This window comes from Caenorhabditis remanei, chromosome II (assembly GCF_010183535.1).
Source record: "Caenorhabditis remanei strain PX506 chromosome II, whole genome shotgun sequence".
Taxonomy (NCBI): Eukaryota; Metazoa; Nematoda; class Chromadorea; order Rhabditida; family Rhabditidae; genus Caenorhabditis; species Caenorhabditis remanei.
Window position 1 is genome coordinate 16,195,575 of NC_071329.1, and position 118,397 is coordinate 16,313,971.

At 39.4% G+C, this 118,397-nt stretch overlaps 35 protein-coding genes across 35 annotated transcripts; 18 read left to right on the forward strand and 17 right to left on the reverse strand.

Annotated features, from left to right (window-relative positions):
* Positions 1-204: 204 nt before the first annotated feature.
* Positions 205-1,844, reverse strand: GCK72_007319 (uncharacterized protein; the record flags this gene model as incomplete). The annotated part of the gene is made up of 4 exons (XM_053726107.1): positions 205-415; positions 465-772; positions 1,466-1,711; positions 1,764-1,844. The coding sequence occupies 4 exons, from the start codon at positions 1,842-1,844 to the stop codon at positions 205-207; spliced, it is 846 nt and encodes a 281-aa protein (XP_053590301.1).
* A 3,381-nt stretch (positions 1,845-5,225) lies between these two features.
* GCK72_007320 (uncharacterized protein) lies at positions 5,226-6,865 on the forward strand (the record flags this gene model as incomplete). Its single annotated transcript, XM_053726108.1, has 4 exons — positions 5,226-5,306; positions 5,359-5,604; positions 6,298-6,605; positions 6,655-6,865. The coding sequence occupies 4 exons, from the start codon at positions 5,226-5,228 to the stop codon at positions 6,863-6,865; spliced, it is 846 nt and encodes a 281-aa protein (XP_053590302.1).
* Positions 6,866-8,384: 1,519 nt separating this feature from the next.
* GCK72_007321 (uncharacterized protein) lies at positions 8,385-8,849 on the reverse strand (the record flags this gene model as incomplete). Its single annotated transcript, XM_053726109.1, has 1 exon — positions 8,385-8,849. One exon carries the CDS (start codon positions 8,847-8,849, stop codon positions 8,385-8,387), a length of 465 nt encoding a protein of 154 aa, XP_053590303.1.
* A 2,018-nt stretch (positions 8,850-10,867) lies between these two features.
* On the forward strand, positions 10,868-12,094 carry GCK72_007322 (uncharacterized protein; the record flags this gene model as incomplete). The annotated part of the gene is made up of 6 exons (XM_053726110.1): positions 10,868-11,203; positions 11,246-11,383; positions 11,428-11,667; positions 11,714-11,810; positions 11,859-11,949; positions 11,995-12,094. 6 exons carry the CDS (start codon positions 10,868-10,870, stop codon positions 12,092-12,094), a joined length of 1,002 nt encoding a protein of 333 aa, XP_053590304.1.
* A 670-nt stretch (positions 12,095-12,764) lies between these two features.
* GCK72_007323 (uncharacterized protein) lies at positions 12,765-14,172 on the reverse strand (the record flags this gene model as incomplete). The annotated part of the gene is made up of 3 exons (XM_053726111.1): positions 12,765-12,950; positions 12,997-13,296; positions 13,342-14,172. 3 exons carry the CDS (start codon positions 14,170-14,172, stop codon positions 12,765-12,767), a joined length of 1,317 nt encoding a protein of 438 aa, XP_053590305.1.
* A 1,324-nt stretch (positions 14,173-15,496) lies between these two features.
* Positions 15,497-16,904, forward strand: GCK72_007324 (uncharacterized protein; the record flags this gene model as incomplete). Its single annotated transcript, XM_053726112.1, has 3 exons — positions 15,497-16,327; positions 16,373-16,672; positions 16,719-16,904. The coding sequence occupies 3 exons, from the start codon at positions 15,497-15,499 to the stop codon at positions 16,902-16,904; spliced, it is 1,317 nt and encodes a 438-aa protein (XP_053590306.1).
* Positions 16,905-17,574: 670 nt separating this feature from the next.
* GCK72_007325 (uncharacterized protein) lies at positions 17,575-18,801 on the reverse strand (the record flags this gene model as incomplete). The annotated part of the gene is made up of 5 exons (XM_053726113.1): positions 17,575-17,674; positions 17,720-17,810; positions 17,859-17,955; positions 18,002-18,241; positions 18,286-18,801. 5 exons carry the CDS (start codon positions 18,799-18,801, stop codon positions 17,575-17,577), a joined length of 1,044 nt encoding a protein of 347 aa, XP_053590307.1.
* Positions 18,802-21,392: 2,591 nt separating this feature from the next.
* On the forward strand, positions 21,393-22,635 carry GCK72_007326 (uncharacterized protein; the record flags this gene model as incomplete). Its single annotated transcript, XM_053726114.1, has 3 exons — positions 21,393-21,457; positions 21,537-22,376; positions 22,425-22,635. 3 exons carry the CDS (start codon positions 21,393-21,395, stop codon positions 22,633-22,635), a joined length of 1,116 nt encoding a protein of 371 aa, XP_053590308.1.
* Positions 22,636-28,130: 5,495 nt separating this feature from the next.
* GCK72_007327 (uncharacterized protein) lies at positions 28,131-28,661 on the forward strand (the record flags this gene model as incomplete). Its single annotated transcript, XM_003095146.2, has 2 exons — positions 28,131-28,375; positions 28,421-28,661. The coding sequence occupies 2 exons, from the start codon at positions 28,131-28,133 to the stop codon at positions 28,659-28,661; spliced, it is 486 nt and encodes a 161-aa protein (XP_003095194.2).
* Positions 28,662-31,599: 2,938 nt separating this feature from the next.
* On the forward strand, positions 31,600-32,096 carry GCK72_007328 (uncharacterized protein; the record flags this gene model as incomplete). The annotated part of the gene is made up of 2 exons (XM_003095172.2): positions 31,600-31,862; positions 31,916-32,096. 2 exons carry the CDS (start codon positions 31,600-31,602, stop codon positions 32,094-32,096), a joined length of 444 nt encoding a protein of 147 aa, XP_003095220.2.
* Positions 32,097-33,015: 919 nt separating this feature from the next.
* GCK72_007329 (uncharacterized protein) lies at positions 33,016-34,148 on the reverse strand (the record flags this gene model as incomplete). Its single annotated transcript, XM_003095192.2, has 3 exons — positions 33,016-33,163; positions 33,209-34,033; positions 34,084-34,148. The coding sequence occupies 3 exons, from the start codon at positions 34,146-34,148 to the stop codon at positions 33,016-33,018; spliced, it is 1,038 nt and encodes a 345-aa protein (XP_003095240.2).
* Positions 34,149-39,043: 4,895 nt separating this feature from the next.
* On the forward strand, positions 39,044-39,986 carry GCK72_007330 (uncharacterized protein; the record flags this gene model as incomplete). The annotated part of the gene is made up of 4 exons (XM_053726115.1): positions 39,044-39,421; positions 39,467-39,614; positions 39,662-39,813; positions 39,861-39,986. The coding sequence occupies 4 exons, from the start codon at positions 39,044-39,046 to the stop codon at positions 39,984-39,986; spliced, it is 804 nt and encodes a 267-aa protein (XP_053590309.1).
* A 177-nt stretch (positions 39,987-40,163) lies between these two features.
* On the reverse strand, positions 40,164-41,225 carry GCK72_007331 (uncharacterized protein; the record flags this gene model as incomplete). The annotated part of the gene is made up of 4 exons (XM_053726116.1): positions 40,164-40,289; positions 40,336-40,487; positions 40,531-40,570; positions 40,734-41,225. The coding sequence occupies 4 exons, from the start codon at positions 41,223-41,225 to the stop codon at positions 40,164-40,166; spliced, it is 810 nt and encodes a 269-aa protein (XP_053590310.1).
* A 326-nt stretch (positions 41,226-41,551) lies between these two features.
* GCK72_007332 (uncharacterized protein) lies at positions 41,552-42,550 on the reverse strand (the record flags this gene model as incomplete). The annotated part of the gene is made up of 3 exons (XM_003100074.2): positions 41,552-41,677; positions 41,722-42,385; positions 42,435-42,550. The coding sequence occupies 3 exons, from the start codon at positions 42,548-42,550 to the stop codon at positions 41,552-41,554; spliced, it is 906 nt and encodes a 301-aa protein (XP_003100122.2).
* Positions 42,551-43,264: 714 nt separating this feature from the next.
* On the forward strand, positions 43,265-45,879 carry GCK72_007333 (uncharacterized protein; the record flags this gene model as incomplete). The annotated part of the gene is made up of 7 exons (XM_053726117.1): positions 43,265-43,737; positions 43,925-44,381; positions 44,771-44,889; positions 44,939-45,314; positions 45,363-45,510; positions 45,557-45,708; positions 45,757-45,879. 7 exons carry the CDS (start codon positions 43,265-43,267, stop codon positions 45,877-45,879), a joined length of 1,848 nt encoding a protein of 615 aa, XP_053590311.1.
* Positions 45,880-46,227: 348 nt separating this feature from the next.
* Positions 46,228-48,431, forward strand: GCK72_007334 (uncharacterized protein; the record flags this gene model as incomplete). Its single annotated transcript, XM_053726118.1, has 8 exons — positions 46,228-46,372; positions 46,433-46,642; positions 46,917-47,101; positions 47,156-47,471; positions 47,528-47,721; positions 47,771-48,014; positions 48,060-48,259; positions 48,306-48,431. The coding sequence occupies 8 exons, from the start codon at positions 46,228-46,230 to the stop codon at positions 48,429-48,431; spliced, it is 1,620 nt and encodes a 539-aa protein (XP_053590312.1).
* Positions 48,432-48,554: 123 nt separating this feature from the next.
* Positions 48,555-49,607, reverse strand: GCK72_007335 (uncharacterized protein; the record flags this gene model as incomplete). Its single annotated transcript, XM_003100006.2, has 4 exons — positions 48,555-48,680; positions 48,727-48,878; positions 48,922-49,069; positions 49,116-49,607. The coding sequence occupies 4 exons, from the start codon at positions 49,605-49,607 to the stop codon at positions 48,555-48,557; spliced, it is 918 nt and encodes a 305-aa protein (XP_003100054.2).
* Positions 49,608-49,956: 349 nt separating this feature from the next.
* Positions 49,957-50,917, reverse strand: GCK72_007336 (uncharacterized protein; the record flags this gene model as incomplete). Its single annotated transcript, XM_053726119.1, has 3 exons — positions 49,957-50,046; positions 50,091-50,751; positions 50,802-50,917. 3 exons carry the CDS (start codon positions 50,915-50,917, stop codon positions 49,957-49,959), a joined length of 867 nt encoding a protein of 288 aa, XP_053590313.1.
* A 495-nt stretch (positions 50,918-51,412) lies between these two features.
* On the forward strand, positions 51,413-54,044 carry GCK72_007337 (uncharacterized protein; the record flags this gene model as incomplete). The annotated part of the gene is made up of 5 exons (XM_053726120.1): positions 51,413-51,447; positions 52,462-52,731; positions 52,775-53,254; positions 53,442-53,697; positions 53,940-54,044. The coding sequence occupies 5 exons, from the start codon at positions 51,413-51,415 to the stop codon at positions 54,042-54,044; spliced, it is 1,146 nt and encodes a 381-aa protein (XP_053590314.1).
* Positions 54,045-57,842: 3,798 nt separating this feature from the next.
* GCK72_007338 (uncharacterized protein) lies at positions 57,843-58,567 on the forward strand (the record flags this gene model as incomplete). The annotated part of the gene is made up of 2 exons (XM_053726121.1): positions 57,843-58,299; positions 58,380-58,567. 2 exons carry the CDS (start codon positions 57,843-57,845, stop codon positions 58,565-58,567), a joined length of 645 nt encoding a protein of 214 aa, XP_053590315.1.
* Positions 58,568-68,880: 10,313 nt separating this feature from the next.
* Positions 68,881-70,086, forward strand: GCK72_007339 (uncharacterized protein; the record flags this gene model as incomplete). The annotated part of the gene is made up of 3 exons (XM_053726122.1): positions 68,881-68,902; positions 68,971-69,898; positions 69,951-70,086. 3 exons carry the CDS (start codon positions 68,881-68,883, stop codon positions 70,084-70,086), a joined length of 1,086 nt encoding a protein of 361 aa, XP_053590316.1.
* A 1,168-nt stretch (positions 70,087-71,254) lies between these two features.
* GCK72_007340 (uncharacterized protein) lies at positions 71,255-76,142 on the forward strand (the record flags this gene model as incomplete). The annotated part of the gene is made up of 12 exons (XM_053726123.1): positions 71,255-71,393; positions 71,443-71,585; positions 71,631-71,833; positions 72,411-72,478; positions 72,528-72,670; positions 72,716-72,918; positions 74,006-74,073; positions 74,123-74,265; positions 74,311-74,513; positions 75,631-75,698; positions 75,748-75,890; positions 75,936-76,142. The coding sequence occupies 12 exons, from the start codon at positions 71,255-71,257 to the stop codon at positions 76,140-76,142; spliced, it is 1,731 nt and encodes a 576-aa protein (XP_053590317.1).
* A 682-nt stretch (positions 76,143-76,824) lies between these two features.
* Positions 76,825-78,302, reverse strand: GCK72_007341 (uncharacterized protein; the record flags this gene model as incomplete). Its single annotated transcript, XM_053726124.1, has 4 exons — positions 76,825-76,957; positions 77,010-77,955; positions 78,106-78,185; positions 78,235-78,302. 4 exons carry the CDS (start codon positions 78,300-78,302, stop codon positions 76,825-76,827), a joined length of 1,227 nt encoding a protein of 408 aa, XP_053590318.1.
* A 1,113-nt stretch (positions 78,303-79,415) lies between these two features.
* On the forward strand, positions 79,416-80,886 carry GCK72_007342 (uncharacterized protein; the record flags this gene model as incomplete). Its single annotated transcript, XM_003095159.2, has 3 exons — positions 79,416-79,483; positions 79,532-80,701; positions 80,751-80,886. 3 exons carry the CDS (start codon positions 79,416-79,418, stop codon positions 80,884-80,886), a joined length of 1,374 nt encoding a protein of 457 aa, XP_003095207.2.
* A 1,542-nt stretch (positions 80,887-82,428) lies between these two features.
* Positions 82,429-83,856, reverse strand: GCK72_007343 (uncharacterized protein; the record flags this gene model as incomplete). Its single annotated transcript, XM_053726125.1, has 4 exons — positions 82,429-82,564; positions 82,615-82,685; positions 82,872-83,787; positions 83,834-83,856. The coding sequence occupies 4 exons, from the start codon at positions 83,854-83,856 to the stop codon at positions 82,429-82,431; spliced, it is 1,146 nt and encodes a 381-aa protein (XP_053590319.1).
* A 332-nt stretch (positions 83,857-84,188) lies between these two features.
* On the reverse strand, positions 84,189-85,659 carry GCK72_007344 (uncharacterized protein; the record flags this gene model as incomplete). The annotated part of the gene is made up of 3 exons (XM_053726126.1): positions 84,189-84,324; positions 84,374-85,543; positions 85,592-85,659. The coding sequence occupies 3 exons, from the start codon at positions 85,657-85,659 to the stop codon at positions 84,189-84,191; spliced, it is 1,374 nt and encodes a 457-aa protein (XP_053590320.1).
* A 928-nt stretch (positions 85,660-86,587) lies between these two features.
* On the reverse strand, positions 86,588-86,940 carry GCK72_007345 (uncharacterized protein; the record flags this gene model as incomplete). Its single annotated transcript, XM_053726127.1, has 2 exons — positions 86,588-86,735; positions 86,780-86,940. 2 exons carry the CDS (start codon positions 86,938-86,940, stop codon positions 86,588-86,590), a joined length of 309 nt encoding a protein of 102 aa, XP_053590321.1.
* Positions 86,941-88,575: 1,635 nt separating this feature from the next.
* Positions 88,576-88,921, reverse strand: GCK72_007346 (uncharacterized protein; the record flags this gene model as incomplete). The annotated part of the gene is made up of 3 exons (XM_003098132.2): positions 88,576-88,665; positions 88,719-88,847; positions 88,898-88,921. 3 exons carry the CDS (start codon positions 88,919-88,921, stop codon positions 88,576-88,578), a joined length of 243 nt encoding a protein of 80 aa, XP_003098180.2.
* Positions 88,922-90,331: 1,410 nt separating this feature from the next.
* On the reverse strand, positions 90,332-90,742 carry GCK72_007347 (uncharacterized protein; the record flags this gene model as incomplete). The annotated part of the gene is made up of 1 exon (XM_053726128.1): positions 90,332-90,742. One exon carries the CDS (start codon positions 90,740-90,742, stop codon positions 90,332-90,334), a length of 411 nt encoding a protein of 136 aa, XP_053590322.1.
* Positions 90,743-91,314: 572 nt separating this feature from the next.
* GCK72_007348 (uncharacterized protein) lies at positions 91,315-92,043 on the forward strand (the record flags this gene model as incomplete). Its single annotated transcript, XM_003093644.2, has 3 exons — positions 91,315-91,653; positions 91,702-91,902; positions 91,951-92,043. 3 exons carry the CDS (start codon positions 91,315-91,317, stop codon positions 92,041-92,043), a joined length of 633 nt encoding a protein of 210 aa, XP_003093692.2.
* Positions 92,044-92,311: 268 nt separating this feature from the next.
* On the reverse strand, positions 92,312-93,373 carry GCK72_007349 (uncharacterized protein; the record flags this gene model as incomplete). The annotated part of the gene is made up of 1 exon (XM_003089885.2): positions 92,312-93,373. One exon carries the CDS (start codon positions 93,371-93,373, stop codon positions 92,312-92,314), a length of 1,062 nt encoding a protein of 353 aa, XP_003089933.2.
* A 2,869-nt stretch (positions 93,374-96,242) lies between these two features.
* On the forward strand, positions 96,243-97,313 carry GCK72_007350 (uncharacterized protein; the record flags this gene model as incomplete). The annotated part of the gene is made up of 1 exon (XM_003098158.2): positions 96,243-97,313. The coding sequence occupies one exon, from the start codon at positions 96,243-96,245 to the stop codon at positions 97,311-97,313; it is 1,071 nt and encodes a 356-aa protein (XP_003098206.2).
* A 4,894-nt stretch (positions 97,314-102,207) lies between these two features.
* On the reverse strand, positions 102,208-103,318 carry GCK72_007351 (uncharacterized protein; the record flags this gene model as incomplete). The annotated part of the gene is made up of 4 exons (XM_053726129.1): positions 102,208-102,248; positions 102,298-102,656; positions 102,724-103,030; positions 103,081-103,318. 4 exons carry the CDS (start codon positions 103,316-103,318, stop codon positions 102,208-102,210), a joined length of 945 nt encoding a protein of 314 aa, XP_053590323.1.
* Positions 103,319-103,830: 512 nt separating this feature from the next.
* GCK72_007352 (uncharacterized protein) lies at positions 103,831-104,322 on the forward strand (the record flags this gene model as incomplete). Its single annotated transcript, XM_053726130.1, has 2 exons — positions 103,831-103,932; positions 103,981-104,322. The coding sequence occupies 2 exons, from the start codon at positions 103,831-103,833 to the stop codon at positions 104,320-104,322; spliced, it is 444 nt and encodes a 147-aa protein (XP_053590324.1).
* Positions 104,323-116,023: 11,701 nt separating this feature from the next.
* On the forward strand, positions 116,024-116,594 carry GCK72_007353 (uncharacterized protein; the record flags this gene model as incomplete). The annotated part of the gene is made up of 2 exons (XM_053726131.1): positions 116,024-116,266; positions 116,316-116,594. 2 exons carry the CDS (start codon positions 116,024-116,026, stop codon positions 116,592-116,594), a joined length of 522 nt encoding a protein of 173 aa, XP_053590325.1.
* Between the last annotated feature and the right edge of the window lie 1,803 nt (positions 116,595-118,397).

Below are 118,397 nucleotides of genomic sequence, written 5' to 3' on the forward strand. Positions count from 1 at the left end.
GCTGTTTGGAACACCGTGCCATACAATTTGAGTCACGAATAAGGCATTGGAAGATTCCAATACCACCACATTGTCGTTGAGACTAAACGCGCCTTGCGATCTTGAAACTTCGTCAAAGTACAGGCTCATAATTACGCGCCGAGTTCCCGAATCAATTTTGCTTAAATTAGTTTTCGATGAATTCCACACGCCGTCACTGTGTGTTTAGCCATCCGGTTTTAGGCTGCGACTCAATTGGAACAAATTCGCGAAGTTGGACGGATTTATCTTGACGAACACATTGTCGACATCGATATCGGCTTGTTTCAGTAAATGCTCACTGCAAGTGAGAACGGCGATGGCGCGATGATTGCCATCGCTTTTCACGCCTTGTACTGGATGTTCGTCATCACCGTCAGCACTGACCAGCACATGTCTGTAACATTTAAAGTTTACTTTTCTGTTTATATTCAAGATATACTTACGGTCTCGAATTGATAAGATCAATGTCGAACAACGCCTTCACACCACCAATCGATGAGTAAATCTTCGAAGCCATATCGGTAATCTTCTGTTGTGACACCTGTCTGAGCAGTTGGCCTTGCAGTTCCATTTTAAGAAAATGATGAAGAGAAATTTTCCTGTTAACTGTTTCTGCTTCTGCTTGTTCTCCAAAATCTAAGAGTTGTAGGAACTCTTCTGATTCAGCTTCCTTCTGCTTTTCAACAGCATCGAGAGCCTCAGCGATTGTTTTCGATCTCTTGACAACTGCTCCCCTGTCATTTTCACCCCGCTATAAAATTATAATTGCTTAAGGAATAAAATATAAAATTTGGCTGCCAGTCTAATTTCGTAAATTTTAAAAGGAAAAAAAATGGCTGCCAGTCTATTATCGGAATAAAAAAGTTCCGACATTTTTTACCGACGCGCAAGGTTCGCGCCACTGATCTCCGGGAACGCCCACTCATCATAAACATTTCTTCTGCAAGATCAGGGCACGGTTTCATTGATTTCGCGGGTGAAGTTTTGTTTAAAAATACCACTTTTAAAATAAAATTTGACCTATTTCCTTTAAAATATCATTTCCACCATGAAGTTTGCAGAAAAAATATCAAATTTTAAAGGAAATAGGTCAAATTTTATTTTTAAATTTGTATTTTTGAACAAAACTTAACCCGCGAAATCAATGAAACCGTGCCCTGATCTTGCAGAAGAAATGTTTATGATGAGTGGGCGTTCCCGGAGATCAGTGGCGCGAACCTTGCGCGTCGGTAAAAAATGTCGGAACTTTTTTATTCCGATAATAATTTATTAAATTTTGAAAAGGAATAAAATTAGGCTGCCAGTCTAATTTATTAAAACTTCCAAAGGGACAAAAATATAAAATTTGGCTCCCATTCTAATTTTCAGAATTTGAAAAGAAATAAAAATTGAAGACTAATGCCATGTTTAGGCTAGGGCCTCAACACTGAGCAAAAAAACGCACTCTTTTCTTAGCACTTTTCCTATCTCCATCTTTCTCCGTCTTGTCAGCAACGTCTTCTTCTTTCTCCTCGTCGGTCACCTCTTCTTTTCTATCATCATCAATTTGTACCTCTTCATTTTCATCAATTCTCTCTTTCTCAACACCACCAACATCATGAACTTCCTCCGCAGTATGATTAATCTCTATATCAGCATGATTTTCGGAATGGGATTCGTCGATTGGAGTAGAAGTACGTTCAGGTTCAAACTGAAAAGACGTACAGCATTGATTGACAAACATACAAAAAAGTTAGTCAAACCTCTCCGAAGCCATAATCAAATGATTCATTGGGTGGATATTTTCCTGGTGTTGTTGGGATATTGAAAGATGTGTCAGACATGGTGGAATGTGGCTTTCTGTTCAAGTTCTGAAACGATAATGATTGCCACCTAATTTTCTGTAGCGAGTCAAATAAATTATTCGAGGTTTCAAATAAAAAAATTTGAAAAGGAAAGATGTTTAAAATTTGGCTGCCAGTCTAATTTTCAAACCAATTCAAAGTAGAAAAAAATCCGAACGAGAGAGCAAAATGAGACAACCTCTCGGTAGGCCAAGAAATGAAACTATGAGGCATTTGGGGAGATTTAGTAAAGCTATCGCATTGTCTTACTGTAGGGTCTTGCAACGAAAATGCGGACCCCGCGAATTCAAATTTCAATTTCACCCAAACTCAGAAAAAAAAAATAAAAGAAAAAAAACAGACGAACAATTTCTAAAATTTGGCTGCCAGTCTAATTTTTGCAAATTTCGAAAAAAAAATGGCTGCCAGTCTAATTTTGCAAATTTTGAAAAGATAAAAATGGCTGCCAGTCTAATTTTTGCAAAATTTGAAAAAGAAAAAAAATTTGAATACCAGTCTAATTTTCAAAATTTGAAAAAGATTTTCAAAACAATTCAAAGTAGAAAAAAATCCGAACGAGAGAGCAAAATGAGACAACCTCTCGGTAGGCCCAGAAATGAAATTATGAGGCATTTGGGGAGATTTAGTACGCATTTTCTTACTGTTTAAGGAATAAAATATAAAATTTGGCTGCCAGTCTAATTTTGCAAATTTTTAAAAGGAAAAAAGTTTGGCTGACAGTCTAATTTTCAAAACCTTCCAGGCAAAAATTAGGCTGCCAGTCTAATTTTGTAAATTTTGAAATGGAATATATAATTGACCACTGGTTGAATAACAAACAAGAGACTGGAAAATGTTTTATTATAAACGACAATACAACAACTATAATGGAAGCAGCAGTTGGCTTGATGAAAAAATATAATGGAAAAATGGTGAATTGGAACGGTACAGAGTTCAGGTATGCTACATTCTGTCAAAACATCCAATTGAAAGTATTATTTTCCAGTTCGAACTCCAATACCAACTACATATCAATTCCTTTGAATGATGACTTCGTTATTGGAATTTATGTAGTTTCTCACAAGAGGTGGAATTCGACTCATCAAATTGTGATGAAGCCAATGCCGATTAATTCATTCATTCCAGCGGAAGGTTTCTCTGAAGCCAAAACACTTTTGGAAATTAAGGCGCCTAACAAGGGAAGTCTTTGGAGACGCCACTTTCAAACGACCTATAAATTTGGACATAGGTACATTCGACTACGCATATTCCATTTCTGCAGGCAAAATCTGCTAAATGTCTCTGCGAGCCGAGTTATGAGCTCTCAAACTTTTCATATGGTTAAGGATTTTCACATGGAACTCCAAATCGGCGAATAGTGAACGCAAACGGGTTCACATTTCTTCGACTCACGAGTGGTTCAGTGGTAGTGGGTCGGTGTAGGGGGAAGTAAGGCCATGGTTCGGCCCCGACACTCTTTTTCCTTTTTTTGCTTCTTTATTTTATCGTTCTCTCACTTCATAAATAACTGCAGTGAACTTTGTGAGGATTTTTCTAATAATATGGAAACTATTACCCATCCGCGGGTGGCTGACCACTCGCGCAAAGTTCGGCCCGGGGACTAGGTGTGGGTCTCGCCGCGCGGAACGTGTCGATTTACGACGGCTCTCCACAGTACTTTTCATAATAATTAATTATGAAAAGTACTGTGGAGAGCCGTCGTAAATCGACACGTTCCGCGCGGCGAGACCCACACCTAGTCCCCGGGCCGAACTTTGCGCGAGTGGTCAGCCACCCGCGGATGGGTAATAGTTTCCATATTATTAGAAAAATCCTCACAAAGTTCACTGCAGTTATTTATGAAGTGAGAGAACGATAAAATAAAGAAGCAAAAAAAGGAAAAAGAGTGTCGGGGCCGAACCATGGCCTTACTTCCCCCTACACCGACCCACTACCACTGAACCACTCGTGAGTCGAAGAAATGTGAACCCGTTTGCGTTCACTATTCGCCGATTTGGAGTTCCATGTGAAAATCCTTAACCATATGAAAAGTTTGAGAGCTCATAACTCGGCTCGCAGAGACATTTAGCAGATTTTGCCTGCAGAAATGGAATATGCGTAGTCGAATGTACCTATGTCCAAATTTATAGGTCGTTTGAAAGTGGCGTCTCCAAAGACTTCCCTTGTTAGGCGCCTTAATTTCCAAAAGTGTTTTGGCTTCAGAGAAACCTTCCGCTGGAATGAATGAATTAATCGGCATTGGCTTCATCACAATTTGATGAGTCGAATTCCACCTCTTGTGAGAAACTACATAAATTCCAATAACGAAGTCATCATTCAAAGGAATTGATATGTAGTTGGTATTGGAGTTCGAACTGGAAAATAATACTTTCAATTGGATGTTTTGACAGAATGTAGCATACCTGAACTCTGTACCGTTCCAATTCACCATTTTTCCATTATATTTTTTCATCAAGCCAACTGCTGCTTCCATTATAGTTGTTGTATTGTCGTTTATAATAAAACATTTTCCAGTCTCTTGTTTGTTATTCAACCAGTGGTCAATTATATATTCCATTTCAAAATTTACAAAATTAGACTGGCAGCCTAATTTTTGCCTGGAAGGTTTTGAAAATTAGACTGTCAGCCAAACTTTTTTCCTTTTAAAAATTTGCAAAATTAGACTGGCAGCCAAATTTTATATTTTATTCCTTAAACAGTAAGAAAATGCGTACTAAATCTCCCCAAATGCCTCATAATTTCATTTCTGGGCCTACCGAGAGGTTGTCTCATTTTGCTCTCTCGTTCGGATTTTTTTCTACTTTGAATTGTTTTGAAAATCTTTTTCAAATTTTGAAAATTAGACTGGTATTCAAATTTTTTTTCTTTTTCAAATTTTGCAAAAATTAGACTGGCAGCCATTTTTATCTTTTCAAAATTTGCAAAATTAGACTGGCAGCCATTTTTTTTTCGAAATTTGCAAAAATTAGACTGGCAGCCAAATTTTAGAAATTGTTCGTCTGTTTTTTTTCTTTTATTTTTTTTTTCTGAGTTTGGGTGAAATTGAAATTTGAATTCGCGGGGTCCGCATTTTCGTTGCAAGACCCTACAGTAAGACAATGCGATAGCTTTACTAAATCTCCCCAAATGCCTCATAGTTTCATTTCTTGGCCTACCGAGAGGTTGTCTCATTTTGCTCTCTCGTTCGGATTTTTTTCTACTTTGAATTGGTTTGAAAATTAGACTGGCAGCCAAATTTTAAACATCTTTCCTTTTCAAATTTTTTTATTTGAAACCTCGAATAATTTATTTGACTCGCTACAGAAAATTAGGTGGCAATCATTATCGTTTCAGAACTTGAACAGAAAGCCACATTCCACCATGTCTGACACATCTTTCAATATCCCAACAACACCAGGAAAATATCCACCCAATGAATCATTTGATTATGGCTTCGGAGAGGTTTGACTAACTTTTTTGTATGTTTGTCAATCAATGCTGTACGTCTTTTCAGTTTGAACCTGAACGTACTTCTACTCCAATCGACGAATCCCATTCCGAAAATCATGCTGATATAGAGATTAATCATACTGCGGAGGAAGTTCATGATGTTGGTGGTGTTGAGAAAGAGAGAATTGATGAAAATGAAGAGGTACAAATTGATGATGATAGAAAAGAAGAGGTGACCGACGAGGAGAAAGAAGAAGACGTTGCTGACAAGACGGAGAAAGATGGAGATAGGAAAAGTGCTAAGAAAAGAGTGCGTTTTTTTGCTCAGTGTTGAGGCCCTAGCCTAAACATGGCATTAGTCTTCAATTTTTATTTCTTTTCAAATTCTGAAAATTAGAATGGGAGCCAAATTTTATATTTTTGTCCCTTTGGAAGTTTTAATAAATTAGACTGGCAGCCTAATTTTATTCCTTTTCAAAATTTAATAAATTATTATCGGAATAAAAAAGTTCCGACATTTTTTACCGACGCGCAAGGTTCGCGCCACTGATCTCCGGGAACGCCCACTCATCATAAACATTTCTTCTGCAAGATCAGGGCACGGTTTCATTGATTTCGCGGGTTAAGTTTTGTTCAAAAATACAAATTTAAAAATAAAATTTGACCTATTTCCTTTAAAATTTGATATTTTTTCTGCAAACTTCATGGTGGAAATGATATTTTAAAGGAAATAGGTCAAATTTTATTTTAAAAGTGGTATTTTTAAACAAAACTTCACCCGCGAAATCAATGAAACCGTGCCCTGATCTTGCAGAAGAAATGTTTATGATGAGTGGGCGTTCCCGGAGATCAGTGGCGCGAACCTTGCGCGTCGGTAAAAAATGTCGGAACTTTTTTATTCCGATAATAGACTGGCAGCCATTTTTTTTCCTTTTAAAATTTACGAAATTAGACTGGCAGCCAAATTTTATATTTTATTCCTTAAGCAATTATAATTTTATAGCGGGGTGAAAATGACAGGGGAGCAGTTGTCAAGAGATCGAAAACAATCGCTGAGGCTCTCGATGCTGTTGAAAAGCAGAAGGAAGCTGAATCAGAAGAGTTCCTACAACTCTTAGATTTTGGAGAACAAGCAGAAGCAGAAACAGTTAACAGGAAAATTTCTCTTCATCATTTTCTTAAAATGGAACTGCAAGGCCAACTGCTCAGACAGGTGTCACAACAGAAGATTACCGATATGGCTTCGAAGATTTACTCATCGATTGGTGGTGTGAAGGCGTTGTTCGACATTGATCTTATCAATTCGAGACCGTAAGTATATCTTGAATATAAACAGAAAAGTAAACTTTAAATGTTACAGACATGTGCTGGTCAGTGCTGACGGTGATGACGAACATCCAGTACAAGGCGTGAAAAGCGATGGCAATCATCGCGCCATCGCCGTTCTCACTTGCAGTGAGCATTTACTGAAACAAGCCGATATCGATGTCGACAATGTGTTCGTCAAGATAAATCCGTCCAACTTCGCGAATTTGTTCCAATTGAGTCGCAGCCTAAAACCGGATGGCTAAACACACAGTGACGGCGTGTGGAATTCATCGAAAACTAATTTAAGCAAAATTGATTCGGGAACTCGGCGCGTAATTATGAGCCTGTACTTTGACGAAGTTTCAAGATCGCAAGGCGCGTTTAGTCTCAACGACAATGTGGTGGTATTGGAATCTTCCAATGCCTTATTCGTGACTCAAATTGTATGGCACGGTGTTCCAAACAGCGAATCCAGTTCAGCCTATTGGTTACTGACGCGTTTTACGTGCAGCCCGCGAAGCTTCCCGCGTCAATAATTATTGTGATCTCTAAAAATTTTCTGATCTAAAATTCACGTGGGAACGCTTTTTTGACACATGAAGCACGTTTTGAGCTTTTTTGGCTTAAAAAAAGCTTTTAACGAAAATCCAAAACGACCATCTGATAGGAAATGTTGTTTGCTTCATTTCAAGCTATCATTTGTTAATTTTGGTTGTCTGGAAATGCCGCTACGGCTCAGAATGTAGTTTTCAGGAAAGACGGTGTTTTCGGAGCAAAAGTATAACAATTCCTGGATTTTCTGTGCTGAGCAATCAAATATCATCAAGTTGCACAATAAAAAACAGGTCTCGGTCCGCAGATTCGCGATTTTTTATATGAAAACACCGATTTTTGTTCAAACCATAAAAAGAGCCGCATAAAATCATCGGGACGACAGAAATTTTTCAAATTGTGCTCAAATAATAGGTATTGAGCCAATCTATCAGACTGTCGTTGCAGAAATTGAGAAAAATTTGAAACAAAAGCACAAGAGCCGAAAAACAGCATTTTCAGTGCAAAAAATAATTTTCCATTTTTGTAATTTGCAAATGCGCTCTAATGAGAAAAATCGTGAAAAATTCCATTTCGCTGTTTGGAATACCGTGTATGGATCTGATTCGAAGAAGTCCCTCCAAACGGAACGCTTATTATCGAAAACTCGTTGAACTGGGCCTTGCTCCGACAGCATCATCTTCCGAGGCACACATCAAAGAAGCGTACCAGATCGCAGTGATGAAATCGCTCACCAGAAAAGTGTATCTCTATCACGTGTCGAAAGGATTCAATTTTTGGACTGCTGATAAATCCACTGAAATTATCGTCAGGTCCTTCATCAACAACGACAAAACGACATCAGAACAGCTTCATATGTGTGTTCAGAAAAAATACAGCGGTCCTCGAGTTAGACAAGTTCTTCAAAGCATTATCGCCTCTTCCAAGCATCAAGAAGAAAAGGTGGACCAAGTTGGCGAAACTGAAAATGATTCTGCGAATGTTGCTGTACCTTTTCCATTATCTTCAATGGTTACGGTTGTAGGAACTGTTTCCGAAGTAAAAAATGACAGCTGTATAGTTTCTATTGCGAAGGTAAGTGCAAATTAAACTGCCAGCCAAAAACTGAAAACATATCCTTTGTTTCAGGTTCCTGAAAGTGTTGATCTGGTCAAAACGTGGAATCACTGTTTTAGTGTTGGATATTAATTGAGATGTTCTCAACTTTGATCGAAAATAGGCAAAGTACACTCATATCGGAACGGTGAAGAAATTTTCCTTTTCAAAATTTACATTCGGAAATCTCAATCTGAGCTCTTTCAACGGAAAACTTGAAGAATCAACCGGAGGTAGGAAGTACTCCGGGTTGATATAACCACTATCCATCTTCTGAATCCGTACTTTGAAATCTGATGGAAGACGAAGAATCGTTGAGTGACCCAGTTCAAACATCAGTTGATCTACTCCAATGTTTTTCCTTCTTCCCATCAATCCTTGAATCACTTTCCTGATTACCAAACAGTATTTTATTTCATATGTATCGTTTTCCTGTACACGTCTCTCTACAAAAGTGTTTACTCCGTTTGAAAACTGAATTATTGGATGTCCTCGGTTAAAAACAGGACTACCTGGTCCTATCAAAATATCTCCATCGCTTAATTCAACATCGGGATGATTTGTTGTTTCCTCTTCTCTTTCATCAATTTCATACTTCATTTTGTTCAACTTCACAGCGTTTAGTAGAAAGGTTAGATTGTGCAAGTATAGTGGTACACATAAGTTTATTACTTGATAGGAATTTGTGTTAACTACCTTTTGTTAGCTTCCAAAAACTCCAGAACACATTTGAGTCCATGATAGGACAATTCGACCGGCATAGTGTGAGATAATACATATAAGTGAATGCGGGTGGGTAGATTGAGTAGCCAGATGATTGATGCTCTCTAGATACGAGTGAATACAAATGAATTAGGTTGGATAATTCGGCTGACGTTGAGTAGAGATTCTTCTGTTAATCTAGGTCATCTGTTGAGAAAAGACGTGCTAAACGGCGTGCTTGCCTCCACTATTTGGATAGTAAATGCGGGTGGGTAGATTGTGTAGTCGGATGGTTGACGTGGAATAGATTCTGGTGATATCCTTCTGTTAATCTAGGTCATCTGTTGACAAGTGAGGTGTTAAACGGTGTCTGTTGTCAACTATTTCCCTAAAGACAAATTTGTCGACAACTGAAAGGCTGAATGATGAGCCCCACGTGGTTTTCCCCGCAAAACTAGGCTCATCATCGCCTTACTAATCTCTTATTTCAATATGGTTCCAATCTGTTCACTAATTCACTTTATTTATCTCTTTTCAATCACCTGTTATCAGGAATATTCAATTAATTATAATTTGAATTACCGCTCTAAACCCGTTGTGTCAGTAAACGCGCTCCACTCAGCCGCGAGCGGTCGCGTAGCGGCCGCCGCGCCTCCTCATTGCTCAGTCTAAATTGACGAGAGTTGTTGCCTCTTCCGGTCGTCCGGTAACGTGACGAGTGTGAAAGTCTTGGCAAAATAGTTCCTATCATTTTTCCGGACTATTTTAGCCCAGTTTAAAGGGGAAATTTCAGCATAAATCGACGTTTTAGTTTTAACCTAAAGATAAATTTTAAAGTTTTAGCGAAAAACTGCTGGAAAACGCACAGAAAACCCGAAAAAACGAAGAAAAATCGGAAGAAAATAATTATTTTTGAGTTTAATCAATATTCAATTTGACTGCCAACAATGATACTCAGTCATTGGGGGGCCTATATCAAAATGATGCTCACATTACAATATATACCCCCACATCTGATTGAAATTTGGGGGTTATATTGTAATGTGTGGGGGTCTATAATAGAATGTTCATAATATAGTCCCAACATTCCAATAAACACCCCCATCCAAATGACTAAATCACGCATTGTGGGGGTGTATTCCAACGTTTACCCAGGGGGGTGTATAACCTAATCTTACGGGGGTCTATAATAGAATGTACCCAAAATCTGCTAAATGACTCTGTGAGCCGAGTTATGAGCTCTCAAACTTTTCATATGGTTAAGGTTTTTCACACGGGGCTCCAAATCGGCGAATAGTGAACGCAAACGTGTTCACTTTTTTTCAACGTACGAGTGGTTCAGTGGTCACAGGTGAATCGCGACTCATGAATAATACATTGCTGACATGTAATAAACGAATAAAAGACAAGTGGCGAAAGAAATAGGCGAATAATTGATGTGCTCGCGAAACTGTATCTACAGACGTATAATTGACGTATAAATGGCAAGTCGCGAAAAGGTGTCACTCAGTTATTTTTTGAGACTTTTTTCGAGCTTTATATTGGTTTTTGTTTCTGTCTTTGAGTTTTTTTGTGGTTTTTCGTGGTTTTTTCTGCAATTCAGCTATTAAAGGAGTATCATGTTATATTAATTCGGATACTTATACTATTTTCATCCAAGCTAACGGAGCTCTTCTTCATAATTAAGCATTTCATAGTCGTCTCATGTAGTTGTTGATAAAAGACCCAATAAATTCAAACATTTGCACAAATGGCTCTTGAAACAAGAATATTTTTCCAGAAAATCAACGTCTTCCCGTCACCTCGCGTCATATTGTCAACTTTTCTTCATTGTATCTCTAACTTCCTCTCTCGCTTATTGCTTCCAGAAAAATTGTGTAAAATCTAATTATTTTTAGCTTCCAAAACTTATCGGCATGCTTCGAACCCCAAAAACATCGTACGCACCTGCTCCATATAGAGTGCCACTAAACCGACGTGTCATCCACTCTCCCGGTCGGAACGATGCCACCAGTTCCAGTTCCAGATTCAATCAATCCAGACAAGACGATCTATACATCAATGACAATAGCTCCTTCAGTCAAATGGTAGATCATAGAGATTCAGAAGCCGTTGTCACTTCTCCATCACCTCGTGCACCATCCAAACGCCTTCGAGCCACTGTCGACGGCCGATGGAGTCCATTCGGGTTCGCAGCGACGGAACTATACAACTACGAAAATGGGATTCCACTGGATAGAGCAACTTGTGATGTAAATTTGAAATATGTGGCACGACAAACAGAAAACTTTCAGAGAAACCTTCAGAAACTGGTCAAAAATACACGTGAAGTCGACTACTACGAGTTCTTACGTTCTGCACAAGAATGTCGGTTGGCAGGAAATCATATATTGGAAAATGTTTGCCTTCAAATGGCTTTTTCTGCTGGAATGGTACACTTTTCTTTAAAAGTTTTTCGTGAATTTTTAAATTACAGAGCAATATTCAAAACAAAAAAGTCGCAAAAGTGGTCGAAAAGCCAACAAATCTGACTGAAAAGGCACAAAAAGCATTTTCTTTGGATCGAGCTAACGAAGTTCACGATACGGTTCTTCATCTTCCCAATAACAACTATTTCCGTCTTTCTGCGATTTTCCATGCCAATGATGTAGGAGATTGGAGTGGTACGAACCTCAGAAAATCTCTGAGAGCGTTCGCCCGCTACCTTTTCGACAAGGTTGATATTACACCAAAAAGTTCTTCTTTAAAGCACTATTATTCAGATAGCCGCTGACGATACCGAGATGCCCTGCTACGCTTCTTCGAAAAATGCGGAAATTTACGTCCCAGTCTCGGAAGATTTTCTAAATTCTATTGCTGGTACATTTTTAGACTAACACATATATCGGAACATTTCTAAAAATTCAGATTACGCCATCGCTGGATTCGGTCTCGATCACTCCAGCGACAACAAAGCAGAATTTTTCGCAACTATTAAGGATGTTCTTTCGTGCAAGCTGTCAGTTTTCCTATTCTAAAACTCTATCCGCCTAATTTTTTGCAGAAATCGCGTACGAAAGGAGTCCAAATCGGCGAATAGTGAACGCAAACGGGTTCACATTTCTTCGACTCACGAGTGGTTCAGTGGTAGTGGGTCGGTGTAGTGGGAAGTAAGGCCATGGTTCGGCCCCGACACTCTTTTTTCTTTTTTTGCTTCTTCATTTTATCGCTTTTTTCTATTTGTATAAGAGTTTTACGGCGAGAGTGATTACATCATTTTCAAAAAGTATAGAAAAACACATTATCAGCAGCAAAGATGCCAGTTTAATGTGTTTTCCAGAGATGACAAATATTATACGAAAATTCACAAAGATATTACCCATCCGCGGGTGGCTGACCACTCGCGCAAAGTTCGGCCCGGGGACTAGGTGTGGGTCTCGCCGCGCGGAACGTGTCGATTTACGACGGCTCTCCACAGTACTTTTCATAATTAATTTATTGCAATATTTTTCGCTGTAAATTTTTACGTTTTTTTCATGAAAATAAAGCATTTTTCTAAGAAAATGTTTGATTTAATTATAATAACCTCTGTTCGTAATTTAGAACTAGCAATAAAAACAAATTTTATTGATTTTTAAATTGTAAACCCGGTAAGAGCGAGCGAGAAAACGGAAAGGTAAGTAAACACTTGCAGAGAAAGTAATAGAATGAAGAGAAGAATGGGGGAATCTCTAGAGAAAAGTTGCGATGGCAAGAAAATGAAGAAAAGAAGGAAAAATTGGAAACAATGGAACAGAGGAAAACGGATGAGGAACAGGCGTTGAAGGTGAGAAACTAATTGTTATTATTATCTGGTAACTCATCATCTAATAATTCATCAATTTCATCGGCAAAATCTTCCATTCTCGCTTGTTCCATAGTGTGACGAATGTCATTTTCAACATCAATAATATGCTCATAGGTCGCAGCAACGAATTCCTCTTTGATGTTTTTCAGAAAATTGATCGCCCGTTCTCGTACCTTAAAAAAGTGCATGCAATATAGCCTAATTTAATGCTGTTTCTACCATTTCTACTTTGTCTGTAGTTTTCCCGGTTTTCCGAAGGTATGACTTTAGTTGACCCCAGACCAATTCGATAGGGCTGAGACAACAATGGTAAGGGGGCGTGCGAATAATGCGGATTCCCATGGAAGATGCTCTTTCGTCAACCTTATATTTCGTAAGTCTCTTTCTTCCACCGTGCCGATCGATGTAACTCTCAACCTCTGCATATACGTCTGTTTTCAGAAGATCAGAACCCAGTGCCACTCCCTTTTCTTCTAAAAAATCAATCAAATCGGCCTTCCTGTTCTGCTGAGTTGGGAGCTGAAAATCCTTAACTTTTTTTCGCTATAGGTCTAGAATTTCTACTTTGTGCTCAGTTCCATTATGTGTGCTAGCATTATCGATTACTAAGATGGGTTGACGACCAGGGGGAGTGGAAGCTAAAAGTGCCGGTAACACGTTCTCCATGTATTGCTCATACATATTCGCATCCATCGTTGCATGATAATCTACTAATTGCTCCGCAGGCGGGCGATCAGAAACAATGACGTCGATTGACTCATGGAGTACTCCTGATTCAGTGAGAATTGCTAAAACTGTTGCCCGTTTCCCCTTGTCACTGGCAGCAGCAAATCCGGGAACCGGGTTCTTCAGGTTTCCTAGACGAGCGATTTCATAAGCTGTTGAGTTCTTGGGAAGCCACCCACGAGTATTCGTCATTCCATGGAAGAGCCATGTTTCATCGAAGTACGTAATATAGGCCCCCGCCACCCTTAATTTATAAATTTCACTCAGATACCACGCTCTCCACCGAGCGATATCGTCTCTCGATGACGCAAATGGATTATAAGTTTTCAACTTATAACTTAGATTCATTGCTTTCAGAATTCCATGAAGAGTGGTTCTGCCGAATGGGAAGTTAAAGTTTTCCTGTAAAGCCTCTAGCAAGCTCGAAAGAGTGAAATTTCTTTCCTTCTCGTAACATTCAAAGATATATGCCGTGATTTCATTTTTTTGATTATCCGAGAGGAGAGCCAGCATCTTTTCTTTCTTTGTTTTCTTCTTCTCATCTTCTTGTTCACCATTCTCAATTACATCGGAGTTCAATCGTCGAACTGTTCTCTCACTAATTCCCAAGAAACAAGCAGACACGTTAGCGATGTTATCAAATATTGTTCCTCTTATGGTTGACCCCATGTGTTTTTTGAAATGTTCCATTTGTCTGATCACGTTTCTAGACACATCTCCTCCTCTTCGTTCAACACTGCCAGAACCTTTTTCAAACAGTAGCGGCTTGAAACTACGGAGAAGTTCGGAAACATCAACAGTGGGGATCTAAAAACTCAATTCCTACTTCTTATGTGCCCAGCCTAATACCTTTTTTATTTCAGAATACTGTGTGGACACGTCTCGTGACTCAATGGACGTTTGTTGACCTTTGTCGATGGAAAGCGATGCGGGAAGTCGCAGAACTCCGTCTATTGAACCGTCTATTTTTGCTTAAATTTTTAATTAATAAATTCTTATAATTTTTACAAACTTTTCTCTTCAACAGAAAGTGTGCAACGCTCAACCAGTTGCAATTTGCCATCACCAATAACAACTTTTGCATATTTTGGTTCAGATGACATGGTTCACCTGAAATTTTACAGCCTTCGTTCGACGTCATTCATTTGTCACAACATTTCTGCTTAACAACTGATTTATGAGCGATTTCTCTACTGTTTTGTTGCTGAATCTCGTTGAAATGCATTCCCACAGTGAAAAATATGTTGCTTGTTTTTTCAGTAATAATTAAATCAAACATTTTCTTAGAAAAATGCTTTATTTTCATGAAAAAAACGTAAAAATTTACAGCGAAAACTATTGCAATACGTTTTTTTCATGAAAATAAAGCATTTTTCTAAGAAAATGTTTGATTTAATTATTACTGAAAAAACAAGCAACATATTTTTCACTGTGGGAATGCATTTCAACGAGATTCAGCAACAAAACAGTAGAGAAATCGCTCATAAATCAGTTGTTAAGCAGAAATGTTGTGACAAATGAATGACGTCGAACGAAGGCTGTAAAATTTCAGGTGAACCATGTCATCTGAACCAAAATATGCAAAAGTTGTTATTGGTGATGGCAAATTGCAACTGGTTGAGCGTTGCACACTTTCTGTTGAAGAGAAAAGTTTGTAAAAATTATAAGAATTTATTAATTAAAAATTTAAGCAAAAATAGACGGTTCAATAGACGGAGTTCTGCGACTTCCCGCATCGCTTTCCATCGACAAAGGTCAACAAACGTCCATTGAGTCACGAGACGTGTCCACACAGTATTCTGAAATAAAAAAGGTATTAGGCTGGGCACATAAGAAGTAGGAATTGAGTTTTTAGATCCCCACTGTTGATGTTTCCGAACTTCTCCGTAGTTTCAAGCCGCTACTGTTTGAAAAAGGTTCTGGCAGTGTTGAACGAAGAGGAGGAGATGTGTCTAGAAACGTGATCAGACAAATGGAACATTTCAAAAAACACATGGGGTCAACCATAAGAGGAACAATATTTGATAACATCGCTAACGTGTCTGCTTGTTTCTTGGGAATTAGTGAGAGAACAGTTCGACGATTGAACTCCGATGTAATTGAGAATGGTGAACAAGAAGATGAGAAGAAGAAAACAAAGAAAGAAAAGATGCTGGCTCTCCTCTCGGATAATCAAAAAAATGAAATCACGGCATATATCTTTGAATGTTACGAGAAGGAAAGAAATTTCACTCTTTCGAGCTTGCTAGAGGCTTTACAGGAAAACTTTAACTTCCCATTCGGCAGAACCACTCTTCATGGAATTCTGAAAGCAATGAATCTAAGTTATAAGTTGAAAACTTATAATCCATTTGCGTCATCGAGAGACGATATCGCTCGGTGGAGAGCGTGGTATCTGAGTGAAATTTATAAATTAAGGGTGGCGGGGGCCTATATTACGTACTTCGATGAAACATGGCTCTTCCATGGAATGACGAATACTCGTGGGTGGCTTCCCAAGAACTCAACAGCTTATGAAATCGCTCGTCTAGGAAACCTGAAGAACCCGGTTCCCGGATTTGCTGCTGCCAGTGACAAGGGGAAACGGGCAACAGTTTTAGCAATTCTCACTGAATCAGGAGTACTCCATGAGTCAATCGACGTCATTGTTTCTGATCGCCCGCCTGCGGAGCAATTAGTAGATTATCATGCAACGATGGATGCGAATATGTATGAGCAATACATGGAGAACGTGTTACCGGCACTTTTAGCTTCCACTCCCCCTGGTCGTCAACCCATCTTAGTAATCGATAATGCTAGCACACATAATGGAACTGAGCACAAAGTAGAAATTCTAGACCTATAGCGAAAAAAAGTTAAGGATTTTCAGCTCCCAACTCAGCAGAACAGGAAGGCCGATTTGATTGATTTTTTAGAAGAAAAGGGAGTGGCACTGGGTTCTGATCTTCTGAAAACAGACGTATATGCAGAGGTTGAGAGTTACATCGATCGGCACGGTGGAAGAAAGAGACTTACGAAATATAAGGTTGACGAAAGAGCATCTTCCATGGGAATCCGCATTATTCGCACGCCCCCTTACCATTGTTGTCTCAGCCCTATCGAATTGGTCTGGGGTCAACTAAAGTCATACCTTCGGAAAACCGGGAAAACTACAGACAAAGTAGAAATGGTAGAAACAGCATTAAATTAGGCTATATTGCATGCACTTTTTTAAGGTACGAGAACGGGCGATCAATTTTCTGAAAAACATCAAAGAGGAATTCGTTGCTGCGACCTATGAGCATATTATTGATGTTGAAAATGACATTCGTCACACTATGGAACAAGCGAGAATGGAAGATTTTGCCGATGAAATTGATGAATTATTAGATGATGAGTTACCAGATAATAATAACAATTAGTTTCTCACCTTCAACGCCTGTTCCTCATCCGTTTTCCTCTGTTCCATTGTTTCCAATTTTTCCTTCTTTTCTTCATTTTCTTGCCATCGCAACTTTTCTCCAGAGATTCCCCCATTCTTCTCTTCATTCTATTACTTTCTCTGCAAGTGTTTACTTACCTTTCCGTTTTCTCGCTCGCTCTTACCGGGTTTACAATTTAAAAATCAATAAAATTTGTTTTTATTGCTAGTTCTAAATTACGAACAGAGGTTATTATAATTAAATCAAACATTTTCTTAGAAAAATGCTTTATTTTCATGAAAAAAACGTAAAAATTTACAGCGAAAAATATTGCAATAAATTAATTATGAAAAGTACTGTGGAGAGCCGTCGTAAATCGACACGTTCCGCGCGGCGAGACCCACACCTAGTCCCCGGGCCGAACTTTGCGCGAGTGGTCAGCCACCCGCGGATGGGTAATATCTTTGTGAATTTTCGTATAATATTTGTCATCTCTGGAAAACACATTAAACTGGCATCTTTGCTGCTGATAATGTGTTTTTCTATACTTTTTGAAAATGATGTAATCACTCTCGCCGTAAAACTCTTATACAAATAGAAAAAAGCGATAAAATGAAGAAGCAAAAAAAGAAAAAAGAGTGTCGGGGCCGAACCATGGCCTTACTTCCCACTACACCGACCCACTACCACTGAACCACTCGTGAGTCGAAGAAATGTGAACCCGTTTGCGTTCACTATTCGCCGATTTGGACTCCTTTCGTACGCGATTTCTGCAAAAAATTAGGCGGATAGAGTTTTAGAATAGGAAAACTGACAGCTTGCACGAAAGAACATCCTTAATAGTTGCGAAAAATTCTGCTTTGTTGTCGCTGGAGTGATCGAGACCGAATCCAGCGATGGCGTAATCTGAATTTTTAGAAATGTTCCGATATATGTGTTAGTCTAAAAATGTACCAGCAATAGAATTTAGAAAATCTTCCGAGACTGGGACGTAAATTTCCGCATTTTTCGAAGAAGCGTAGCAGGGCATCTCGGTATCGTCAGCGGCTATCTGAATAATAGTGCTTTAAAGAAGAACTTTTTGGTGTAATATCAACCTTGTCGAAAAGGTAGCGGGCGAACGCTCTCAGAGATTTTCTGAGGTTCGTACCACTCCAATCTCCTACATCATTGGCATGGAAAATCGCAGAAAGACGGAAATAGTTGTTATTGGGAAGATGAAGAACCGTATCGTGAACTTCGTTAGCTCGATCCAAAGAAAATGCTTTTTGTGCCTTTTCAGTCAGATTTGTTGGCTTTTCGACCACTTTTGCGACTTTTTTGTTTTGAATATTGCTCTGTAATTTAAAAATTCACGAAAAACTTTTAAAGAAAAGTGTACCATTCCAGCAGAAAAAGCCATTTGAAGGCAAACATTTTCCAATATATGATTTCCTGCCAACCGACATTCTTGTGCAGAACGTAAGAACTCGTAGTAGTCGACTTCACGTGTATTTTTGACCAGTTTCTGAAGGTTTCTCTGAAAGTTTTCTGTTTGTCGTGCCACATATTTCAAATTTACATCACAAGTTGCTCTATCCAGTGGAATCCCATTTTCGTAGTTGTATAGTTCCGTCGCTGCGAACCCGAATGGACTCCATCGGCCGTCGACAGTGGCTCGAAGGCGTTTGGATGGTGCACGAGGTGATGGAGAAGTGACAACGGCTTCTGAATCTCTATGATCTACCATTTGACTGAAGGAGCTATTGTCATTGATGTATAGATCGTCTTGTCTGGATTGATTGAATCTGGAACTGGAACTGGTGGCATCGTTCCGACCGGGAGAGTGGATGACACGTCGGTTTAGTGGCACTCTATATGGAGCAGGTGCGTACGATGTTTTTGGGGTTCGAAGCATGCCGATAAGTTTTGGAAGCTAAAAATAATTAGATTTTACACAATTTTTCTGGAAGCAATAAGCGAGAGAGGAAGTTAGAGATACAATGAAGAAAAGTTGACAATATGACGCGAGGTGACGGGAAGACGTTGATTTTCTGGAAAAATATTCTTGTTTCAAGAGCCATTTGTGCAAATGTTTGAATTTATTGGGTCTTTTATCAACAACTACATGAGACGACTATGAAATGCTTAATTATGAAGAAGAGCTCCGTTAGCTTGGATGAAAATAGTATAAGTATCCGAATTAATATAACATGATACTCCTTTAATAGCTGAATTGCAGAAAAAACCACGAAAAACCACAAAAAAACTCAAAGACAGAAACAAAAACCAATATAAAGCTCGAAAAAAGTCTCAAAAAATAACTGAGTGACACCTTTTCGCGACTTGCCATTTATACGTCAATTATACGTCTGTAGATACAGTTTCGCGAGCACATCAATTATTCGCCTATTTCTTTCGCCACTTGTCTTTTATTCGTTTATTACATGTCAGCAATGTATTATTCATGAGTCGCGATTCACCTGTGACCACTGAACCACTCGTACGTTGAAAAAAAGTGAACACGTTTGCGTTCACTATTCGCCGATTTGGAGCCCCGTGTGAAAAACCTTAACCATATGAAAAGTTTGAGAGCTCATAACTCGGCTCACAGAGTCATTTAGCAGATTTTGGGTACATTCTATTATAGACCCCCGTAAGATTAGGTTATACACCCCCCTGGGTAAACGTTGGAATACACCCCCACAATGCGTGATTTAGTCATTTGGATGGGGGTGTTTATTGGAATGTTGGGACTATATTATGAACATTCTATTATAGACCCCCACACATTACAATATAACCCCCAAATTTCAATCAGATGTGGGGGTATATATTGTAATGTGAGCATCATTTTGATATAGGCCCCCCAATGACTGAGTATCATTGTTGGCAGTCAAATTGAATATTGATTAAACTCAAAAATAATTATTTTCTTCCGATTTTTCTTCGTTTTTTTCGGGTTTTCTGTGCGTTTTCCAGCAGTTTTTCGCTAAAACTTTAAAATTTATCTTTAGGTTAAAACTAAAACGTCGATTTATGCTGAAATTTCCCCTGATTTTCCACAATTCTTAGGCTTAGGCTGAAATTCCGGTATCATTCTATTAAACACCCCCTAAGCTCAGCGCCCTGGAAGTAGTGATTACCTTAAAACAGGACACCCTGGAGCTTGCTCTCGCCCCGCCCATAAGCTTAGCGCCCTGGAAGCTGATTTTCCTTAATTCTTAGGCTTAGGCAAAAATTCAGTAGACATTCTATTAAACACCCCCCGGGGGTGGTATACCAACATGGCGTTTTGGGGGTGTTTATTGATACACGTGGGGGGTTATAATAGAAGATTGCCTGGTGTTTTGATATGAACCCCCACTTTCCACTGTGGGGGGCTTTAATGGTTTCATTATAACCCCCCACACTTCCTGTTCCATTATACAACCCCACAGTTATAACCCCCCACTTTTCAGTTGGTGGGGGGTGTATTCCAACATGCGGGGAAGCTATCGGTGTGGGGGGGGGTATAACCGAATTTTCCCCAGATTTTGACTGCAGAAATGGAATATGCGTAGTCGAATGTACCGATGTCCAAATTTATAGGTCGTTTGAAAGTGGCGTCTCCAAAGACTTCCCTTGTAAGAAATCCAGACAAAACGATGAGGCAATGAATCCCTCGTTAATTGTCTGTTTTGTTCTTCTTCTCCTTTTACTTGCTATCGTTTTTTCACAGAATGTTCATTCTGATTTTATGATTTTCGGTTATTTTCGATGTGTTCTTTTCTTTCTATTTTCTTTATAATGTTTTCCTGCGTATTGTTTTAATCAATAATTGTATTGATACACATTGATTGAGGATTTGAAAAAACATTCAACTTACTAACTATAAAAGATTTCCAATAAAATAATGAAATGAACAACTTTTGTAAACCTCTGTTTGCTTGGGGTCCCATCAGAGTTGCGTGAAAGTAATTAAACTCGCGGAAAGCTGTCCGAAATTGAAGCGTTGCTGTAAAACAAACGTCATTTTGAAACATTTTACCATATGAGTTTCCGATGTTTAGTTTTTCGAAATTTCACAGTTCTAGAAATACGGAAGCCGGAAGTAAAGGTCATTATTGTAACGCAAGGTAATTCTTTTTTGTCAGTTTTGTAAGTGTTGCATAGTACCCGTTCCGCATTTAGATGACGACTTATGTAAATGATGATAAACTATTTGTGATCAGTTCTACTATTCATTGAACCCCTCCCGATTCAGAGATGTAATGGAATGGTCCTTGTGTGTATTACGAAGGACAGACGGACTCAAACATTCCCATGCACCTATTAACATCCAAATAGTGGAGGCAAGCACACCGTTTAGCACCTCTCTTCTCAACAGATGACCTAGATTAGCAGAAGAATCTCACTAATCTACTCAACGTCAGCCAATCTACCCAACCGCACACCAAAATCTACAGAACGTCAAATCGTCTGGCTACTCAATCTACCCACCCGCATTCACCTGTACTATCTACCAGTATGCCGGACGAATTGTCCTATCCTGGACTCAAATGTGTTCTGGAATTTTTGGAGGCTAACAAAAGGTAAGTAGCACAAATCCAAGTGCCTATCAAATTCAAACTAATCCTCATCTAATTCCCCATTTCACAATCAATGTTTCAGAATTCACGTTTCTTCTCGATGCCCACGCTTGAAACACATCGAACGATGTGTACCACTGTACTTGAACACACTCTACTTTCGAACAGGCGTTGTAAAGTTGAACGATATAACGTATGCAATTGTTGAAAGAAAAGAGCAAACAACTGTTAGTCCTCACAGTGAATTAAAGTATGGAGATCTTTTGATAGGCAATCCGGTTTATATTCGATATTATCCAGCTATTAGGTTTTCAAAACAAGAATCTCTCCTTTTCTCTCCCTATGAATCTGTATTTGTGGAAAGACGTGTGCAAGAAAAGGAAGGAGTGCAAAACTATGAGATCATTAGGGAATCAATTCAAGGATTGATGGGAGGAAGGAAGGACGTTCGAGTATATCATCTGCTGTTTGAACATTGTAACTCATCGATTCTCCGTCTTCCATCGGATTTCAAAGTTCGGATTCGGAAGTTGTATAGCGGGTATATCAATCCGAAGTATTTTCTTCCTCTGATAGATTCCTCTAGTTTTCCGTTGAAAGAGATCTATCTGTCATTGCCGGTACAATTAGATCAGTCTATAGTTCAATCGTCAGAGAAATTGGTCATTTCGGTAAACGAAGAATACTCTCGCAATCATTTGGATGATATCTTTAACCTTCCTAATCAATGTGTGATCCTTGAATTTCTATCACTGAGTGAAGATGGTTATAGCCATATAATTGATTACTGGTTGGATAACAAACGAGAAACTATAAAATGCTTCATGATAAAGGGGAGTAAAACAGAAAGTATGGAAGCAGCAATCGACTTGATGAAAAAATATAATGGAAAAATGGTGAAGTGGAATGGAACAGAGTTTAGGTAAGCTGCATTCTGCCAAAACATCCAATGAAAGGTTTAATGTTTCAGATCGAACTCTAACACCAACTACATATCAATTCCTTTCAATGATGACTTCGTTATTGGAATTTATGCAGTTTCTCATAGAGAGCGACGGATCTCAGATCATCAAATTGTGATGAAGACAATGCCAATTAATTCATTCATTCCAGCGGAAGAATTCTCTAATGACAAAACGCTTATAGAAATTGAGCACCTCGAGAGAAAGAGAGAAGACTAAACGGTTTGATAGGTTTCTGCGTTGTTCTTTTTCAATTTTGTCTCTCCTTTTCTTAATTATTTTCAACCAGTCGGTTCACGTCGCCTAACGGCGACTGAACCTCCTTCTCAACACCAACCTTCTAGGTGTTACAGCGCCTGCGGCGCTTCTCACATGGTTCAAAGAATCGGGCTATCAGAATTCTCTTTTTCTTCTGGTCCTATAACTTTTCTTCGATTGTTGGTAGTTTTTATTAGCTGAGCAAACCGTTCCAGAGAGAACAATTTAAGACGCACTCTCTGACTCGTTCGATCACCCGTAGGCACACGAAAAAAGTTGACCATCTCCGATTTGCCTAGTATTTTGATCAAAGATAGTATCAAGTGTTCTCAGCAAATTGGGGTACTTTTTGGCCGGGTCCGTCACCTGGGTACCTAGGAAAATCAAAAAATCGATATTTTTCGAAAATTTTTCCTGAATGAGTTAGGAATGACATCTCAACGGGAAATTAATGTAGACACTATTTTAAGCATTTTTTGTGTTCAGAACAAAATTCCAGCTCAACACCTTCATTGTGAAAAATTTCAAAATTCATGAAATTTTCGGATTTTTTTCATAAAATTGTTTTTATCTCCGCAGGGACCCGAGAAGACAGCGTTTTTTATTTAAAATTCGGAATCTACATAAAATTTGGTACTTGATACATGTTGTCCCTACTTGTAACCCCATCCCCAAAGAACACTTTTTTCGGGAAGTAAATGAGTCAGGAGCTATCAGGCTCAACTGAATGTGTTTTAAGTCGCGCTGTATTTCTCTCAAATATGTTTTATTTCGTTTCAAATTTATTTATTTGTTTATTTTCTTTTATATTCATCCATTCATCTCCTGTTCTGAATCATACTCACAAGAATTTATTTAATTTTTGCTCAAAATTTATGATTTTATTTCAATTTCTTCAAACTCAAAAATGGGATCAACACTCTTTAGTGTTGCATTATAAAATTCATCTTCAAGCGTCCAAAACACTTCGCTTTTTAAAAAAGATATCCATTCGCTATCGTCGTGTTGATCTTCGATGTCTACTGCGGCCGGTTTTTCATGTTCATTATCTCTTCGTCTTCTATGCGGGGATGGTCTTTTCCACCATCGTTTTCGACGATTTTGCGGCGTTTCCTGAGGTTGTCTTTTTTCTGATTCTCTGTAGAAGAAACCAGCGATTTGTCGAACATCCAAAATCTCTTCTTCCAAAAACCTTCTTGACCCATCCTGTTTTCTCTCCGTACGCATTTTTCTAGCAACAGTAAATGGGTTCAGCGGTCTGCCAGTGTTGAATCCTACATCGAAGCATTCTATTAAATATTTTTTGACGTCCTCTCCAAATGCTTTGCGTGTTCTCTTCTCTGGCAACCCCCATCCTTGTTTTACATGTTTGTCCTCTCTTGTCTCCTTCAATTCTTTCAAAGCAGTTTCAACAGCTGGAAATGTTCTTGATTCGTTTACATCTTCTAAACGTCGAGCGAAAAGATTCAAAGCAAAATCTCTCTCCGTCATTCTTTCCGGTGCAATTTTATGCTGAGCTTTCAGAATATGTTTTTCTAAGTTGAAATACTTCAAAAACGTTGACGAGCAGCCAAGTTCCGGACAAGAGTACAATTCGCCAACATTTTTTTCTGGAACATCATCCTCGATTGTTTCAGAGACAGTATCCGGTTCATCCACACATGAAGATGTTTTAGTACAATGTGAGAAGTACCAGAATTTTGTTTGTTTTCCTGTTAGCACAGCGTTTCTTTCTTCTTTTTTCGAGATGATATTAGATGCAACAAAACCGGTTTCTTCAAAGTTGAATGTCCCTTTGATTGGTTTCAAGGCCGATTTTTCAAGCAAGATCCCATTTCCGATACTGCCATATCGACGACCTCTTATACCATCCGGTTCAACAACGAAATGATTCAAATTGGTAATTTTTTCTTTATGATCGTATCGTACCAATTGTCGCTCCTTTACTGCAGTTTCACTTCTTTTCCGACGTCCGAATATTTTTGCAGACTCATACATGTATCGACTAAAAATTTGGTAACATTTTTTGAAGATTTTTTTGAAATACCTTAAATGAGGAATATACTTCACCATCTCTAAATACGATACTGAGTTTGCGACGAAAGAGAGCACAAGAAGTCTACTTCTTCTACTTTCTGCTGCAAAAAACTGAACAGCTAACTGCTCCATAACTGCTTCAAAAGATGCACTAGAGCCGGTTGACCATTGCTTATCAACAAAGGTTTTTCTTTCAACAAGTTTTTTGAACTCTTCTGTGTCATCTGGAACCATAATTCCGAGCATTGTAAGAAATAAGTTTCTGGCAACGCGAGCTTTTCTTTCTTGAGTAACATGTTTTAATTGATTCCACGGCTTTACAGTACATACTCTCGTTTCACCAGCAAGCATTGCAAACTGGGAAAAAGATTCAGCCAACGTTATTTCTTTTTTTTGAGTGATTGATTCTTCTGAACTGGCATAAGGTGGATCTTCTGATGAACAAGAATCAGTTTCGCTGGATGTCCTGGACTTTTTTGCTGGAGGAGGATGAGGTTGTGACATTAGTTCGCTGATATATGTTTCATGTGAACGACAGAGAGCTGCAATTAGGAACATTTGCAACGTATTTCTCTAAACTAGATCTTACGAATCCCTGGATGAACGAGAGCATGCTTCTGTTTAATTAATGCGTCTGCAGCCTTAACTGACAGATGGAATCGGCCAATTGGTCTTCCTTTTTCATGTTTTGTTCCAATACTATTAGGCATAGAGCAAGCTTCTACTTCCCCGTAGCTTTCTGTCCTCACACGATAAATATGCGCGTCACGGAACGTGGGCAACGTATTCCATTGAGTGAGTAGTTCAGCAACGTGATGTTCACAAATTCCAATAGATTTATATTTGTCCATAACAAGAGGATCGAGAAAGTTCAAATCGCACATTCCAGCTCCACGACACATAATGAAGGATAATGGATGTTCTCCTTTAATTTCTGGGCCTGCTGACAAAGTTGAGTATTTTTCCAATCTTAATATAAATTTTCTAATTCGTGTACACGAAAAAAACTCACTTCTCGAGTTTTCCCGAACAACTCGTACTGACAATTGACTTTTCTGATCTTTCTACAGTTTCGTGACTAGTTTTACGAATTTGGGAAAAGTAACACTTCACATCTTCCTTCACATTTGCTCCCGGAGTTATGTTCTTCTGAAACAATTACAATAAATTTATGATACGAATCAAGTTTTGCTGACCTGATTGATAGGTTTGGTGAAAGTAAGTTGGAAAAAACACGATAAAAATAAAATTATTAACATGAGGCTGCCGAAATCTGAAAAAAAATTATTAAAAGGAAAGGAAAAAATCATCTTATCAAATAGTAAACACAACAAAACTTTTTCTAAAATAAATAGAAAATCTCGAGTAAAGAGATATCTTGTTTATATAGAACTTGTTCTGTGCGACATGACCTACTTACAATGTTAAAACGGATGTAAAGAAAAACTACCGGGCATTTCGATATCACATTCTAAACTTGGTAGTCGATATAATCAAAAAAAACAAAAAACAAAAAAATATTAAGTACAATACGAATTATGTTGAGGTAACGGTGGCTAGTTTGAAGAAATTGAAATAAAATCATAAATTTTGAGCAAAAATTAAATAAATTCTTGCGAGTATGATTCAGAACAGGAGATGAATGGATGAATATAAAAGAAAATAAACAAATAAATAAATTTGAAACGAAATAAAACATATTTGAGAGAAATACAGCGCGACTTAAAACACATTCAGTTGAGCCTGATAGCTCCTGACTCATTTACTTCCCGAAAAAAGTGTTCTTTGGGGATGGGGTTACAAGTAGGGACAACATGTATCAAGTACCAAATTTTATGTAGATTCCGAATTTTAAATAAAAAACGCTGTCTTCTCGGATCCCTGCGGAGATAAAAACAATTTTATGAAAAAAATCCAAAAATTTCATGAATTTTGAAATTTTTCACAATGAAGGTGTTGAGCTGGAATTTTGTTCTGAACACAAAAAATGCTTAAAATAGTGTCTACATTAATTTCCCGTTGAGATTTCATTCCTAACTCATTCAGGAAAAATTTTCGAAAAATATCGATTTTTTGATTTTCCTAGGTACCCAGGTGACGGACCCGGCCAAAAAGTACCCCAATTTGCTGAGAACACTTAATACTATCTTCGATCAAAAGGATTGCCAAATCGGAGATGGTCAACTTTTTTCGTGTGCCTATGGTCAGTTGATCGATGCTCGATTGACTCAGAGAGTGCGTCTTACAATCTCTTATATGCATAAAATTATAGCCGATTTTCAAATTTCTCGCCTGAAGAAGTCTCAAAATGAAAAACAATCAGCTCTAGTTTTGGGCTCTGCTTTTCCTGAAAACCTGAACTTTTGCTCTCAAATGTTAACATTTTCCCTAACAACGTAGTCTGAGAAATTCAAAGTGTTCTACTCCTCCTCCTTCCTCCTCCTCTACCTATGTTACTCCTTTGCTCTTCCAGGTTCCCATGGAGACGCAGACACCAGATTTTAATCCAAGTGTGAAAAGGGGGGCTCTCTCTTTCTTTGCTCACCTAATTACCTCTTCGCGTGAGCTGACTAGCGGGGGGAAATGGAGACGAAGAGGAGACGAAGGAGGGAGATACACACATAGTGCATGAGGACGGATAAAAAGGGGGGGGGGCTACATTTTTCTCTATTTCTTTCGTTTTCAATCTCTCTATATGCTTTTATATTTAAAAAAGAATGAGGACTTATTCCCAATGATAATTGAAAAACCCGAGTGTTAGCAAAAAACATTTTTGGAATGAAAATTTTTTTGAAACTTATGTAGCATGGAAGAAAACGACAACAAACTCAAACTCCTGTAACCATGGAAACGGAATGATGCAGAGTTTTCAACTTTTTTCAATTTTTGGGCTATTACCACGGCACAATTTTTTCAAATGCGCTCCACCGCACTGCTTTTGAAAAATGTCTTTTTTTCTCCGAGTCTCTCAATTTCGCACACAGTTTTCTTCGGTTTCGCTAGAGCGAGGTTGTAAGAAGCGTGCCTTACTAATAGAATAATAGTAATTCAACAAAATATAATGATTGACATGTTTTCATACACTAATGTATGCGTTCCCGTGTGTCCCAAGTAGTATTTGCTGAGAATGAGGTTCTCTTCCATTCCCATATTCCTTATTGGATCACAGGGTCGTATTTAGTCCATACGAATTTAAATTATTTTCCCGCGAAACCGGAAGTCTAGTGAAGCGCGTTTGCACACCGCTTGGCACGTTGCCAATTGAGTCGCCGCTCAGCCAAATCGCGTGTTTATAACGTGGACTAACAATAGGGAGTTAAATGTTTTGAATAAAGCTCTTTTTCTTCCATTTTCCTTTTTTTTTTTTGGCTAAACCTCGCACAATCTTAATTAGCTCTTCTTTGACGTTTTTTTTCAGAATGACTGAAGCAGAATATAAGATCGGAGAGACTTTTATGTGTCTCTACCACAACGAAAACTTCTACAACGCCAAAATTCTAGGGATGGAAGAAATTGAAGGAGTGAATCATTATGTAATTCACTATATCGGATGGAATAAACGATATGATGAGAAACTTCCATTCGGATCGGAACGGATGTCAAAAGGAAGTGTTGGTGAACTCGGTTGGGTTGAAAGTGAAAGACAGATTCCAGACTCTGAACAGTAAGGAATTTCAGAGAGACCATGTTACATTTTTATGATTTTCAGATCTTCAGATTCCCAAAGATTTGATGTCGGAGAGGAGTTTGTACTAATGTCAAGATATAAAGTACCCTATACCGCTAATGTCGTCGAAATCAAACAGATTGAGAATCGGAATTATTATGTAGTTCGAATTCATGGATGGGCTCCGGAATATGATGAAACTTTGGCTTTTGGATCGATAAGAATGTTGAAGGGTACTGTACAAGAGTACTACAGTCGGAGAGCCAGAATTCGCAATGATTAAACTTCTCTACATAATTCATGAATATCTGTCTATATCATTTTCTTTACGGATGGAGTCTTTTGATTATTCGTTCAATAAAAAGCTAATTGAAGTCAATCAGTAAAAGTGTAAAAGTTAAGAAAAACATAAAGTTACTGTAAAAGTAGTAGAATCTTAACAGTTTTTATCATGCGTCAATTTGCTAGAAAGTTTCAAAACATTTTTCGCGTGTCAGAAAGGCAATAATTTGTCATTTTTTCAAAATTCGACCTTATTTTTCTTGAATACCAGGCCTCGAGGGCAAAAACTGAATATATTTTTGGAATCAGCGTTTTCTCAGCTTTCAAATGATATAGGTCACGACCCATAACTCCAGACCGAAGCCATGACCTTTCCTAGTAAAACATCTAACTACAGTACCGTGCAGTAAGATACAGTTGAAAATGTCCAATATTGAGAGGGTGTTACGGTATTACTGATTGTCCCACAAATCAAATTATGTATAAACCATACAGAAAAAGGTAGAGCTTCATTTTTGTAGTTGACAGATTTTTTCGTATGACCACTTCCTAACATGTTATGTATCGACAAAGTGATTTCCTTCTCAAATCGACCCATTTCAGTGTAAAAGTGCGATTTTCGAGCTGTCCCTTAAAATGACTATAACTCTCTAGGGAGGGCCCGTACAAAAAAAGTTGTCAACTACAAAAATGAAGCTTTACTATTAAACTGTATAATTCCTACATGAAAAAAAAAATCAGTTTTACTATGACACATCTTTACTAATAATATTCAACAGATCCGTGTGTCTGTTTATTTGTTGCATGTCATAACTCCCTCCGTAGTGGACCGATTTTTATAAAAACTAGATAGATAGATTGGAAATTTCCCTTAGATGATGCCCGAACTTTTCTTTTTTCAAAAATATCAAATTTGACGTCTTCTGAAAACGATGTCGATTTCAACAGTAGAAATCGTTTAGAAAAGATGTGTCCCGACAGGGTGGAAGAAAGTTCAAAAAATCAATCATACTACTGACTCGGTGTTTCTTGACTGCATTCTCGAGAGCGCCCCCGGCCGCGCGTATTTGGTGTAGCGGTCTACGCAGATGACTCTCACCCATGGGGTAGTGAGTTCGTTCCCGCCAGGTCCGAAAAGTTTTTTGGTTTTTTGTTTTGATAAGAGCATAGACAGTCAGTATATGAAAGTTGTAATTATGGTCGAGATTTTAGAACAAAAGGATGGAGTAGCTATCTTTCTGTTGAGTCTGTACATACCGCTACAATTCTGTCAGAAGGGATGATTGAGTTCCAACTTTGACGGTGTTTAAAAATTCACAATCCTACAAACACCGGGTCAGAAAATGATAGTAGTTAACAATAAACCTTTCGTCCGAATCTTCATGGGGAAATCATGCGGCATTATCGCCGATCGTTTAAAACTCAAAATTCTTTCTTCTTTGTTTTTTTTAGTTAGTTAGTTTTTATTCGAGATGATGGACCAAAAGCCACTAACACAATCACAATAGAGAAAATAAAAGAAAACCATCAGGAACTTAGTAGGTAGACATGTTAAGAGTGAGATATTTCGATGAATCAAGAAGTTTTGTTTTCTTTAAGAACTTTGAGAATTTTTTTGTGAAGCACTTTCAGGTACGAATGAAAAGGATTGAAATCAAAATAGACTGAATAAGGGGCTTCTTTAACTTTTGAACTTAGAAATATGTGAAATAGTTTTAGTTTCGAAGTATTCTGGAGAAGAGAGGCGGCATCGCCGCCGAACAGTCCAAAATTTAGGAAGCAGAATGTTTTGGATCAAATTAAACTAAGAGAAAATTTCCGTGTATATGAAAAAAAATCTTTAAAGAATTTGGGGGAGGGAGGCGGCATCGCCGCCGATAAGTCAAAAACTTCAAAAGACTACTTTCAACGCATCTTTTGAAGATGTGAAAAGGAAATTCTCTTTTGGTGAGGGGTTACCCAGCCAGGCAAAGAACACATTCCCTGTATTTAGTACAGTTAATTCTGAGACCCGTGATTTCTGAATGAGGAACTTTGTCGTAGCTCGGTTACCTTCAAAAAAGAAGCAAATTCTAGAATAAGAATTTGTTTAAATTTTTTTTTAATTCGCCGATCAATCAAAAGTTGAAACTTTATAATTAGAGGATCACCTGCCTTTTGATGAGGGGAAAATAGAGTTACCAAGTTCCTGTTCTTCTACAGTAATTTGTCGAAATCTTATCAGAAAAGTAGGAGTGTTTAAATTGTTCTCTCTGGAACGGTTTGCTCAGCTAATAAAAACTACCAACAATCGAAGAAAAGTTATAGGACCAGAAGAGAAAGAGAATTCTGATACCCCGATTGTTTGAACCATGTGAGAAGCGCCGCAGGCGCTGTAACACCTAGAAGGGTGGTGTTGAGAAGGAGGTTCAGTCGCCGTTAGGCGACGTGAACCGACTGGTTCTCAAAGTTGGAAATTTGGAAATTAACGGCCAAATTACATCAAATTTTGACCGGTACTATACTTCAATTTCCTTCCTGGTTTAAAAATTCGGCCCATCTAAAAGTCTCAATGTTTCAAACTAATAACACAGAATCCAAATGAGAAAGATATGTTGTGTTTGGCAAGAATATCCCAAAGGCTGAGATGCCATCTGCTATAAATAATTTTTGAAGACAATAGAAATTGAGAGAGATGCAGTGCAAACCATAATCGATCAAGTCAAGTGACAACGACACTGAGCAAAACTACACATAATACAATGAACGAGATGTTGTTATCAAGTTTACACAAACAAAGTAATTATCTCATCCAGATGGTCAGTTATGTATTCCCGCCTAAATTTTGCCAACAGCGATTTATTTCTCCAATCTCATTTATTCTCACAATCAACACTAATCCAGTTTTCTCTTTCTTCTCCCAACTCTCTATCTTTACTTGTAATATACAGTGTTTCAGAATGGCTGCTGCACCTAATCCTATCTTTGCCCCTGGACATCAATTTGTTTGTACCTTCGGCCTTCACCCTGTGGAAGCCACAGTTTTGAGAATTGTAGAGAAAGACGGAATTATTTGTTACAATGTTCGCTTTGGGACAAATCCCAGAAAACAAGTAGTAGAGGATCAAATCCTACGATTTGATAGTCAAAGAATTTTGAACATGACTTGGGCAGAATTAAAAGAAATGAGAAGACAAGCCGCAGTGCCAGTTGAGGAGGAAAGGTATACAACTATCGATTTTCATAAACCATTATTTATGTAATACAATTTTTCAGGCCAAGATTCGCAATCGGCGAAAACTGTTTTTGCATGCACGATGGAACACGATATCGTGCAAAAATTGTTGGCGTGCAAGAAGTGGAAGGACGGCGCCACGTTATGGTTCATTATGTTGGATATAACCGCCGTCATGACGAAAAGATTCCAGAGGATTCACCTCGATTGATGAGTGCTTAATTATTTAATGAATAAAAATTGGATCGGTTAATAATATTGGTTAATAAAAGACTTAATACGCGATTTGTTTGCTAATGGAATAGGGAGGGGGACATTGATTAAATTGACACATGAGTACACTCAGGGAATTTTGGGCACAAGGTTGGGACTTATCAGGTACCTATCTGGGAGTTATGAAATGGGAGATGGTCATGTCAAACGGGAGTTAGTCCAAATCGAAGTTTGCCGCAAAGAATGGGAGTTAGCCATATCGGTAGCAGTTTGGCGCGTACATGGCGTTTAGGCAATGAGTAAACAGTGAACGCCGTCATGACCAAAAATTCCGTACAGTGTTAGAGATATTCATGAGGAATCTTTAACTGGCGTCTGACAGAGACACTACAACAGTAGAATAGTCAAACGTTTTCTGTCTCTAAACATGTTGAAAAGGTGTGCCCACTACAAAAATAATATGTTCCTGCGCTGCGACATGGCATAGAATGCTGATGACAAATTTCCCTTGCATTCCGGTTCTCGGCTATTCCGAAGCTGATAACATCTAATGATTAAGCTAATTATAAGGTTGGCATTTTTAATGTTTGCTCTCTGCTTTCCTTGTATATCCCTTAATCTTGCCAAGTGACAGAGACAAATATGTATTGCCAAAACCTCATTGTTTTAATAATGAAGATGAAATAATGTGCCATCTGTTGACAAGTTAATTAGTTGACAGTGTACGTGGCTGGTGTAAGAGATCAGATTTCTCATTCCGAGTAGATTGTGCATGAGAAAGATTTTCTTGATGATAAGATTTATTTGAGTATATGTAGAAGGGACAAAAATGAAAGTTTAAAAAGGTTACAAAAGTTAATAGTCAGGTTATCGTCTCGTATTAGGCAGAATTCATAAACAGAATTACATAATCAGGCGAAAGTCCTTTTTAGTTGTGTTCATCAGATGTTCCGATAGGCATTATTTTCATTACTACTCTGTGATCATTGTATGGAAATTCAAGGTTTTCCGGATAAACCACAATGTGAGAATTATCATTCAAAGGGATTGAGACGAAATCGAAGACGTTTTTGGCACTGAAAATGATGTTTTTATAAACGAATGTTTGTGTCTCAACTTACTCGGCTGCAGTTCTTGCAAACATCATGGTTTTTCCATCGTATCGTTGTATAACCTCTTCCAGAAATCTAGACGTTTCTCTTCCAGAAACGTCTTCCATCTCGTAACATACTGCGTTCCCTTGTCCATTGGCCATCCAGTGTTGAATAACGGAGTGGAAAGTTTCCGTATGGAAGTAACCGAACATAACTCTGGCGTTTTTATGAGATAGTCTCAACAAATTATTCAACCGGTTTTCCGGAATATCACTGCGTTCAATGATTAACAATTCTTCGCATGTCTGAATAATAGGCAGATCCAATGTTATCGGTTTACGAATCTCAAGTTTTTCGAGCGGATAACTAGCAGGATCAATCAAAGGAAGACACTGTTTTACATCAATACCCCCACAATCCAACTTATTGATTCGAGCTTGAAAGCCTACTGGAAGACGGAGAATAGTTGGAGCATAAACTGCCACTATCAATTTATCCACAAGAATAACCCTCCTTCTTCCAAAAATCTCATCGAACATTTTCCTAGCTGCCTGGATTTTCATTGGATATTTTGCCGGTAGACGTCTCTCCGCAATCAATCTTATTTGGTTGCAAAACTGCATCAATAGATATACACGGGTCCACTCCGGTGGAGTCTCGGATCCCAATAAAATATCGCCAAGTACCAATTCAGATCGAGGATCATCAGTAGTCTGCTCTTGATCCTCAATAATTTTGTATTCTATTTTGTTTAGTTTTACCCGAGTCTCGCTTAGACGCAGAGTGACCAAACGTAATGGAACATTTCGTTCGATTAGTCTCAGAGACGGGGAACGAGAGGAGATGTGGATTCTGAAAAGGTTGGGTTGGTGTCTGAAACCACAAGAAGTTGTGCTACTTACCTTTTGTTAGCTTCCAAAAACTCCAGTACACATTTGAGTCCAGGATACGACATACCGTTCGACATACTGGTAGATAATACAAATGAATGCGGGTGGGTAGATTGAGTATCCAGACGATTGGCGTTGAGTAGATTTTAGTGAGATTCTGCTGCTAATCTAGGCCATCTGTTGACAAGAGAGGTGCTAAACGGTGTGCTTGCGTCCACTATTTGGAACAGCTGCATGGGAATGTTGGAGTCCGTCTGTATGCAAATAATCACAAGGACCATTCCATTACATCACTGAGTCTAGAGGGGTTTAACAATGAACAGAGCTGATTACAAATAGTTTATCATAATCTACATAAGTCGTAGTAGGATACTATGCAACACTTACAAAAATGACCAATAAGAATGTCGCACTAGAAGTATTCAGTTCAAAATGACCAACTTTGTGAGTGTGGCACGGTCTCACTGATCATGCCACAATGCCAAGTGGTTTTTGTGCGTATAGATTTCTCCAACTGTTTATTAAACTCGTGGAAAGTTTAATAGTTAGAATCCCGACTTCCAACTTTCGAATTCCGGATAAGGATTTTTACTCCCGTCTACCGCCTTCAGTATTTCTAGAATTTTGAAATTTCAAAAAGCGAACTGTCGAAAATTTATAGGGAAACATGTTTTAAAACCTTTAAAGACTGCGTTTTTCGTGTTTTATAGTTGTTTGTGGAAAAAAAACTACTTCCGGGTAAAAACACCTCACTTCCAACACTGATAAGATCTAGTTTTACAAAATGTATTCATTTTTTATCTGAAAAAAGTATTTTGGTTATAGTTTAAGACGCACTCTCTGAGTCAATCGAGCATCGATCAACTGACCATAGGCACACGAAAAAAGTTGACCATCTCCGATTTGGCAATCCTTTTGATCGAAGATAGTATTAAGTGTTCTCAGCAAATTGGGGTACTTTTTGGCCGGGTCCGTCACCTGGGTACCTAGGAAAATCAAAAAATCGATATTTTTCGAAAATTTTTCCTGAATGAGTTAGGAATGAAATCTCAACGGGAAATTAATGTAGACACTATTTTAAGCATTTTTTGTGTTCAGAACAAAATTCCAGCTCAACACCTTCATTGTGAAAAATTTCAAAATTCATGAAATTTTTGGATTTTTTTCATAAAATTGTTTTTATCTCCGCAGGGATCCGAGAAGACAGCGTTTTTTATTTAAAATTCGGAATCTACATAAAATTTGGTACTTGATACATGTTGTCCCTACTTGTAACCCCATCCCCAAAGAACACTTTTTTCGGGAAGTAAATGAGTCAGGAGCTATCAGGCTCAACTGAATGTGTTTTAAGTCGCGCTGTATTTCTCTCAAATATGTTTTATTTCGTTTCAAATTTATTTATTTGTTTATTTTCTTTTATATTCATCCATTCATCTCCTGTTCTGAATCATACTCGCAAGAATTTATTTAATTTTTGCTCAAAATTTATGATTTTATTTCAATTTCTTCAAACTAGCCACCGTTACCTCAACATAATTCGTATTGTACTTAATATTTTTTTGTTTTTTGTTTTTTTTGATTATATCGACTACCAAGTTTAGAATGTGATATCGAAATGCCCGGTAGTTTTTCTTTACATCCGTTTTAACATTGTAAGTAGGTCATGTCGCACAGAACAAGTTCTATATAAACAAGATATCTCTTTACTCGAGATTTTCTATTTATTTTAGAAAAAGTTTTGTTGTGTTTACTATTTGATAAGATGATTTTTTCCTTTCCTTTTAATAATTTTTTTTCAGATTTCGGCAGCCTCATGTTAATAATTTTATTTTTATCGTGTTTTTTCCAACTTACTTTCACCAAACCTATCAATCAGGTCAGCAAAACTTGATTCGTATCATAAATTTATTGTAATTGTTTCAGAAGAACATAACTCCGGGAGCAAATGTGAAGGAAGATGTGAAGTGTTACTTTTCCCAAATTCGTAAAACTAGTCACGAAACTGTAGAAAGATCAGAAAAGTCAATTGTCAGTACGAGTTGTTCGGGAAAACTCGAGAAGTGAGTTTTTTTCGTGTACACGAATTAGAAAATTTATATTAAGATTGGAAAAATACTCAACTTTGTCAGCAGGCCCAGAAATTAAAGGAGAACATCCATTATCCGTCATTATGTGTCGTGGAGCTGGAATGTGCGATTTGAACTTTCTCGATCCTCTTGTTATGGACAAATATAAATCTATTGGAATTTGTGAACATCACGTTGCTGAACTACTCACTCAATGGAATACGTTGCCCACGTTCCGTGACGCGCATATTTATCGTGTGAGGACAGAAAGCTACGGGGAAGTAGAAGCTTGCTCTATGCCTAATAGTATTGGAACAAAACATGAAAAAGGAAGACCAATTGGCCGATTCCATCTGTCAGTTAAGGCTGCAGACGCATTAATTAAACAGAAGCATGCTCTCGTTCATCCAGGGATTCGTAAGATCTAGTTTAGAGAAATACGTTGCAAATGTTCCTAATTGCAGCTCTCTGTCGTTCACATGAAACATATATCAGCGAACTAATGTCACAACCTCATCCTCCTCCAGCAAAAAAGTCCAGGACATCCAGCGAAACTGATTCTTGTTCATCAGAAGATCCACCTTATGCCAGTTCAGAAGAATCAATCACTCAAAAAAAAGAAATAACGTTGGCTGAATCTTTTTCCCAGTTTGCAATGCTTGCTGGTGAAACGAGAGTATGTACTGTAAAGCCGTGGAATCAATTAAAACATGTTACTCAAGAAAGAAAAGCTCGCGTTGCCAGAAACTTATTTCTTACAATGCTCGGAATTATGGTTCCAGATGACACAGAAGAGTTCAAAAAACTTGTTGAAAGAAAAACCTTTGTTGATAAGCAATGGTCAACCGGCTCTAGTGCATCTTTTGAAGCAGTTATGGAGCAGTTAGCTGTTCAGTTTTTTGCAGCAGAAAGTAGAAGAAGTAGACTTCTTGTGCTCTCTTTCGTCGCAAACTCAGTATCGTATTTAGAGATGGTGAAGTATATTCCTCATTTAAGGTATTTCAAAAAAATCTTCAAAAAATGTTACCAAATTTTTAGTCGATACATGTATGAGTCTGCAAAAATATTCGGACGTCGGAAAAGAAGTGAAACTGCAGTAAAGGAGCGACAATTGGTACGATACGATCATAAAGAAAAAATTACCAATTTGAATCATTTCGTTGTTGAACCGGATGGTATAAGAGGTCGTCGATATGGCAGTATCGGAAATGGGATCTTGCTTGAAAAATCGGCCTTGAAACCAATCAAAGGGACATTCAACTTTGAAGAAACCGGTTTTGTTGCATCTAATATCATCTCGAAAAAAGAAGAAAGAAACGCTGTGCTAACAGGAAAACAAACAAAATTCTGGTACTTCTCACATTGTACTAAAACATCTTCATGTGTGGATGAACCGGATACTGTCTCTGAAACAATCGAGGATGATGTTCCAGAAAAAAATGTTGGCGAATTGTACTCTTGTCCGGAACTTGGCTGCTCGTCAACGTTTTTGAAGTATTTCAACTTAGAAAAACATATTCTGAAAGCTCAGCATAAAATTGCACCGGAAAGAATGACGGAGAGAGATTTTGCTTTGAATCTTTTCGCTCGACGTTTAGAAGATGTAAACGAATCAAGAACATTTCCAGCTGTTGAAACTGCTTTGAAAGAATTGAAGGAGACAAGAGAGGACAAACATGTAAAACAAGGATGGGGGTTGCCAGAGAAGAGAACACGCAAAGCATTTGGAGAGGACGTCAAAAAATATTTAATAGAATGCTTCGATGTAGGATTCAACACTGGCAGACCGCTGAACCCATTTACTGTTGCTAGAAAAATGCGTACGGAGAGAAAACAGGATGGGTCAAGAAGGTTTTTGGAAGAAGAGATTTTGGATGTTCGACAAATCGCTGGTTTCTTCTACAGAGAATCAGAAAAAAGACAACCTCAGGAAACGCCGCAAAATCGTCGAAAACGATGGTGGAAAAGACCATCCCCGCATAGAAGACGAAGAGATAATGAACATGAAAAACCGGCCGCAGTAGACATCGAAGATCAACACGACGATAGCGAATGGATATCTTTTTTAAAAAGCGAAGTGTTTTGGACGCTTGAAGATGAATTTTATAATGCAACACTAAAGAGTGTTGATCCCATTTTTGAGTTTGAAGAAATTGAAATAAAATCATAAATTTTGAGCAAAAATTAAATAAATTCTTGTGAGTATGATTCAGAACAGGAGATGAATGGATGAATATAAAAGAAAATAAACAAATAAATAAATTTGAAACGAAATAAAACATATTTGAGAGAAATACAGCGCGACTTAAAACACATTCAGTTGAGCCTGATAGCTCCTGACTCATTTACTTCCCGAAAAAAGTGTTCTTTGGGGATGGGGTTACAAGTAGGGACAACATGTATCAAGTACCAAATTTTATGTAGATTCCGAATTTTAAATAAAAAACGCTGTCTTCTCGGGTCCCTGCGGAGATAAAAACAATTTTATGAAAAAAATCCGAAAATTTCATGAATTTTGAAATTTTTCACAATGAAGGTGTTGAGCTGGAATTTTGTTCTGAACACAAAAAATGCTTAAAATAGTGTCTACATTAATTTCCCGTTGAGATGTCATTCCTAACTCATTCAGGAAAAATTTTCGAAAAATATCGATTTTTTGATTTTCCTAGGTACCCAGGTGACGGACCCGGCCAAAAAGTACCCCAATTTGCTGAGAACACTTGATACTATCTTTGATCAAAATACTAGGCAAATCGGAGATGGTCAACTTTTTTCGTGTGCCTACGGGTGATCGAACGAGTCAGAGAGTGCGTCTTAATCACTACAGTCCGATGGAAAAGCATTTCAATGTACCATGGTAACGTAGAAGCGTTTTTTTGCAGTGAAAATATATTTTATTCAGGAAAATGCGCGTCGCTCGAAAAAATGGATATCTCTCTTATTTTTTGCACTGTGATCAACCTAAAACCACCAAATGGTCGATTATCATTGATTGGAAAGTCAGACTAATCTCGATTGGAGGAAAAATAGAGAGAAAAGTCAGAGAATCGACGTTTGCGAGTAATAGCAACTACACTGGTTGTGGATGGGATGATTTTATCAAATGGGAAGATATGAAGAAGAATTTCATGACCGATGGAAATATCACTATTGAAACGCACGTGAAGATCGAAAAAATGACTGGAATCGAGAGAAAGAAGTTGAGGAATTTCGACTCGGAAATGAATGTGTTTTCAGATGTCATTTTGACTGTGAAAAATGAGAATTTCTATGTCTCCAAATTGGTATGTTTGGGTATGAGTTCAATTTGAATCAATAAAATCTTTTAGTTCCTCGCTGCACAATCCACGTATTTCGAAGCGCTTCTATCGAAAAAACATGAGAAATCTGAAAAACCAAAATACGAACTCGATGGTTGTAAATCGGAGGATTTTCAGTACTTTCTGGAATTGATCTACGGAGAATCGCCGATTGATGGTAGGTGACATCAAGGTCTGATTAATAAAGTGACCAAGAATTTTCAGATGAAACAATCGATAAAATTGTTCATTTGGCTGACAAGTATAAAGCTCCCACTGCAATCAGAAAATGCGAAGAATTTCTGATGAATAATTCTGGGAAATCGTTGAAAGAGAAGTTGCGAATGGCTAAAAGTTACAAGCTGGAAAACTTGAAGGTAGTATTCTGCTGAAATTAATGAAAGATTGTTATTCTATTTTTCAGATGTCATGTCTCTCCAGAATCAAGAATGTCGCAGATATTCGCTCTGTTCTCTCATACAATGTCAACGAAATGGATCCATCGGTCGTCGCGGCTCTTCTCCAAAAAGCGGTGACATATTTACCATGAATTATGTGCATCTTCTTTTAAATCTACTTGTTTTTTAAAAAGATTCCTGATGTTCTGCTCAACGAGTTCATCACTTTCGATCTATACGAATTCTTGAATATTTTACCGTTTTATTCTTGTATCAAAATTTTTCTTTTTTCCTTTTCCTGTTCCTTTTTATTAGAAAAACAACAATTCTTATTTAAAAAGTGCGAGGGTTTTTTGAAGAAGTGCTCCGACCACCAATGGATCCATTTTCGACAGATCATACGTCAAGACCGAACGGATTTCTGCAGCACTTTGGATGTTGGAAAGGCATTTGATCTGAAATTAATATTTTTGGTTATTATCAGTAGAGCGTAGTTGCTACCTTCAAGTTCTCCAAATGGTATTGATGAGCCATTTGCAACTTCTCTTTCAGCGTTTTTCCAGAATTATCCATCAGAAATTGTTCACATTTTCTCACAGCCATTTTAGCATCATACATATCCGCCAAACGGACGATTCCTTCGATTGTGCTGTCTGAAATTCTAGTTTTGATTTGAAATTTTCTAATGCGCTCTACCATCAATCGGCGATTCTCCATGAAGCAACTCGAGAAAATTCTGAAAATCCTTCGCGTTGATATCATTTAAAGTCACTTCAGATTTCTTCGATTCCTCGAAATTTCTCAAAAAAAAACGCTTCGAAATACGTGGATTGACTGGCGAGATACTGAAATAATATATTTCAATTTTGAATTTTTCTTTTTTTTTTCGGTTTTCCTACCAGCTTCGAGACATAAAACTTCTGATCCTCCACAATCAACACGACATCCGAGAACTCTTTCATCGACTCGTCGAATACTTTCAAATTTCTCTTTTCGATTCCAGAAATTATCATTTGATTAACATGAATCTCCACAACCAAATTGTCATCAATAACGTAGTTCTTAATCATTTCTTCCCATGCAATGAAATCATCGAATCCATTCGATTTCGACTTCTCGTTGAAACATTGATTAACTTTTTTCGTGCAACTTTTTCCACTGATCGAAATGATTTTGAATTCGTCGTCGACTGTTTGAATGGTCCATTTGTCATCATTTGTGGAATGACTGCAGATTAAATGAATCGCAACGAATCCATTCTTTTCAGTGATTCCGATTTTCCAACCGATTCCAGAATGTTCCTCGTTTTGACTGTAATCCCATTCTTCTTTATTAAAATTCGAAATGTTCTTGACTACGTGCTTTATGATAAACGGGTTGCTTGCAGTCATTCTGAAAAAAAGAATTGCAAATTCCGTAGAAAATGGGCGGAGTCTGTTTTGCAACGACGCCGCGCAGTTTTTTTCTGAAACGTTAGCTAACTGAAACTGCTTGATTTCACGAAATGTGAATAATGGGAAAGTGTTTTTTTCGTGAAAAGATTCAAAAATATGGAATATACAGTATGAATTACTGCAAAAAAAAACGATTCGATAAATATGGTTCAATAACTATAGAGTTTATTCGACGGGGTAAAACTTTTAACATACAATTGATAGGTAAAACTTTCGTGTGATTTCAGTGACAGAATGGGAAAAAAGTAGACAAAAAATGAGAATTATTTGGAGAAAGAGAGCGTTTTCATCAACAATTCCTTCCAGACAGAATCGGCAACTTGACTCGAAACTTCGAGAAGAACTGAATGCACTTCATCAACAGTTTTCATGCTCGAAATGCACTTTTCCTGTAAATAATTGGGAATTTAAGATTACTTTTTGTATTTTCTACCTTCAATTTATCGATATTGTACTTGATGGCTAATCCAACTTTCTCTCTGAGTGACTTCTTCGTACTATTCATCAAAAACTCCTCACATCTTCTGAGTGTAGTTTTGGAATCGAAGAAATCAGCCAACTGAAGAAGTCCGTTGACAGTATAGTCATCGACAAACGATTCTCCATTTATCAATTCGAGAAAATTTTGAAAGTCCTCCGCTTGAATCTCCTTGATTTCTACTTCCGATTTATCTGCTTCTCCGAATTTTCCGAAGAAAAGAGAGTTAAAATACGTGCAGTGAGAAGCCAGAAATAGTTTAGAGACATAGAATCTCTCATCCTCCACAATCAACACGACATCCGAGAACTCTTTCATCGACTCGTCGAAATTTCTCAACTTTTCTTTTTTGATTTCATTGATCTTCACATTGATTTCGACCTCCAAATGATTATTCACAACATATTTCTTCAAGTCATCCCAATAGATTTCAATCAATATGACTTCCGAAGTCGATGTTGCGGAGAACTTATGAATTTCTGATTCCTTTCCCATTTTACTGTGCATTTCCGAATTGATAGTAGTTTCAATCGACCATGTACTGTCATTTGGCACTTTCTCACACATCAACTTGATATAATTCGTTAATGATGGCATATCCCATAACATGCCAAGCGTCCTGAGAAAATTCAATATTTCAAAGACGGTTTATCAAACTAAAAACTCACCAATTGTAACCGAAATGTTCTTTTGTACTTCCATAAACTGTTTCTCCACCTTTAATACTTCCAACGTTTTTGAAAACGTGCTTGATCACAAATCGCTTCTCATTGGCTTCGGACATGTTTGATCGATTCGTTTGACAAGATATTGGTAGAATTGAGCGCTTTTAACTGAAAAATTAGAATGAAAAACGGAAAAAAGATGAGAAAACGGAAACTCAAGATTTTCATTAAAAGAAAGAAAAAATAAGAAAAAATCACCAATTTTAGGGGTATATTTCTTGTTCAAACTAAAAAGAATTTGGTAATTGTTCGATTTTTATAGATTTGGTGAGAAAACTCGGCTGAAAATCACTTGAAAAGTTGGAAGTTAATTGTAAACAGGATTGAAATTCAAACCACGCGCCTTTATAAACACATCGCAGTTGCGTAATTTCGGAGTCTCGTACCAAAGTCTGGCGCACCTTGGCGCGCTATGTCTAGTTTCAGCGGCAATGGCGTGTTCGCTTGGACTTTTTGCAGTTTTTCTTTATTTTTCTTTTCATTTCTCGTTTTTTTCCAGAAAACCTCTATTGCCCGCTCTGAAAATCTGAAAATTGGATCATGAATCAAGGAGAAGTTGATGACTGGGAATTAAGGTATTTCTGATAGAATTTTAAAACATTTTTCGAACCAAATATTTATTTTTTTCAGATTATTAATAGCTGAAATCGACAAGAGCCGGATTTCAATTTTAGTGATTTGTCGGAAGAATTGAAGAGAAAATGTTTGAATTATTTGGAGGAAAGGTAACAAAAAAAGGTTTTTTCTTAATTTTCCGCATTTTCAGACCTGCGATGAATGAAACCGACAACGAAATTGTTCTGTCTACAATTCAAAAAATCCAAATGGAAATCAATCAATGCGATTTTGTGATCGACGAGGACATGTTGGATTTAATCGATTCTGGGAGAGATGAAATTGAGAATCAGTCGACAGACTACGAATTCGATTTGAATTTTGAGAGAACTTTGCCGGTGGAGTTGAGAAGCAGATGTATGAATTATTTGGGTTCGTCGGAGGGCCGGTACGTTCTCAGATTTCCAAAAATCGACACTGACATTGATATCGCCCTATCTACAATTCAAAAGATTCAAATGGAAATCAATCAAAACGATTTTGTGATTGAAGAAGATTTGTTGGATTTAATCGATTCTGGGAGAGAAGAAATCGAGAATTCTGAAAATGAAGTCAAATTTGACACAAATTGGAATGACTTGTCGCCGACGTTGAAGATGAGATGTATGGAGTATTTGGATTTTGAGGACAGGTAATTCTTATAGAAGTCTTTGTATTAGCTTTTGTTACAACTACGCTCCACCAAAATGCCCTTGAAAATTGTCTCGTTTTCTCTGCGTCTCTCAATTTCGCGCACTATTTTCTTGGGTCTCGGTAGAGCGCGGTAGGAAGAAGCGTGCCGTGCTAATAGTAAACCTAATTGAATTTCATAATTTCAGACTCTGTCTCCGTGCCACTTCTCGCACCGAAAAGTCACTTATCGATTCGTATCGCATGAAGCTCGATGTAGTTCAATTATTCCCAGAAGAGGACGTGTTCATGAGTGTTATGAGAAATTTTAAGTATTCGGAACTCAAAATTCCAAAAATCAATACATTCGGAAGTGATCGAAATCTGATTTACCTGGAGAAATTCACTCATTCACTTGCATATATTCTGACTCATTGTAATATTACGAAACTGGAAGTGTTCGAGATATCAGGAATGCATACTCATGTTCTGAAGAGACTTCATCAATTAGTGGCACCTCAATCGATTCATGTCAAGTATTTCTATTCAAATCTGCTTCACAGCACTTCCTCTTTCTTCCTCCACTGCTGCTGGAATCGAATGGAAAGCATCATTTTTGAGAATTTCCGCATTTTTCATGTCAAGGATCTTAAGAAAATTCCATCGGTAAGCTAGAAAAAATTAATCCAATAATTATATATTTGTAGGTAAAAACGGCGAAGAGAGTGCATTTCGTCGACTCGGATGGTTCGATGAAGCAGTGGAGGGAAGCGATGGAGAGAGGTCGTGCGGGGGAAGCAGCGAGAAGATAACCTGTGACGGAATAAAGAAATGTTTTATCGTTTTATGTAAATTTTTATGTAACCAATGTAAACTTTGTCTGAAAATTTTTTTATCTGCCTGTTTTAATTTCACTTTTCATTCGTTTTTTTTCATTTATAAAAATCGGTAAGCATTTGATTACATTTTGCTTAAAGAAAGATTTGGGCTCTTTGAGATACCTTTCACACTGATAGTTTTCAAATTATATTTAATCTGGTTTGCAGTTTTTTCAGCCACAAAATATGGAAACTAATGAGAAGAAATTCGTGATGAGATATGTCGTTGAAGATTTTGACGCATTAGAAGAGGATAAACCATACAGTGTGACAGAAGAACATTACGGAATTTCATGGTAAAAAATTCAGAAACAACACATGATAAATAATACCTCATTTTCACAGGAAAATGTATTTTTACAAACGCAATGACCGTTTAAGCTTTTTTCTTGAATGTCTGAAAATACAAGAAACCGAGTGGTCCATCGATACTAAATTGGCTATCAAGTTACAATTTACGAAGGATACCCTGAAATCAAACCACTACCGGTCTTTTGGCAGGAATGATAAATACTGGGGTTGGGGAAACCTTATGGAGCTCGACCAACTGTTGGAACACGTTGAAATGGACAATGAACAAGTCACATTCGAAATGAAAGTGCGAATTTTGAAAATGGTCGGATGCGAGAAGGAGAAATTGAAACGCTTCGATGAATCAATGAAAGAATTATCGGATGTTGTGTTGGTTGTGAAGGATATTAAGTTTTATACATTGAGAATGGTGAGAAATGTGAATAATGTCATTGTGGACATCAAACTTTCATTTCAGTTCCTCTCCATCCAATCCTCGTATTTCAAATCTCTTTTTCTCGGAAATTTTGAAGAATCTCAGAAGTCAGAAGTGACACTCACTGGAATCGATCCAGAAGATTTTCAGAATTTTCTTGAACTTATTCATGGTGAACCTTCTGTTGATGGTAGGGTGTTCGAACCTTTGTCATTTCAATGAACTAGAGTTCACAGATGCCACTGTCGATGGAATTCTTCACCTGGCGGACATGTATGACACGCCAACTGCTATCAAAAGATGCGAGGAGTTTCTTCTGAGGGACAGCAAAAAGACACTGAAAAATAAACTGCAAACTTCGACTCGATACAATTTGAAGATCTTGAAGGTATCTCGATTGAACATTTTATTCTGATAATCATTTGGATTTTTCCAGGAAAAATGTCTCTCGGAGATCAAAACTCTCGACGATATTCGCTCAGTGATGCCAGATGATATCGAGGAAATGGACCCTGCAGTCTCGAGAGCTCTTCTTCAGAAAGCATTGGAATTCCGCTAAATCCCATTTTCCTTGTTTTCCACTTTTATTTTTTGTTCGTTTCTAGATTTCTGCCTGATACTGTCCTAGAGCTTTACTGGTTTCGTACAAATTTTTATTCTTGAAATATAGTTTATTGTCATATGAAGTCCCTTACGTCGTCGGGTTACTGTAGATGATCGGAATTGCTCAGAAAGTTTTCTGAAGGTAGAGCGTTTGATAGTATGTGGTGAATATAAAAGTAATCAGGCTGTTCCCAGTGTAATCTTTTCAATAAACATGATAAAATTAGACGTGCCCTGATTTTCTGACATTTCCCCTTTTATTCGTCTCATTCCCCGTGATCAAATCAGTTACAGTTTTTTAGAAATGAATTTTCGAAAAAGTCGTCTGATAATTGTTCTATTTGTCTTACTCCAACTAATCGTCTGCTCCCAAAATCACAAATTGAGTGAAATTTTGAAAAAGATAGGAAAACGGTACAATGGGAATCCGGCTTTGGAAGAGATGTTGGGTGAGTATTCAACTACAGTATTCTGGGTTACTGTAGCGTAATCTAATGAAAACTTTTCAGTTGATTTGAAACAAATGAAAGCGTTCAAAAATAGGCCAGACGAAGAGATAAATGATCTGAAGGATAATGTTGCCGAGTCATTTGCACTTCATGTTCTGGGACAGAGTTCAGTGAAATTCAGATGGATTCGAAGTGCATTTGCATTGGCGTCGTTGATGGATGAGGATATGACTGCGGAATTATGTGGAACTGATATCATTCTGAACAAATGTTAGTTTTTTATTGGAATTGTATCATCAACACACGTTGAGTCCAGGACAACCTATGCAGACGCGCTCTATTGACAACAGTGGTACATTTTTTGCGTCACGGCGAACTTTAACTTAGTGCAAACCGTGGTAAGTTCGAAAGTTCACAGTGACACAAAAACGTACCATTCGTGCCAATAGAGCGCGTCTGCATAGGTTGTCCTGGACTCAACGTGTTAACAAGACTTCTCGCGCTCGTATCGCCATCAGAAATTTCATTTCTGTAACCATTTCAGACCAATTTCTTCATTACCTAAGACGTGCTCGTATTTCTATAGAGCGTATTACTGACGAAACAAAGTATTCTTATGAAGTCTTACTCACAGAAAAAGATGTTCTAAATACAATTATAACTGTGGATTTGACCTCGAAATGGGGATTTCCTGCACCTGTCATTTGGAATGTAACTGCGAAATATTCGGTGAGAAACTGAAGAGAATTCTGATAACAAATCAATACAGACAAAAGAACTCAGACAAAAGAATCCCAAAATCTGTACAAAATCAAGAAAATAGTGGTGGGTGGTGGTTGTATGGATCATGGCAGAGTTAATCATAAGTACACTCAATCAGAAGTGCGAAGAGAAACTTTAGAGAATTTCCAACGAAATAATGGACACGTGGCCTTCCGGAATCTGACGGATATTTTGTTGCAAGATCCGTCGAGAGTTCGAGAGGAAGCGACTGATAAGATACCGAGTTTATGGCTAGAAGGACTCGATGATAACCCGGGATTCTTGAATATTACCGTTTGTGAATACGAGAATGTGGATCCCAGTATAAGGACTAAAAGTATCTAACTAAGATTGGGGCTCTGCTTTCCGTTCAAAAAGCATTTCAATTTCCAGCTCAATTTCTGTCGTGGTACAAACGATTCGGTCAAATGTGGCATCCGAAAGAGAATGACACAGATTATATCAGAATTCAACCGTTGAATGTTCAGAAGGCGAAATCAACTTTCAGAATAACAATGAGACTTCAACCCGGAAAGAGAGACAATGCGACTACTTTCGATTTCGATTTCAAAGTGACTATAGATGTCGTCAGTCCTCATTCTTTATCTCTTTCCACTACTAAGTATCCGATTTCAGAACCAACATGGAGACCTCAAAGTGTATATAACTCGTCTGGAAGTGCTCTGTAATCCAATGATTGATTATATGGATGAATCACTGAAAGCTATTCGAGAAGTCGTCACCGAGAACTTTCTCGAGTCAATTCGCACTATAACTCCGCCCATTCCATGGTACTCTTCTGTTGAGTTTATCAGCAAGTTCTCTAATAACAAATCGATTGAAGTGAGTATTTGTGATGTTGGGGAGAAGACTAATCTCAGTAAGTGTTTTTCTGAAACAATTAAGGCAACAATGTGGTTTTCAGCACAAATAGAAATTCTTCTGTTTCATCGTGGCAACGTGAAATCGGTTGAGTTGAAACTGTATAGAATCGACTACGATGACATTCCACTGCCTGCACTTGAACAATCCTATTTTCGATTGTACACAATTTCAAGTTACTCGGAGAAAACACTGAAAGAAAAGTTACAAATCGCAAAACAGTACGATATGGATAACTTGAAGGTACATTTCCGACTTTTGCGATGATATAAAAAGTTGTTTTTTTAAGGATGGAGTTCTCTCCAGAATCAAGAATGCCGCAGATATTCGCTCTGTTCTCTCATACGATGTCAACGAAATGGATCCATCGGTCGTCGCGGCTCTTCTCCAGAAAGCGTTGTCATATTTACCATGATGTACGAGTTCATCGATAGGAATTTTTGAATATTTTACCGTTTTATTCTTGTATCAAAATTTTTCTTTTTGTCGTTGTTTTAAATAAAACCTGTTCCTTTTTATTAGAAAAAAACAACAATTCTTATTTAAAAAGTGCGAGAGTTTTTTGAAGAAGTGCTCCAACCACTAATGGATCCATTTTCGACAGATCATACGTCAAGACCGAACGAATTTCTGCAGCACTTTGGATGTTGGAAAGGCATTTGATCTGAAATTCATATTATTGGTTATTATCAGTAGAGCGTAGTTGGAACCTTCAAGTTCTCCAAATGATATTGATGAGCCATTTGCAACTTCTCTTTCAGCGTTTTTCCGGAATTATCCATCAGAAATTGTTCACATTTTCTCACAGCCATTTTAGCATCATACATATCCGCCAAACGGACAATTCCTTCGATTGTGCTGTCTGAAATTCTAGTTTTCATCTACAATTTTAAAATGCGCTCTACCATCGATCGGCGATTCTCCATGAAGCAACTCGAGAAAATTCTGGAAATCCTTCGTGTTGATATCATTCAAAATCACTTCAGATTTCTTCGATTCGTCGAAATTTCTCAAGAAAAACGCTTCGAAATACGTGGATTGACTGGCGAGATACTGAAATATTACATTTCTATTTTTCATATTTTTTCGGTTTTCCTACCAGCCTCGATACATAAAACTTCTGATCCTCCACAATCAAGACGACATCCGAGAACTCCTTCATCGATTCGTCGAATACTTTCAATTTTCTCTTTTCGATTCCAGAAATTATCATTTGATTCACATGAACCTCCACAACCAAATTGTCATCAATTACGTAGTTCTTAATCATTTCTTCCCATGCAATGAAATCATCAAATCCATTCGATTTCGACTTCTCGTTGAAACATTGATTAACTTTTTTCGTGCAACTTTTTCCACTGATCGAAATGATTTTGAATTCGACGTCGACTGTTTGAATGATCCATTTGTCATCGTTTGTGGAGCGATTGCAGATTAAATGAATCGCAACGAATCCATTCTTTTCAGTGATTCCGATTTTCCAATCGATTCCAGAATGTTCCTCGTTTTGACTATAATCCCATTCGTCTTTATTGAAATTCGAAATGTTCTTGACTACGTGCTTTATGATAAACGGGTTGCCTGCAGTCATTCTGAAAAAGAGTATTGCAAATTCCGTGGAAAATGGGCGGAGTCTGTTTTGCAACGTCGCCGCGCAGTTTTTTCCTAAACGTGCTGTCTGAAACTGGCTTGATTTCACGAAATGTGAATAATCGGAACGTGTTTTTTTTGTGAAAAACTCAAAAAATATGGAATATACAGTATAAGCCACTGCAAAAAAGAAAACGATTTGATAAACATGGTTCAATAACTATAGAGTTTATTCGACGGGGTAAAACTTTTAACATACAATTGATAGGTGTGATTTCAGTGACAGAATGTGAGAAAAGTAGACAAAATGAGAATTATTTGGAGAAAGAAAGTGTTTTCATCAACAATTCCTACCAGACAGAATCAGCGACTTGACTCGAAACTTCGGGAAGAACTGATTGGACTTCATCAACAGTTTTCATGCTCGAAATGCACTTTTCCTGTAAATAATTGGGAATTTAAGATTACTTTTTGTATTTTCTACCTTCAATTTATCGATATTGTACTTGATGGCTAATCCAACTTTCTCTCTGAGTGACTTCTTCGTACTATTCATCAAAAACTCCTCACATCTTCTGAGTGTAGTTTTGGAATCGAAGAAATCAGCCAACTGAAGAAGTCCGTTGACAGTATAGTCATCGACAAACGATTCTCCATTTATCAATTCGAGAAAATTTTGAAAGTCCTCCGCTTGAATCTCTTTGATGTTTACTTCCGATTTATCTGCTTCTCCAAATTTTCCGAAGAAAAGAGAGTTGAAATACGTGCAGTGAGAAGCCAGAAATAGTTTAGAGACATAGAATTTCTCATCCTCCACAATCAACACAACATCCGAGAACTGCTTGACCGACTCGTCGAAATTTCTCAACTTTTCTTTCTGGACTTCATTAATCTTCACATTGATTTCGACCTCCAAATCACCATTCACAGTTAAATGCCTCAAGTGTTCATAGTACATTCCTGCCAATGTGACTGGTGTCGAACCTGCGGAAAATTTATGAATTTTCGACTCCATTCCCATTTTATCGAGGATTTCCGAGTTGATAATAGATTCCATCGACCATGTACTGTCATCTGATACTTTCTCACACTTCAAATTTATATAAATCTTTCTTGATGGCCCTACATATGTCATGCTGAGCGTCCTGAAAAAAAAACAATATTTTATGGAAAATTTATCGAACTAGAAACTCACCATTTGTAACCAAAATGCTCATTTGGACTCCCATAAAATGTTTCTCCACTTTTAATACTTCCAACGTTCTTGAAAACGTGCTTGATCACAAATCGCTTCTCATTGGCTTCGGACATGTCTTGTCGATTCGTTTGACGAGAAATTGGTAGAATTGAGCGCTTTTAACTGAAAAATTAGAATGAAAAACGGAAAAAAATTTTGAAAAAAGATGAGAAAACTGAAAGTGAAGAGATCTTCATTAAAAGTGAGAAAAAATGATACATTTTCATCAGTTTTAGATGTACGTTTCGTGTTCAAACTAATCAAAATCTGTTAAATGTTCGATTTTTATAGATTTGGTGAGAAATTCGGCTGAAAATTACTTTTAAAGATTCGAAAATTAATTGTAAACAGGATTGAAATTCAAACCACGCGCCTTTATAAACACAGCGCAGTTGCGTAATTTCGGAGTCTCGTACCAAAGTCTGGCGCACCTTGACGCGCTATGACTAGTTTCAGCGGCAATGCCGTGTTCGCTTGGACTTTTTGCAGTTTTAGTTAATTTTTCTTTTCATTCCTCGTTTTTTCCAGAAAACCTCTATCGCCCGCTCTGAAAATTTGAAAATTGGATCATGAATCAAGGAGAAGTTGATGACTGGGAATTAAGGTACCGTAAAAACTGTAATAGAAGCGCCCCTTTATTAGAGGCGCACCTCTAATAGAGGCGCATCCTGAAAGGCGCTTTGAATAATAGTGGCGCACTCAGAGCTGTGCGGAATTCCTTCCTTCGACTTCCTTCTTCCTTCTTCCGGGTTTTTTCACGTTTTTATTCCTTCTTCCTTCTTCCTTTTTGAAAATTTCACTTCCTTCTTCCTTGTTCCTTCTTCCTTTTCAAGGAAATTTTATTTCCTTGTTCCTTGTTCCTTCTTCCATTGAAAACTTTACTAAAAAATTTTAATTTTCGACGGAATTTTGGCGGAATTTTGGTGGTTTTTAACGGAATTTTGTATGAAACAACATCAAAATTCGTTTTCAGAGATGACTAGAAAAAAGTTTCCACAAATTTGTCATTTTCAAAATTAACTTCCGATTTCCCGGTTCGGAACTCAACTTCCTTCTTCCTTCCTTCTTCCTTCTTCCGGGCTTTTTTCACTTTTTTCTTCCTTCTTCCTTCTTCCCTTTTGAAAAATTTACTTCCTTCTTCCTTCTTCCCTTTTGAGAAAGTTACTTCCTTCTTCCTTCTTCCTTCTTCCCTTTTCAAAAATTTTACTTCCGCACAGCTCTGTGGCGCACCCTCTAATAGAGGCGCCCCCTCAATATGTTTGAAATATTTTTTCTGGTTTTCAATCAATATTTTTCAATGTTTGTCAAAAAAACAAAGAAAAACCCAATTTTTTCGTTCAAAATACTGCAAATTATGGGGTTTTCGTATAATTTTGACAGTGAAAATCTTGGTTTGGTTGAAAATTGATGATGGAGAGCTCGAAAAATAGCCAAATTGAAAAATAAATAGCCAGGTTGAAAAATAGAGGCGTACCCTCTATTAGAGGCGCCCCTGTAATAGAGGCGCACTTTCGGAAGGGGGTTGAAAAATAGAGGCGCATGCGCCTATATTACAGTTTTTACGGTATTTCTGATAGAATTTTTAAACATTTTTCGAACCAAATATTTATTATTTCAGATTATTAATAGCTGAAATCGATAAAAAACCTATCAATAGAGGCTCAAGCTACGAAAATCTTCTATCGAAGCTTCAAGAAGTTCGAAAAGAAATTAATAAAGAAAATTTCATTCTCGACGAGGATATGTTGAATACGATCGAGTCTGGGAGAGATGAATTAATAGAATATGCAGAGATTTTAGACTCCAGTGATAACTTGGCATCCGATTTCGATTTTGATGATTTGCCGGAAGAATTGAAGAGAAAATGTTTGAATTATTTGGAGAAAAGGTAATAAAAAATGTTTTTTTTTCTTAATTTTCCGCATTTTCAGACCAGCGATGAATGAAACCGACCACGAAATCGTTCTGTCTACAATTCAAAAAATCCAAATAGAAATCAATCAGTGCAATTCTGTGATCGACGAGGACATGTTGGATTTGATCGATTCTGGGAGAGATGAAATTGAGAATCAGTCGACAGACTACGAATTCGATTTGAATTTTGAGATAACTTTGCCGGTGGAGTTGAGAAGCAGGTGTATAAATTATTTGGGTTCGTCGGAGGGCCGGTACGTTCACAGATTTCCAAAAATCGACACTGACATTGATATCGCCCTATCTACAATTCAAAAGATTCAAATGGAAATTAATCAAAGCGATTTTGTGATTGAAGAGGATTTGTTGGATTTAATCGATTCTGGGAGAGAAGAAATCGAGAATTCTGAAATTGACGTCAGATTTGACACAAATTGGAATGATTTGTCGCCGACGTTGAAGATGAAATGTATGGAGTATTTGGATTTTGAAGACAGGTAATTCTTATAAAAGTCTTTGTATTAGCTGTTGTTACAACTACGCTCCACCGAAATGCCCTTTAAAATTGTCTCTTTTTCTCTGCGTCTCTCAATTTCGCACACAATTTTCTTCGGTTTCGGTAGAGCGCGGTTGTAAAAAGCGTACCGTGCTAATAGTAAGCCTAATTGAATTTCATAATTTCAGACTCTGTCTCCGTGCCACATCTCGCACCGAAATGACATTAATCGACTCGTATCGCATGAAATTCGATGTAGTTCAATTATTCCCAGAAGAGGACGTGTTCATGAGTGTTATGAGAAATTGGAAGTATTCGGAACTCAAAATTCCAAAAATCAATACATTCGGAAGTGATCGAAATCTGATTTACCTGGAGAAATTCACTCATTCACTTTCATATATTCTAAATCATTGTAATATTACAAAACTGGAAGTGTTTGAGGTATCAGGAATGCATACTCATGTTCTGAAGAGACTTCATCAATTAGTGGCACCTCAATCGATTCATGTCAAGTATTTTTATTCGAATCTGCTTCACAGCACTTCCTCTTTCTTCCTCCACTGCTGCTTTAATCGAATGGAAAGCATCATTTTTGAGAATTTCCGCATTTTTCATGTCAAGGATCTTAAGAAAATTCCATCGGTAAGCTAGAAAAAATTAATCCAATAATTTTATATTTGTAGGTAAAAGCGGCGAAGAGAGTGCATTTCGTCGACTCGGATGGTTCGATGATGCAGTGGAGGGAAGCGATGGAGAGAGGTCGTGCGGGTGAAGCAGCGAGAAGATAACCTTTGATGGAATAAATAAATGTTTTATCGTTTTATGTAAATTTTTATGTAACCAATGTAAACTTTGTCTGAAAATTTTTTTATCTGCCTGTTTTAATTTCACTTTTCATTCGTTTTTTTTCATTTATAAAAATCGGTAAGCATTTGATTACATTTTGCTAAAAGAAAGATTTGGGCTCTTTGAGATACCTTTCACACTGATAGTTTTCAAATTATATTTAATCTGGTTTGCAGGTTTTTCAGCCACAAAATATGGAAACTAATGAGAAGAAATTCGTGATGAGATATGTCGTTGAAGATTTTGACGCATTAGAAGAGGGTGAACCATACAGTGTGACAGAAGAACATTACGGAATTTCATGGTAAAAAATTCAGAAACAACACATGATAAATAATACCTCATTTTCACAGGAAAATGTATTTTTACAAACGCAATGACCGTTTAAGTTTTTTTCTTGAATGTCTGAAAATACAAGAAACCGAGTGGTCCATCGATACTAAATTGGCTATCAAGTTACAATTTACGAAGGATACCCTGAAATCAAACCACTACCGGTCTTTTGGCAGGAATGATAAATACTAAGGTTGGGGAAACCTTATGGAGCTCCACGGTACCCTACAGTGACGAAAGTATCCGATTGTGCGCAGCGAGTATCGAGTAATGCGCCAGGGACTGGACAGGCGCGTTTCCCGCTTCAATTTTACAGTTTGTCCTTTTGCACTGAAAATTCGGCGAAACACGAAAAAAAGTGTTTAAAAAATTTTTTCTGCAATTCTAAGATGATAGCCTTCTAGATAATGTTGAGAGCTATCGAAAAAGTGCAAAAATTCTAAAATCGGTGCAATATTGGAGGAGGAGATCTCAACTGAAGGGATTCTGAACCAATAAATTTCAATTTTGAACAGTTACAAAGGATAGAAATGTATTCCAAGGAATTTTTAGACTGAAAAATACGAGAAAAGGAAGGAAAAAAGTTATTATACTCGCTAAAATGCCCTGTTTTTCCATTTTCTACATTATACTTCGAAAAACTTTTTTGCTTTTTTTTTGGTTTTTCTATTCCCAAAGTGTTAGTAAAAATACAAAAACACTTTTTCTTGTCTCTTATTTGTATTTTTAGTGATTACAACGGAAAAATTCCGAATTTCCGATTTTTGAAATTTTCATCAATTCTTAGACCTGCAATTTTAACAAAATTGGCGAAAAAATGCACGAGAAATGCGTCAGTATTGTTGCTTGCGCATCGTCACTGTAATGGACCGTGAGCTCGACCAACTGTTGGAACACGTTGAAATGGACAATGAACAAGTCACATTCGAAATGAAAGTGCGAATTTTGAAAATGGTCGGATGCGGGAAGGAGAAGTTGAAACGCTTCGATGAATCAATGAAAGATTTATCGGATGTTGTGTTGGTTGTGAAGGATATTAAGTTTTATACATTGAGAATGGTGAGAAATGTGAATAATGTCATTGTGGACATCAAACTTTCATTTCAGTTCCTCTCTATCCAATCCTCGTATTTCAAATCTCTTTTTCTCGGAAATTTTGAAGAATCTCAGAAATCGGAGGTGACACTCACTGGAATCGATCCAGAAGATTTTCAGAATTTTCTTGAACTTATTCATGGTGAACCTTCTGTTGATGGTAGGGGTTTTGAAACTTTTGTCATTTCAATGAACTAGTGTTTACAGATGCCACTGTCGATGGAATTCTTCACTTGGCGGACATGTATGACGCACCGACTGCTATCAAAAGATGCGAGGAGTTTCTTCTGAGGGACAGCAAAAAGACACTGAAAACTAAACTGCAAATTTCGACACGATACAATTTGAAGATCTTGAAGGTACCTCGATTGAAAGTGTTATTCTGATAATCAGGTGGATTTTTCCAGGAAAAATGTCTCTCGGAGATCAAAACTCTCGACGATATTCGCTCAGTGATGCCAGATAAGATCGAGGAAATGGATCCTGCAGTCTCGAGAGCTCTTCTTCAGAAAGCATTGGAATTTCGCTAAATCCAATTTCCTTTGATTTTTCCTATATTCCACTTTTATTTCTTGTTTGTTTCTAGATTTCTGTCTGATACTGTCCTACAGCTTTACTGGTTTCGTACCAATTTTTATTCTTGAAATATAGTTTATTGTCATATGAAGTCCCTTACGTCGTCGGGTTACTGTAGATGATCGGAATTGCTCAGAAAGTTTTCTGAAGGTAGAGCGTTTGATAGTAAGTGGTAAATATAAAAGTAATCAGGCTGTTCCCAGTGTAATCTTTTCAATAAACATGATAAAATTAGACGTGCCCTGATTTTCTGACATTCCCCTTTTATTCGTCTCATTTGATCAAATCAGTTCCTGTTTTTTAGAAATGAATTTTCGAACTAGTCGTCTGATAACTGCTCTTTTTGTCTTACTCCAACTAATCGTCTGCTCCCAAAATCACAAATTTAGTGAAATTTTGAAAAAGATAGGAAAACGATATAATGGCAATCCGGCTTTGGAAGAGATGTTGGGTGAGTATTCAACTACAGTATCCTGGGTTACTGTAGCGTTTTCAATGAAATGACGAAATGACGTTTTGTTGTTGTTTACGTCGACTGTGGGCGACGCGGCTCGCGTCGCGTGCGCTCTCATGGCGAGACCCGTCGGCGGCTGCCGCACGTGTGCCTTTACTACAGTAACCTGAAAATAAGTTTTTACTGTACTCCATCGATTTTCGGTGAATTTCTTCTGCCGATAACTGGAAATCTAGGGTTTTGAGAGAACGCCGCAGACTTTTCAGATGTTTTCCGTGATTGGACAGTGATGTTGCGTCCGGTGAACAACTTCGACGACGAAATGCTTCCTTGAGCGGAAACTGATGACCATTTCGCGTCTACTTCGTTGAAAACCCACTTCTGGCGTGGTTTCCCTGTGAATAGGGGCTAAACTTACAGGTTTCTTCCTTCTACCTGTCTCCAAACTTCTTGCTGCTCCTGTTGGAGGCTTCTGATACCATCCCTAGCCTGCGTAGGGGCTAAACTTACTATTTTTCTGCTTACTGACCATCCCTTGACTGCGAAGGGGGTGTATGTACGCGAATCTTCTGTACATACCACTTCCATGCTCGCGTCCGAGCGCTGTCTCTGCCTTGCACCTACGGCAAGTCATCCCTAGTGACTATAGGGGGAGCGGACACAGTCACGATGCTGTTCTCACCTCGCTATGTCCGTGTCGACCTTGCGGACCATCCCTGCTTTGAGGGGCTTGTGTATACAGGCTTGCTGTTCTCACCTTACTTCATGCTCTGAAGCGGAGCAAATATCTTCACTTTCCGTCCGATCAGCTGTACTTCGACGACCATCGCGAATGGAAAAATTGTCTCATCACATTCTGCTATCTCGCGACAACAGAAATGCAATGGTTTTAGTTGTGGAGAATGCTTTCACACTCAGTTACAGATTGAAACTGCGAGACCTGAGAGTTGTGGGGTTCGTTTGAGAGATGACGCGGTGGTCATCCCATGTTCAAACTTCCCGCACCGCTCTGTACCAGGACCTCGATAAATTTACCTTTTGTGTGATAGTGTGCAGCTGTGTAGGTGTTCTTTGTCGTTGAACTATTCCTTGACTGTTGACGATGCCAGATTGTCGTTTGCGTGTCGAAGTACCAAATGTGCTTCGTACCAGCTGAAACGGGATAACCGAGGGGGAGCTCTGCCGGCGGGAATAACCGGACAGAGAAACAATAACGAGTTTAAACGGGCCGAAAAACTGTTGTGCACACAGTTTTGTTAAGAGGGGAAAGAAGAAAGGACCGATGGACCAAAATGAGAAGGATCCACCAGCTATTCCACGAAGAGCTCTAGAAGACTGCCCGTTGTGCAGGGATAGTGCACATAGACTTGCCGATTGCCCACAATTCCCTAGTAAACTAGAGAAACTCCAGCAATTCAGAAGACGTCAGATATGCTGTACGTGCGGAGATCTTCAGTGTTCGCGGATCAATTGCCCAAAGGCGATGGAGCAATGTCAAATCTGCAAAGGCAAGCAAGAATACGGAAAAACCTTGCATCTCTCAGAGATCTGCATCTTTGAGTCGCATGTCTCAAAGAGACCAAACACGTCGGAGTTCAGACGTCCAAGATTCTCGGCGCAACGCCCCAGATCCAAGTCGCCAGCTAAGGAAACTCCAGTTCCAGCTCCAGCACCAGTAGCTGCACCAGCTCAAAATCAGCATTCTATGATGCCACAACAACAGTATCATCAGCAACCGAGTAAGTAAATAACATAAGAGATCTATCAAACTGAATACGAGATCAGATTAAAAATAAATAAATAAATAAAAATATTTCAGTGATGCCAGCTGGTCCAACTTACGGCCCAGGGTACCCGATGAACCCGATGGTTCCAGCTCAGCAATTTCAATATCAACAACCACAACAGATGGTTCCGATGCAGATGCAACCGATGCCACAACAACAGTATGGCTACTATCAACAACAGTCGGGTCCGGCAAATCCACCAAATCACCATCATCAGTAGCCGTAATCCTTTATCTCCCATCTCTTTATTCACCTTTATTGTAATAACTTTAATTTCCCCTCGTCTTTACTCTAGTATAATATCTTCACTCTCTAGTATAACTAAAAATTAAATATAGTAACTCGTAGACAAAACCCCAATTAGGTACTCTATCCCAACTCGTAGTAACTTCTCAAATAAGTCCTCGTAAAGGACACACCTCTTTATCTATCCTTTCTTTCATTTCTTACTTTATTTCCCTTTCATTGTTTACAATTGTTAAAGTACATCCGTAGCGGAAAAACCCGCCTTGAGGATACTGTTCGTCTGTTGTCGGGCCAGACACCCGAAGTGTGTCTTTTCAAAATAAAGCACACATCTGTTGAACATTTCGTCAACTGGTCTTTGCAAGCATTTCAAAGAACACGTCACACGTAACACGTCAAACAAAACTCTGTAAAATGGATAAATTCTCTAATAGTCATGGTGGAGTAATGACACGGACAGAGACCATAAAGGTTCACTGTAGTAGGAAGGAGTAACCGTTGGGGTCGACACCAACGGGAGCTCTACCAAACTTCCGCACTATTAGCCTAGCGATCGATAGGATAAACCTTTCCGAGTCCAATCGTACTTCGCGAGTACGGTCGTTACAAAACCTACTGACTTATGGTTATAAAAGGTGCTAAACAAGATTATATTAAACAAGATTATATTAAACAAGATGACATTAAACAAGATTGTATTAAACTAGATTTGGTTATGAACTCTGCCGTTACTCTCTCCTTCTCTTTCCTCTCGTCCTGTCTTATTCTCCTCTTCTCTATCTCTTCCTCTTTTTCCTCTCTTGGTCTTTCGACCCCCTTTTACGTATAATCAAATTTATTTCAGACTCTTTTTCTCTTCAACTGGTATCGTGCATCAATGGCTCCGACTCATCGGATCCAGACCTTGGCTCAACGAGCAGGACGCCTCAAGTCCTGCATCACAAAAGTAATAGAAGGATCGAAACAAGTCTTGGAATACGTGGATCAATGGGAAGCCGATAGAAAGGCAGCCTGTAGGGCCGCTGAACAGAACAACAAAGGTCATCCCAACCCTGATCTAGCTGTAACAACTGATGCTCTTAATACGTTGATATCAATGGAAACCCAGTTGGACGGGTTACCTCAAATCCTTCGGGACAAAGCAACCAAGTTGGTAAAGGAGGCAGAAGAAGACAATGAAGAGTGGGAAGAACTTGAAAATCTATGCAAAATCGCCGTCGAAGAACGAGAAGATCAACGAAAGCATTTGCTCATCGCGGTAAAAGCAAAGATTGAAATGTTTCGAGAACTCCACGAGGCGAGCGAGGAACAAGTCCCGCCGCCACCTCTGTCTCCCCAACAAGCAGTGATGTGCGGAAATAAAAATTTCGGAAACTTCGGAACTCGGAAATTTTCCGAATTTTTTTTTCGGAAATTTCGGAAACGTTTCTTTTTTCCGACTTCTCTGTTTCGGAAATTTCGGAACTCGGAAATTTTCCGAAATTTTTTTTTCGGAAATTTCGGAAATTCCGGAAATTCCGGAAATCATTGTTTAGCCGGCCCGTCATTTGACAAGTAGATAAATTTTGATGCTGAAAACCATAATTTTCAATTAATTGCAATAAAAACGCATGAAAGATCAGCGAAAGCTGTACTCTATTGGGAAATATGAATATTAAAAACAAATAAAATTTGAAAATTCAAATGTTTCTCGAATTATTCGCGAGACCAATGTAATTTTTTCAGCATGTGCGTTTTAAACTACAGTACTGTTTTGTTTCCGAAATTTCCGAAATGTTTTTTCGGAAATTTCGGAAACGTTTTCTTTTTCCGAAATTATTTCCGGAAATCGGAAATTTCCGAAATTTCCGAAAAAATATTTCGGAAATTTTCCGACGGAAAAAAGTTCCGAAAAAAGTCGGAAATTTCGGAAATTTCGGAATTTCCGATTTCCGTTCCGCACATCCCTGCCAACAAGTGCTACATATCATGGCGGAATCAATCGACGCTCCAAACCAGGAGCCGTTGGTAGCCTCTCCCATGAAATTTCCTCTGTACCAAGAACTCTATATGGCCAACTCAGCCGAAACAAATGAGATATCGGATCTCTTGGCGGAGGATCTCCAGTTGCCGAAAAGTACTCAGAACTTATACATTGACGGCACACAGGAGATGAATTCCAGGCTTCCGGAGACTCCGATCCTTAATGGAACTATTCCTACTAACCCCGAGCTCGGAGGTAACGCCAACCAGCAGGTTGACTCTCGTCAAAGAATTCAGCAAAACAGAGTAGATACTCATAATCCAGCAGCGGCTGATATTAACCATTTAACCTTCCAAAGTCCAGCGGGACAAGTAAGAGTAGGAAACCGACTCATAAGTGAATTTAATAGGAGAAATTCGTCAGCAGAAAGGCCATCTCCAAGACCCAATAACGGATACTCGAACTTCGAAGAGAATATCCAAAGACAATACCAGAGTAGAAACATAAACGGAAACCCCTACTCCGACTACAATCATCATCAAAGACAAAGCCGCCTTGAAAATCAGTATAACCCAAACTATCAAACTTATAATAACCAGTATTATAACGAACATAATCAAGTATACAATTCACAAAGAACTGGAGATATCTTGCAAGCTCCAGCGAATAGATGCGAAGTATGCAACGGAAACCACAAAATCTCGGTATGCACTGCAGATGAAGAAATGATCGCGAGAGTATGCTTAGAGAATGGAAGATGTCCAAAATGCAGAGTAGGCAGACACTCGATACAAGAATGCCCCATATTCTATTTGTTGAATAAACAGACAAAAAACGATGAGAATATTAACGCAGAAACGAGACAACAGAGCCGTCACAGTAACCAAGAATACCAAGAACATGACAGAACCTCATCACAACAGCAAAGACAAAACACACAGACTCAATATTCTGAAAGAAGAAAGGAAATATCAGAGAGAGATTTAGCAAGACACGTAGCTACGATCAAGCCATTCACAGGAATCGTCTCAGAATACGCTTCCTTCCGTAACATCATGACAGATTATCTGGAATCGGAAACTATATCCCTAGCCGTAAGACGAGACACATTAATGCAAAAAATTAGCGGGGATGCCGCGGTTCAAAAGTCTATTCTTAATGATCCTGGAAAAGCAATCGAAACGACAATGAGAAACTTCAATAGGACTTATAAAAGAAAAGACTCAACTTCAGTCAGAAATCAGTTTGAAAAGATAATTGTGTCAGACGACAGCATCGACACATTCATCAAGTCGCTTGCTCTATCAAGGAGTCTCCACGACAAGGTCCTGGAAGAGGAGCCACATGGATTCGAGTATCATTCGACGAAAGCACTGCTAGGCCGAATGCCAGATGCAGTACGTGCCATGTGTAACAAGATGTTACGGAACGAAACACTTACCACAGAAAAGATTTACGAAAAGGCTGAAGAACATCTTGAGAATCAAATCGAAGACGCCGAGATCACAGGAAGATCGGCGAACCAGACTATAAAAAAATGGAAAACAGAATTGCACGTAACTCAGTCAGAAACCGACTCAAAAGAAGAAGAAGACAAAGAAACCGATGATGAAAATTCAGCAGAGGTATTTGCCTTTGGAGCAAGAAGGGAGAAATCAAAGTCTCAAAGCACAAAATCATCCCACTTCCAACAAGCCAAAGGTGATCAAATCGGATCGGAAGTCCATAATTCCCCAAAACTCAATCAGACAACACAGTCTCAACTTCCAGCTCAATCTCAAAATCATCAATATATGAGCTCTCAAACCCCATATCAGCCAAATACGCCAACCCAACATCAATTTCCACAATCTCAACAAATCAATAATCAGTTGAACCCATACAGTCATCAGCACATTCAGTATCCACCTCAGATGAGCTTAAACCAGAACCAAGTCCATACTCAATCTCCAGTTCCAGCAAGCACGAATTACTGGAACCCGCAACCCAGTAACATAAATTACTATGCTAATCCACCACCGCATCAGCAATTCTTCCAGAACCAACAGTGTAACGGGCCAAACAAAATTATGAATCAGAGTCAAGACCCAAGAAATCATACTCAACAGACGGGATATAACCCAGTGCCTCAGAGCAACAATAGTCCAGCGTCGTTCGGACAACGCCAGCAAAGATCGAACAACGCCGCGTGGTTCAAAGAAAACGGCTCACCACCATCGGTGGGACACTCAACGGGCACACAACTGTCTATCCAAGAAGAAGCTATGAAACCATTGACGGATTGCCAAAATCCGGAACGTTATAAGCTGGGACCAGGTCCTAATATTGCACTCATGCGTTATACCTTCCCAAGGGAATATGACGAAGAGTCATACTGTCAAATATGCGGAAAGGGACATAAGTTGGTTCGATGCTTGTTAAGCAGCTCGAACGTCCGGAAATGGATCGATGAAAAGAAAGCTTGTAGCAACTGCGCCTCTCGAACTCACAACGTCACCGAGTGTATCTCACAAGTCAGTTGCTTCTACTGCTGCGGTAAACACCACACAGCAGCATGTAAACTAAAAGAAGCTTATAGAGACTACCGGAACTATCCTCCATCCGCAGCGACACCAAATGGAATCGAGTTTTTTCGTGCCCAACAACACTAAAAATAAATCAATCTTCATAACCTCAAATTCAAAAGAAACAGAGCCAAAAAGGGCAACCAAGTCATTAATGTTATTAAAAGATACACCGAAAATGGTGGATACATCATCAGCGTATGAGAATAAACCAGAATACCCGTCTAAATACATAAAAAACACATCCAGTGACATCCTCGTTAGTACTTCGTATACCAATACTAAAGAAAAGATCTCAAGAGCAAACCAATTATATACAGAGAGCACCACTATCACTCCCCTTGATAGTTCTGCGGGAAATGCCTCCAACAAAGCATATACAAATGAGACAGTCCAACAAACACGTGATATTCTCCTCGTTAGTCCGTCGGAAAATACACTCTTTGATACTACTAGTCTATATGAGGACGCCACGCTAGTGGATAAAGAAACGAGAATCAATCAAATCACTCATACGCTACAAACAGATTCATTCGAACCAACAGAACTAAATACCAATGAAGAAGACATCTCTCTCCCACTGACAACACTACAAATGTCCAATAACTACCAAATTCTAACTCTAGTAGATACAGGAGCAAGCATAACACTAATTGCTGATCAAGCAGCTCAAGAGCTCGGACTGAAAGTAGCACAAGAGATCAAGTTAACAGTAAACGGCTACAGAAGCAAGAGCAGAAACTCCAGCAAAATCTACGAGATGACAATCAAAGGCGGAACACTTGAATATAAAACCTTCGTAGCTGGAGTACCAGACCTACCAGAAATCAGATACGAAACCCCTGTCTTTAGTGACGAAGATAACCAAGAACTAGGAATATATGGACTAAGCAATACAGACGTGATACCCAGTAAAAAGTTTGAAAAGAAGCGCATCGGAATGATCCTGGGAAATGACATCCTCCCGCATTTCATCAGAGGATCGCAAAGAATCTGCTTACCTTCAGGGAGATACGTCGAACTGAGTCCATTTGCCAAAATGACATTCCCAAGAGCCAGACACTGCCCAGTGATGGAAACAACCACTGGAGATATCACAGCCGGACCACAAAATAAAAGAAAAGAACAGTCCATCAATACACTCATGGCTCAGAAATATGGAAGAGCAGGCGAAGACGAACTAACCGATCTAATTCTGCAACTTTGGAAAAGCGAAAACTGTGAAGTAGAGTCAGCTACCCAGAGAGAGGAAGAATACCTCGACCAACGCCGACTCCTACAATGGTTCGAAGACACACTACAGACCACGGAAGATGGTCAAATCGCTGTAGCACTTCCATGGAACGGAAAAGAGGCTCGCATGGGAACTAATAAAAACTTAGCGTATAAAAGACTGACGTGTTTGATCAAGAAACTTCGAAACAATCCGAATCTATTGAGAGAATACAACAAGATCATTAATAACCAGTTGAAAGAAGGAATAGTTGAACGCGTTACACCAGAGATGCAAAAACAAGGAAGGAGTTATTACGCTCCACAAAATGCAGTCTTTAAAGCAAACTCGGCAAATACGAAAGTGAGAATCGTGGGAGACTCATCTTCACATCAGAAAGGACAGCTGTCCCTCAACGAGTGCGTATTCGAAGGCCCAAACATGCTGCGAACGGCCCCAGGATTACATCTGAGACACCGAATCGATCAATTCCCAATCGTGGGCGACATTGCTCGCGCATTTCATCAAGTAAGACTACAAGAAAAAGATAGAAACGCCACCAAGTGGTTGTGGGTAGACGACATTGAGAAACCACCTACGGGAGACAATCTGGTGGAGTATAGGTTCACCAGGATCCCCTTCGGGATGCGTTGCTCTCCTTTCCTGTTGGCAGCGACTATCCGACACTATCTATTGATGGCAGCCAGCGTGCTGAGTATTGAAATCGACAAAAATCTATATGTAGATAATATCATGGTCTCAACAAATTATGCAGAAGAAGTACTTCCAAAAATCAAAGGTATCCAGCAAGAATTCAGTGTCATGAGCATGCCGGTGAGAGAGTTCGGAACAAACTACCACCCAGCTCAATTAGAAATACCCGAAGAAGACAGAGCCGAATCACACATTTCAAAATTCTTGGGATACAGCTGGAATACGACAGAAGACACAATCACGGTAACAATCCCCGAGCCATCTGATAACAGACCAACAAAGCGTGAGATAGCTTCGTTTTTCGCACGGACATTCGATCCAATGGGATACTCATCTCCATTGCATGTAAAGATAAAGAGATTCGTACAAAAGATCTGGCTGAACGGACTGGATTGGAAAGAACCCCTTACAGATAAACTGAACAAAGAGTGGGAAATCATCAAAAAACAATACAAAGACACTGCACTCATTATTCCAAGAAAACTAAGACAACAGTTCTATCCAAACGAACGTCCAGAGATTGTAGTGTTCTGTGACGCCTCTCAATACACATACGCATGTGCAGTATACATGATATATCGTCACGAAGATGGGTCGGTAGAGTCTAACTTAGTCGGATCAAAATCAAAAGTCAGGCCAACTAGTGGAGCTGACTGGACCATTCCAAGACTCGAATTACTAGCAATGGAAATCGGACTGAGATACAGTGAAAGCTTAATCAAGGAATTACCAGAAAAGGACAAACCATTATCTTTGGACGTATTCAGCGATTCCATTATTGCGTTGTATTGGATCCTCACAGAAGAACAAAAGAAACAGTAGGTCAACAACAGAGTGACCACAGTACATGAAGTAAATAAGACAATGAAAGAGATGGGATTGGAAGTATCATACCATCATGTAGCGACAGACAGAAACCCGGCGGATCTAGCAACAAGAGGAATGGACTCTACATCTCTACAAAACTGTAGTTTCTGGCTAAACGGCCCTAGTTTCCTTTACGACTCGAAAGAGAAGTGGGAAACCAAGCTGGAAGGAGAAATCCGGTGTCCCTTCGAAGACCAAGATGAGATACAGCACGAAATGAGAATCGCCACTAATCCCAAGAATAGGACGATTCGACAGAAAAAGAAGGCGTCAGCGATGGCTAACCTTGTAATGGTAGAAACTAGTGTAAACGTGACAGCGATAACGTCAAAAAAGGAGAAGACACTCCTTGAGAAATACACATCGTTCGTACCGTTTGAGTACACTAACTCGCTATCGTCACTGACTAGGATCACACACTTAGTCTTAAAGTTCATAAACTCAATAACAAGAAACAAAAGATTGAATAGCAAACGGTTGAGAGAATATCAAGAATGCAATAAAATTGTGAATACGGTAGAGCGTGAAATAAGGCAACGCCGACTAGCTAGACTTACAGTGTTCACTGAGCACTATAAAGAAGCGGAAAGCCAGAATTGGACATTCAAGAAATCCCTCGAACCCTTCCAGTCAGAAGACGGATTGTGGAGAACAAAGAAGCACTATCAATCACCAAACATCCCACTGGAGACAAGCGAACCAATTCTAGTTCACAGAGAACACAAACTAGCAGCCATGCTCATGGAGGAAATCCATAAAGAAAACGTCCATCTACCAGCCAACTATCTAGTAACCGCCTTAAGAACCAAATATTGGATACAAACCGATGGAAGACTAGCTCGGACTACGATATCCAAATGTGTAGCATGCAGAAAAGTAAAAGCATTCCCGTACCACTACCCGTATAGCAAGTGTCTAAAGAATAACAGGACCGTCCCGTCTACTCCCTTCGCCAAAGTAGGCTTGGATTTTTTCGGCCCCATACAATACAAAACCAAAAACTACAATGAATTGGAAAAAGGATACGTATTGATCTACACTTGCCTATCCACGAGATGCACTCACTTGGAGATATGTGCAGACAGCTCAACTTCAAGTTATTTAAACGCATTGAAAGCAGTATTCGCCCAAAGAGGGGTCCCCAATTATATATTCTCGGACAATGCACAAACTTTCTTGCTAGGAGAAAGAATCCTAAAGGAGGATATCAAGAACTACGAACCAGAATCAAAACTAATCAACTTCCTGGCTCAGCACGAAATCAACTTCCGCCACATCACCCCATTAGCACCCTGGCAGGGAGGTGTATATGAAAGAATTGTCGGTATCGCAAAAAAGCAGTTTCGGAAAGAAATTGGAAGACAGATATTCACCTTCCCTGAGCTGCACTCGATAATGAAAAGGGTTGAAGGAGCGATTAATTCAAGACCTCTAATCAAAAATCCAGCAGAAATTGACGACGTACCAGCGTTACGCCCGATCGACTTCCTACTACTAGCAGTACTTCTCGAAGTACCCAATGATAATGATACCTTGAAAGGGGACATTCTGTATGACCCTACAGTCAGCACAACTGAGAAAGAGACTCGAGAACACATAACTAAACTGGACAAAGTCCTGGAAAAACTCTGGAAACTATGGTCAACGTCCTACTTACTGTTGCTAAGGGAAAACGCAAACAAGAATAACCGATTTAGTAAGGGACCGCCAAAAGTTGGACAAATCGTGCTAATTCAAGAAGAGATGCTGCCAAGACACACATGGCCCATTGGGAAAATCACCAAATTATTAGGGACACCCCCAAGCGTACAATCAGTTGAAGTACTGTATAAAGGATCCATCAAAGACAGAGCGGTCAACCAGTTGATCCCTCTCGAAATCGAAGAAGACGACGAGATGTTACAAATCCCAGAAAATACGACACACAGGTCCAAGAATCAAGAACAAGCTATAAAACCTACAAGAATACAGCCACCAAGAAAAGCCAAAGACCGAATACAGTATTCCCCAGATTCCGACTCGGAATAACTCAGTTATCCCGAGGTCGAACCTCCCCAGGGGGAGGGAGTGTTGTGGAAACTGACGTTCCACAAGTTGAGCAAGCACGGTTGACGAGAATCAAAGAGTAATAATGCTCGGTCAAACTATCGGGCATAACCGAAGCATAATAATATAAACCACAATTCATTAAGATAATATTATATTTGTTAATCTGTTCCAATCCATTCTTCTTCCCTCTTTCAGATCTTTCAGGTCACGTCGTCACCCGTCCCTGCTGCCCGTTCTTCCTCTCGCTCCGTATATCTACACCAGGCTGTCTGCGTCTCTCTCTCGGAGGGCTGCTATCGTTTGGTTCGTGGCGAGACCGCTCGTGTCGCGAGGAGGAGAAGAGACGTTTTTCGCGTTGGGTGGTTGTTGACTTGTATATTTAAAAATGATCTTTATGATTCTTTCTCCTCATCGTTACTTTCTAATAATTAATCTGATAATAAAAGTGACCTCTTGAGCTGAATGTCACAAGTCTAACTTCCCTTCTATCTGTAATTCTTTCATAATATCCGGCAGCGAATCGGATCTCCTTTTAGGCCATCTTCTATCCCCGGTTAAGGAGTTAAAGTATTCTCCTTTCTCCTTTACGTTTAATAAACCTGTTAAAACGTAGATTGTTCTTTCTTGCCCATTTCAGGTACACTCTTTTATTCACACACAGAACTTCAACCTTCAAAGGAATCTTCTTCAACTTCATCTCTTCTTCGTCTTACTTCGTCTCTTGAATTAGCATTAGCTCCACTAAGATTCATCCTTGTAGTCATTCGTCTGTTAACGTAGTCGTCTATCTGCGACTCTCCGTGCAATTGCTAGTTCTTCTTGCACACCTTTCGCGCACTCGTCAGCCCTTGGTGCGCTCTTCAGTCTAATCAGCAGTAACCTAGTTTATTCAAGTTTATCTTAATCTTGTCCTTCTTATGAATGACAAAATCGAATTCGGTATCTCGATCTTGGTAGTACCGACACGTCTATTAACGATACAAAATATTATGTGAGAGTTTATCGAGACTTCCAACCTGGAGAAATCATTCCCAAGAGGGTTGAAAATGAAAACAAGCTTGGAGTTCCATACAATCTGGATCAATATGGCTTTCAAGCTCCAGAGACTTATATTTTGGAGGCTGGTGACGTGCCACTCGTAGATGTGAACGGAGAGCTTCTTCGTCTCGATACGGATCTAGTTGAAGATATTGAAAAACGAATTTTGAGAAATTATGAATCGGCGTTGGCACTTAAAAACAAGCAGATTGCTTATCATCGTCATTCCCTTCTTCCATTCCATTATCGCCGTCACAACTTGAGTCCTCCGTATACCTGTTATATTCAATTGACGGTGTCTTCTAAAGGAACCAAAAAGCAGATTCAGAGATACATGTATACAAAGAGACTTCATGAAGCAGCAAAACAACTCAACACAATTCTATTTGGAGGTAGACAAGGCGTTATTCAAGTTCGAGATTTTTCAATGCCTTGGTGTTCGATGTTGAGATTGCCAGTTGGATTCAAAATTAGAGTGAAATGCATAGAAAATGTAATGGATATGTCATTGCGATATAACCAAATACTTTCATTGATCGACAGTTCCAGTTTTCCACTGAATAAGGTCACTATCTTTGCTATATTTGAGGCCGATATCGGTGTGAATGATTTCCATTTACCAGCAATTAGAAGTGCGAAATTATTAAAAATAAAAGATGGTAGTTATCAGGCCGATTTGCCATTATTGCTCAGAACTCTCCCAAATCAAACTGTCATTTTGATATATTCTATAATTACTTTTCAAGCCGATGAATATTTTGCGTTGGCAAGGAGCTGGCTCAATGACAAGCGACCTGTTGGAACTTGTTATTTTTTTCCAATCCTGGAAGAAGAAATAGTTAGAGAACTTGTGAGATTGATTAGAACTCGCATGGAAAACGCGAAGAGAACGAAAAGGTTTGGTATTAGAATGATCTTTGTTTCCAATCAATTACATAACCATTTTCAGATGTGTAACCGTTTCCATGGGACACGAAAACAGGTTGGAAGTGTTTTATGTGCCAGCTAAAACTCACAGAAATCCCGAAGTTCGACGTTCTTTATATAAATGGGTTCTCAATATGAGAGTTGTTCGAGTTCGATGAAGGCTAATTTTTACGAGTGAATATCAGCCTTCTTCAGTTTCTAATGCTTTTGTTTCTCACTCTGCTTTTCAATTTCTTCAGTTTTATGTTGACTCAATCACACTTTATTTACACTTCTGATAAACATTTTTCATCAAGATTCAAGTTGAACAGCGAATTTATTACAAAATCATTCATCCCGTTTCACAATTTTCCTTTTCACTATGAACTCTCCCATATGTTGTTCGGTCTGCTGGATATCTGAATTCTTGTTCACACTGATCTCAATCAAGAAGTAACTGTTCATTGGTACATTCATGGTTAGGTCATGTTCCCTGATTCCTACTTTCAACTTACCCATCTCGATTCCGTCAAGTTCTTCCTTGATCACTTTCTTTACTTCCAAATTCGGTTTTGTCGTAACACAAAATGAGAAGCTTTTTCTACATCACGCCTATTTGTTTGGCAGTTTTTCATCAAGTGAATGTAATAGTTATCTTCAAACACCACAAATGCATGTTTGAAGAGAATCTTACTATTTTGCAACTTTTTGAAGATAGTGAGCCAAGGGGAATAATATAAGATATGCGAGATGACTAGTGTCTTAAGAAATAGTAATTCCTCGGTCATTTCTCAACGAAAACTATCGAAATGGTGCGAAAAATTTGACCAGAATTGCAAAAAATACAAAAATAGTGTTGCAAAATTTGTGTTTGCGCGAGAATTCTTGGGTTAAAAGTTGCGGACACTGTTTGCGCGCGAAACCAAAAAAGGAGAGACGCAGAGAAAAGCAGAGACCGCCAAGTTGTTGCAAACCGTACCTTTTGAAACAAATTGAGAAATTTCAAACAAATAAAAAACAAAATGAATTGAATAATCGGGTAAAATCGCGCTCTACCGAAACCGACGGAAATTGTGTGCAAATTTTCAACGGCATTTCAGTGGAGCGAAGTTATAAGAAACGTGCTAATAGTAGAAACGTAGTAAAACTAACATTTTCAGATTACAACTAGCCATCCGAATTTCCTCTATCCGCTTCAAGAAGATTTTTAAACTTTTGATGTTATGTATAATTTTATGAAATTGATCAGCTATGTAAATTATTCCTGTCAGTTAATTATCATAAAGATACCAAACGATCATTCGAAAATGCATATAAAGGGACAGAAGTCAACACTTCTCATCAAAAATGAACTGGTTCATAATCATTTCTTTATTCTTCATTTGGAATATCCAAGAATGTCACTGCTGTGTGAAATGGAGAAGGAGTGCAGATTATTGCGAGTGCTCCGATGTTACTGATATCATTCTTCCCTCATTTGACTCAGGTTTGTATGAGCCCAATAAATCTTATTTCATAAATTGATTTAATTTCAGATAGAAATGACATACTAATTAGTGAGAGAGTTGGTTGCGTTAGAAATATTACTTGCCAAGATAGTTATTTGACGTATGGCACAACTACTTTTAGTACATCGGAAATCGTTCGCCCTGCTGATAGTCATAAAGATAGTAAAGCAGTGAGTTCAATCCTAAATATGTTTTGATTCAAATTTCACTTATAGTATCTGAACAGTGCTAATCTTCAAACTGGCGTACTAACAGGATCTGTTGATGTATATTCTTTGTTTGGAGTTACATGTGAGAACAGGAAATGGTATGCAACCAAATACCCTTTCGGAATACATTATTATACGAATGACTCCAAACAAAAATTCCTTTATGAAGGTTTGGATGGAAAAAGATCGGAAATCGAAAGTATTGTGTGGTAAGTTGAATGTTTGGCTCTATTCCAGTTTAGATGTCCTTTAAAAACTCACACGTCCCAAAAAACACTTAAACGTCCTTTCAACCTCTAATTTTTTTTAAACGTCCTTTCAAAAGTTTAGACGTCCCAAAAAACGTTTAAACGTCCCATAAAATGTTTAGACTCCCTTGAAATCCCAAAACATAGTTCTGAAGATTTCGACGTCCCAAAAAACATTAAGACGTCCCTTAAACACTTTCAGTGATTTTTAGTGCTGAAGGGACGTCTCAATATTTTTTGGAACGTTTAAATGTTTTTGGGACATCTAAATGTTTTGTGGGACGTCTAATTATTTAAAACCAAATTTCGGGATTTCAAGGGACGTCTCAAAATTTTATGGGACGTCTGAACGTTTTTTGAGACGTCTAAATGTTTTTTGGGACGTCTAAACATTTTTGAACATATTTGGGATCCGAAAGGACGTTTGAATGTTTCAAAGGACGTCAAAGTGTTTTTTGGGACGTTCAAGTTTTCAAAGGACATCTAAACTGGAATAGAGCCGAATGTTTTTTTGCTTGAATTGATTTTGCTTTTGCAGCCTCCCTATTGAGCCCCCATGCAGGTGCTCCGATGTTACTGATATTATTCTACCATCATTTGACTCAGGTTTGTATGAGCCCAATAAATCTTATTTCATAAATTGATTTAATTTCAGATAGAAATGACATACTAATTAGTGAGAAAGTTGGTTGCGTTAGAAATATTACTTGCCAAGATAGTTATTTGACGTATGGCACAACTACTTTTAGTACATCGGAAATCGTTCGCCCTGCTGATAGTCATAAAGATAGTAAAGCAGTGAGTTCAATCCTAAATATATTTCGATTCAAATTTCACTTATAGTATCTGAACAGTGCTAATCTTCAAACTGGCGTACTAACAGGATCTGTTGATGTATATTCTTTGTTTGGAGTTACATGTGAGAACAAGAAATGGTATGCAACCAAATACCCTTTCGGAATACATTATTATACGAATGACTCCAAACAAAAATTCCTATATGAAGGTTTGGATGGAAAAAGATCGGAAATCGAAAGTATTGTGTGGTAAGTTCAATGTTTTTTGCTTGAAATTCTTTTGCAAACTGGTATCGATATTGTATCCAAATGGGCCTCTGCCAACTCTCTCCCTCTTGCTCATACGAAAACTACTCTTCTACGGCTCGGTTCCAAAAACCCGGGTCATCTTTATAACATAGACTCCATCCCCATCACCGAATCTCCAGTAGTACGGTATTTAGGATTGTTAACAGATTCACACTTGAAATTTGATAGCCATATCGCCAAAACTTCTTCATTAGCTATCCTACGCTGCAACCAACTACTCAAGTCATTCCGATCTCGATCCCTTCCTCTCTACAAGCACCTATTCAACACCTATGTTCTTCCAGTTCTCGAATATTGCTCTTCTGTTTACTCTTCGTCTCCCTCTAGAATCCTCTCCCATAAACTTGAAAAACCTCTTCGATCGTTTACCAGAAAGGTTCTTCAAAGGTGTAACATACACTATACCTCCTATCTAAATCGTCTCGAGATTCTTGACTTATACTCCCTCCGTCACCGTCGTCTTAAATCACAATTAATTCTACTTTATAAAATCATTTGCGGCGCTACTTTTTTCCCTGAAATCCAGTCATATGTAAGACTGTCTAACTCTAACAGATGCCCCATGACACTCATTTGTATTAGGCCTCAAGTTAATGACTTTTTCTCTTCCACAGTCCCTATCTGGAATTCCATCACATCTAATTGCCCCGAATTTCTGTCACCCGGTAAATTCATCTCCCTCCTTGAACAATCCATTAACCGGTTTTGAATTATGAGCTTTCTCACCCCAATGTGTTATATCGCCCCCCCCCCCCCCCCCCCACTCGCCCCATTCTATTTTAACTGTCAGTCAAATGAACTTATTCTTTTTGAAACTTTCCCCACCAATACATCCACAATAATCGGTTTTAAATTTATCTTTCCCCAACCCTATCTTGCCATTATGATCCTCAATTTATACATTGCTCCCCCACCCCTACCCGGTCTTTCGCCTCGTGAGGGGCTTGATCAGGTCTCAAGTGTGAACTATTGATTTTTTCTTTGTGTCAATAAATTAAATTAAATTAAAATGATTTTGCTTTTGCAGCCTCCCTATTGAGCCCCCATGCAGGTGCTCCGATGTTACTGATATTATTCTACCATCATTTGACTCAGGTTTGTATGAGCCCAATAAATCTTATTTCATAAATTGATTTAATTTCAGATAGAAATGACATACTAATTAGTGAGAGAGTTGGTTGCGTTAGAAATATTACTTGCCAAGATAGTTATTTGACGTATGGCACAACTACTTTTAGTACATCGGAAATCGTTCGCCCTGCTGATAGTCATAAAGATAGTAAAGCAGTGAGTTCAATCCTAAATATGTTTTGATTCAAATTTCACTTATAGTATCTGAACAGTGCTAATCTTCAAACTGGCGTACTAACAGGATCTGTTGATGTATATTCTTTGTTTGGAGTTACATGTGAGAACAAGAAATGGTATGCAACCAAATACCCTTTCGGAATACATTATTATACAAATGACTCCAAACAAAAATTCCTTTATGAAGGTTTGGATGGAAAAAGATCGGAAATCGAAAGTATTGTGTGGTAAGTTCTCAGGGAATTTTGGGCAACTCGCCCACCATTTTGGGCAATTTGCCCAACAATTGGGCAGGCTTGCCGCCACGATGGCGGCAAGGCCGCCCAAATTGAGGGCGAATTGCCCATTTTATGTTGTTTCTAGCGTGCGCTTCGCTTGCTCCCCTCGTCGCGATCTATTCATTTAAGTAAAAAAAAACATAAGAACATTTATGGATTTAATCAGCATTTATTAATTCGTTCAAAAATACAAAATCAAATATAAAATTATGTATGTGAGAAGAATTGGTGAGAAAAGAAAGGGTTGAACGGGAACAAATTCTATCGGAGTAGTGGAGCGAACGGTGTGCAGTAGTTTGCTTCGACATTTCATTATAACGAGAAGTCTTTGGCAAGGGACCTGAAATTATATTTATAATAGTTTGTAGCAACAGTACTCCGTCTTCGAGGAGATTTCGCTTTTCATCATAACACTAGTATTAAGAGACGGTTTAGCGAAGGGAGAAGTCGAATCATGAGCTGTCGTGCCCACTATAAGATAACTTATTTGAATGAGTCGAATTCATGTGGCTAACATCAAAAGTCGATGTGCTGACAGTCAAATTAGTAGCTGTCGTTAGAAGTTTTGAAGAGAGAAGGTTTTAATTTCCATCGAGCAGTTTTCTGAAGTCCCAAATTATTTCATTTTGGATTAATCAAGTTTTTTTCACTTACGAATATCTCCTTTACTCTCGAATATAATCTTTTCCTGTAGTTTGAAACATGCATTTGATAGAATAGTGTATTTAAAACGAATAAAGTAGAAAAATAAGAAATAACGTGGCAGCAAATCTGATGATTTTCAGAGTGCAGTAGAGCGCATGTTTATAAAGTGGGCGAATTGCCTTACACATGGGCATCTTGCCCTACAAATGGGCATCTTGCCCTACTCCATCCTCACGCACACTCCCACTTCTTCCACCACACCCTCGCCCAACTCTTGCCCAACCCTTGCCCAGTGGGCAACCTGCCCAAAGTGAAGGCAATTCGCCGAAAATAGAAGCAAAACGCCGGCAAGGCGCCCAACCCTCGCCAAAAATTCCCTGTGTTGAATGTTTTGTTGCTTGAATTGATTTTGCTTTTGCAGCCTCCCTATTGAGCCCCCATGCAGGTGCTCCGATGTTACTGATATCATTCTTCCATCATTTGACTCAGGTTTGTATGAGCCCAATAAATCTTATTTCATAAATTGATTTAATTTCAGATAGAAATGACATACTAATTAGTGAGAGAGTTGGTTGCGTTAGAAATATTACTTGCCAAGATAGTTATTTGACGTATGGCACAACTACTTTTAGTACATCGGAAATCGTTCGCCCTGCTGATAGTCATAAAGATAGTAAAGCAGTGAGTTCAATCCTAAATATATTTCGATTCAAATTTCACTTATAGTATCTGAACAGTGCTAATCTTCAAACTGGCGTACTAACAGGATCTGTTGATGTATATTCTTTGTTTGGAGTTACATGTGAGAACAAGAAATGGTATGCAACCAAATACCCTTTCGGAATACATTATTATACGAATGACTCCAAACAAAAATTCCTATATGAAGGTTTGGATGGAAAAAGATCGGAAATCGAAAGTATTGTGTGGTAAGTTCAATGTTTTTTTGCTTGAATTGATTTTGCTTTTGCAGCCTCCCTATTGAGCGCCCATGATTTTGTTGTATGACTACAATTCTTTGTCTGAAATTGTTTATCGGGAAATAAAATAAAGATTCACTTTATTTGTCCCGTAATTGCTCTTTTCTTACAAGGAAATCGGGGGACTACGACACTTCGCAACTGCGACGTTTCGCAACCATGAAAATAGCAATGGTTCAACTTTGGTCAAAAAAAATTTCTGCTATCTAATTGATTTCGAATGTTCCCGGACCCCTTGGTACACTCAACATTATCAACTGACCCAAATATGCAAATACGGCTCAGTTGCGAAACGTCGCAGTTGTGAATTGTTGCAGGTGCGAAATGACTAGTTGCGAAGTGTCGTAGTTGCGAAACATACGTGAATTGCGAAGTGTCACAGTTGTGAATTGCAGCTGGACCGAGCAATTACTCATCGATTCAGATCAGTGCGAACAAGATTTCAGATATCGAGCAGACCGATAGGAGAGTTCACAGTAAAAATAGGCAAACGAGATTAATGGTTTTCAAGTAAATTTGCTATTCAACTTGAACCTTGATTCAAAATTTTTATTGAAGGTGAAAATAAAGAGTGAAAAGCAAATGCATTAGAAATCGTAAAAGCCTGATTTTCTGTCGGGAAAACTAGTCCCTCATTAAACGTGTACGACTCTCATGTTGAGAATCCATTTATATCCATGACATTTGAATTCGGGATCACTGTGAGTATCAGCTGGTACATAATACACTTCCAATCTGTTTGAGTGTCCCATGCAAACGGTTACACGTCTGAAAAATGTTTTTTAGTTGATTGGAAGCAAAGCTCATTCTGATGGCAAACCTTTTCGTTCTCTTCGTGTTTTCCATGCGAATTTTGATCAGTTTCAGAATTTCTCTAGCTGTTTCTTCTTCCCTTAGTGGAAACAAGTAACAAGTTCCAACAGGTCGTTTGTCATTAAACCAGCTTCTTACCAACGCAAAATACTCATCGGCGGGGTATGAGACATCAGAATAGGTCACAATAACAGTTTGATTCGGAACAGTTCTGAGCAATGGTAACAATACGGGTTCGATACTTATATAATGTATTTTTAACATCTTCGCACTTCTAATCGCTGGAAGGCGGAGATCATTCACACCAACACCGGCATCGATAATAGAATAAATATTGGCCTTATCCAGTGGAAAGCTGGAACTGTCGATCATTGAAAGCATTGCATTATATTTCAATGATAAATCGTATACATTGTCCATGCACTTGATTCTAATTTTGAATCCAACTGGTAATCTCAAAATAGAATACCAAGGCATCTGAAAGTCTCGAACTTGAATAACGCCTTTTCTACCTCCAAATAGAATTGTGTTGAGTTGCTTTGCTGCTTCATAAAGACTCTTCGTATACTTGTATCGTTGAATCCGCGGTTTGGTTCCTTTACTCGCCGCCGTCAATTGGATATAACAGGTATACGGTGGACTCAAGTTGTGACGGCGATAATGGAATGGAAGAAGGGCATGACGATGAAATGCAATTCCCTCGTGCAGCCTTTCAATTGAATAGTTAGATAGTCGGCGTATCCTAGCATTGTCTGCAATGTCTTGATTGTTGTTTTCTGGTATTTCTTCTACAGTAGCTTCCGTATCCATCGATTTGATTTTAAGTGCCAATGCCGCCTCATAGTTTCTCAAACTTCCTTTCTCTCTTTCTTCAATTTCATCCGTATCGTGACGAAAGGGCTCATCGTTCAACTCTTTGAGTGGGACGTCGCCAACCTCAAAAATATATCTCTCTGGAGCTTGAAAGCCATATTGATCCAGATCGTATAGAACTCCAATCTTATTTTCATTTTCAACCCTCTTGGGTATGATTCGATCAGATTAAAAGTCTCGATAGACTCCCAGAATGTAATTTGTATCGTTAATAGACGTCCAGGTACTACCAAGGCCGAGATGACGAATTCGAAGAGGTACTATTTTTTCAGTTGAGCGTATCGTCGATAGTCTTTGCGATATTTTGTTCCTGAAACGTTTAGTTGCGAATCAGAAAAACGCGTTTGAAAGACACTTACCTAACATTTGCTTCCATATAAAGTAAAACAACTTTAAGACTCTGGTACCGTAGCGGCTGGGTGTTCATTTCGAAATCTGAAATTAGCTGGAGTGCCGTCGGTTAGTAGGTAAGGAATCAATAACTGTAGAAAGGAGATGGAAAGAGAAGAGGGGACAATGAAAGAATGACGCTCGAGAACAATCTCTGCTGATGAGCCAGATGGTGCATCTTTTGCGTGCATACATAAATGGGCCATAAATCTGTCACCTGTGGCAAGACAGACATTGCTTCTAGGCAAATGTTGACGGCGTGGGAAAACCGAATTAAAACTACGAAAGCCAGCACAAAAATGAGAGGAATTCTGGAAAAATGGTAGACTGAAACTTTCGTTTCCGCATTTTAGTTTCCTTTTCAAATTCTTAAATAGGAAATAATTTCTGAGAACAGTTATCTTTACTAATGCATTCTTTTGGAGTTGAGCGCGTATGCGGTCCGTATTTCGTCCCTGCCTGACTACTTGTGTACACTATCCTTTTTCCAGATTCCAGAATTTCCGAATAGTCTTCGTAGTTTGAACACGGTTTTCCTACGTCGGCACAGCTACACTATTTGCCTTCTGGGTAGTAGCAAGGTCAGTCTAGTGACAGGGGATTATGAGCCACTTATGTATGCACACAACAGATGCGCCATCTGCTCCACCAGTAGAGAATGTTCTGGAGCGTCCCTCTAATAGCTCCTTTATCTCAGTGTCAAATAACTTTAGTAATGAAGTCTCCCCGACAGCTTCTGAGCTCTTACCTCCTTGGATCATCGAGAACATGTTACGTAAAGTCCCTTCCCGTTGCGGTTTTACTAGTCATGTTGTCAATTTCTATAGCATTAGAAACCGCGCTACCACCCTCGTTGTTCCGTTGTCCATTATCTACTCTGACCCTTTCCTCAACTCCAACTTTTGAAAGCGTTACCATAATCCTAAGTCCAAAAAAAGGATATTTACCTTCTAGGTCAGTCTAGTCACAGGTGATAGATTTATGACCCACTTATGTATGCACACAGCAGATGCACCATCTGCTCCACAAGCAGTGAATGTTCTGGAGCGTCATTCTCTCATTGTCCCCTCTTCTCTTTCCATCTCCTTCCCACAGTTATTGATTTCTTACCCATTAACCGACGCCACTCCACCTAATTTCAGATTTCGAAATGAAGACGCAGCCGCTACGATACCAGAGTCTTAAAGTTGTATTACTTTATATGGAAGCAAATGTTAGGTAAGTGTCTTTCGAATGGTTTTTCTGATTCACAACTAAACGTTTCAGGATCAAAATATCCCAGAGACTGCCAACAATAAGCTCAACAGAAAAACTCGTACCTCTTCGAATTCGGTATCTCACTCTCAGTAGTACCGGCACGTATATTAACTCTACAAATTATTATGTGGGAGTCTATCGAGACTTTCAACCTGATCAAGTCATTCCCAAGACCGTTCAGAATACAAATGACAGAGGCGGAGTCTCATCTGATCTGGATCAATATGGCTTTCGAGCTCCAGAGAGTTATATTCTGGAGGCTGGTGACGTGCCTCTCAAAGAGTTGAACGATGAGCCATTTCGTCACGATACCGATGAAATTGAAGAAAGAGATAAATTGATCTTGAGAAACTATGAGGCAGCGCTGGCACTTAAGAACAAATCGATGGATACGGAAGCTAATGTTGAAGAACTACCAGAGAATCAGAATCAAGGCATTGCAAACAATGATTGGATACGCCAACTATCTAACTATTCAGTTGAAAACCTGAACGAGGGTATTGCGTCTCAGCGTCATGCCCTTCTTCCATTCCATTATCGACGACATAACTTGACTCCACCGTATACCTGTTATATGCAATTGACTGTGACGTCTAAAGGAACCAAAAAGCAGATTCAACGATACATTTATACGAAGAGTATTTATGAAGCAGCAAGGCAACTCAATACAATTCTATTCGGAGGTAGACAATGCGTTATTCAAGTTCGATACTTTAAAATGCCATGGTGTTCAATTTTGAGATTGCCAGTTGGATTCAAAATTAGAATGGACAGTTTTTATGAGATATCATCGCGATATAATGCAATGCTTCCAATAATCGACAGTTCCAGCTTTCCACTGGATGAGGTCACTATCTCAGTTATATTTGAGGCCGATATCGGCGTGAATGATTTACATTTACCAGCAATTAAAAGTGCAAAGGTATTAAAAATAGAAGATGGTAGTGATCAGCCCGGTTTGTTACCATTTCTCAATACTGTCTCGAATCAAACTGTCATTTTTATATATTCTATGATCACTTTCCAAGCCGATGACTATTTTGCGTTTGCTCAGAGCTGGCTTAATAACAACCGACCCGTTGGAACTTGTTATTTGTTTGGAATCTGGATAGAAGCAACAGCTAGAGAACTTCTGAAAATGATTAGAACTCGCATGGAAAACACAAAGAGAACGAAAAGGTTTGACAATAGAATGAGTTCTTTCCCAATCAATTACAACCTTTTTCAGATGTGTAACCGTTTGCATGGGACACTCAAACAGATTGGAAGTTTATTATGTACCAGCTAAAACTCACAGTAATCCCGAACTCCGACGTAATGGTTATGAATGGGTTCTCACTATGAGAGTTGTTCGAGTTCGATGAGGATTCAGGAGGGACTAATTTTTCCGACAGAAATTGACTCTTTTCCAGTTTCTATGCTTTCTATGCTTTTGTATGTACTCTTCTATACTCTGTGCTTTATTTTTTTTACTTTTTTAATTATTGATTTGATCTGCTTTCAAATGTTTCTTTTTTATTGTACAAGGTACAGTACCGCTCAAAAGTATATTAAGTTTTGCCTTTTTCAGTTGAAAACGCCCAACTTTGAGACTTTGTCATGGTAATACTGATTGTCCCATCAAGTAGATTTTTAAAGAATCATACAAATCAAACATAGAACTCCATTTTTGTAGTTGACAACTTTTTTGTACGAACACTCCCTAGAGAGCTATGGTTATTTTTAGACGACAGCTCAAAAATCGCACTATTTTGCACTGAAATGGGTCGATTTGAGGGAGAAATTACTTTGACGATACGTAACTCTCTGGGAAGTGTCGGTACAAAAAAGTTGTCAACTACAAAAATGGAGTTCTACGTTTGATCTGTACGATCCATTAAAAATCTACTTGATGGGACAATCAGAATTACCATGACAAAGTCTCAAAGTTGGGTGTTTTCAACTGAAAAAGGCAAAACTTAATATACTTTTGAGCGGTACTGTACATTGCCTTTATTGTCATTTGTTGGTTTGATTGTGAATAAAGTATTTTTGGAAGCCAAAGATTTACTTTGTATTTTTTCAAACTAGACTTCGTCATGTTTATCATTTTAGCAGAATAGCCCGATCAGAGAAAAAATAGACCGGGTTCAGTGACATAGTGACAACTCATGGTCTCAAAACATCAACGAAGGTTTGCAGGGCGTGCTTCTGCATGTGTCCCCTGCTAGATTTCGGATTAGAAAATAATTTATTTTTACGTTCTAGAACAATGAAGTCGGAAGTAAAAGTTATATTAAGTAGGATGTTGGAGTTCCCAACAAATCAGGTGTGAAGCAAAGCAGTGCGAGGCGTAAGGAGTTACGAACAGATTCGAATTTTTTCCGAGACGCGTTCCGTACGACATATAGACGTAAAAATTCTTGGCACTGTGCCAGAATCTAACCGAGTCTTCTATGGCACCGTCCCAAGCGTTGGGCGACGGAACGCGTTTCCACGACCGTACGCCTCGCACTGCTGCGGTGGAGAAGGGGATGAGGAGAAAATGTATGCATGAGACATTGTCATTTTCTCGATATTATTTGTCCGCTCCCCTCTCATCCTTTGGTCGGGGACATATGCATGCGCCCTGCAAACCTTCGTGGATTTTTTCAGTCCATGAGGTCACTATTGTTCTCACTAATTCCCAAAACCAGTATTTTTCTCCAATTGAGCTATTATGCTAAAATGATTAGCAGTACAAAGTCTAGTCTACAAAATACAAAGTAAATGTTTGGCTTCCAAAAATACTTTATTCATTATCAGACCAAAAAATGACAATCAAGGCAATGTACCTTGTACAATGAAAAAACAAACAAAAACAAAGATTTGAAATAAAATCATACCAAAGCGTCAAAAAAAGCACAAAAAGAACTGTCAACACATCCTCATCGAACGCGTACAATTCTCATAGTGAGAACCCATTCATATCCAAGACAATCGAATTCGGGATTACTGTGAGTTTTAGCTGGTACATAATAGATTTCTAATCGGTTTGAGTGTCCCATGCAAACGGTTACACATCTGAAAAAGGTTGTAATTGATTGGAAGGAAAGCTCATTCTATTGTCAAACCTTTTCGTTCTCTTCGGGTTTTCCATTCGAGTTTTAATCCATTTCAGAAGTTCTTTAACTGTTTTTTCTTTCTGGATTGGAAACAAATAACAAGTTCCAACAGGTCGCTTGTCATTGACGCAGCTCCTTGCCAACGCAAAATACTCATCTATTTGGACAGTGATTACAGAATACATCAAAATGAAAGTTTGATTCGGGAGAGTTCTGAGCAATTCTAGCAAACCGGGAGCAAAACTATAATCATATATTTTTAATACCTTCGCACTTCTAATTGCTGGTAAATGAAAATCATTCACAGTGATATCAATTTCAGCAAAGATAGTGGCTTTATCCAGTGGAAAGCTGGAACTTTCGATCATTGAAAGCATTGCATTATATTTCAATGATAAATCGTATAAGTTGTCTATGCATTTTACTCTAATTTTGAATCCGACTGGCAGCCTCAAAATCGAATACCAAGGCATCTTAAAGTCTCGAACTTGAATAACACACTGTCTACCTCCGAATAGAATTGTGTTGAGTTGTTTTGCTGCTTCATGTAGACTCTTCGTATACTTATATCGTTGAATCTTCGGTTTGGTTCCTTTACACGCCACCGTCAATTGAATATAACAGGTATACGGTGGACTCAAGTTATGACGGCGGTAATGGAATGGAAGGAGGGCATGACGGGTCAATAAAATCAACTCGTTCAGACTTTCAATTAAATAGTTAGCTAGTTGGCGTATCCAATCATTGTTTGCAATGTCTTGATTGTCATTCTCCGGTAATTCTTCTACAGTAGCTTCCGTACCCATCGACTTGATTTTAAGTGCCAATGCCGCCTCATAGTTTCTCAAATTTCGTTTCTCTCTTTCTTCAATTCCATCCGTATCGTGACGAAAGGGCTCATTGTTCAACTCTTTGAGTGGGACGTCACCAGCCTCCAGGATATAACTCAATGGAGCTTGAAAGCCATATTGATCCAGATCATATGGGACTCCACCACTGTCATTTTTATCTTGCACGCTTTTGGGAATTATTTCGTCAGGTTGAAAGACTCGATAGACTCCGACAAAATATTTTGTATCGTTAATAGACGTGCCGGTACTACTGAGAGTGAGATACCGAATTCGAAGAGGTACGAGTTTTTCTGTTGAGCTTATCGTTGGCAGTCTTTGCGATATTTTGATCCTGAAACGTTTAGTTGTGAACCAGAAAAAACCTTCGCCCTGCAAACCTTCGTTGATGTTTTGAGACCATGAGTTGTCACTATGTCACTGAACCCGGTCTATTTTTTCTCTGATCGGGCTATTCTGCTAAAATGATAAACATGACGAAGTCTAGTTTGAAAAAATACAAAGTAAATCTTTGGCTTCCGAAAATACATTATTCACAATCAAACCAACAAATGACAATAAAGGCAATGTACCTTGTACAATAAAAAAGAAACATTTGAAAGCAGATCAAATCAATAATTAAAAAAGTAAAAAAAATAAAGCACAGAGTATAGAAGAGTACATACAAAAGCATAGAAAGCATAGAAACTGGAAAAGAGTCAATTTCTGTCGGAAAAATTAGTCCCTCCTGAATCCTCATCGAACTCGAACAACTCTCATAGTGAGAACCCATTCATAACCATTACGTCGGAGTTCGGGATTACTGTGAGTTTTAGCTGGTACATAATAAACTTCCAATCTGTTTGAGTGTCCCATGCAAACGGTTACACATCTGAAAAAGGTTGTAATTGATTGGGAAAGAACTCATTCTATTGTCAAACCTTTTCGTTCTCTTTGTGTTTTCCATGCGAGTTCTAATCATTTTCAGAAGTTCTCTAGCTGTTGCTTCTATCCAGATTCCAAACAAATAACAAGTTCCAACGGGTCGGTTGTTATTAAGCCAGCTCTGAGCAAACGCAAAATAGTCATCGGCTTGGAAAGTGATCATAGAATATATAAAAATGACAGTTTGATTCGAGACAGTATTGAGAAATGGTAACAAACCGGGCTGATCACTACCATCTTCTATTTTTAATACCTTTGCACTTTTAATTGCTGGTAAATGTAAATCATTCACGCCGATATCGGCCTCAAATATAACTGAGATAGTGACCTCATTCAGTGGAAAGCTGGAACTGTCGATTATTGGAAGCATTGCATTATATCGCGATGATATCTCATAAAAACTGTCCATTCTAATTTTGAATCCAACTGGCAATCTCAAAATTGAACACCATGGCATTTTAAAGTATCGAACTTGAATAACGCATTGTCTACCTCCGAATAGAATTGTATTGAGTTGCCTTGCTGCTTCATAAATACTCTTCGTATAAATGTATCGTTGAATCTGCTTTTTGGTTCCTTTAGACGTCACAGTCAATTGCATATAACAGGTATACGGTGGAGTCAAGTTATGTCGTCGATAATGGAATGGAAGAAGGGCATGACGCTGAGACGCAATACCCTCGTTCAGGTTTTCAACTGAATAGTTAGATAGTTGGCGTATCCAATCATTGTTTGCAATGCCTTGATTCTGATTCTCTGGTAGTTCTTCAACATTAGCTTCCGTATCCATCGATTTGTTCTTAAGTGCCAGCGCTGCCTCATAGTTTCTCAAGATCAATTTATCTCTTTCTTCAATTTCATCGGTATCGTGACGAAATGGCTCATCGTTCAACTCTTTGAGAGGCACGTCACCAGCCTCCAGAATATAACTCTCTGGAGCTCGAAAGCCATATTGATCCAGATCAGATGAGACTCCGCCTCTGTCATTTGTATTCTGAACGGTCTTGGGAATGACTTGATCAGGTTGAAAGTCTCGATAGACTCCCACATAATAATTTGTAGAGTTAATATACGTGCCGGTACTACTGAGAGTGAGATACCGAATTCGAAGAGGTACGAGTTTTTCTGTTGAGCTTATTGTTGGCAGTCTCTGGGATATTTTGATCCTGAAACGTTTAGTTGTGAATCAGAAAAACCATTCGAAAGACACTTACCTAACATTTGCTTCCATATAAAGTAATACAACTTTAAGACTCTGGTATTGTAGCGGCTGAGTGTTCATTTTGAAATCTGAAATTAGCTAGAGTGGCGTCGGTTAGTAGGTAAGGAATCAATAACTGTGTAAAAGAGATGGAAAGAGAAGAGGGCAATGAGAGAATGACGCTCGAGAACATTCTTTGCAGGCGAAGCAGATGGTGCATCTGTTGTGTGCATACATAAGTGGGTCATAAATCTGTCACCTGTGACAAGACTGACAACGCTACAATCCAGATGGCAAACGGTGTGGCTGTGACAGTGTGGGAAAACCGAGTTAAAACTACGAAGACTGTTCAGCACAAAAATGAGTAGTAGGTTGGGATAATTTCACCCTCCCCTCCAGGAGGGGGAGGGTGAAGATGTGGGCGTCAGCTGTTGCGCAGAGGGTGGATGGTGGAAGGAAGGTGAGGGGAGGAAGAGGGTGGGTTCGATCTCGGCTGAACATTTTTTTGAAAAAAATTTCAAAAAAAAAAATTTCAAATTTTTTTCAAATTAATTTCAAATTTTTTTTCAAATTTTTTCCCCGCCAAATTTTTTCAAATTTTTTTCAACAATTCCATTTTTCAAATTTCCGATTCAAATTTTTTCCCCGCCAAATTTTTTCAAATTTTTTTCAACAATACCATTTTTCAAATTTCCGATTCAAATTTTTTCCCCGCCAATTTTTTCCAACAATTCAGTTTTTTTCTACTTTCCGGTTTGAAGTTTTTTTCCTGTACCTGGATAAAGAAAGAAACACATTTTTTCACCAACAAAATAATTTTATTATAACGAGAAAAAATAGTTTAATTGAGTGAATACACATAAAATAGGTTCAGCGTAGCTATGAAGACTGGATGGTTGGATAGTTGCGCGGAGGGTGAGGGTGAGGGTGGGAGGTTGGTGAGGGAGAGGTTGAGAGGAATTGTTTTTCTAAAAGAATAGGAAATATATCTAGTATAGCATCATATCTCTTACCATATATTGATTTGTACGAATTGAATCGGCATTACTCCCATTCCTTGGACGAAGACGACTCGATCGCGTGGGTAGACGACCAAGAATCCTTTTTCTTCGAGGTCGTCTTGAATTGTTCGATCTCTCCCGAAAATCGACTCAGCCCTAAATAAAACACAAATTGACATTTTAAAAAAAACACAACTCACGTCATCTCCCATAGTTTCAAAACTCCTTTATATTTTCTATTGTTGGTGGTTGTGCGCACTTTCAATGGCCCCCACCTGGCCAGCACAGCGTTTATCTCCCTTATGGGGAGATTTCTCCAATTTGGAGTCTCAGCCAAAAGGTCGTAGAGCGATGTCCACATTTTCGATAAAAAAAGAAAGAAATAATTTGAAAAAAGTAAAGAGTATGTTCGTAAATAGACAAAGGAGTTGGAAAAAAATCGTCTCTTTTATTGAGTCGATCAACTAACGGAGAGTGGTTGAATATTGGAAACGATGTCTTATCTCGGTTTTGATCTCCATTTATACCCAAGGTCTCGGATGTGTTCTTGGGAGGCGGAGCCTACCGCACCACCTTTTTGTTTGTAAAGGACTCTTACATAACATCTTGTGTATCGTAAGTTTACACACCATTTGATCTCAATCCTTTACCGCTGTTTGATCCCAATCCTTTCCCACACTTTGATCCTAACTCTATCCCGCCTGTGACGAAGGTATCCTTTGATGGTGATGTTCGCTCTCACTGAAATCCTCAAGACCAATCAAACTTGGGTAATTAAACCTTTTATTTTACGATAAATTAAAGCAAAAAGAAGTTAATAATATATAATGAGGAGGATGAGTAACAAAAAATGGGGAAAAAATCTTATTGTGCAGAGATTGATGACCAGACCGTTGTCTCCATTTCGCATGATTGGTGTGATGATGATTGTGGAGTGGTGGGTGCGGAGAGGGTGAGCATCTATGGGAAGATGCTCACGCACTCCACCGGGTACATGGAACCCGGATTCCCCACCAAGAAGACCATGCGGTCTTCTGGGTGGCGAAGCCAGGTTCTGTGTACCTGGAAAAAGTGCGCCGCCACAGTCGTGCGGCGACCCCTTGGCCCAAAATGCATGAACGCACTGAAAGACAACAATTAGCTGCGACTAAAAAATGTTAACTCACTTTTGAGCCCCCACCTGGAGGATGCCTCTGTGGGTGTTCACACCCCCTCCTCTGGCGGGCACCTCGATGGTGCGAGGTCCTAGATTTTGGAGAGCCTCGTTAATTTCTCTCAAATCCCCATCACGCCACAATGGTGTGATGAGTTCGAGTGCATTCATGAGCTGCATGTCTAGAAAAATAGAATTTACTAAGAAACTAAAAGAAACTAAGAGAAAATAAAAAAGGAATAAGTCGACCAACTAACGTAGAGTGCTCGAATGTAGGTAATGATATCTCATTTTTGCCCTCCATTTTATGCCAAGGATCCTGTGGGCGGATCTAAGAGCGACACCTACAGTCCCGCCTTCTTTTTGTAAAAAAAACAGTACTTGGGAAGATTTTTTATTATCATTGCCTGGGTAGATTAAACGACAGCTGAGCAATAAAGCAATAAAGCAATAATCAAATTGCTTGGGCGGTAGCAGACTTCTTAGAGAGGGGTAACAGACTTTTTGAAACAATAAAAGTAATAAAAGTAATAAAGCAATAATTACTCGCGGGGAAACAGAATTCTAGGAAGAAAATTATTGGATTTGGCGACGTTTGATGCAGGCGAGTTCATGTTGGAAGAATTTGATACGGCGTTGAGTGTTGATTAGGAAGAGCTCCAGAAAAAGCGGCTGACATCGACGCCAACAAAAAGAAAGAATGAGGTTTTGGAGAATCCAATGCTTCACCAAGACTTTACAGTGTAATAGGGGCGGAGCCTGATTAAAAATTGGTATAGTTATTGAGAGGCTGAGAGAATATAGACTTTGAATGGTAAAAATAAATTTATTAAAGAGTAGAAATCAAACAGTGATATAGACGATACGAGTAATTTTTCCATCAAGATAGACGTTGACCTTCACATTTCCGGATGCTTCGACGGGACCACTGTGCTGTAAAAATACAAAATTAGTAATCAAAACAGAGATAAAAAAAATAAACTCACGAGAAGTTTCCATGTACCAGGAATTTGAGTCTCTTCTAATGGTTGAGCGTATGCTGGACTCTTCTCAGGCCAGAGACTTGAATCCTCCAAAAACTCGTCTCCCCAAAGTTGTTCCATGCGGATAGTAAGCTGGAAAAAAGAAAACATTATTCACAATATCAATAAGAAAGAGAACATACCTTGGATACGTCGTCCTGGTTCATGATACGAATGTAAGAATGACTATATGCTATATGTGTTGGGTGGTGGAGTGCTGAGACAGTGTAATAATTAAATAACAGTTGGTATAGTTACTTGACGGTCCCAACTCATGTTCATCACATTGTCAAACTCTCCGTAGATAATCGCGTACAATCCACCTTCTGGTGTCTTTTTCGAAAACTTGAGGCGAACAGCTACATTAGTTTGTTGAACAAGTTCAAACAGATTGTGGTCTTGGGCTATTGGTGATAACTCGAAACCGAATATTGTATAACCATGGTTCCGGAACATGTCTGTGCTGATTGAGTTTGAAGTGAAATTGGTGCGAGCGTGTCCTAGAGATTCCTGGAGTTGAATGTATGGTTCGATGAATTTACCGTTTTCAAAGTCCAAATTGAATGGCCTTGCTGGTACCGACTGTCCACAGAAATCAATATGAATGTCTGACAAATCAAAATGTTTGAAATCAAATGGTGACGTATTGTACGAACCATTATAAGATTCTGCAGAGACGAGCCCAACAAAAATACGCCTAGGAAGTTTAGAGGTGAAGACAGTATTAGCTGGGGCATCCATCCGGTTGGCCTCAATGTAGAAACTACGTACTTGTCCAGAAATCAATGGGTATTGTATCATTTTGTGTTCCAATAGCGATGCCTCCATTTCATTCGAGAGTCCCTCAGCCAAATCAAATTCATTGACAATGGCGTGAACATCTACCACTTTGAATTTCAACTCATGAGCTCCAAGATTGTAACCTTCGATAAGGAACTCACTCTTGTTTGGGTAGAGAATAAGTTTCACATTACACCCATTCATTAGGACTTTTGATTGTTTCATCAAGTCTATCGAAATATTGCAAGCGACTTGTACTGTTCCATTATTGAAGACTGTATCACATCGTTTGAGAAATCCTGGACTGTCTGCTTGACCAATTTTTGGGTCATGATAAAATCCTGCGGCTGTGAGTGTAGAGTTTTTAGTATCTTCTCCGTACATGAGTACAGATTCCATGTAAGCTTGGTACGCGTAGTTGGTCGAATTGTGAAATATCATTTGTCCATTGATGTGAAGCGCGTAGTTTTGAATAATGCTGTGGGCAATATTATTGATTGGATCATAAAGAAGTGGATTCTGGATTCCTGAAGTGAGTGGTTCCATTTGTACATGATTTCCATCCTTGTCTGTGATTTGGAAGGTGAATACGATATAAGTTTTTTTCGGGTTCAGATAGCTTCGGCTGTTATTGGTGAGATTGAGTTCCCAGGGACCATTTTCCGAAAGTTGGTTTTTGAGTGGGATATATGTGTATCTAGAGTTGATGATTCCACACTGAGTGGCTGGTAGAGTAGAGAAATCCAAGTCCTCTGTAATAAAGTCCTGACTCTTTGGATCAATTCTACTCAACATTGTTAGAGAAAATTGGTGCGTGTGGATTCTTTAACCAAATGAGGTTTCAAAACTGCTATGCTTGGTGCTTTTATACTTTTCTCGAGTAAATGAAGTCGTCGTTTTTTGCCAGAACCAGCAAATTCTTTGAGTTTTCTCTTGGCCACGGTTTTTACACTTTCTTTGATTGGATTTCCATTTACCAACTCCGTGGCCAACTCTTTTCCTGCTTTAATGAGATGTTGTCCTATTCGAGAATTCAGAAATCTTGGAATGAGTGTGAGGGCAGCTGTTAGTATTCCACCTAGTCCCGCTCCTCTCATATTACCACCCCTCTGGAATCTGGTACCCAAGAATGGGCCACCTCCAGGTAGGTTGTGTCTGAGAAGTGCACGGTAGTTGATTTTCGAGAGATCAATAGGAACTGGAGCCATTATAAAAGGCGGTTAGGTGAGAATGTCTAGATTTGTTCCCCTATTTATACACATGTACTCTGAGGAGATAACCGAGATACTCACAAACGACCCTCACACAAAAAGTCGATTTGCTGGTGTCTATCCTTCAGATAGACTAGTGTCTCTACCAAAAAGATGGAAAAAAGACTATTTTCTCGTAGTCAACACCGATACAAGTTTTCAGAGTGGCCGTCATTGGCAAGCCTTGATAGTGGATTCACAGAGGACTTGTTACTTTTTTTGCTCTCTAGGTGAGAAACCTAACCCTCACATTGTGAAATTCCTCAAGAAATTCCCAAAAATTGTGAGAAACAAGAATAAGCAACAAAACCCAGACGAGATTACCTGTGGTGGATATGTTATATTTGTTTTGGCAATGATGGCTCGTGGGTACTCTTTTGAATTGATATGTAGCCTGTTTGACAGAGTCACTAAAGATGACAAGTTCATCCGGGAGTATCTCCAAGACACATACCATTACACACTACCCTCATTTTGAGCCCGTGTGTTCGTCGTGAACGGTCGTATTTTTTATTGCTCCCGATTTCCCAATGCCTCTTGCTCTATACTGTCGGGAGTGTGCTCTCAACTTTGAGAGTTTACCTGAAAAAGAGAAACATAACGAGGATGTACACTATGGCTTTGCTCAACCTTACCCTGAAATTTCTGAGAAAGAGTTTGAACTTATGAGTTCATGGAATACCCACAAACTTGTTCATCATTGTCCCGTCTGTTTCCGCCATTTTCGTGTCATCAACCATCTCATCGAACACCTCACCACGTCTCATCCTATTCGCTGTCTCAATAATCCATTGGCTCAAACATCGAAAGAAGTTGTGGAAAACTATTGGAAATTACTGGACCATGTGCTCCCTGGTGAGCGTGCTAATGTAAGTTAATTCCCTGTCGAAAAAAATATATAATTAACAATTTTTCAGAGCATGCGTCTTTGGAAGGCTGATACTGTTTCAAAGAAATGTCCTTACTGTCCCACCTATAACCCCGCTCTTCGTCTGACTTATAATCATATCCGCTGCTATCATCATCGTCGAGGAAACAATATCCCACTACCAGCCTATGAGAAATATCTCCGATGGAAAGACCACGTAGAAAATCTCTATCCTGGACAGCTGAAGAAGGTAAGTAACTCTATGAAATTTAACGCTTCTAATATTCTATTTTTACAGATGGACGAGGAATTCATCTACGGCCATGGTATCCTAGATCAACCACAAGAGGAGGACTTTGACGCTATTTTCCTTGAATCATTTCCATTTTGAAATAAAGATTTTATTGACAACAAATTGTTCACATTTCATCAGCCAATTGTTTACAATTCAAAACCAATTGTTTACAATTCAAAACTAATTGTTCACAATTCAAAATGAATTGTTTACAATTCAAAACTAATTGTTCACAATTCAAAATGAATTGTTCACAATTCATAAATTTGAGTAAATTTGAAAAAATGACAAAAAATACAATGTTTTATGGGCTAGGAGGGGCACATGTTTTCTGAGGTAAGGGGGCACATGTTATATGGGATACCTACTTTATCTTTTTAAAGTGAAGGACTGCTATAGTGGTACCCCAGCTAAAAGGTATGGGGTCACCGCCATCAGTGAGAAGTTCAATACGTATACTATCAATATTACTGTTTATGAGTGGAACATATCTTAGGTTAGGCACTGTGTAGTAGATTATAGAGCCATACTTGCCAGTACACGGGATAACAGAAAGTAGATTACTCTTCCTATTACCAACAATGATTGGATCTACAAGGTCAGAATATAGGTAGATTACACTAACATCTCCAAAGAAATCCACTTTATGTGGGGCAACACTACTTTCTCTAACAATAGTATCCTCAAAACCCAAAAAATAGCCACAAGCCTTATCAAACTCTACGAATAATACTTCTGCAGGATTCAAAAAGTTAATTTTCACTTTTCCATCTTGCACTGTAAAACCAAGGTATTGGTTAGTATCATAGTCGGGTTTGTCTACAGAAACTAGAGATCTTATACGTTCAAACTCTTCCATCATGTTCCTATAAGTTGTGGCATCGTTAGGTCGATTCAAGACATTATTTGCAATTGCAGCATACTCGGCCATTGATTGTTTCATCTCAGGACTCAAAGCGATAACTGGTTTTGGTTCTTCAGGTTTCTTGAGTGGGGGCTTCTTGATCACATCTGGCTTCTTTTCGTCAACCTTCTTTTCTTCTTTCTGCTCAGTTTTCTTTTCTTCAACTTTCTTTTCTTGTTTCGGTTCAATCTTTTTCTGCTCAGTCTGCTTTTCTTCTTTCAACTCAACCTTCTTTTCGTCAATCTTCTTTTCGTCAATCTTCTTTGGTGCGGGGGTTGTCTTTTTTTCTTCTTCAATCTTCTTTGGCGGCGGCACGGGTGGTGTTGGCACTGATGTTGGTGTTGGCACTGGTGATTGTTTAACAGCTTCAGTACTCTGTACTACTGGTGTGTTTTGAGCACTTTTCATTTTTTCCTTTTCATTTAATATTGCGAGAATACTTTCTTTTTCCTCTTTAGGCATTTCTCGTTTAGCCTTTTTCAAATTTTCTTCAATCACATTGTCTACAGCACTCCTCTTCATTCTTGTGTGTACTTGATTATTCAGTGCAGAGATGACACCCTCTAAATTTGAATAGTCTGCTGCCGGAAACGTAACACGTATTGGCTGACGACCACCTTTGAAGTGTATCCAATAGTGTAGGGGTCTGCCGACATTCACAAAACTGTGCGGGTAAACGAGGTCTGTGAGCGCAACTACCCACTCATCTCTTTGCAATTGTAAAACTTCTGGTAACCTGGTGACGTAACGGCTAGTGGTGTTATGAAATGGGGCATTCGGGACGTTGGAGGGGAGAGTGACATAAAAATCTGTCATTTCTAATGACAAATGCACAATTACGAGACCTTTTATACCCGTGAAAAAGTATAAAAGGGTTTGAAATCTCTTGGAAACACTCAAAATGTGGATAAATAGCACAATTTGTCCAGATATTCTTAGTGACGACGCAATTACTATCAACATTATTGCCACCATCACCATTCTCATTGCACTATGCCCATGTCTTCTGGTAGCCCACCACTACAAACAAAACACACCCCAGGATTCCGATTTAGATTCCCCTCTCAAACCACTATAATCGGGGCTACACAGAGTGGCAAAACAACATTATTGAAGAAAATCATTGAAAACTGCTCGACTTCTTTCGATACACCCATCACTAACATTTTTTGGTTTTGTGGTGTAAAGACCCCAGGTATCCCTACAAATGTACCAAATTTACGTGTATACGAGGGTCTACCTGACGTGGAGCTATTGAAAGAACACAAGGACCAGACAAATGTAGTAGTTTGCGATGATTTGATGACTGAATTTGCTCGTTCAAAGGACTCACTCAACCTGTTGAATACCCTCTTCACTGTCTATGCACATCACTATAACTGTGCTGTTTTCAACTTGGTTCAATCGGCCTTTGCTCTACCCCCAGTCACTCGAAACAATAGTACCTATATCATACTCATGAGAAGTCTTTCTGATGCTGCTCAAATTAAAAATCTACTTGTTCAACAATTTGGAGATCGATGGAGAGGCGCCTATCAGGCCTACGAAGATGTAATGTCAAAACCATACCAAGCAATGATGATAAACAACGACCCACACTCCCCACCATCCATGAGAATACTCTCAAATTTCATCGAGGAATACCCTGTTGCCTATGAGACAGTATAAAAGAAAACCATCACCACCCCACAATCATTCACAATGGCTGCTCACCTTATCGTCCATCACGATTTTCTTCACCAAGTTATGAAAAACAAACGAAAATCCTTGGTTGAGGCAAACACTAAACAAATCAACATTTTAGTTGAAATTGTACACAATCTACTAAACTCTAAAAATATCCCCCTCAACTCTCGGGAAGTGACAATTTTACGACCAGTACAAAAATTATTGGAGGCTCTTACCAAGTGTCGTGATGTGGATAAGGCTCGAGAAATACTATTTAAGCTCACCAAAAACCAACTCTGCTCATTCATTGTTCCTGCTTTTGTCGCTACAAATTTACGAAAATGAAACTTGTTCGAAAGTATCACATGATACCGTATGAAGAGGGTGCCCCTCTCGAGTCGGGTCGTCGATTTCTTGAAAAGATTTTGAATGACAAGTCTCTTGATGAGGTAGCCAAGTGTAGATTTTTCCAAGATATTTTGTACAAGATAAAACATAATATGCACCTTGCTATTGTGAACAGTGACATGTTTGATATTGTTCGTGAAAATTTTCAACGACATACCAAGACACCAAAACCTACTCCTTATTCATCTCCGAAATACAAGCCTAACAATGATGACTATCCGAATGATGATGATGATGATTTAGACAATCTAATTTGGGATAACTATGGTATGCCCGAGTATTCACCACCAGAATCTTACCATCCACCATCACGTCACTCATCTCCATTGCCTCCACCACCTCCGCCACCACCCCCGCCGGGTCCACCACCTGTCCTTGCTCCAGCTCCTAGAGGAGAACGAGTAGGTGGAAAAATGCCAAAACCAGGGAGTCATCATAGGGGTGTATCAGAATTTCAAAACATTGTGAGATTGGCTGCCGAAAGATTTGTTGACCGAAGAAACCGTCAAAATATACCTATGCCTCCACCACCTCCTCCTCCTCCACCAAGACCTATTGTCCCGAGAGAGGAAAAGACTAGTGGGAAGATGGTCAAACAACCTGTGCGGGAAAGAGGTGTGTCCGAATTTCAAAACTATGTAAAAATGGCCTCGGCCAGAATGGCAGAAAAAAGAGAACGTAGAATGCGACTACCCGATGCACCAAAAATGGAGGTTGAAGAAGAAATCAAGGAAGAATTGCCCTCAAAACCCGGAACACATATCAATAGGAGAGATAGCAAACCCGAGACTCAACAGAAGCATAAGCGAGAAAAAAGTGTTGCTGCTGAACGAAAACAAGTTAACAAGATAATAGCAGAAAACACTCGAGGTGTGCCAAAAGTTTTGCAGACTAGTGGAAGCTCGAATCTCGGTATCAAGTTGGAACCAAACATTAAGCAAGAACGAAACATCAAACAAGAATCCAATATCAAGCAGGAGCGGAATATCAAACAGGAACGTAACATTAAGCAAGAACCAATAAAGAAGGAAATTAAACAGGAGATCAAAAAGGAGATCAAGAAAGAGATAAAGCAGGAGATTAAACAGGAGCCGGTAAAGAGAAAGATCAAGACGGAGATTAAACAAGAACCCCCAGAACGAAAAATTAAGACGGAAAATAAACCAGGATTTCGTGTCAAGGAAGAACCTAGTAACGGTTTTAGGAGAAGGACAAAAGGAGAAGGTGTCGCCCCAAAAGGATCAAGAATTTACTGTCGTCTTTGGAAAATGTAATGTATAAAAGTGAGTCAGATATCCACACCCATAGCTCAAAGATGACGTCTACCCGTGTTAAAGCAGCTATTAAGGATGCTTATACCAATCCGAAAAATCCATCTGCATTCACCTCTGTAGCCAATATTCACAAATTTCTCAAGCCAAAGTTCAAATCTTTAACGTATGAACAAGTTGAGAAAGTTTTGGAAGATTTGGAATCATTCACACTACACAGACCAACCCGAAAACGATTTCCACGTCTAAAGACACTAGCCTCTGGACTCTTCACTGATCTTCAAGCAGATTTGGTGGACATGAGTAAATACAAAAAGACTAACAATAACACTACATTTTTATTGACAGTCATCGATATTTACTCTAGACGATTATATGTTAGACCATTGAAGAATAAAGGTGGTGTAGAGGTATCCAAGGCCTTGAGTGAGATATTCAAAGAAATTGGCACATCACCCATGAGTGTGTACACTGATGAGGGAAAGGAGTTTTACAATACCAATGTCAAGACTCTGTTCAAAGAGACAGGTGTCTCTTTGATATCCACAAAAAGTGAATTGAAATGTGCGGTAATTGAGCGGGCAAATAGGACTCTGAAGACTCGATTGGCAAAGTACATAACCCAGAAATATGGCTACAAATATATCGATGTGTTACAAAAGATTGTGAAAGGAATCAACAACACTCTTAACCGAGGAATTGGGAAAAAACCAGTGGATGTGAAGCGTGGAGATTTTATGGTACCATTACCAGAAGATGTTGAAAAACGTACAAAGTTTCAAGTTGGTGACCACGTTCGAATATCAGCAAAACGACAAATTTTCGATAAGGGATATGATCAAGGCTGGACGACTGAAGTTTTCATTGTGAATAAGGTTCTATACAGAAAACCAATTGTTTACAACCTTTTGGACACTAACGGAGAGGAGATTGAAGGAATCTTTTACGGCCGAGAGCTCACAAAGTGTACATATGGACGAGATGACTTGTATCGGATCGAGAAGGTGTTGGACACGCGAATACACAAAGGAAAGAAGCAAAGTAGGGTTAAATGGTCCGGGTATCCAGATTCTTTTTCTAGCTGGGTAGACTCTGACTCTCTTGTTAATTTATAATTGTATTGTTTATTATTGTTCATTATTGTTTATTATTTGAATAAAAAATCACTGGTCATAAAATGGATAATCATCAATTAGCAGCGTATTAGTAGGCAGCTGACCGAAGGGGGTGACAACTCCATGAATATCGTAGTGGCCCTTATCCATCTTTGGATTGACTCTCTTGTCGGTGACACATGTCCACAGCCCATCCAACGCGTTGTCTCCTCGTTTGAACGTCATCATTTTTGCGACGAGCGGCTCCGAAATTCCCTCAGAAATGAAGTCGTTCATCTGTAAGAATAAAAATTAGACGTTTTTTTCTCAAGTTTTGACTTACCGTCTCCTTCATGGTGTTAAATGATATGGCTTCCGAGTTTTTCGATGTGAGACTAACCCCCTTGGCCTTGACTGAATAGGTGCTCGTTCCTTGCTCATCCTCCATCCTCAACGCATACATTTTGGGTGCCATCACCACTACTTCCTTCAATTTTCTTCCTGCAGGTATCTCATCAGTAAGGAAACCCAGCTGCTCGCCTCTCATTGATTCTAACTTGTTTTCACCAACATTCTCCTTGTAGATTACTGAGTCGGTGTCACAGTAAATCATGTTTTCGATTCCAGCCTTTTCCATGGCCTGGGTGAGACGCAGACGAGCAGCACTTGTAGTCTGGGCGGCTATTGCCAGATTGGTGAATCCTCCCGGCAGTAGAGCCTCTTTCTTTGGTCGTCTCGAGAGGAAGTATTTTTTCGTTCCAAAAGGGATCATGTTAACAGGCTCGTACTTTGGGTCATTCAAAAACTTTGTCATCCCCACAGCATCGGCCAGACGAATCAATTTTGTTTCGACTTTGTCGGGATTTTGAGCGAATTTACCTGAAAAAAATCAAAATTAGTAAAAACATACGAAATTAAAATTACTTACCCCAGGCAGAATTCAAAAACAGCTTTGCAAGACTCCTCAGGGCTTTGTTGACCTTGATTTTTGTTGGATCCAACTGAACACCATCCATATCCCAAATTTTTTTGATGTAGGCATCCTTTTCGTCGTCAGTCATATCCGGTCTTGGCCATCCACTACTCTCATGTTTCATCTTGAGGAGAGGCTTGATGTAGTCCGCGAAGAATCCTCCAGCAACCCATCTATCCCAGTGCCAAATTTCGTGGTATCTCAAAACCTTGTATCCCTTGCTGATGGCATAATTCAGTTCGTCAGTGCACCAAACACCTGTCAGGTACCGCTCGGAAACCTTTGTGTGTGTGCAGGGTCTACTAATGTTCTGGCTCTCTCCACAAGTCCGACACAGCACAAACATTAGTTTTTGACTAATCTTCTGAGGAAGGAACCCGATTTCAGCATTGGGGTCAGGAAGAACATCACAATAAACAAGTCCACGATATGTGAGAGGGTCTTCAGGTTTTGGAAATTCAGCACTAATTATTCGAGGATTACCAAAGGGATATGCAGTACCTCCAGCATTGAGGTATGGGTAGAGACTTGTGAAATCCAAATAGTTGAGAAGTGAAGTCGTTGTAGCCTGTGTAATTGACCGGAAAGCTTGAGTCCTTCCACCATAGAGAGCCTCACGAGGAATGAGTCGATGAGTATATCGACAGAGTTTGAAGAATTTGTGCATCTCTGGGTCATTGGCCATTTCCTTCCTAATTTCACACTCCCACTTGGTATGGACCGTGTAGCCTTCAGCACGAAGTTCACCCTCTCGTCGTAGTGTCTCAGCAAGCAAACTTTCCATTCTTCTGTTTTTGTTTACAGGAGAAAACTTTTCACCAATCGGGTGACACTTTGAACATCCGTGATACAGACAACCGTAAATTTCATAAATTTCACGAGTCTCTGGGTTGTAGGCATCCAAATAATATTTACGTCCATTTGCATCGATGCAGTGTTCACCTCCACGGAGTTTGTACTTTAACTTTAGACCAGGATTCTTCTTCTCCAGCCATTGGATGTACTTCAAAGCAAGGACCGAGTTGTTGCCTCCTCCATATCCCTCCTCAGGAACATACCCAACCTCTCCCTGTTTAATGTATTCGTGCTTGAGCACAAACATTACATAGGAGGCAAGAGTACACCCTTGGATAATAGGATTCCATCCATTGAAAGTGGATTCGCACATCTGCAAAAATACAAAATTAGTATTGAAAATAGTACTGACACAGTATGAGAGATATCCCTGGGCACACACACACGCATGTCTACGGTAGGACTATGTAGTATAGGGGGAAACACTACCTTTTTCTCGAAAAAAGTAGTGGTTTTTTCACATTTTACAAATTGTGTACATTTCAAAACTAATTGTACACATTTAGTTTTGAAATGTGAACATTTAGTTGACAAATTGTGTACAATTGATTGACAATTTGACACTCTCTATAAAACTACGATATTTTTGGTGTAGTGGTTAGGATAGGTATATGTGTGCATAGAGGGGGTCCACCTGTGTGCCACCTCAGGGTATATGCGGTAAAATTGTGTTTTTTTCGTAGAAAACTAGGTATTTCGGTAAAAAGTACAGAAAAATAGGTGGATTTTTGTAGTTTGAGGGTGGGTATATGACTGTGTGTAGTAGGGTACCCATGTGATAGGTATGATTATGTGTATGTATTCTCATCCTCACGGTTTTTTTTTACTAAAACATTTAATATACAATTCATTCACTAATTGTGAACATTTAGTTTTGAATTGTGCACTTTTAGTTGACAAATTGTATACATTTGTTTTTAGCTTGATATTCTCTATAAAATTATGATATCATTGGGGTATATTATAGGTATATGTGTGCATAGGTCCACGTGTGTGTCAGCTAAGGGGTATCGGCGGAAAAATGGTGTTTTCATAAAAAACTAGGTAAAAGTATAGGAAAATATATGAATTTTTGTAGTTTGAGGGTATAGTTGTGTGTGTAGTAGGGTACCCTTGTCTGATTATGTTCTAACTAGTAGATTAGTCTATTTTTTCAAAAGTATTGTATGATCTTTGTAGTTTCAAAGTATATGTGTGTCATGGAGGGGGCATCTCGACTATGGGGGTATATGTGTTGTAAAATTGTGTGTATTCACTATTTTTTCGAAAGCATAGTAGAATTTTTGTAGTTTCAAGATATGTGTGTCGACTATGAGGTATATGTGTGGTAAAATTGTGTGTATTTACTATTTTTTCGACAGGGTAGTAGGATTTTTGTAGTTTGAGGGTGCGTGTGTGTGGGACTCAAGAGTATGCTGACTATAAGGGGTATATTGGAACAAACTTAGGTGTTTAAAAAATCACTAACCTCAATGAAAGCCACCAGGGTTAGCCTCAGAATTCGGACATCAGACAAGCAATATCGTTCCATCTCCGTGTACAAATCGAATGGTGTGTTATAATTTTCTGCGTACCACTCTTCAAATTCTTCTTTTTTGGACGCGCCCATGAAATCGGGACTGTAGTACTCCTTGGGTGGCAGTGTTGTGAGTACTTTGTCGTAGTTGTCAGGATGGTTGTATAGATAGGGGAAGTATCCTTTTGCTTCTCCGGTCAATCCAAAAGCACTGGGCATCTTTGCAAGACCCATTTGGAGGTATTGAAGTGAGTCTCGAAAGTGTATCCTCTGCTTTTTGTAACTGAATTCGGCACTGATGAATGTTTTTCCGTTCATGATGAAGCTCGGTGGTGTTGCCTCAGGTCCAGCTAACCTATCCATCTCGGCCATAACCATAACGTGATCATATCGCCCGCCATTATGAGCAATGACATATGCTCCGTTTGCTCTTGGGTCCGTCATCAGAAACTTGGAGAATTTCGTCAAAGTCTTACTTCTCTCTTCTGGTTCAGGCTCATCCATGCTACATTCTGAGTCGCTTCCAACTTCAGAGTCATCTTCCTCTTCCTCTTCCTCTCCGGCAAATTGGTGGTCATCGTCCTCCTCCTCCTCCTCATCATCCTTATAACTGAATATGATTGGTTCTTTGCAGTTTGGACACCCTGTTTTTCCACGACATTCATTGCAAAACATGTGGGCTACGATCATGTTTGGCATGTGTTTCGGTCCACGGCAAGGGTCATCTGAAAAATTGAAAATTTAGTAATTTTAGGTGAAAAAAGTACGGACTTACCACTATATTCACCCGATTTAACAACAACACACTCTGCATCATAAACGATTATGGTCCACTTTTCTTGTTTCTCTCGCTTCTTCTTCTTTCCAGCTTCAGTAGGCATAGGATGGTTACACTCGTGCTCCTTCTCTTTTTTGGCTTTACAGACCGTACAAAAATGTGTTGCCCCACAGACATGTGACCCCTTTCGATATTCTGGTGTTCGGTCATACTTCATACACTTTGAACAGCTGAAAAAAATCAAATTGTTTTGTGGAAGAGGAAATGGGAAAAACTTACAAGAAAAATTTTTTGCAGTTGGGTAGAGCATGGCCAGTGACGCATTTGAGGTGTCTATCGAAACAGTCTTGCCCTGGGAAGTCGATGTTGCAGTCGTCACAATGAATTTTGATGGCAGGTTCAGGTTTACACTCAGCGAACCCACACCACCAACATTTAGCTTTACATTTATCTGTGTGGTGATGACCAACACCCCAGGTGGAGCATTTGTAGCAAAACCTGAAAAAATATAAGATTATTTGGTACACATAATAAAAAAGTTACCTTGATGGTTTTCCACTCTTGGTGTGTGTCACGTATTCATAGTGCCCCTTGTAGTGAAAGAGACCGATGAACCCTTTTCCTTCCTCGTTATAGTGGGCTTCCTCGGTGAGAACAGTATCACGACCTTTGAGTGACCATAGGGTAATTTGGTAGTCTTCAAGGTAAGCAGCCAAAACTTCCAAATCCTCACGGCCGTGTTCTTCTTGGTCGGGATCCATCTGTGCCTCTTCGAGAAAATTTCTAGCCATCTTTAGTTGTTCTTTCGCTCGAAAAGTTTCGGAGTAATCTTTCCTTGTAAGATTGGAAAGTTTTTTCCTGATGTCATTCTTTTCCATCTCACTGGTTCTTGGGTTAGATGAATCGGAGACGAGTTTTCCAAGACATAGAGCCTTCACCATACAATGACTGTCACCTGATACACGTGTACGTTTCTCTCCAAAGTGATGTAGTAGGATCGTTTCCCTCATTTTCTCCGTAGATCGAGTACCTTTTTTCTCAACACCTCTACCCACTAGCTTTCTTTGGGCTCCATCCTTGAACACATTCATGGCCACACTAAACGATCCATCGAGTCCAAGATTTTTGTTGCTCTGCATTTGGCGGGCTAATGTGTTGATGATTTCTCCACCACCTACAGCAGAATGGGTCTTATGTGAAATGAAAAACCCAGCCTCTTCGCGGAAACCCTCATGTTGTATCCTACAAATTTTTTTAATTAGTAGATATATAAAATTTAGTTATCAAAACAGAAATAAATTGAACTTACTGAAGCCAATATGGAGTGGTTTCAAGGTCTCCTCCAGCCGCATGAATCTGCTTTCTGATGAAGATATCGATGCATTTGGCCACGTGTTTGTGCAGAAGAGCAGGATTTTTGATGTCGTCCAAAGCATTGAATTTGATCCGAATAGTATCCAGAGCATAAAAAGCCGCATTCTTCCTCGTGAGTTTATTTTCCTTCGACATCCTGACACTTTTGGTGAAAAAACGTAGTTCCTTGGGGGTGGGAAAGTGATTTGGACTGATGTAGGTGAATGGATTATCGGATTCTTTCCGGGGACGACCGGCACCATCTGTAAAAATTATAATTTAGTATTACGTTTTCATTAAAAAAACAACTTACATTGATTTGATAATTTTCGAAGAGTTGATTCAGAGTTTTTGATGGGTGTACTAGTCATGAGCGGAGTTCCAATATCAGAGGGTCCAGTAATCTTTATCCGCTTAGAAGGAGGGTCAAAGTCATCAGTTGAAGCGGTTTGAGGGGTACACAGAGTAAGAGCATCAGTACGAGAAAGTTTTGTAGCGTTTTGGGGAAATTCATCAAAAGAGCAGTCACCAGGGTTCTGGCAGAGAGCCATAGCCTCAGCATGAGTAAGGTTTGTTGCACCAAAGGGAAATTCATCAAAAGAATCAGACATTTTCCAAGATACGACTGGTCAGAAGCTTTGAAAGATGTTGGAATGAAGTTTTCTCTATCCAGGTATCGTATCCCGCTAACCACGCCCCCTTTTTTTTTTGCACATCATATCAGAGAGCATCACTTGTTACGTAATAGGGACAGTTGTCGAGTATTGTGAACAGTTGTTCATTAGCTATATGGTATTGCGAAATTTTAACAATGAATCTGAGAAAGTATGAAAAAATCAGACTTCCAATACAAATTTTTTGGGAGAGTACTTTAAACCTTGAGAGGTGCAGAAAAGGTTTAATCCTAATGTTCTGTGATAGAAATTTTTGTATTTTTGTAGTTTCAGGGTCAGAACCAATTAGCATGTTGTTTAGCTCCGCCCACTGGGCAATAAGAAATGAAATTTCATTTGGTGCATTCAGTCCGGTTAATGGATAGTACAGATACCTATTTTTTATAATTATGACGCCTAGAAACTGCGAGTTTTCCGCAGATATCGAAAACAAACCGAAAACTTATTATTCTCATGAGAATATTCATCTAAGAGAACTCAAAGCTCTTCATGTAAGTTGTTTTTATTTCGAATAATTTATATTTCATATTTTTTTTCAGACGATGAAGATTGAAGCGACAAGCAAATTCAGACAGTTTCTTGATGAGGAGATCTATAGAACTGTGGTCAGATGGAATCAAGAACATCAAAAGCATCCATATCATTTTGATTTCCATGGGTTGACAAGAAAAAGTGCAGAATGGTATATTCTCGATGTTTTGGCCATGATGAAGAAGAACAATATCACTGAAGCAAGAATTGAGACTGGACGAGGCCGCCACTCCTGGGATAATCGACCTAAAATTAAACCTCATCTTATGGAAATGCTCAACAAACGCTCAAGATGCTCAGTTGAGCCAGAAAACCACAATGATGGGGTTCTCAGACTGAAAATTTGCTAGGGGCAAGGTTCCTTGAGTACGTTGCCTCTCATTGGTTTTGATGAAAATCTGATAGAAACATTACATGTGTCGCAGCCGCAGCTACGCTACCGACAGCGACTCGTCATAATCGTCTGGGGAACTAACAATTCAATGGTTCGTCGACAAGCTAACTCATCACCAACTCATCTACTTATCAATTCGTTCACTTTGTTCAACTAATCACCAAGAAATCCCGCGGAATTCCACCCAAAATGGCGAAGATTCGTCGACTCATCTCTGCGTCTCCTCACTTCAACACATCTCTCGAGGAGCGTAAATCGACACACACGCCAACAACGAGAGTGACAGTAACTCAATCGCGGCGAGACCCGTCGCCTGCGTCTCTCCAAATCATCACCTCTCGCCTCTCGCCTAATCTTACTCACTTCTTCCTTTTGTGGCCGCCGCGAGCGGGGTTCTACGGAACACTGCTCAAATTATGTTGTTACTAATTAACCCGTTGACTAGCCATCAATAAAGATGACCGTTGAAACACGTGTTATTGTTGACTAGCAAGCTATGCACTCAAGGCAATCATTTATCAGAGCGCTCTCCGGAATCCGGGAGTGACATGGTGCAAACGACCGGGAATAGACAGAAATTTTTTTCTGGACTAATAACCCGAAAAGCCTTTGAGTGTTAGCTGGCTAGGCTCTTTAGCATACGAATTCAAATTGGCCTAAAAATTTCGCAATAAATTTCAAAAAAATTTGGCCTAAAAATCAATATTTCGTCAAAAAATCTTTCAAATTCAAAAAAAAATTTGGCGAAATCAAACGGTTGTCAAGCGGTAGCAACATATGGTTCCCTCAATATGGAACGAAGTCCCTCGTGGATGGAGTCACCGCGCATGGAGACGTCGGAAGCTGAAGACAAGCTGTCACCAAGGAATGATGCAATTATCGATTGTCGAGGCCGGCCAACCGAGACAAGCGATCAGTGACAGTCAGCGGAAGAAATCTTCTTGCGAGGAACAAAGAAGTGTGGAAGATGTTGAAGATTCCTAAAATAATCAAAAGGCCTAAGGATACTGGAGTGATTGGGTGTGGAGCTAGCCTGCGAGAAAGGTGGGCAGAAGCACTCAATCACGAAGGAGTAAGGCGCTTCAGAAGGTGAGTACACATCATTTCAGAGCTCAGTGATTCCATTGACTTGGCCTTCATATACTTCACAAAGTGGCGTGAAACCGAGAGTGTCGGACAAGGAGGAGAGGTGCACACGAGTCTGTTGGACAAAGACGACGTGGTAACGTGTGCACCGTGCTGGCAGCAAGACCCACAAGCCAGATGTCTGTCAGTGAAGGCAGTAGAAAAGGTTGAGATTCAGGTCGAAAAAAATTCCACTGAACCATCATATAGCTCAACTAATTCTATTGTTAGGAGTCTGACGTGTAGCGTTCGGTAATATCTAAGTAGTCTAGGCTCTGGGGTAAGAAAAACACTCACACACTAGCATTAGCGAAAGTAGACAAGCAACCATTCAATCGTGTAAGAAGAAAGAATCGATTGCGAAGCAAAACACGGGACAAGACAAGCTGTGCTCTTCAAGGATGCTGAAAAGAATCAAAAGAAGTCGTTCCATTCCGGAGATTCAACAAGCCAGCAAGCCGACGAAGAAAGTGCAGTGTTCGTTCAGTGCAACGCCAATCAATCGATACACCAGCAAGCGATAGGACCACCAGTTGTCAAGCTCAAGACGGAAAGAATGAGTCGGGGGCTGCATACAACTACCAGCTCTCGATAAAATTCTAATTACGATTACTGTTTTAATAAACAGTCATATTGAGTTAGTATAACTTAAAATGTACTAAACCAATCGGTTCGCAACCGATCAATATCTCATCCCGATTCAACAACAACGTCTGTAGTTTCGTTTCAAGGACGACCAGCAATGTCCAAGAGCGACGACGTCGACAAGCAAGCAGGGAAGCCAGTGGACTGGGACGTGGTGTACTCCGAATCGGAGCTTCTCGGCACGCCGGTCCATGACGTGCAGAGCACCGAAAGACAGGCGGGTCCGGACGACTATGAGACAGTCGGAAGGCCAGTCGAGAGGCTTGAGGAAGAGACCACACCCCCCCGGGACCACGTCACTCCAATGGAAACGGAAGAACATCTTCTAACGCCAGAAGGAACTCCAATCACGGCGGAATACCTGATCGAACTTGCTAGTCAAGGACGGGTACAAGAGTTCGAAAGACATGTGGAGGAAATTCAAACCAATCCAGTGCCGACAAGAACAGAAATCGATATGTACAAGCGCATTTGTTCAGCCTTGGCATCGCAGTACATTGGATTGAAGGATTTCTACCAGTCACGTGTCGACCAGCTCTACGAAAAAATCGATATGCTCAACTCGGAGGTCAAGCTTCTGAAGAGAGAGCAGCATCGACAAGCAGAACTTGTTACCGAAAGCAGAATGCCAAGAGGAGTATTGGAGGAAAGGACAATTCCAGGAAGTGAGCGAGTTGGTTGTTTCTTCTGCGAAGGAGATCACTCGTCGACAAGCTGCATTGTCTACAAAACAGCTGAAACAAGAAGGGAAGTGCTGAAGGAGAAAAATCTTTGTTTCGCCTGCGCTTCGCCGGACCACACTGTAGATGAGTGCACGGTCAAAAACAACTGGAGTCAATGTCCATCATGTCAAGAACATCATCTGCGAGCAATCTGTTATAGACGTTTTGGTACGAAGAAGGATGAGATCGGAAGTGCAGAAGGTGGTGTCAGCATCACAACGACAAGCTACACGCATGGCAGGAGCGAAGAGTCGTTGAAAAGAAGGAAGGGAAGAAGGAGAGCAAGAAGAGAGGAAGAAAGACAAGCTCTGATGCCAGAAGATCAGTAAGCTCATCTCATGTTGACAATTGAACACGATATGAAGCAAATGTTGAGAAGCTATGTGTTGTGTGTAGTGTTACCCCTATGAGTTCGAAACTCTTAGATATTTTTACTTGCGTGTTACTTTCCCTAGACTTGTTTAGTTACTGTCTGCTGTCTCGGGCGGCATAACGGCTAACATAGGACGTGTAACTAGGCGCATGGACGAATGAACTACACAAAAACTATAAACTAGGTCATATGATTAGGTAATAGGTGGTAAGTTTCTAATACTCTAGTCACATAGCCCACACTTTAGTGGTGACTAGCCCTAATTTAAATTAAACTAGGTAACGTAAGAGGCATCTTAGTTATCATAGTCTCTTATAAATTAGGTACCATCCTATCATCTCCTTGTATCCTGGGGTGAAAGTCCCCACCACAGATTCATACCCCTATGCTGGAGAAGTGGTCTATCAAAATCCAGTGATGTGATAGCGACTTCATGGGTGGAAGGATCCGAGAGGTGCAGGTTGAGGATCAATTCCAATAGACCATGTGCTAGATCTTCTCGGAAAACCATCGCTATTCACTCCCGAGGAGCCGACGGTAAGTTGGTCGTAGAGGTCCACCGGAGCGTACACTCCCCTCTACGCCTTGGGCGGTTCAGGCCGTTAGCCTGGGTTGGCTGTGTGCCAGAAGTCACAGCACGGGCGCTTGTACGCAGGTCCGTTACGTCCCGGTCTGGGGAGGTCAATAAAAATACAGATGCCACCCAGGTTGGGGAGGCTTAAGAAGTATACAACCTTACGTCCTATTTTCAATGTTTGGGGAGGTCGATAAAGAAGCAAACAGGTATTGTTTAAACCGAATCAGTTGTGGTCGACCCAAAAGAAGCTGTTTTAGCACACAGTTCTCTAAGTAGGAAAGTCACAATGCGGTATCTCAAAATCACATAACTCTAGTCTAAGTTACACTTCATAAGTCTTGCCGTTTGTGTCACCCGAGATGAGGAGATAGCTCCTCGTCTCAAAATTTAATCTCTTGAATTTTCAGACTGGGAATTTTAGTGTTTATAACACAGCGATCAGGACAAGCTCGAAATGGCGCCGAATCTCATGACCGAGCTCAAGAAGTCGTTGACAAGAAAGTGCACGGATGTCGGGAAGGTCTGCGAAGACATCGAAAGTCATCCTGCAATCTCATGGTCGGAAGGATGTCGTCGATATGCTGCCAGGGATGAAGAGAACGTCTCATTGACAAGCTCATCATTCTGAAAGGATTCGACGACGAGGATTGCGGAGTTCTTCGAGACTCACGTGAACTACGCACCAACTGAAGACGTGATGAATAGCAACCGAAAGGAGATTCTCAACCATGTCGAGCAACAGGGCCACTACAGTAAGCTCATCAAACAACTACAGGATCTTATCGTGGATATCGACTGAGATCGACCCATCGGACGGCGGCGTCCTGAACACCCTAAGAGACAGGGTTCGAGACTGGACAAGCTGAACGATGGGGTCGTCGAGAACGAACAAGACGACAAAAAACGCGATGAGGAGCTGCTCCCATCGCAAACTGAGAGCGTGGAAGCCGGAGGCCAGAACTCTGGAGACGAGCCTGACTAAAAACGATGCTCGAAAGTCCATCCAATTCTTGAAGGATGTACCATCGACAAGCGGAACATCTGCAAAGAAGATTCCCAAAGTCGGAGATGAAGACTATCTCATTCAATTCAGAAGCGAGATTCTTCCGTCGCGTCGATGAACTCGAGACAGGACACAGCAAAGTCGCGAGATGCATCAGTAACATCGAGAACGATATGCATCGAGAAAGAACTGTGGCACAAAGCAATCGGGATCATGTTAACGATTGTATGCAGCAGATGTTGAACAAGCTGGACGAAGTCAACTGAAAAGGCAGACGACCAGAGAAAGAAGGATCAAAGCCGTGACAAAAACACTGGCAATGGATCTACTTCATTCAATGGATCGAACGATGCAAGAAGACAGAACTTCGGACAAGCTCAGCAGAACATGCAATACAATCAGCAAAGCATGCCATTCACTCAGCAAAATATGCCATTCGCTCAGCAGAACATGCCGTTCAACCAGCAACAACAGAATTTCGGTGGATTCGACCAGCGAAACAACGTTCAGCTGATGCAACAAACTGCTACGCCGGCGGACATCGCTGGAATCAAGAAATTGCTCAAAGATTTCAGCGGAGAAGCTAGTGAATATCCGATTTTCATCAATACCTTCGACCACTTCGTCCATAATGACAATCGCTTCTCTCCAGCAATGAAGCAAGCGATTCTGACAAGCTGCCTCAAAGGAAAAGTGGCGACGGAGATGCAGACTTCTTCCGTCTCAGAAGAAGACTACCGAATCATCAGGGAAAACCTTCAAAGACAATACGACAAGAAGAAGTACCAAGAAGATCTTCTGCTCGACAAGCTTGCAGATCTTAGATTTGATGAAGTAGACACTGAGAAGATGGAAAGCACGCTCAACACCTACTGCAACATCACGCACAAGCTGAAAGCGTACCATCTAGACGTCGACTGGTTCTCATTTCTTGAAGTCTTTCGTGGAAGCAATGCCAGATGCTCTTCGCTCAAAAGTCTGTAAAAAGTACATCCAAGGAGGAGCTACCTTCAGGATGCTCAGCGAAGCCGCATACAGCACGATCGCTGAAAGAAAGACCAACGAGAGATACAGCAGAAGAAAGAAGCTTCGACAAGCTGTGGAAGAAGAAGTCTTCGTCAACAATATCCGTCAGGACAGTCGGAACTACCAGACTCGCGTTGGAAACAAGCAGTACGGAAACCCGAAGTACCAAACGAGACAAAAATTCGTCCCACCAAGCAGAGAGAAGCCATGCGCTTACTGCAATAGCATGGAACATTCGGCGTGCGAATGCGAATGGCCAGTGCTCAAGAAAGTCGATGCTGTCAAACGCAAGAAACTCTGCAACAATTGTTTGAGCGACAAGCACTTGTGAGAGAAATGCAGATCTCAATTCCGTTGCTTCCACTGCAAAGAGAGACACTTCTCAGGACATTGTACGAGCAAGTCAACTGATGTCACCAAGATCAACGTGTTCACTCTCCACTATGACATGGAGGAAGACTGAGGACTTGGAAATCCAGTTGTTTCGAGAGCAGGGGGCTGAAACCTCCGAATGCTAACTCTTCTCTCTATCATCGGGGCAACCCATCAAAGATGACCAGCAACGAGACGGCGCAGACACATCCAGAGTCACGTGTGATTCCCTTTAGTTTCAAATGCGACAGTCTCATCCCAGCTGACAAAGAAGACGAAGAGCTAGTGAGAAAGTTCACCGTCTTCAAAGAAGGCTCAGACCAGCTGGAAACTGAAGTCATCACAATACAATTGACGAAGCTGACCGATGCCGAATCCCAATTGCCCTTCATCCAGATAACAACATCATCTGGAGACAAGCTGCTAGCTTTGGTGGACACAGGAGCTACATCATCCGTACTATCTACTGCAGCAGCGCAGAGGATAAAACTACCAGTCATCGGTCGAAGAAGAATGTGCTTCACAGGATTTGTCGCAGGAACTGATCCAGAATGGTGTAATTACCATCGACTGGAGATAATCGACAAATATGGAAAAGTTTGGATTACATGTATGCCAAGCTTCCATAAAATCGACACGAAGTTCTATGCGCCAAAGCTTCACCGAAGAAGACAAGCTCGTTCTGGAAAAGAGAAAGTTGGACTACGACAAGCTCAACCGACTTGAACAGTTTGACGGCTTCAAAGTAGATCTAATCTTGGGAAACAACGTGCTCAATAACATAAAGAAGCTGGAAAAGACCAAAACCATTGATCTACCCAGCGGAAGGAGCATCGACGACACCCTCATCGGATTGGTAACGCATCCGCCAGTGGTGGAAGGAGCCTTCGTTCCAGCCACTGAAAACATCAACATCATTGTCGCTAAAGAAATGGAATTCATTGCCATACATACAATGGATACAGAAGACTATGATGCGGAGCCCAGCGAAGCCAAGAACCCCAACCACATCTCGAATGCGAAGTTGTACAAATTATTGGAACAACTCTCAAGTTTGGAAGTGCTGGGGATAGAAAATCCGACAATCATGAAGAGCAAGGACGAGCTAAATGAAGGATTGATAAAACAATTCAAGGAGAACGCCATCTTCGGAGAAGACAAGAAGTTCTATGTTCAATTCCCAATGAATGGACGACAAGACCAGCTCAGCTCAAACTTCTGGATGGTTCAAAAAAGACTCGGAGTCATGCTCTTCACAAAGCTCAAGACTAGCGAAGCAAGGATGGCATTCCATACTGTCATACAAAAGCAGATCGAAGATGGGATCATCGAGGAGGTAACTCCAGAAATGGAGAAAGACGGTCAATCTGCGTATATGCCGACTGGAGTAGTCTACAAAGAAGATTCTAACTTCACGAAGCTCCGAATCGTCAACGACGCATCAGCACACGCAAAAGGTGAACTCTCCATCAACGATTGCATGTACGCGGGACCAGCACTTCTCAATCCAATCGTAGGACTACACATACGTGCCAGAAAAGGACCAAAACTGATGGTCGCGGATATCGAGAAGGCATTTCATCAAATTCGCCTTCAAGTACCGTTCCGGAATTACACGAAATTCCTATGGCTCAGAGATCCGGAGAAAGGACTAGCTGATGGAAACATCGTCAACGTATCGTTTCACTAGGTTACCTTTCGGAATCACATGCTCACCGTTCTTGTTATCGGTGACGGTTCTCCTCTACCTGGACCTCTACCCACACGAGATCAACGACAGGATCAAAGAAAACCTCTACGTTGACAACGTCATGTTCACAGCCGACTCCGAGGAAGAGCTCATCAAGTTGTACAATGACTCTAAACAAGCGTTCAATCGGATGTCAATGAATCTTCGAGAGTTCTTGGTCAATTGTCCAGCAACCATGGAAAAGATAGACCAGCAAGATCGAGCACCAAAGTCGACAAACAAACTTCTGGGATTGGTATGGGACAGTATCAAGGACACCATAACCGTCAAGATTGCCACACCGCCAGAAGGTATACCAACGATGAAAGATCTTGCGTCATTTGTAGCCCAAAGTTACGATCCTTGTGGATACGTCATTCCACTCATTGTGCCACTCAAAACACTCATATCAATGGGACATGCGCGTGGAATGAAGTGGAAGGACAAGCTGCCAGAAGATTTACTTCCAAAGTGGATCGAAGTCAAGAAGATGTTCACAGGCACAGCCTATGAAATGCCAAGACAGCTGGTGACAAGATACGACTACAAAAGAGTGGAACTCGTCATGTTCTCGGACGCGTCAAAGGACCACTACGCTGCTCTGGGATACTTAAGATTTGTGTACGAGAAAGATACCTATGAGACAGGTTTAATTCTTGCCAAATCGAGAGTAAAACCCGGAAGGAGTGGTCCCGAGTATTCGATATCGAGGATGGAGCTCACGTCTTTCGAGTTGGCTTCAAATGCTGCAGTAATTCTAGCAAAAGAACTGCACATGAAGATATCGAAGATTACTTTCTTCTCCGACAGTATCTGCACCATCTACTGGACACTAAGAGGACCAAGAAATGAAGTCGGATCCAGATGGGTGGCAAACAGAGTCAAGTCTATCCACGCAAGCTTCGATATACTGAAGACAGAATACAACTTGACTCCAAACATCAGATACGTCCCAACTGACCAAAATCCAGCGGATATAGCTACCAGAGGATGCCCACTGGACGAGCTACAAAACAACTCGCTTTGGAAAGTTGGACCAGCATTCCTGACGAAAGGTGAACCCGAATGGCCACAGAAACTGGAAGGAACTCCAGTGGATCAAACTGAGTTCCGGAGACAAGCCATTGCCAAAGGAATAATTCCAAAGGAATCGGAAGAAGAGAAAGAAGAAAGAATTCGCATTAATACCATCAATGCGAAGGAAGTGTTCGAGTCTATCGTCCCATATGAAAGGACCGGAAGTTTGAAAAAGCTTACGGCACGAATGACAAGAGTATTGGAATTCGTGTGCACTCTCGTCAACAAGAGAAACCGGAGACGAAAGAACGACATCGAGATCCGTTCATCAACTGTCAGGGAATACCAGACAGCTATGAAGGAAAGAGATGAAGTAGAAAAGCACAGGATCGCAAGAAACTTCATCATAATGGATCATTACAAGGGAGCTGAAGAAGACTTATTCAAACAAGCTCATGTCGACAGCAACCGTGTAGTAAAGATGGATGGTATCTGGAGAGTTCAATCCAGAATCACTGAATCGACCAGCGGAAGGATCGATGAAGACATGAAGATGCCAATCATCATCGTCCCAAATCATCCACTTGCAAGAAGGATAGTATTCGAAAAACACATCGAGCTGAACCATCAAGGAGTCCAAGATTTAATAGCCCATATACAACGGAAGTATTGGATTTTCGGACTAGCCAAAGTGGTGAAGAAGGTTAGACAAGATTGCGTCACATGTGTAAAACGACATGGATTACCATTCAAATACCCATTCACAAGAACATTGCCGGCAGTGAGAACCGCAATGGTCGGACCATTCAAACATATTGGAATGGACTATTTGGGACCTTTGAATGCAAAAGTACCATCACCGACGGAACAAAAACACGTCAAAGTTTGGGTGATGATCATCACATGTGTCGTGACAAGAGCAATCCACTTGGAATTGGTGACCAGCAACAGCACGATTGGATTTCTCAACGCCTTTCGTAGATTTGTGGGACGTCGTGGAACTCCAGACTCTATTCTATGCGACAATGCGCCACATTTCAAGTTGGGAAACGCCATCATCAACCAAGACCTGAAGACGTTGATCAACGAAGATGCAGCATTGACATCGTATATGGCGAGCCACGACATCGAAGTCAAGTACATCGTTCCATTCTCTCCTTGGCAAGGAGGGATTTACGAAAGATTGGTTGGACTCGTCAAGAACATGATCTACAAGGTCCTAGGAAAGACAAGCTTGCCATTTCTGGAGCTTGAAACTCTAATAGTCGAGACGGAAGGTATCCTCAACTCAAGACCAATCACTCCAAATCAAAAGGATATCACCGACTCACTAGCAATCAGGCCGATGGATTTCATCATGCCAAATGCAAGAATTGCACTTCCTGAGAGTTCAGACACCGTCTTTGGAGTCATCAAAAGAGGAGAAACTGGATTGTTGACAAGACAGTATCTTCAGGAGCTAGGAACAATCAAGGACGAGCTGTGGGATCACTTCGCAAGATCGTATTTCCAAGCTCTCAAGGACTACAACCCAAAGAAAGTTGCACACTCACGACTTAGTGCACAACCAGGACAAGTTGTCTTGGTTGAAACTGAAAACCAGCAGAGACAAAAGTGGCCTCTCGGACTTATCACAAAGATCGAGAGACAATCCAACGGAAAAGCACAATCTGTTATGGTTAAAGTAGGTATTCACACGGTTGAGAAACCAGTGAATCAATTGATTCCCCTCGAGGACCCAGGAGAATCAGCGGATGTTCCGGAGGAGGAACCTGCTCCAATGTATTCAACACCACAACCGGACACCAGCAACTATCCCGTCATTCTGCCCACAACTCCAATAGCAACAACTACATCAGCTACAGTGGAGCAGAGGAAGCGTGGTAGACCACCAGGCAGTAAGAACAAGCCTAAACTCACTCAACCACAAGTCAGACAAGCCGGAAGTCAGTCAGCGACCAGGAGGACAAGCAGAAAGTCAGACAGCTACAAAGTTGATCGTAAGTCAGCGACCAGGAGGACAAGCAGCAAGTCAGAGACAGACTCTTCGGACAACAATGGAGACCAGCATGGATACGTTCATATCCAAGAATCTAGGACCAGACCCTACCTCCCAAGAAAGGTTAAGATCAACACCTTCGGGCTAGATCGAAAGTCTGAAGAACTTGGATACCAAGTTACGTCTGATAGTGAGAAATCGGACACGTCTGGAAGCTCTAATTCAGACGATTCTGACAGTGAGAAGTCAGATATGGAGCACAACTACTCTTCCTTCATGGAAGAGCAGTTCATTCCACCCCCCCAGTGTCGCAGCCGCAGCTACGCTACCGACAGCGACTCGTCATAATCGTCTGGGGAACTAACAATTCAATGGTTCGTCGACAAGCTAACTCATCACCAACTCATCTACTTATCAATTCGTTCACTTTGTTCAACTAATCACCAAGAAATCCCGCGGAATTCCACCCAAAATGGCGAAGATTCGTCGACTCATCTCTGCGTCTCCTCACTTCAACACATCTCTCGAGGAGCGTAAATCGACACACACGCCAACAACGAGAGTGACAGTAACTCAATCGCGGCGAGACCCGTCGCCTGCGTCTCTCCAAATCATCACCTCTCGCCTCTCGCCTAATCTTACTCACTTCTTCCTTTTGTGGCCGCCGCGAGCGGGGTTCTACGGAACACTGCTCAAATTATGTTGTTACTAATTAACCCGTTGACTAGCCATCAATAAAGATGACCGTTGAAACACGTGTTATTGTTGACTAGCAAGCTATGCACTCAAGGCAATCATTTATCAGAGCGCTCTCCGGAATCCGGGAGTGACAACATGTATTGTCTGTATTATTGTTTGACTCGCTAGTAAATTGTTATTCTTCAAAGTCTATAATGTTTTCTCTGTCGGGTTGTTTCATCCCATTATACTTTCTTCGATTCTTTTTCCAATATTTTTTTTTGCAGGATAGTTTTTAGAACCTTTTTCTAATTAGGCTCCGCCCCTTTTGTAAATCCTTAGTGAAGCATCGGATTCTTCATGACCTCATTCTTTCATTTTCTTGACGTAGATGTCAGCCGCTTTTTCTGGAGCTCTTCCTAACTCTAGCTATGTGCCGAAAACCCCACTCAAAAACCCCAACAAATTCCAACAACGAACCACTGGTAAATGGAAACGTTCAATTGAAGAGTCACATCCTGGAGCTAATCCAATTAAGCGAGCTTCAACACAAAATTCTGGAGAAGTCGAGGGACAATCATCTGGAGACAATGCGACGAGCAGAACATTGCATGACGCTGCTCAGGCTCGTAAAGTAAGTCATACATTCCTCATACCATACACTAATTTTTCTTAATTTTCAGGATTATCTTGAAAGCAAAGCTTCGGGAGTAGAGCTACCAACCGAAGAGTCTGCCAAATTGGATCCGAAGTTTGCATTTGGAGAATCTACACTTATCATTCACATGTGTACCAAATGTCGCACTGCAAGTCGTATTTTGGACTGTATTGATATGGGAAATGGAGACAACGGTCTGGTCATCAATCTCTGCACAATTTGTCGCGCCTTGTTCAACACTCAACGCCGTATCAAATTTTTCCAACACGAACTTGCCTGCATCAAACGTCGTCAAATCCAATAATTTTCTTCCAATGTTATGCTCTACATATTCGTGCCCAGCCCAATTATCTATGTTTCCCACCAAATATCCAATTGTTTTCTTTTTCTGACAATAACTCTGTGGTCACTTATTATTCAAAAATAAATTAACAAGTTCCATTACATCATATGTTCAAGTCTAATCATGATTATGTAACATACACCAAGGTTTTTATGAGCGAACAACAGACACTCTCTTTTCATCAGTTTATTACTTCTGGAGTAATACAGTGTGGCTGTCGCACTAGGTTGATCATGGTTATGCAACACACGCCAAGATTTTATGAGCGAGCAACAGACACTACTTTTTTTCATCCGCACTAATCGAATCATGGCTATGTAACATGCACCAAGACCAATCTAGAAAATAGGAAACCACAGTATATGTACAGCTCTACAATGAATAAATGTCATCCCTAGTAGAATACTCATTCACTCTAAAAATGTGGTTCCTCAAAGAAAATCAGACCCGAACTAGCAAAAACATTCGTTTTCACTCTAAATTTTGAATTTTGCATAATTGAGTTCTTAGTCAATTTTTTCTGGGAAAAAGAATTCTGAGAATGTTTTTTTGAAGCAATTTTCTCATAGTCTTTGGGGTATCCTCTCTATATCTTTGTGCAAATCTTGGATTGCAAATACCAACTGTCGTTTATGACAATTGGATAAATCAGCTGTGTGGTAGTAAGAAGGATGTCCAAGAAAAAGAGCCGATATGAGGTAAATAGCACCAGAAGGGTCACTCTGTGTGTATTAGATTTTTTGCGGTAATTCTGGGTGTTGAATAAGAATTGTGCGAGAAAAATTCAAAAAGTAAGCATAGTGCTGTTCAAAAAGAATAAACACACAATGGAATACTATTTGAAAAAAAATGATGACAATTGAAAACATATCACAATCAAGGAACAGATAGGCCAAAAAGCACATTGACAAACATTCGAAAAAGTTGGCGGGGAAAAATTTGAAAAAATTTAAAAAGAATTTGAAAAAATAGGAAAAGTGGGAAAAAATAAGCGCAAAGAAATTTCAAAATTTTTTGAAACTTCGAAATTTTTTGAATCTTTGAAAAATTTTGAATCTTTGAAAAATTTTGAATCTTTGAAAAATTTTGAATCTTTGAAAAATTTTGAATCTTTGAAAAATTTTGAATCTTTGAAAAATTTTGAATCTTTGAAAAATTTTGAATCTTTGAAAAATTTTGAATCTTTGAAAATTTTTTGAATCTTTGAAAATTTTTTGAATCTTTGAAAATTTTTTGAATCTTTGAAAATTTTTTGAATCTTTGAAAATTTTTTGAATCTTTGAAAATTTTTTGAATCTTTGAAAATTTTTTGAATCTTTGAAAATTTTTTGAATCTTTGAAAATTTTTTGAATCTTTGAAAATTTTTTGAATCTTTGAAAATTTTTTGAATCTTTGAAAATTTTTTGAATTTTTTTTTTGATTTCACCCGATATCGAACCCTCATCCATCCTTCCACCATCCACCCTCCACCATCCACCCTCCGCGCAACACCTGACACCACCCCCTCCAACCTCCCTCGCCCCCTCCAGGCCTAGGGGTTGCCGTGAAAATTAAGCCCACCTACTACTAAAATGAGAGGAATTCTGGAAAAATGGTAGACCGAAAGTGTTGACGGGAACTTTCGTTTCTGGGTCAAAAGTTATTCCTTGTCCGTTTTTGAATTCTCTCACTGAAGATACATTCTGAAAACAGTGTGTTTAACTGTTGGAGAAAAACAACTTCTGGATATTTTTCTAAGAATGGATTGAAAACAAAAAACAGAC